Source organism: Rhamphochromis sp. 'chilingali' (assembly GCF_963969265.1).
Source record: "Rhamphochromis sp. 'chilingali' genome assembly, chromosome: 14".
In the NCBI taxonomy this organism is placed as follows: domain Eukaryota; kingdom Metazoa; phylum Chordata; class Actinopteri; order Cichliformes; family Cichlidae; genus Rhamphochromis; species Rhamphochromis sp. 'chilingali'.
This window is the reverse complement of record NC_137941.1, coordinates 3,439,751-3,569,858: the sequence shown is the minus strand read 5'-3', so window position 1 is coordinate 3,569,858 and position 130,108 is coordinate 3,439,751. Positions and strand designations below refer to the sequence as shown.

Here is a 130,108-nt window from a genome sequence, read left to right as displayed (position 1 = left end):
GTGGTACTTCAGTGGCTGACATATGGCCACATATCTGTCATATGCCATGAGTGCAAGAATCGACAGTTCACTACAGGCAGAAGAATAAATCACCTGAGTCTGAATAAGGCAACCGTAATATGAGATGAGATGAACATCAGAGAGGAGATCCCAGAGAAATTTGGGAAAGAAACCTGCTGTTCCATAAAGTGCATTGATGCAAAAGACACAGAGCAGAATATACATTGATTCATGGAGGTTGCTGTCCAAGATGATGATCACAATGAGAGAAACATTGACGAGGCAAATGATGCAGTAACACAACAAACTGAGGAAAAAGAGAACAAACCTGTGACTGATTGTTTCATTGAAACCTGAAAGAAAAAACATTGTTATTACAGAAACATTATTCATTGTAGGTCAGTCCCTCATTGTGTCTAATCTCTGTTCTCCTCACTTCTTTATCTAGTACAGATAACAGCAACATGTGAGCTGGGATTTCAAACCAGCCAATCAATGATCTGGAATGAAAGCTCACAGCTTTGGAAGATCATAGGACATTTAATATGTTTCCTTTACCAACCATAACATAAAACAACACAAATGTGCAGGTTCTCAAGAAATTTGAATAAAACAACTTTAAAAATATTTAAATAAATGCTTTCATGATGAAATATGTTCATTACTTGCATTTTGTAGATTCAGAAAAATAATAATTCATGTTAGCAGTAATGACAGCCACTTGTGTCAATCAGAGATCATTTTTGTAATCTCAGTCTCTCATTGAGCGCCCTCCTGTCACTAGCCAGCACGTCATGGAGTGGGTGGGAGGTATTATACTGGACAGCATCCACCTCTCAGACACCACCTTAAGAGAGTCCAGCTCTGTCCCCATAACATTACTGGCCTTGCGGATTGGTTTATTGAGTCTGTTGTCATCTGTGACCCTCAACCTGCTGCAACAGCACAGAGGATGGGACTGGCCACAACAGATAGCATTGTCCGACAGATGTTGAAGGACCTCAGCTGCCTCAGAAAATAGTCAGAAAAATGACTCTGGCCCTTCCTGTACAGTGCAGTGGTGTTTTTAACTCAGTCCAGTTTATTATCTGTGTGTAATCCAGTGCTCCACAATATTCACATTAACCCCCTGGATTGAAACATGGGTCACAGGTTTCCTGGTCCTTCTAAAGTGCACAATCAATTCTTTGGTCTTTGCCACATTGAGCTGCAGATGATTCTGCTCACTCCACGTGACAAAGGGAGTCAACCACAGCCTGGTACTCTGTCTCATCATCCTCACTGATGCATCCAACCACCGCAGAGTCATCAGAAAACTTCTGAAGATGGCAGGTATCTGTGCAGTGGCTGAAGTCTTTGGTTTAGAGGCTGAAGAGGAAAGAGGAGAGGACAGTTCCTCGTGGTCCCCCCTGTGCTAAACATGCTAATGACATAATTTCTTGAATATATTACATAGATGTTATAACAGTAGTTTTACCTATAATGTATAGATTGTATAATTTTAAAAGTGAATTCTTGTCTCACAGGTTAGCGTGTCCAGCAACTTCCAAATCCCGGCCCAAATATGCTCTCTAATCCTGTCGCTGTGATTTTAACACAACGAAACAGTATCCCAGGAATCACTGACAGAAAGTAATTACAGAACACAGCCATAAAAACAATTTTTCTTTGTATTTTCTTTAAGAACTATGCAGTTAAGAACTCCAGGTTCCCATCCAAAAATCCAATAAGTATTGGTATTCATTTAAAAGTAAGTCTTACTGTTGATGTTTTGAGGTCTAATAAGAGTGTGATACAGCAAGCAGCAAGGTATCCTGCTGATATCAAACCACATTCATTTCTGTAGTTTTTACTTGAAACTTCTAGTTATAGACAGTGATGGAGATTTTAAAAAATAAAAGTTTTCATAATAAATAAATAATAAGAATAAAAACAGCTTTATTTCAAACCTTTGGTTAATGTTCATGTGAATTGTGGAGGGAACAATGAGTCATTTGAAAGAATGAAAAACACCTATGAAACATTTCTGTTTCATAGGTGTTTCATTATATGTATGAAACACCTAAGAAGACATTTTAATATTATGTCAAGTAAATGTTGATCCAGTTTTCCAGCAGGGAGTGCTATTTATCTGTTATTAACCACAAGGAGGGCTGTTATACCCCTCATGTCAAACCAGTGTTTTATGGCCTCTTTATCAAATAATTTATGACTTAGGAAGTAATACAGGAACTGATAAAAGTTCATGTCAGTCATAATTTTTCTGACTATTATAAAATTATGATATTTCATAACTTGTTAGTAATCAATAATCATATGCACAAAAAATATGATCATGAAAAATATGGATACTTGTGATAGTTTGAGGTTAAGACAAAAAGTTCACCTTATTTGACCAAAAATGACACTTTTTAAGACAACTGTTATGGGGGCCCTGTGTGTGTGCACGTGTGAAAATGTGTTAAATGAAAATAACAGTCTTATTTAAACAGGTGCTTTTGTAACAGTGAGGATGGGGAGAGTTGGAGGCTGCGTGCCCCGATGGAAAGGTTTATTACATTTTATTTGCGCCTTATCAACACCTTGGTTAAATTTCTGATGTAATCCAGAATTTAAAAACAAACAAACAAACAAACAAAAAACATTAAATAAAAATAAATAAATTTAAATAAAATTAAATAAAATTAAAAAATTTGGGATACTCCCCCGCAAGCTCCTCATGTGTCAGGGCTTGGCTCTGTTCCTGGACTCCTGTCCTCTGGTAATAATAATAATAATAATAATAATAATAATAATAATAATAATAATAATAATAATAATAATACATTTTATTTGAGGGCGCCTTTGTAAAACCCAAGGTCACCGTACAAAGAGAAAATGACATAAATAAAACAGTAGATTAAAATAGATCCTAATAAATTAAAATATTAAAAAAAACCCAGCAAAATACAACCACAAACAACAACAACAACAAAAACAAACAACCCCCCCCCAAGATTTGACAGTAAGTAAAATCTGTATTAAAGCGAGTAAGCCAGTTTAAACAAGTAGGTTTTGCGTTGTGATTTAAATAAGGGAATCTATATTTCTTAAGCTGAAGGAAGTGAGTTCCAGAGCCGAGGAGCAGAGCGACTGAGAGCTCTGTGCCCCATAGCGGTAAGACGAGCAGAAGGAACAACAAGATGAAGATCTGAGAGAGCGGTAAACTGTGGTGATATGAGGCAGATCACAGAGATAAGAAATGCAAGGTTATGAATGCACTTAAATGTGAGAACTATGATCTTTCCATGCAGTGAACAGCGGACATTAATGTTTTTGTCACTTTTTATGGAATCAAACTCAAAGTAAGGTCAGTACTTCCACGCTTTAAACGCTGCACGCTCATACTCTCTCTGCACTCGATATATTATCCATTGTGTGTGTGTATATATATATATATATATATATATATATATATATATATATATATATATATATATATATATATATATATATATAAAATATATATAAAATTGTAGGTTGTGTATCCTTCAGGTGTTAATGGGGTTATTGAAAATGTGTATATGTGCGTATGTGTGTATATACGTAGGTATGGATAGATAGAAACATATATGTGTATATATAAAAAAAAAAAAAAAAAAAAAAAAATTACACATAACATATAATGTAATTACAAGGAGGTACAGTGGGGCAAAAAAGTATTTAGTCAGCCACTGATTGTGCAAGTTCCCCCACTTAAAATGATGACAGAGGTCAGTAATTTGCACCAGAGGTACACTTCAACTGTGAGAGACAGAATGTGAAAAAAAAAAATCCATGAATCCACATGGTAGGATTTGTAAAGAATTTATTCATAAATCAGGGTGGAAAATAAGTATTTGGTCAATAACAAAAATACAACTCAATACTTTGTAACATAACCTTTGTTGGCAATAACAGAGGTCAAACGTTTACTATAGGTCTTTACCAGGTTTGCACACACAGTAGCTGGTATTTTGGCCCATTCCTCCATGCAGATCTTCTCGAGAGCAGTGATGTTTTGGGGCTGTCGCCGAGCAACACGGACTTTCAACTCCCGCCACAGATTTTCTATGGGGTTGAGGTCTGGAGACTGGCTAGGCCACTCCAGGACTTTCAAATGCTTCTTACGGAGCCACTCCTTTGTTGCCCGGGCGGTGTGTTTTGGATCATTGTCATGTTGGAAGACCCAGCCTCGTTTCATCTTCAAAGTTCTCACTGATGGAAGGAGGTTTTGGCTCAAAATCTCACGATACATGGCCCCATTCATTCTGTCCTTAACACGGATCAGTCGTCCTGTCCCCTTGGCAGAAAAACAGCCCCATAGCATGATGTTTCCACCCCCATGCTTCACAGTAGGTATGGTGTTCTTGGGATGCAACTCAGTATTCTTCTTCCTCCAAACACGACGAGTTGAGTTTATACCAAAAAGTTCTACTTTGGTTTCATCTGACCACATGACATTCTCCCAATCCTCTGCTGTATCATCCATGTGCTCTCTGGCAAACTTCAGACGGGCCTGGACATGCACTGGCTTCAGCAGCGGAACACGTCTGGCACTGCGGGATTTGATTCCCTGCCGTTGTAGTGTGTTACTGATGGTGACCTTTGTTACTTTGGTCCCAGCTCTCTGCAGGTCATTCACCAGGTCCCCCCGTGTGGTTCTGGGATCTTTGCTCACCGTTCTCATGATCATTTTGACCCCACGGGATGAGATCTTGCGTGGAGCCCCAGATCGAAGGAGATTATCAGTGGTCTTGTATGTCTTCCATTTTCTGATGATTGCTCCCACAGTTGATTTTTTCACACCAAGCTGCTTGCCTATTGTAGATTCACTCTTCCCAGTCTGGTGCAGGTCTACAATACTTTTCCTGGTGTCCTTCGAAAGCTCTTTGGTCTTGGCCATGGTGGAGTTTGGAGTCTGACTGTTTGAGGCTGTGGACAGGTGTCTTTTATACAGATGATGAGTTCAAACAGGTGCCATTCATACAGGTAACGAGTGGGGGACAGAAAAGCTTCTTACAGAAGACGTTACAGGTCTGTGAGAGCCAGAGATTTTCCTTGTTTGAGGTGACCAAATACTTATTTTCCACCCTGATTTACGAATAAATTCTTTACAAATCCTACCATGTGAATTCATGGATTTTTTTTTTCACATTCTGTCTCTCACAGTTGAAGTGTACCTCTGGTGCAAATTACTGACCTCTGTCATCATTTTAAGTGGGGGAACTTGCACAATCGGTGGCTGACTAAATACTTTTTTGCCCCACTGTATTTCTGTAGTCTATTGATACTAGATAGTGGAAAAGGGGTGGGATTAAATAAGCTTATGCTTCTTCCTGCTCCTTTTTGAACATGGACGTTATTTGGAGTTGTGGTTGCTCGTTTTCCTTTTGTTTGCTTTGTTCATTTGTCTCTTTTAATTCTATTTTTTTTAATACTTTTTCAACATGTTCAAAATAAAGATTCAATCAATCAATCAATCAATCAATCAATTGTTGATCTGCAGACAGCTGTTGTCACGAACGTCACACTCGCTTACGTCACTGTCATGAGACACTCTTGCAAAACAATCTCGGTTTTTAGTAACGCAGTAACGCAGCGTTCCTACGGGAAAGTAACAGTAATCTAATTACCTTTTTTGCAATAGTAATCCCTTACTTTGCTCATTACTTGAAAAAAGTAATCGGATTACAGTAACGCATTACAAGTAATGCGTTACTGTAATCCGTAATACTGTAACCCATCTCTGCTAACTACACAAGACAACACATTAACTACACACTCCAAACACCTAAACGTCACAAATCTCTCACATCTCAAAACTCGCTCTCTCTCTTTCTCTGCTGTCTTTATCTCTCTCTCTCTCTCTCTCTCACCATCACTCCTAAGCATCTTGTATCTAGTATCTTGCCAAATATTTCCTTGGGCAAGCTACTAACCCCATGGTTGCCTACTGGTGGTGGTCAGAGGGCCCAGTGGCGCCAGTGTCCGGCAGCCTCGCCTCTGTCAGTGCACCCCAGGGCAGCTGTGGCTACAATGTAGCTGCCATCACCAGTGTGATGTGTGTGTGAATGACTGAATGTAGTGTAAAGTGCTTTGGGGTCCTTAGGGACTAAATAAAGCACTATACAAATGCAGACCATTTACCATTTTTTACCTTAGACAGTAAACGTGACGGAAGTATTCAGGAAAAACACTGCGTATATATTGTTTATCATGAGTCTGGTTTTACGTGGCCTATCAACACAATTTAAAAACTGGTATATATATCACCTTGTTGCTTTGTCTTTAAGTGGTCATGTGATTGGCTTACCACGACTACTTTATTCTTCCTCAGTCAAATAGCAGCACTCATGCGATTGTTTTGCCCCCCTAGCTCCAGGTGTTGTGCCAAAAAGTGATCGTCGGGCACAAAGTGATTGCCGTCCGAGGGAGCACGCGCAGCTGCTTAAAGCTGTAGCGCACAGATTACTTATATAGGCAGCTACTTCTGTGCAACTGATATAAGATGCGGTAAGCTGAACACAGCTTCAAGCGTCTGTTTGTTGAAAAATAGTAACGCGACCGCTCCGCATTTTCTTGTTAGTAATGGTAACGGCGTTGTAACGATAGAAATAGTAATTAGTTAGATTACTTGTTACTGAAAAAAGTAACGCCACTACTTGTAACACAGTTATTCCCATAACTAGAAACAACATCAGAAAGAAGAGATATATGATAGTCTGTTATTGTAAAATAAAATGACTATGATTTATGTGCAATAAAATTATATAAAACATACACCAAAGTACACGCAGAACTTTTTATTAGTAAGTTACAATGCGATCACATGCACTGCGGAAGACGTTTCAAAAATAATGCAATGACATTTCATCATGTTTCAGTTAGGCGGGTTAAGAATCAAGCAGTGAAGTGAAAAAACATTTGTTCTGTTTATAACTATTAGAAAATGTCTGATTGAACACAGAAGAAAAATGCACTTTACTGCACATCTTCATTTTGTTTTTCTAATTCCATTCAGAGATGGACTTGCTGTTGTGTTTTGGATCATTGTCCTGCTGCAAAACCCAAGTGCACTTCAGCTTGAGGTACGAACAGATGGCCAGAAATTCTCCTTCAGGATGTTTTGGTAGACTGCAGAATTCATGGTTGAATTTACCATAGCAAGTCTTCCAGGTCTTGAGGCAGTAAAACGGCTCAAGAACATCACACTAACGCCACCACATTTTACTGTTTGTATGAAATTCATTTTCTAAAATGCACTTTAATTTTCACACCAGACATAACGGCACACAAACCTGCCAAAAAGTTCTACTTTTGTCTCATCAGTCCTCAGAGTATTTTCCCAGAAGTCTTGGGGAGCATAATCATGAGCCTTTATGTCTCTTTTAATAAACGTGGTTTTCGTCTTGGAACCATTTTTGCCAAGTCATGAACACTGACATTAGCTGAGGCAAGAGAGGCCTGTAGTTCTTTGGATGTTGTTCTGGGGTCTTTTGTGTCGTCTTGGATGAGTCGTGCCTGTGCTCTCACAGTAATGGGATGGTTCACCACTGTTTCATGTTTTCACCATTTGTAGATAATAGCTCTCACTGCGGTTCCATAATTTTAGAAATGGCTTTATAGCCTTTTCCAGACTCAGAGATCTCAAATACTTTGTTTCTGATTTGTTCATGCATTTCCCTGGATTGTGGCATGATGTCTGCTTTTGACGATCTTTTCGTCTACTCCACTTTGTCAGGCAGCTCATATTTAAGGGATTTTTTTGATTGAGAAAATGTAGCACTTTTTCACACAGGACCATGTGTTTTTTTGTTGGTGGTGGTTTTTCACCTTGATATAGAAACTGCATTTTGTGATTTCGTGTGTTATCGTCATCTTAAATTTGTTCGATGTTCTGAAACATTTAAGTTTGACGAACATAAAAATAAAACAGGAAATCAGGAAGGGGGCGAACACTTTTTCACACCACTGTAATGACAAATGTTGTTACTGACAAATCTGTTATTGTCGTAAACAGGAATGACGTTGTAAACTCATATTTACTTTAGAATTAGAATTACAGCCTCTCTATATGAATGCTATATGGTAATTACAATATTGTAATAATGTAGGATCTTTATCTTACAATATTAGGCACCTTGAGGTGACTGTTGTTATGATTTGGTGCTACATAAATAAAACTGAATTCAATTAAATTAGGCAGGTGGTCATCATAAATACATTCAGTGCAAAGATATGTAGGAAATGGAAATGACCTGAGATATGAAGATAGAGATTAAAGCTGCAGAACTGCTTACATTAATATCTTTTTTCAATGCACATAAGAAAAGGATCTGATCTGTAACTGTCCATGATTACAAAAAATTTGTTATCTTACTAAATAACACAGAAGTCACTTAGTTTTAAAAATAACAACACTACAAATTGTTTTCCGAATTTTGGTCAGTTTGAAACCATAAATCAGAGGATTCATAATTGGAGGAATGACAAGAAACTCTATTGCTGCAAAGTTTTGAAGGGTCTGAGGCAACTCTTTCGAACCCAGTCGCATATTTATAATGTCCAAAAGCTTTGTCACAGCAAAAGTAAATAATGAGACGAGATGTGGGACACATGTTTGCATGAACTTTGCCCTGTTTTCTATAGACCTGACACATGTTTGAATGATATACAGATAGGACCAAACTATAAAAACACCGTAAAGAAAATAAATACTTATTGTAATATTTGCAGATATAGCATTGATTGCAGTTTGTGCTGGAAAACAAGCGAGTTGAACAATACTCCAGTTCACACAGAAGAGTCTGGAAATATACGGGCTGCATAACTTCAGTCTGGATGTTAGAAAGGTATTCACAGCCACAATGCAGAAATTTGTGAACCACAAAAACCATGCAAACCTAATGACTCTTTGCTTTGACATGATAGAGTGGTACTTCAGTGGCTGACATATGGCCACATATCTGTCATATGCCATGAGTGCAGGAATCGACAGTTCACCACAGGCAGAAGAATAAATCACCTGATTCTGAATAAGGCAACCGTAATATGAGATGAGATGAACATCAGAGAGGAGATCCCAGAGAAATTTAGGGTAGAAACCTGCTGTTCCATAAAGTGCATTGATGCAAAAGACACAGAGCAGAATATACATTGGTTCATGGAGGTTGCTGTGCAAGATGATGATCACAATGAGAGAAACATTTAGCAGGCAAATGATGCAGTAACACAACAAACTGAGGGAAAAGAGAACAAACCTGTGACTGACTGTTTCATTGAAACCTGAAAGAAAAAACATTGTTATTACAGAAACATTATTCATTGTGATTGAGAGAAGTGAAGCCTAGTCTCTCACATCTGGTCTCCTTTCTTCACTCTTCTCTGTCTAGTTTTGTCTACAGCAACATGTGAGCTGGGATTTCAAACCAGTCAACCAATGATCTGGAAAAAATCACAGGGGATTTAATATGCTGCATATACTAAACATCTCCTTCTGAATTTATAAGTTCGCTCACAAAGAAATGGATAGTGTGTTCTTATGATACTTTTATTTTATGGAGAGAAACAGAATATGAACCACACAAAAGAAAAACACATTACATAAAAGTTAAAAACTAATTTGCATGTAACTGAGTGAAATAAGTATTTGATCCCCAACAACCCAGACAGAACTCCAGCTCTCACAGATTGGCTGTGTGTGGCATTGCAGATTACAATCAGTCAATCAATTACAGATACTCCTGATCTCAACTCATTATGTACATAAAGCATACCAGTCCACAGAATCAATTTCTCCTATTTGGATTTCTCACCCAGTAGCGGTTTTAGATACGGGCGACACAGGCGTTTGCCCGGGGCGGCATCGTGGTGGGGGGCGGCATCACGGGCATCGGCAAAAAAAAAAAAAAATGCTCGTACTCATGCTGCCCCGACGTCATGCCAGCGCATATTGTGAATGGCATAGGCATCGATCGGTTTTCTATCGCCCATTTGCTGGGAGTAAGGGCGCCCTCCGTTTGCGAGGTGCGCCTGCTGCTTGCTGCACAGGGAGGAGAGGGCGGGGCGGCATCTAATAACCAACTCGCAAAATAAAACAAAATAAAAACAAACACAACAAACACAAAAACACCAGACATCATGATACAGACTTATAATTTGCACCGATGTTTTTTCGAAATTCTATACCCGAAAAGTGAGCGTGAGAGCCCTCGGTGCGCCTGCTCGCTGCTGAAGTCAAAGTAAACTTTATTGTCATCTCCGCTACATACAGTGCAGTATATAGAGAGACAAGACGACAAGGCTCCAGTTACAGCAGTGCAAGTAAACAAACAATAAATATAAGAAGAGTAAGAAAATAAATATACCAGTGTTCACCCAGGGCGCCAAACAGGCTAGGACCGCCACTGTTCTCACCACTATGTCAAAGACCAAAGAGCTGTGAAATTACATTAGAGACAAGACTGTAGACCTGCACATGGTTGGATTAGGCAACCACACCATCAAGAAGAAGCTTAATGTGAAGGTAACAACTGTTGGTGCTATTTTTCTTAAATGGAAGAAATATAAAATGACCATCAATTGCCCCATGCAAGATCTTACCTCATGGGGTGAGGATGATCATAACAAAGGTGGTGGATCAGCCTAAAACTCCACAGGAGGATGTTGATGACCCGAAATGAGTTGAAACCACAGCCACAACCACTGCCATAGCAGACTGAAATCTTGCATAAACCACATGTACAGGGCTGTTTTAAGTTTGCCAGTGAACACCTAAATGACTTTGAGAAGGCTTAGGAGAAAGTGCTGTGGACAGAGGAAACCAAAATGGAGCTCTTTGGAATCAACTTGTTTTTCCAGGAAGAGAAAGGTCTTCTTTTCCTTTTCCTTTTTGATAAGTTATAAAGTAAAACAGTAAATTCAATCATTTTATGCTCACTTTCTATTACATTTTTCTTAAGGCAAGTAAAGGTTTGATGGTAACTGTAATGAACAAGATTAATATGACTATCAAGTCTTTAGAAATTCATAAAAATGTCATTTGTTTCAAATGTAACACCACAACAAATATTATTTCAAATGTCAGTTTGAAGCTGTAAATGGGAGGTATGACAAACCAGCAAAGGTTAACATTTAATTAGGTAGAAAAAAAGAAAAGCGACATTACTGTAAATAATCAGATGGACAAGGTTGTTCCAAGTCTTGATGACTGGCAATATTTCAAAAGAAAAACAGAAATCAGTGAAGTAATCACTGAAGAAAACAGTTCACGGTGCATACGGCTTACTTCAAGGTAATACAGAAAAAATATGGAGTTCTTTGTTTAGAATAAGAAAAAAATGACTTATGGAAACCCACAAAAACTACACTGTAAAAAAACAATCCTAAAAAAAACAGTAATATTCCAGCAGCTGGGGCACCAAATTAATCCCATAAAATAACAGAAAATAACTTTCTCATAAAAATACGTTTTTTTTTTCAGTAATGACACTACAGTTTGTTGCCCTAATTTTACATGTGATTTTGCCTTTTTCAAGTGCTTTTAAACATTAAATTAGGAACATTTTAATGTGAGTAAACAATGAAATTACCTATAAACAACGTCAATGAATGCGGCAATATGAATAATAATACTTAAATGTACAGAAATATACAGTTAACAGTTGGTTTAAATAATAATAATGATGGATTGCATTTATATAGTGCTTTTCGAGACCCTCAAAGCGCTTTACAATTCCACTATTCATTCACTCTCACATTCACACACTGGTGGAGGCAGCTACAGTTGTAGCCACAGCTGCCCTGGGGCAGACTGACAGAAGCGAGGCTGCCATATCGCGCCATCGGCCCCTCTGGCCAACACCAGTAGGTGGTAGGTGAAGTCAGTAGCGGTTTTTGATACGGGCGACGTGGTGGGGGGCGGCATCACGGGCATCGGCAAAAAAAATAAAAATAAAAAATTGCTCGTACTCATGCTGCCCCGACATCAGCCAGCGCATATTGGGAATGGCATAGGCACTGATCGCTTTTCTGTCGCCTATTTGCTGGGAGTAAATATCAATAACAATTTAAATTTATAATTTACAGTTTGATGATTTAAAGTCTCACACACAGCCCGTCAAAAGGGGAGAGGACCAGCTGCTTCCAAATAGAGCACATTTCATTCATAATGATGTAAATCCAAGCCCATTATGTATTCATGATTTGAATCCTGGGTTGTGTGAAATCCCAGAAATAAACTGTGGACAAAGTGAATCTGTGAACTAAGGTGTAGGTCTATTAGGTTATGTTGTGGTGATCCTCGGGTTGAGGGGTTTGTGTTCATACTGGAGTGCAAAATGAAAACCAGTGGAAGATGGACAAGAAAAGTTCAAAGCCATCAGGTGCTCAGTTTAGAAAAAAGAGAAAAGAAGAGGAGGAGAAACGAGCAAAAGATACAGGTAAGCAGATGTGTGATTGGATAATGGCAGGTCATCCTGAAACAATCAGAGTCAGAATCAGAATAGTTTATTAATCCCTAAGGAAATAATGTGGATTACAGTTGCTCCAAAAAGAAATGGTAAAAATAGTAACAGTAACAGACTAAACTCCAAACAGTACATTATGTTACAGATTTTAATGTTAATTAGTCATTTTCAATTTGTCCTGTTCTCATTGTATGACAAATTATGATGGCTGTTTGGTAGCTGTTTGCATTCAATGCATGTTAATGTATAATCCTTAATATGTTTTATGTGTGTGGGGCGCCAGAGGGAGTGTTCACCCGGGGCGCCAAACAGGCTAGGACCGCCACTGGGTGAAGTGTCTTGTCCAAGGACACAAAGACCGAGAGTGTCCGAGCCAGGGCTCGAACCGGCAACCTTCTGAATACAAGGCGAATTGCCAACTCTTGAGCCACGATCGCCCTAAACAACAATAATAATAATTGTCATTTGATGTAAAAAAAAGTTTATAAGAATCATTTTATATATTTTCCATAGCATTACATTTGAATTTAACAGTTCAATCTTTCAAATAATGGACAGATATTTATGAAATTATGATACATTTGTGAATGTATTTTAACAATCTAAATATGCTCATGTAAGAAAATTATGTTTTATTACATTTACAGTGATTTTACGTTAATTTACATTTGAAATGTAAAATCACAGTCTATTTATGTGAATTTAATGATATTCTGGAAAAACAGTACAAAACTGTAAAATACACAGTAAAATATTTTATATTACAATTTTTTTTTTACAGTGTAACAAAGGCACAGCACAGAAAAGAGGTTGGAACTAATAAAGCAGAAATACTTTGCTACTCTAGAATTTACAGGTATCTACATCTTTTTACTTTTCTTCCCTACATTTTAACGCAAATATCTGTCTTTTTCACTCCTTACATTTTAAAACAGACTCATTGCTTTTGGTTTAACACATTTAATTAATGTTTTTTTCTTTTTTTGCACACTGGACACTGCAAATGAACCCGAACAGGTAAAATATAAAAAAAAAAACCCTTTCAACTAACCAGACTTGCCAAGTGTAATGAGAAGACAGGACAGTTGTGGGTTTACATTTATTTTGACCTTCAAAAATACATTTAGTGCAAAAATCTTGGAAATGGAAGTAATCTTAGATATACACGAAATATTCCAACTTTCTAACTAATTACACTAGAGGTGTCAACAAGGCCCAGGAGCCAAATTTGGCCCAGCAAAGTAAGAAAAAACAAGTTACAGAAAGCCTTAGAAAACTATACTAACTATAAGTGCGAAACTGAGCTGTGCAATGTGCATATGGCCTGAGGGATGTAACAGTGGGTTATATCACAGTGTTCAGAGTAACAGCCTGCTTGAAGAAACTGTCTTTGCGTGGCTTGTTTTACTAAACAGCGGCAGAGCCTCCTGAATGCAGCAGTTTGAACAGTTCGTGTCCGGGACGTGAGCGGTCTGCAGAGATTTCCTAACACTGGACCTCTACAGGTCCTGGATGGAGGCAAGATCAGCACTGATGATCAGCTCTGCAGATCTGATTGCCTGTTGCAGTCTGGCCCAGTGACTGATGTCCACAGAACAGACTACATGATAGCAATATGGAAGATGACCAGCAGCTCCTGTGGCAGGTTGTAGTTCCTGAGGCAACTTAGGGCCTTCTTCTGGAAAGAGTTTATATGCAAGGATCACTTCAGATCGTGTGGAAAGGTGGATCCTAGGAATCTGAAGGGAACCACAGTAGCTACTGTATTGTTAAGCATCAGAAAAATCTGACTTAAGGATCAGACCAATGATGGTGGTGTCATCAGCGAACTTAAGGAGTTTCACATATGGGACAAGAACAGCAGGGAGAGAACACACCTGTGGGGGAGGCTGGTGAGGGTAGTTTGTGTGTGGGATGTGGAGCTTCTTGGACTCACCTGCTGCTGGGAAATGAGCTACCAGAAATTTTTTTTTTTGCAAATTTTACACATTTATTTCTTACTATTTAACAGATTTCTAAATTTTGTCATGTAGAAAAACTGATTTGCACTGTAAATGTTCAGCTTCAACTTTCAATCCTTCAAACAATGGAAAAGCCATTTAATTGTACAAGTGTTAAGTAAAAACAGACTTTCATGTTTGATTAAGCAGAAATTCTAAAACTGGTCCAGTTGCTAAAACCTCTGACTGTTTCAATAAGTGTTAAAGAAAAAGAGGATAAAACTGAGAAAACTACTAAAACTGCTTCACATCCATGTGGTTGTGGATCAGATTTATAAGACAGCATAATATCAAAATAGATTGACACTCTGATAGTGCTGCCACATCTAAAACAGTTTGTCTTTTAATCCTTTTCACATGTGCAGTCTCCACGGTGCCTGTTATTTCCTTGAACGGTAATGAGAAGAAAGAGAGTGAAATTTACAGCCTTTCTACATATCAGTGTTTTTTTGGTAATTAGGCAGGTGACCATCAAAAATACATTTAGTGCAAAGACATATACAAAATGTAAATCATCTGGGAAATGCAGATAAATAATAAAACGTCATATCCGCTCACATCAATAGACATGTTTTCAGACAACTCCAAATAAAACACAAATTTCAGTAAAAATTAAACATTTTTTTGGACTTATTTTAAAAAATGGATGTCAAACAATGGGTGTGACACTTAGCTGTGTGTGAAACTATTTTCTGATCGAATAAAACAAAAATTAGTTCTTTTTAAAATAACAACACTATACAATTTTTTTTCGAATTTTGGTCAGTTTGAAACCGTAAATCAGAGGATTCATAATAGGAGGAATGACAAGAAACTCTAATGCTACAAAGTTTTGAAGGGTCCGAGGCAACTCTTTCGAACCCAGTCGCATACTTATAACATCAGTAAGTACTGCCACAACAAAAGTAAATAATGAGATGAGATGTGGGATACATGTTTGCATGAACTTTGCCCTGTTTTCTATAGACTTTACACATGTTTGAATGATATACATATAGGACCAAACTATAAAAACACCATGAAGCAAATAAATAATTATTGTAATATTTGCAAATATTCCATTAACTATAGTTTGTGCTGGAAAACAAGCGAGTTGAACAATAATCCAGTTCACACAGAAGAGTGTGGAAATATACGGGCTGCATAACTTCAGTCTGGATGTTAGAAAGGCATTCACAGCCACAATGCAGAAAGTTGTGAACCACAAAAAACATGCAAACCTTATGACTCTTTGCTTTGTCATGATATAGTGGTACTTCAGTGGCTGACATATGGCCACATATCTGTCATATGCCATGAGTGCAAGAATCGACAGTTCGCCGCAGACAAAAGAATAAATCACCTGAGTCTGAATAAGGCAACCGTAATATGAGATGAGATGAACATCAGAGAGGAGATCCCAGAGAAATTTGGGAAAGAAACCTGCTGTTCCATAAAGTGCATTGATGCAAAAGACACAGAGCAGAATATACATTGATTCATGGAGGTTGCTGTCCAAGATGATGATCACAATGAGAGAAACATTGACGAGGCAAATGATGCAGTAACACAACAAACTGAGGAAAAAGAGAACAAACCTGTGACTGACTGTTTCATTGAAACCTGAAAGAAAAAACATTGTTATTACAGAAACATTATTCATTGTGATTGAGAGATCTAAGTGAAGCCTAGTCGCTCACTGTATCTGTTTTTGTTCTGTTTGTTTTTGTTCTGTTTATAACTATTAGAAAATGTCTGATTGAACACAGAAGAAAAATGCACTTTACTGCACATCTTCATTTTGTTTTTCTAATTCCATTCAGAGATGGACTTGCTGTTGTGTTTTGGATCATTGTCCTGCTGCAAAACCCAAGTGCACTTCAGCTTGAGGTACGAACAGATGGCCAGAAATTCTCCTTCAGGATGTTTTGGTAGACTGCAGAATTCATGGTTGAATTTACCATAGCAAGTCTTCCAGGTCTTGAGGCAGTAAAACGGCTCAAGAACATCACACTAACGCCACCACATTTTACTGTTTGTATGAAATTCATTTTCTAAAATGCACTTTAATTTTCACACCAGACATAACGGCACACAAACCTGCCAAAAAGTTCTACTTTTGTCTCATCAGTCCTCAGAGTATTTTCCCAGAAGTCTTGGGGAGCATAATCATGAGCCTTTATGTCTCTTTTAATAAACGTGGTTTTCGTCTTGGAACCATTTTTGCCAAGTCATGAACACTGACATTAGCTGAGGCAAGAGAGGCCTGTAGTTCTTTGGATGTTGTTCTGGGGTCTTTTGTGTCGTCTTGGATGAGTCGTGCCTGTGCTCTCACAGTAATGGGATGGTTCACCACTGTTTCATGTTTTCACCATTTGTAGATAATGGCTCTCACTGCGGTTCCATAATTTTAGAAATGGCTTTATAGCCTTTTCCAGACTCAGAGATCTCAAATACTTTGTTTCTGATTTGTTCATGCATTTCCCTGGATTGTGGCATGATGTCTGGCTTTTGACGATCTTTTCGTCTACTCCACTTTGTCAGGCAGCTCATATTTAAGGGATTTTTTTGATTGAGAAAATGTAGCACTTTTTCACACAGGACCATGTGTTTTTTTGTTGGTGGTGGTTTTTCACCTTGATTTAGAAACTGCATTTTGTGATTTCGTGTGTTATCGTCATCTTAAATTTGTTCGATGTTCTGAAACATTTAAGTTTGACGAACATAAAAATAAAACAGGAAATCAGGAAGGGGGCGAACACTTTTTCACACCACTGTAATGACAAATGTTGTTACTGACAAATCTGTTATTGTCGTAAACAGGAATGACGTTGTAAACTCATATTTACTTTAGAATTAGAATTACAGCCTCTCTATATGAATGCTATATGGTAATTACAATATTGTAATAATGTAGGATCTTTATCTTACAATATTAGGCACCTTGAGGTGACTGTTGTTATGATTTGGTGCTACATAAATAAAACTGAATTCAATTAAATTAGGCAGGTGGTCATCATAAATACATTCAGTGCAAAGATATGTAGTGTTAAGGTTCACAATTGAGGAGGGAGAGTACAAACCACTCTTGGTCCAGAAGGTCTTGGTCAAACAATGATTTTAATGAACACACGTGTGGGAAGATACTCTGTATGCAGACAGCAAGTAGTCTTCGACTTAATCAAAGCATGAACAGATATTTTATAGCATCAGGGTTTGATTTACTGACGCCCCTTCATGCGTCACAGATACATTTTATACATAGATTTATACAAGATGATCTTCTGGCTTTTACCCCAGAAGATCATCTTCTATTTTCATGGCTGGCCCTTCCTGTCTACCTTTCAGTTCTTGTCTTGTTCCTCTTTTACCGAGACACTTTTGCAGTTACAGCCAGACATGAGTAACCTCTCTCTCCTCTAAATAAATCTAACTCATGTGTGTGTGTCACGACCTCACATGCTCTTTCTCAATTCACCTGTTGCACTTCTGACCTTTCACCAGGACAGAGGCTCACTGAGACTATGTGTCTGTCTTCTACTAAATAAATGTTTTAACCAAGAACCTCTACTTAAACCTTAATATAAAATGATCTGATATATAAGTGTTTTGTAAGCATGTATTGCAATTCCTTCTATGGCTCCAAGTCACTTGCACAATAGATTGTCCGAACATCGCGCCGAACAAAGCTTCCGACCCCCAATTAATTGACCGAGCTCCAACTCTTTAATAAGCACAGATATGCATTGTGTATAAAATAGTCATAACTGCTTAAGGCCTTCTTAAAGCTATCTGTTACATTGTTAAAGCCTCGTCTTAGCCTGCGGCTCAAAATAACTTCCACTTCTGCATACAACTTCCTGTCAGCCTGCAACTCAGTCTTTCTGAAAGAGACACTGTTTAACCCCTGAATGCAATATAAACTCCAGATTATATTATTAATGCAATGGTAATGATGACAATTATTTAACAATAGCAGTAAAATAATTTCCCTGCTCCACACTCCCTCTCTCGACCTCTGGAACACCAGAGGTCGCAATACATTGTGTCCTCGCTCAGACCCTCTCTGGTGGTTTAGCAGGCCTCGAGATCTCCAGGATCCTCGCCCCTCCTGTGGTCGCTGAGATCTTCTGCAAAGGAAACAAAACACCTTTTCTTGCATCTCCCTAACTTATCCTTTTTGGGACTCTTTAATCAAAAGCATGATCCTAATTATGCTCTTAACTTATTGACTTGTATTTATGTATATTCTTCAACGTTCCTCATCACTTTAAAACTCTTTAAGCCCTGCTTTCACGTCCAGTTGCTCGCTCTATTTTCCCTTATCTGATCATCAACATCCTGTGCACAAATTGTCGCTGCTGCAAGTTCCTCTACTCTAAAAGATCCAAAAGAAAACAACCACTTTAATCAATTAAGTTTAAGCATATAAGCAATTACTCCTGCATAAATTTCATCATAGCTAAATGCTGCCTAAAAACAACTCCTATGTGTTAACTTCATTTTAACCTCACATTTCCTATGTTATAACCCATTTTGGTATAGCCTTTTTATTTCATTTTGCTCCTTTTAATGTAACAATACCTTCTAATTCTAGTTTATCAGATTTAACCAAAATATATGCTTTCCTTCCTCTTTGGTCCTTCTTTAAGTTCAGTTAAAAGCTAAATGAATTTAGGGCCTTTTGCCTGGAATCAATACTGTCATGTGTGTTTCTTAACTCTGTGTGCGTGTGCAGTCCTTCAATAACTTCAATAACTCATGTCAAAAATGCAATATGTATAAAAATCATTTCTATTTATAAGCTCTCCCCTTTATCCTAAAAATACCTCCTATGTAATATCTGTATGTGTAAGCCTACATTATAACCACTACTTCTAGAAATCAAAAAGAAATCAAAGCTGTTCTACTCCTTCAACCCTCACTAATTTTCCCTCTAATATTTATTCACGGCTTTGAAAAACCGGCATTGTATCTTCTAAACAGGATTCAGTTCTGTCATGGTCCTGGGCCATGTTGGCCCAGTATTCTTGGTTCCTTGTATTTTCGCTCCTTATTTAGGCCAGGTTTTCTGAGGTGTCCTGTTGTGGTGTTCCCTAAGTGTTTTTTCCCTTTGTGACTCTTACCCCCTTGTGCCCCTCTGTGTTTTTATGAGCTCTCGTCTCTCTTTGTGTTTATTCCATATTTCCCCCAGCCTGTTATGTCTGTGTTCTCCCCGTGCTCTCTCTCCTCCTGTCTTTAACCTTAACTTAAAAATAACAGTTTCAGTTTTACCATATCCAAATGATCAAAAACCCAAAAGGTCCTGAAATGATCCTAAATTATTAAACAATTAAATTATTAAACCCTAAACCCCCCTTTATCTTGATACATTTCATGTGTCAAGATACTATACAAAACTTAAAAATGCTCAGTTTCCCCACTCATGATCCAATCTATGTCATAAAAATAAACTTAAAACAGAACAGTTATCAGTCATGTGTTTCTTCAATTAATGATAACTGAGTTACATCAAAAAATATTTCCCCTTTAGCATTTGGCATTCTCCCAACAATATACTATAATCCCATAATCTAACCCCACTTAATAAAACAAAACAGAAATTTTCTCTAGTAAAAACAAATTGTTTGTCCACATTTATTCATCCTCACATTCACTCACACATTCACTCCATATTCTTGCTAATAGTGGAGCTTCCCGCGTCAGATTCTCCACCCTCAGCAAAATGAGCTCAGTCATTTTTTATTTTCCATAGGAAAATATTTCTTTATGCTTTTGGACTGGATTGACTCGCATAAAATCCTTTTTACAGGGACTTACGTCCTGAATAGTCCCCAGGTAGCTTTCTCCTCAGCCAATTATAATCTGGAAAGCCCACCTTATATTTGCTCCTCCCGAGAATTTTCAGCGCCGTTATTCACTGTTTCAGGCCTGCTTAGAACAGAAATGAAAAAATAGAGCTGATTGTTAGCTCATAAAAACAAAACAAAATCACCTGACAGGTTTTCTTTAAGTGCACTGTTACAAAATAATGGGCCCAATTTTTTAGACATGTCCATGTTTCCTAAAACTCCCTCTATTAAAAACAAAAACAACAACCCAAACCTAACTGACAAAATCAACCCATCACCACAACAACCTCAACAACCTTAAACACACAAAAGTTTTGCCACCACATAATTTCACCTCCTCAATACACCGAAAGTCTCATTAAAACCACACAATTTGCAAACAAAAATCACCCCCTTATGCTCTTAAATTCAGCATAAGACCCCTTACGACATCATATAATCACTAAACTATAAATTCCCTACCCCAATCTGCACTTCTCGTCTGCCATGCTTCCTCTTCTGAAAGTCACTTCCTCAGTCACACACACACAGGAAGCTCCTACGTCACCACTCACTCCAACTAATTTGCATACTGAGTCATCTCTCAATGAGTTGCTGTAACAACAGAAACATATGTTTAAACATCACCAACTCATTAAATCATTTTATTTCTTTCAACAGTGATCACTAGTGTTGATCACTCAGTACGAGAGCACTCCTAAGTCACTCTTTTTTTTTAAAACTACTTTAATCACTTTTTGTTTTCATAACTCACTCCCTTTGTCATATGGCTTCTTCTATTCCTCAATTACAAACTCAAATGTATTTTATTAAACATTCACACCATTGTATCATTCATACAAAATAGCAAGCTGTTCTTCATTGCATATGTTTGTGTTCTTAGCCAGGTTTAATCAGTGTCTATGCATTAAACTCCATGAGCTTGTCTTGTCTTTATAAGGTTAATGCATTTTCTGTTTGTGTGTGTGAATTTGCATATGTTGCTTTTGCAGTGTGTCAGACTCCTGCACAACTCTCCACTCAAGCCGTCAGTTGTCTTTCCCAAATCTGCTAACCCAAATTCTGATTTCCTACCTTAAATAGCAGCATTCCTTGTCCTCAGCCAGAAGGTAGGGCTCCACTTGCCACTTACCCCCTCTGCCTCAGCCCAGCGGCTTTACCCGTCAGGTCCCGTCTTCTTACTGAAGCCGAGTAATCGTGACTGTGCCTGCCTTAGGTTGTCCCAGGGTTTCGAGGTGGGATCTTACCCGTCATGGGCTATCCAGCCTTCCATACTCGCCTGATACGGGGCCCAAGTGGGCAGGGGAGGGAACACACTGGCTCTGGAAATTAGAGGAGTGTAAGCTGCTTCCTTCATTGCATCTTATATTAAACTATCTCACTTCTGACTCCTTCCTAGAATAATTTCACATATGGCACTTTGTGTATGTGTGTTTTCTATTCATTAATGTAATTGTCAGTTATTTTCTCTCTTCATTTTACTATTTATCTGTTTGTTTGTAACGTTCTACTTTAGTTCTACTAAATCTTGACGTAAAAACAATACTCCCTTATTTCGCGCACACCCTCTGCATTTTGCCTACGCACACACTTCTCTCTCAGACTTCCTCTGTTCACACACCACCTTGCACTCACTCTACTATCAACTTTCATAGTGTTATTATTATTTAGTATTTTGTACACCTCACACAGAATCATTCAAATCGAGTACTCACAGCATTCACATCACAACCTTCAACTTTCACTTTCAATCCTGCAAGACGCAGAGATGGACATCTCCTTCACCTAACATAAAACTAAATTACCATATCAACATACAATTACTGAAATTCAAACTCAAATACACCGTCTGTTTTAATAAAGTCAAAGAGTAAACAGGTGTACCAAGTGTATGTACTTATGTGTTTTAAACTGAAAGAAAAAGAAACTCAAACTCTTATAACATCACTCATGCCTCTCTCAAATTAAAAACACTTTCAAACTTTAAAACCTCCTACTTTACATCACCAAAGAAATACCTCTCACACCTTTATTCATCATGTCAAAGCTTTCTCCATTTTGCACAACCTGCCACATGTTTAACAAAAAATCGCTGCCCGAGAAGGCTCCCACATATCAAGGTGGTCGTTCTCACAAATTTCCAGCAGACCCTCAAATAAACAAAAACAACGACCCAGGCAGGCTTCCAGTTCAGCCTCCTCAATTTCTATGCACACCGAAAACTCATGGGGAGATTCTTCTGTCTCCCCGTGTCCTACACAATTCACCTCCAAATGATCCCCTACAATTGAAATTTCAGTGTGGAATGACGCAGAGATTAACATTCCCTTATTTATTTACTATATGTAACCTGAATTTTTCTCTCTCTTATCAAATAACAAAGGTTATCTTTAAAATTTGTTATTGAACTACTAATTAAGTTGCTTTTTATGGTATCAATGGTAAACTACCCCTAAAAAGTCCACTTTATTGCGTGTTCATTGAGTTACTTCTATTAAGGCTATTTAACAAGTTCAATTTACACATACTCATTAATCTGTCACGCTTATTAGTGGCTCATGGTTGCTTAAAACCTATGTCTGACTTGACCACAGAGTTAGAGCATCATTCAATCCTCTCAGGATGACCACTCCACTTACTCTGCATCCAGTCAGCTCATGAATTAACAACACTTGCCGACTGTAACCCTTTTATTTTTTGTTTATGCCTTCAAATCCACCTTAAATCTTCTTACCTAAACGTTGGTTTTAAACACAAACAATTCTTATATTCTATTTTGAAACGCTGTCACCATTCATATATTTACAATGTTATTATCTACTAAGCCAGCATTTTAATCGCAGACATTTATCCACATTTGCAAACAATAGTTATAGGGCTGAATAATCACACAAAACCGAAAGCATAGTCCTCTCATGCGCTCTGCATCAGCTGCCTCATTTGCATGCACACACACTCTCCATCTAAAAATGGCAGCAGGCAGTCAGTGCATTACTGACTCGACACACAGAGATCTCTCACACCAAATTTTCTTATTCTATATTACAACGACGTCTTATATTTACAACCACTGTCAGATCTGTCAGCTTTAGCGCCTACCCAATTTCGACAAATTTAAAATAACCGCCCAGCGGATAAACTCCCTGAGTTTTTTGCGACCAATTAACCAGTATCAAGACTTTAACTGTTTCTGGCCTCATCTCTAAAATCCCTAACACAATTTAAAAGCGTCAACCAACCCAAACTTTGCCTGAAGCTCTATTTTTGGCGTTTCACAGCCAAGGCTTACCCCGAAGTGTTAGGTTAAAGTTACACGCCCGAAGTCCAACTTCTTCTGACCAAAAAAGCGCAGACTACCGTTCCAAACGGTAAGGAGACTCTATCTCCTAGTTATTCTGGAGTGCCCCAAGCTCCACAGTGACCAACTGACTATCCCTCTTCGAGGACAATGCCTAAGCGTCCTTGGCATTGGCAAGCGTTACCTCTGAGCACTGCGCTTCCTAGAACCCCCACGGTTCCGTTCTAAGATAATTTATAATACTTTGGAACAACAGTAAAACACCCAACAAAGTGTAAGACTGAAGCAGGTCCAACCTTATAACCAAAAAATAACCAAATTCCCTAAGATACTAAAATCATTGAGCAGTCCAACTGCTTACCACGGTCCTAACCGTATTAAATCCTTTTAGCGGTCCAACCGCATTCAATCATTACCAGCAGTCCAACTGCTTTTAAATCCTCAGTACTGTCATGAGATTCTCATCAAAATCAAAGCAGACATTTACCGGCAACTTTTACTGAATAGACATTTAATTTTATCATCCAATTCAGCACACTTCGGATAAAATCAACAGGCCTGTGCCTACCTCTTTTTAAAGGCGCCTGTCCCCTCAGTTTGGTTGCCGGGTCACGCCTGCCTGTCTGACCACAACGGACCATACATCACCGTCTACACCTCCAATCCTCCCTCCTCAACCACCGGACGAAGCCCCCAAATGTTAAGGTTCACAATTGAGGAGGGAGAGTACAAACCACTCTTGGTCCAGAAGGTCTTGGTCAAACAATGATTTTAATGAACACACGTGTGGGAAGATACTCTGTATGCAGACAGCAAGTAGTCTTCGACTTAATCAAAGCATGAACAGATATTTTATAGCATCAGGGTTTGATTTACTGACGCCCCTTCATGCGTCACAGATACATTTTATACATAGATTTATACAAGATGATCTTCTGGCTTTTACCCCAGAAGATCATCTTCTATTTTCATGGCTGGCCCTTCCTGTCTACCTTTCAGTTCTTGTCTTGTTCCTCTTTTACCGAGACACTTTTGCAGTTACAGCCAGACATGAGTAACCTCTCTCTCCTCTAAATAAATCTAACTCATGTGTGTGTGTCACGACCTCACATGCTCTTTCTCAATTCACCTGTTGCACTTCTGACCTTTCACCAGGACAGAGGCTCACTGAGACTATGTGTCTGTCTTCTACTAAATAAATGTTTTAACCAAGAACCTCTACTAAAACCTTAATATAAAATGATCTGATATATAAGTGTTTTGTAAGCATGTATTGCAATTCCTTCTATGGCTCCAAGTCACTTGCACAATAGATTGTCCGAACATCGCGCCGAACAAAGCTTCCGACCCCCAATTAATTGACCGAGCTCCAACTCTTTAATAAGCACAGATATGCATTGTGTATAAAATAGTCATAACTGCTTAAGGCCTTCTTAAAGCTATCTGTTACATTGTTAAAGCCTCGTCTTAGCCTGCGGCTCAAAATAACTTCCACTTCTGCATACAACTTCCTGTCAGCCTGCAACTCAGTCTTTCTGAAAGAGACACTGTTTAACCCCTGAATGCAATATAAACTCCAGATTATATTATTAATGCAATGGTAATGATGACAATTATTTAACAATAGCAGTAAAATAATTTCCCTGCTCCACAGTAGGAAATGGAAATGACCTGAGATATGAAGATAGAGATTAAAGCTGCAGAACTGCTTACATTAATATCTTTTTTCAATGCACATAAGAAAAGGATCTGATCTGTAACTGTCCATGATTACAAAAAATTTGTTATCTTACTAAATAACACAGAAGTCACTTAGTTTTAAAAATAACAACACTACAAATTGTTTTCCGAATTTTGGTCAGTTTGAAACCATAAATCAGAGGATTCATAATAGGAGGAATGACAAGAAACTCTATTGCTGCAAAGTTTTGAAGGGTCTGAGGCAACTCTTTCGAACCCAGTCGCATATTTATAATGTCCAAAAGCTTTGTCACAGCAAAAGTAAATAATGAGACGAGATGTGGGACACATGTTTGCATGAACTTTGCCCTGTTTTCTATAGACCTGACACATGTTTGAATGATATACAGATAGGACCAAACTATAAAAACACCGTAAAGAAAATAAATACTTATTGTAATATTTGCAGATATAGCATTGATTGCAGTTTGTGCTGGAAAACAAGCGAGTTGAACAATACTCCAGTTCACACAGAAGAGTCTGGAAAGATACGGGCTGCATAACTTCAGTCTGGATGTTAGAAAGGTATTCACAGCCACAATGCAGAAATTTGTGAACCACAAAAACCATGCAAACCTAATGACTCTTTGCTTTGACATGATAGAGTGGTACTTCAGTGGCTGACATATGGCCACATATCTGTCATATGCCATGAGTGCAAGAATCGACAGTTCACCACAGATAAAAGAGTAAACTACCTGATTCTGAATAAGGCAACCGTAATATGAGATGAGATGAACATCAGAGAGGAGATCCCAGAGAAATTTAGGGTAGAAACCTGCTGTTCCATAAAGTGCATTGATGCAAACGACACAGAGCAGAATATACATTGGTTCATGGAGGTTGCTGTGCAAGATGATGATCACAATGAGAGAAACATTTAGCAGGCAAATGATGCAGTAACACAACAAACTGAGGAAAAAGAGAACAAACCTGTGACTGACTGTTTCATTGAAACCTGAAAGAAAAAACATTGTTATTACAGAAACATTATTCATTGTGATTGAGAGAAGTGAAGCCTAGTCTCTCACATCTGGTCTCCTTTCTTCACTCTTCTCTGTCTAGTTTTGTCTACAGCAACATGTGAGCTGGGATTTCAAACCAGTCAACCAATGATCTGGAAAAAATCACAGGGGATTTAATATGCTGCATATACTAAACATCTCCTTCTGAATTTATAAGTTCGCTCACAAAGAAATGGATAGTGTGTTCTTATGATACTTTTATTTTATGGAGAGAAACAGAATATGAACCAAACAAAAGAAAAACACATTACATAAAAGTTATAAACTAATTTGCATGTAACTGAGTGAAATAAGTATTTGATCCCCAACAACCCAGACAGAACTCCAGCTCTCACAGATTGGCTGTGTGTGGCATTGCAGATTACAATCAGTCAATCAATTACAGATACTCCTGATCTCAACTCATTATGTACATAAAGCATACCAGTCCACAGAATCAATTTCTCCTATTTGGATTTCTCACCCAGTAGCGGTTTTAGATACGGGCGACACGGGCGTTTGCCCGGGGCGGCATCGTGGTGGGGGGCGGCATCACGGGCATCGGCAAAAAAAAAAAAAAATGCTCGTACTCATGCTGCCCCGACGTCATGCCAGCGCATATTGTGAATGGCATAGGCATCGATCGGTTTTCTATCGCCCATTTGCTGGGAGTAAGGGCGCCCTCCGTTTGCGAGGTGCGCCTGCTGCTTGCTGCACAGGGAGGAGAGGGCGGGGCGGCATCTAATAACCAACTCGCAAAATAAAACAAAATAAAAACAAACACAACAAACACAAAAACACCAGACATCATGATACAGACTTATAATTTGCACCGATGTTTTTTTGAAATTCTATACCCGAAAAGTGAGCATGAGAGCCCTCGGTGCGCCTGCTCGCTGCTGAAGTCAAAGTAAACTTTATTGTCATCTCCGCTACATACAGTGCAGTATATATATAGAGAGACAAGACGACAAGGCTCCAGTTACAGCAGTGCAAGTAAACAAACAATAAATATAAGAAGAGTAAGAAAATAAATATACCAGTGTTCACCCAGGGCGCCAAACAGGCTAGGACCGCCACTGTTCTCACCACTATGTCAAAGACCAAAGAGCTGTGAAATTACATTAGAGACAAGACTGTAGACCTGCACATGGTTGGATTAGGCAACCACACCATCAAGAAGAAGCTTAATGTGAAGGTAACAACTGTTGGTGCTATTTTTCTTAAATGGAAGAAATATAAAATGACCATCAATTGCCCCATGCAAGATCTTACCTCATGGGGTGAGGATGATCATAACAAAGGTGGTGGATCAGCCTAAAACTCCACAGGAGGATGTTGATGACCCGAAATGAGTTGAAACCACAGCCACAACCACTGCCATAGCAGACTGAAATCTTGCATAAACCACATGTACAGGGCTGTTTTAAGTTTGCCAGTGAACACCTAAATGACTTTGAGAAGGCTTAGGAGAAAGTGCTGTGGACAGAGGAAACCAAAATGGAGCTCTTTGGAATCAACTTGTTTTTCCAGGAAGAGAAAGGTCTTCTTTTCCTTTTCCTTTTTGATAAGTTATAAAGTAAAACAGTAAATTCAATCATTTTATGCTCACTTTCTATTACATTTTTCTTAAGGCAAGTAAAGGTTTGATGGTAACTGTAATGAACAAGATTAATATGACTATCAAGTCTTTAGAAATTCATAAAAATGTCATTTGCTTCAAATGTAACACCATAACAAATATTATTTCAAATGTCAGTTTGAAGCTGTAAATGGGAGGTATGACAAACCAGCAAAGGTTAACGTTTAATTAGGTAGAAAAAAAGAAAAGCGACATTACTGTAAATAATCAGATGGACAAGGTTGTTCCAAGTCTTTATGACTGGCAATATTTCAAAAGAAAAACAGAAATCAGTGAAGTAATCACTGAAGAAAACAGTTCACGGTGCATACGGCTTACTTCAAGGTAATACAGAAAAAATATGGAGTTCTTTGTTTAGAATAAGAAAAAAATGACTTATGGAAACCCACAAAAACTACACTGTAAAAAAACAATCCTAAAAAAAACAGTAATATTCCAGCAGCTGGGGCACCAAATTAATCCCATAAAATAACAGAAAATAACTTTCTCATAAAAATACGTTTTTTTTCAGTAATGACACTACAGTTTGTTGCCCTAATTTTACATGTGATTTTGCCTTTTTCAAGTGCTTTTAAACATTAAATTAGGAACATTTTAATGTGAGTAAACAATGAAATTACCTATAAACAACGTCAATGAATGCGGCAATATGAATAATAATACTTAAATGTACAGAAATATACAGTTAACAGTTGGTTTAAATAATAATAATAATGATGGATTGCATTTATATAGTGCTTTTCGAGACCCTCAAAGCGCTTTACAATTCCACTATTCATTCACTCTCACATTCACACACTGGTGGAGGCAGCTACAGTTGTAGCCACAGCTGCCCTGGGGCAGACTGACAGAAGCGAGGCTGCCATATCGCGCCATCGGCCCCTCTGGCCAACACCAGTAGGTGGTAGGTGAAGTCAGTAGCGGTTTTTGATACGGGCGACGTGGTGGGGGGCGGCATCACGGGCATCGGCAAAAAAAATAAAAATAAAAAATTGCTCGTACTCATGCTGCCCCGACATCAGCCAGCGCATATTGGGAATGGCATAGGCACTGATCGCTTTTCTGTCGCCTATTTGCTGGGAGTAAATATCAATAACAATTTAAATTTATAATTTACAGTTTGATGATTTAAAGTCTCACACGCAGCCCGTCAAAAGGGGAGAGGACCAGCTGCTTCCAAATAGAGCACATTTCATTCATAATGATGTAAATCCAAGCCCATTATGTATTCATGATTTGAATCCTGGGTTGTGTGAAATCCCAGAAATAAACTGTGGACAAAGTGAATCTGTGAACTAAGGTGTAGGTCTATTAGGTTATGTTGTGGTGATCCTCAGGTTGAGGGGTTTGTGTTCATACTGGAGTGCAAAATGAAAACCAGTGGAAGATGGACAAGAAAAGTTCAAAGCCATCAGGTGCTCAGTTTAGAAAAAAGAGAAAAGAAGAGGAGGAGAAACGAGCAAAAGATACAGGTAAGCAGATGTGTCGTTGGATAATGGCAGCTCATCCTGAAACAATCAGAATCAGAATCAGAATACTTTATTAATCCCTAAGGAAATAATGTGGATTACAGTTGCTCCAAAAAGAAATGGTAAAAATAGTAACAGTAACAGACTAAACTCCAAACAGTACATTATGTTACAGATTTTAATGTTAATTAGTCATTTTCAATTTGTCCTGTTCTCATTGTATGACAAATTATGATGGCTGTTTGGTACCTGTTTGCATTCAATGCATACTCTCTCTCTTTATATGTGTGTGTGTTTCTCTGGCGAAATTCAGTATGGTTCCGACAACAGTTTTATGTTAATGTATAATCCTTAATATGTTTTATGTGTGTGGGGCGCCAGAGGGAGTGTTCACCCGGGGCGCCAAACAGGCTAGGACCGCCACTGGGTGAAGTGTCTTGTCCAAGGACACAAAGACCGAGAGTGTCCGAGCCAGGGCTCGAACCGGCAACCTTCTGAGTACAAGGCGAATTGCCAACTCTTGAGCCACGATCGCCCTAAACAACAATAATAATAATTGTCATTTGATGTAAAAAAAAGTTTATAAGAATCATTTTATATATTTTCCATAGCATTACATTTGAATTTAACAGTTCAATCTTTCAAATAATGGACAGATATTTATGAAATTATGATACATTTGTGAATGTATTTTAACAATCTAAATATGCTCATGTAAGAAAATTATGTTTTATTACATTTACAGTGATTTTACGTTAATTTACATTTGAAATGTAAAATCACAGTCTATTTATGTGAATTTAATGATATTCTGGAAAAACAGTACAAAACTGTAAAATACACAGTAAAATATTTTATATTACAATTTTTTTTACAGTGTAACAAAGGCACAGCACAGAAAAGAGGTTGGAACTAATAAAGCAGAAATACTTTGCTACTCTAGAATTTACAGGTATCTACATCTTTTTACTTTTCTTCCCTACATTTTAACGCAAATATCTGTCTTTTTCACTCCTTACATTTTAAAACAGACTCATTGCTTTTGGTTTAACACATTTAATTAATGTTTTTTTCTTTTTTTGCACACTGGACACTGCAAATGAACCCGAACAGGTAAAATATATAAAAAAAACCCCTTTCAACTAACCAGACTTGCCAAGTGTAATGAGAAGACAGGACAGTTGTGGGTTTACATTTATTTTGACCTTCAAAAATACATTTAGTGCAAAAATCTTGGAAATGGAAGTAATCTTAGATATACACGAAATATTCCAACTTTCTAACTAATTACACTAGAGGTGTCAACAAGGCCCAGGAGCCGAATTTGGCCCAGCAAAGTAAGAAAAAACAAGTTACAGAAAGCCTTAGAAAACTATACTAACTATAAGTGCGAAACTGAGCTGTGCAATGTGCATATGGCCTGAGGGATGTAACAGTGGGTTATATCACAGTGTTCAGAGTAACAGCCTGCTTGAAGAAACTGTCTTTGCGTGGCTTGTTTTACTAAACAGCGGCAGAGCCTCCTGAATGCAGCAGTTTGAACAGTTCGTGTCCGGGACGTGAGCGGTCTGCAGAGATTTCCTAACACTGGACCTCTACAGGTCCTGGATGGAGGCAAGATCAGCACTGATGATCAGCTCTGCAGATCTGATTGCCTGTTGCAGTCTGGCCCAGTGACTGATGTCCACAGAACAGACTACATGATAGCAATATGGAAGATGACCAGTGAAGGAAAAAATGTCCATCCCGGTTTTCCCTCCAAGGCACGAGCGATAAGCAGAGTTCTGTCCTTTCCTTCTAAGATTCCTAATTATTTAAAGTAACACTCAGGTATGCCATTCAGCTGGGTTAGTTACGACGTCGGGAGCAGCTTGGGAGAACAAGGAAACACAGACTGCTTCAGGTTGTCTTCCCAAATCGACTCAAAGGTTTATTTAGTACATAACAGCTTATATAGAGAAAAAAAGGTTCGTGTGTCAGCAAGTTCTCAGTTCAAACCGGTACAGACCAAATAAGGAAACGTCTTCCTGCCTTGTGAGCAAAGAAGTATCCTGTGTGTAGTTTATCAGTTCAGCTACAATTTATGATCATCCCAGCAAAATACACTCCTAGACATAGAATACAGAGTTCTTTCATTAGTGAATTCTGAAACAAACCACCTGGCCTTTAACGAGCCTTTTTCTAAGAGATAAGGAAGGGAGGATGGGAGTAAGGAAGTGGTCTCGTCTCTGTGGTGTTTTCGACCTTGGGGTACCAGCCTGTGAGTCTTACACATTAATTCTTGGGTCACAGAGAAAGAGAAAAACAACTATTAGATGGGCCTTATTGAGTAACAGTTTTCCTGTATAAAACAATATCCTGTAAATGCTAACCGTGGTATCAAAATATCACAACAGTTCTCTCCTTTTATCATGAAATGATAACATAGTATAAAGACAGAATGTAATAACATAATATAAAGACAAATCATAACTGTAACTGGTCCTTCGAGCAAGCTTAATATCAAAAATTCTGAGAGCGTATACATGGTATCACACAACAGACAATAATCATCAAAAACATGCTGCAACGGTTACAAAGGCTACAATTAGTTCCTTCCATCTTCCAAACGTGTCCTGTAGCCACTTATGTAGCCACTGACCGTGGCCTGTATTGGCAATTAGTTCTATCTTCAATGCTTCAAGTCTATTCATAGCTTGTGTGAATGAACCGTTAGGAGCGGTATTATTGGGAATGAAAGCACAGCATACATCAACGGTTACTAGACCACAGGTACCGGTCCAATTAACAGGTAAAGCTAATCTAAGGGTATTATTGCACAACCAATAAGCATGTGGGATTGGTCTGGTCAGGCGCGTGACCATGTGTGATTTAACTAACTCCCCCCAGTCAGTGTCATTTAATACACCTTCTGGGGGAACAATGATCGATTCTCCGCTCGAACTTGAACTGTGTGTGTGTTCCTCCAGATATGATACAACTTCAGCCATAGAGACAGCTAGCCATGTCTCATTACAGCGTGCACCTGGGGAGTCAGAGAAAAATGTATAGTTATCCTTTGTATAATCTATGTGTGTGTCTGGGCCAGTTAACTTTAGTCTGCGCAGACATATCATACTAGTATTAAAATGGAGAGGGATCTGTCCTAAGGGCAGTGAGGGCTTTAACCTATTCTTGGGGCGTTTCATTGGGGCGCAGGTCCCTGCGGTGTCATTAGATAACTTCAATAATTCGCCTAATGGAGTCTCAGGGTTAGTTGGTGTGTGTGTGTGTCTAAGTAGGCAGTCGAGAGGGCTCAGAGTCAACTGTAAAGCGTCTTTAAGGAGAGCATTATCTCCGCCGATTTCCTCTAGTCCCTCAGTGAGGGGGAAACCGGATATGGGGTATCCTACTATTACCTGTTCTGGATTAGCCTTTGAACAGACATAACAGTTACTGTTTCCTAAGTCACGAGCGGCTGTTCTGGCATTTTCATACCAGGCGTTAGCTCCTGCTCTAGAGGGCGCATAAGATGGTTTATTAGTCGCGTCTATGTTGTCATTTACTGATTTTAGGGAACGTGAGGAGTGCATTAAGTAGGTGTCTTGCAAAATAGAGCATGAGGTATCGTCAGCAAAATATGACCTGCAGAAATGTGAACATGGTTGCAGTCTACAATACAAAATAGCAAAGAGAAATCCTAAGGTTAATGCGATAGATATGATAGATAACCTAAATATATAAGAAAGACAGTTCTTCAGTCGTCTTCTGGCCTGGTCCCAGGTTCGAGAGACACAGAATAAGCGTCGTGTGATGACAATGGGCATTTCATTTTCTCCATTATCAGGATGGAATGAGTCTAGCTTTATCAGGTTAGACATCATGTGGTACTTCCGGCTTTCTGTTCCTGCTGGATGTTTGAGTACCTTGTTGTTGTTCTTTCAGACGTTGTGTGTTAATCAGTGATTGCGTGTGTGTATGTACATTGGATCCGGGCGCTGGCTCGCCGGAGATGTCGTCTACCCGTGTGTTTATTTGCTCTGGTTCCGGGCGTTGGCCCGCCGGAGATGTCATCTGCTTGATCCGATGCCTGAGATGGTCCGATTGGGCTGGTCTTAACCCTGCTGGCATGAATCCACTGAGGTTGTCCGTCTGTGAGGATGCTGGTTCTTCGTCACTGCCAGTACAGTCTGGGGCTGGAACACGCGCGGCCTCCCAGAGTGTCCTTGGTTTTAGTGACTTCTCCAACACGCATCTCCTTGTCTCCACTGGTGGAACTGTGGAGGGGAAAGGCTGAGAGAGACAAACTTTCTGATAGTTATTATTCAGTGTTTCTACCAGGTTGTGAACATCAGTGGACAATGCAATATACATCACCTTCTACTAGCGGTGCCCCTCTGGAAGCTGACCATGGTGTTGGGAATAGTCTTATTTCAAATGGAAATAATTTGGTTACTGCAGATGGAGTCATAATGTATGAAATGGAAAATCTGGTTGTGGTAAATGCTGATGTTTTGCTTTTGATTTTCCTACATTAGTTCGTGCACATGTTAGACAGGTTGCTAATATGCTTTTACTGCATGTGATGTTTTCTCAATTACAAATCTTGATTTTATTGCCCCTATTACCCCTCTTTGTCCGACATGACTCACACAGTGAAAATGTCGGGCAAGGACTGGCATCAGGGAATATGAGAGGGCAATCAAACCCTTAAGATTTTGTATAAGCCATCTCTGTCATCTAAGGTACAGTCATTATTCTCCCAATAGGTGTAATCACATGCAGAGGCTCGCTCTTGTATGAATTTTAAATCAACATTTGTTTCTAAATAGTCTGGGAGTGTAACAAGTGGCAGCTGTAGGGGCACAGATAATACTTCCTGCGGCGGTGGGAGCTGTGATGCAGCTGCAGCCTTGGCTGTCAGGTCTACTAAGGCATTACCTGTTGCTTCGTCTGTGTCAGCTGTACTGTGTCCTTTCGTTTTTTACAACTGCAACGGCCGATGGCAGCTGTATAGCCTGCAAAAGTCTTTGCACAAAATCAGAATTTAGCAATTTATTTTCCATCAGCAGATCTAAATCCTCTTTGTCTCCACAATGTGCCAAAGTCATGCACAACGCCAAATGCATAGCGGCTGTCTGCGTAAATCGTCACATGCTTATCCAAATGTAGCTCACAGGCGCGTATTAAAGCCATGAGCTCTGCTTTTTGTGCTGAGTGAAATGGTAATGAGTGAGCCTCTAGTATGATGTCAGGCAATGTCACCACTGAATAGCCACAAAGAAATGAGTTGTCATTCGGCCTTGAACAGGACCCGTCCACATAAACCGTGGCTGAGTCTGGGATAGGTGTTTGCTCTAAATCTGGACGTGGTGCTGTGGATTCCTGTATACGTGTCATGCAGTCATGATCGTCAAGCCTGTCTGAGCCATCCTGTCGGTCATAAGAACACAGCATAGGATCAATAAATGTGCTGGCGAATTGGGTGTGCTGCTCGCTTTTATAGTGAGATTTGCATATGTTGTGTAGTTATGTTTGCTAGAATGGTCGTGACCTGGTGATTGGTGTGTAGAATAGTGTCATGTGAGAGTGTGAGCTTCTCGCAGTCCCTTATCATGATAGAGCAAGCTGCTACTGCCCTCAGGCAGGCCGGCATTCCTGAACAATTCAGGCAGCACCTTTGAGTGGCGGAGGTCAGCACTCCCTGTAATGCATTGAAAGAGGCAGTCATTTCTGTGGACCACAGTATTCGAGGAGGCTTCTCTTTTTTACAACAGTCACGCAGAATGTGGTCATGAAAAGAACAGTCTGGTATCCACTGTCTGCAATAGTTCACCATGCCTAAGAAGGACGACATTTCCTTCTGTGTAGTGGGACGAGGGACGGAGGTCACAGCTTTGACCCTGTCTGCAGTCATGGAACGTTTTCCGTGAGACAGTGTGAATCCCAAATATTGAACAGAAGTCTGACAGTACTGCATTTTCTTTGCTGATGCTTTGTGGCCAGTCTTTTGGAGGTGCTGGAGAAGCATGTGTGTAGCAGTTTGACATAGTTTTTCACTTTCAGCACAGAGGAGGAGGTCATCCACATGTGGATCAGGGTGCAGCCCTGGAGGAGTGAAGCACCATTGAGAAAGCAGCAGAGCTGTCTATCATGCCTTGGGGCAAACGAGTCCAAGTGTACTGCTTATTTCTATGTGTGAATGCAAATAACGGCTGTGTGTCTTCATGCACAGGTACTGAGAAAAAGGAGCGGAGCATAAATCCACCACGGTAAAATGTGTATGCAATGCATGTCAATATGCTGTGAACATCTGAAACGAGAGGTGGCAGAGGAATGTTGACTGCATTAATTTGCCTTAAGTCTTGTATGAAACGCCATACGCCAGGTTTGTTAGGCTTTGGCACAGGATTGACAGGAGTGTGGGCTTTATTACTCCTGTAGTCAATAAATCTCCTATCATGACATCTAGGGCTGCGGCTTTTTCGGCAGAAATGGGATGTTGCTTGACATATACTGGCTTGTTGTGTTTTTGTACGTGATAAAGTGTACAGTCAATAAATCCTATATCATTCTCACTTTTAGACCACAATGTCATATTCTGGTATTCAGCTGGCAACGTAAGTGCAGAAATAGTACAGTCGATAGGGTAGGTTAGATCTATGTGACGACATGGTGTAGTTATGTCATAAACTATGTCTGAGTTATGTGACAAAATCACTGTTTGACCTTAGAGAAACAAAAGTGTGGCTCCCAGTCATGGGATTACCTGGTAGTGGCGTCTGTACACGTTTTTTTGGCACAGTGTGTGACATAGAGTACCGGACAAAAAGGATGTTGAGTTCATTCTCTGCTGAGGGTCCAGCTGACACAGAGTATGTTCCTTCTCCATCATGTCGGTACATAGGGCAGAGAAAACATAAGCTGTTATCAGTGTCAGCAAACATTTCACCCTTTATGTTAAATGAAATACACAAATTCATCTTTGCTTTGGGTGTCTGCGGCTGCTGGAAAACTGAGCCACAATAAAAACACATATCTCTACTTTTATCCTTCCGTCCTCTGAAACTTCCTTGCTGTGCTGGAGCGGGTAATCCTGCATACATTAGTTTCTCACTTTCCTCTGAGCCTTCTACATCAAAATTCAACATTATCTTAACACTTTTAGCTTTCGTGGTAGTATCTGCACTGGCCTTCAGTTTTACTGACCTGTTTTCTGGCGATAATCGTTCGGGATAGGGCTCCGGAAATAAATTAGAATGCATTGAACTTACAGTCCGTAAGTTGTAAACAAAGTCAGTCACATAAGCACTTCCGCATGTTCTGGATACGTGATCATGGACGTCTTCACCGATTCGCGGACGTAGGTTACACGTAACCGGAAATGGGAGGCGCACTGAGCCGTTATTTGAGACTTTATTTTGTATTTTATTAATTTTTGGTTTTACAGGTACTTTAGATTTTTTATCGGACCTGTCTGTGGTCTTTGAATTATTCTGACCCATGTTCAGTGATTTCCAGAGGGGTTTACACGCTAGGAGGATTTAGGTTAGTATTTTCGCTGCGGCACAGCTGAGGTCACTTTAAATTTATTGCTAGCAATTTTTGTTTGGGTGAGCAACTCTCACTTAACGAGCAACTTCTCGCAAAACAACAGGCAACTCCCTGTGTCTTTCTGCTTTTAATTTACTGCTTTTAACCCTTGAGACCCGTGTTTTTTGTTTTTTTTTTTTCAAAAGAAAAATTAAACAATTAATTATTATTATTATTTTTTTTTTTTTTACGTATAAATGTGTTGTGTCTTTCCACTTGATTATAACTGATTTATTTATAACATTTTATATAAAAGAAAAACGAGAAGCACATTAATTCATAGTAATTTAACATAAAATTGTTTGATAGTGTTAATTTGGAAAGCCACAACTAGCGGGTCCACCAACACCACACAAGGGTTAATTTACTTTATTCGGGGACTGAGGAAGTCGTCAGTGAAACTTCGTCAGCATATCCCGTTTTTTTATGGATCGATCACTGAGAGAGGTATAATACGGTCTTTATATAAATATGAAAGACGCATATTTACCTTCTGTCAGTCCATCCCACTTCTGACGCCAAATTGAAGGAAAAAATGTCCATCCCGGTTTTCCCTCCAAGGCACGAGCGATAAGCAGAGTTCTGTCCTTTCCTTCTAAGATTCCTAATTATTTAAAGTAACACTCAGGTATGCCATTCAGCTGGGTTAGTTACGACGTCGGGAGCAGCTTGGGAGAACAAGGAAACACAGACTGCTTCAGGTTGTCTTCCCAAATCGACTCAAAGGTTTATTTAGTACATAACAGCTTATATAGAGAAAAAAAGGTTCGTGTGTCAGCAAGTTCTCAGTTCAAACCGGTACAGACCAAATAAGGAAACGTCTTCCTGCCTTGTGAGCAAAGAAGTATCCTGTGTGTAGTTTATCAGTTCAGCTACAATTTATGATCATCCCAGCAAAATACACTCCTAGACATAGAATACAGAGTTCTTTCATTAGTGAATTCTGAAACAAACCACCTGGCCTTTAACGAGCCTTTTTCTAAGAGATAAGGAAGGGAGGATGGGAGTAAGGAAGTGGTCTCGTCTCTGTGGTGTTTTCGACCTTGGGGTACCAGCCTGTGAGTCTTACACATTAATTCTTGGGTCACAGAGAAAGAGAAAAACAACTATTAGATGGGCCTTATTGAGTAACAGTTTTCCTGTATAAAACAATATCCTGTAAATGCTAACCGTGGTATCAAAATATCACAACAACCAGCAGCTCCTGTGGCAGGTTGTAGTTCCTGAGGCAACTTAGGGCCTTCTTCTGGAAAGAGTTTATATGCAAGGATCACTTCAGATCGTGTGGAAAGGTGGATACTAGGAATCTGAAGGGAACCACAGTAGCTACTGTATTGTTAAGCATCAGAAAAATCTGACTTAAGGATCAGACCAATGATGGTGGTGTCATCAGCGAACTTAAGGAGTTTCACATATGGGACAAGAACAGCAGGGAGAGAACACACCTGTGGGGGAGGCTGGTGAGGGTAGTTTGTGTGTGGGATGTGGTGCTTCTTGGACTCACCTACTGCTGGGAAATGAGCTACCAGAAATTTTTTTTTTTTGCAAATTTTACACATTTATTTCTTACTATTTAACAGATTTCTAAATTTTGTCATGTAGAAAAACTGATTTGCACTGTACATCTTTAGCTTCAACTTTCAATCCTTCAAACAATGGAAAAGCCATTTAATTGTACAAGTGTTAAGTAAAAACAGACTTTCATGTTTGATTAAGCAGAAATTCTAAAACTGGTCCAGTTGCTAAAACCTCTGACTGTTTCAATAAGTGTTAAAGAAAAAGAGGATAAAACTGAGAAAACTACTAAAACTGCTTCACATCCATGTGGTTGTGGATCAGATTTATAAGACAGCATAATATCAAAATAGATTGACACTCTGATAGTGCTGCCACATCTAAAACAGTTTGTCTTTTAATCCTTTTCACATGTGCAGTCTCCACGGTGCCTGTTATTTCCTTGAACGGTAATGAGAAGAAAGAGAGTGAAATTTACAGCCTTTCTACATATCAGTGTTTTTTTGGTAATTAGGCAGGTGACCATCAAAAATACATTTAGTGCAAAGACATCTACAAAATGTAAATCATCTGGGAAATGCAGATAAATAATAAAACGTCATATCCGCTTACATCAATAGACATGTTTTCAGACAACTCCAAATAAAACACAAATTTCAGTAAAAATTAAACATTTTTTGGACTTATTTTAAAAAATGGATGTCAAACAATGGGTGTGACACTTAGCTGTGTGTGAAACTATTTTCTGATCGAATAAAACAAAATTTAGTTCTTTTTAAAATAACAACACTATACAATTTTTTTTCAATTTTGGTCAGTTTGAAACCGTAAATCAGAGGATTCATAATAGGAGGAATGACAAGAAACTCTAATGCTACAAAGTTTTGAAGGGTCTGAGGCAACTCTTTCGAACCCAGTCGCATACTTATAACATCAGTAAGTATTGCCACAACAAAAGTAAATAATGAGACGAGATGTGGGACACATGTTTGCATGAACTTTGCTCTGTTTTCTATAGACTTTACACATGTTTGAATGATATACATATAGGACCAAACTATAAAAACACCATGAAGCAAATAAATAATTATTGTAATATTTGCAAATATTCCATTAACTATAGTTTGTGCTGGAAAACAAGCGAGTTGGACAATACTCCAGTTCATACAGAAGAGTCTGGAAAGATACGGGCTGCATAACTTCAGTCTGGATGTTAGAAAAGCATGCACAGTCATAATGCAGAAATTTGTGAACCACAAAAAACATGCAAACCTAATGACTCTTTGCTTTGACATGATAGAGTGGTACTTCAGTGGCTGACATATGGCCACATATCTGTCATATGCCATGAGTGCAAGAATCGACAGTTCACCACAGACAAAAGAATAAATCACCTGAGTCTGAATAAGGCAACCGTAATATGAGATGAGATGAACATCAGAGAGGAGATCCCAGAGAAATTTGGGAAAGAAACCTGCTGTTCCATAAAGTGCATTGATGCAAAAGACACAGAGCAGAATATACATTGATTCATGGAGGTTGCTGTCCAAGATGATGATCACAATGAGAGAAACATTGACGAGGCAAATGAAGCAGTAACACAACAAACTGAGGAAAAAGAGAACAAACCTGTGACTGACTGTTTCATTGAAACCTGAAAGAAAAAACATTGTTATTACAGAAACATTATTCATTGTGATTGAGAGATCTAAGTGAAGCCTAGTCGCTCACTGTATCTGTTCTCCTCTCTCCTCTATCAGGTACAGATAACAGCAACACGTGAGCTGGGATTTCAAACCAGCCAATCATTGATCTGGAATGAAAGCTCACAGCTTTGGAAAATCACAGGGGATTTAATATGTATCATGTACTAAACACATAATAAAACAAACCTGCAGGTTCTTGAAAAAGAAATATTAAAACGTTTTACAACTTTATTTAAAAAAAATGCTTTCTTCATAATACTGTTAGGATTTTTTTTACATTTATGCCAATTAAACATAATTGTCCAGGGCTTGTTGTGGTTTTCTAAGTTTTCTAAGTTTTCTAAGATCTAAGTGAAGCCTAGTCGCTCACTGTATCTGTTTTTGTTCTGTTTGTTTTTGTTCTGTTTATAACTATTAGAAAATGTCTGATTGAACACAGAAGAAAAATGCACTTTACTGCACATCTTCATTTTGTTTTTCTAATTCCATTCAGAGATGGACTTGCTGTTGTGTTTTGGATCATTGTCCTGCTGCAAAACCCAAGTGCACTTCAGCTTGAGGTACGAACAGATGGCCAGAAATTCTCCTTCAGGATGTTTTGGTAGACTGCAGAATTCATGGTTGAATTTACCATAGCAAGTCTTCCAGGTCTTGAGGCAGTAAAACGGCTCAAGAACATCACACTAACGCCACCACATTTTACTGTTTGTATGAAATTCATTTTCTAAAATGCACTTTAATTTTCACACCAGACATAACGGCACACAAACCTGCCAAAAAGTTCTACTTTTGTCTCATCAGTCCTCAGAGTATTTTCCCAGAAGTCTTGGGGAGCATAATCATGAGCCTTTATGTCTCTTTTAATAAACGTGGTTTTCGTCTTGGAACCATTTTTGCCAAGTCATGAACACTGACATTAGCTGAGGCAAGAGAGGCCTGTAGTTCTTTGGATGTTGTTCTGGGGTCTTTTGTGTCGTCTTGGATGAGTCGTGCCTGTGCTCTCACAGTAATGGGATGGTTCACCACTGTTTCATGTTTTCACCATTTGTAGATAATGGCTCTCACTGCGGTTCCATAATTTTAGAAATGGCTTTATAGCCTTTTCCAGACTCAGAGATCTCAAATACTTTGTTTCTGATTTGTTCATGCATTTCCCTGGATTGTGGCATGATGTCTGGCTTTTGACGATCTTTTCGTCTACTCCACTTTGTCAGGCAGCTCATATTTAAGGGATTTTTTTGATTGAGAAAATGTAGCACTTTTTCACACAGGACCATGTGTTTTTTTGTTGGTGGTGGTTTTTCACCTTGATTTAGAAACTGCATTTTGTGATTTCGTGTGTTATCGTCATCTTAAATTTGTTCGATGTTCTGAAACATTTAAGTTTGACGAACATAAAAATAAAACAGGAAATCAGGAAGGGGGCGAACACTTTTTCACACCACTGTAATGACAAATGTTGTTACTGACAAATCTGTTATTGTCGTAAACAGGAATGACGTTGTAAACTCATATTTACTTTAGAATTAGAATTACAGCCTCTCTATATGAATGCTATATGGTAATTACAATATTGTAATAATGTAGGATCTTTATCTTACAATATTAGGCACCTTGAGGTGACTGTTGTTATGATTTGGTGCTACATAAATAAAACTGAATTCAATTAAATTAGGCAGGTGGTCATCATAAATACATTCAGTGCAAAGATATGTAGTGTTAAGGTTCACAATTGAGGAGGGAGAGTACAAACCACTCTTGGTCCAGAAGGTCTTGGTCAAACAATGATTTTAATGAACACACGTGTGGGAAGATACTCTGTATGCAGACAGCAAGTAGTCTTCGACTTAATCAAAGCATGAACAGATATTTTATAGCATCAGGGTTTGATTTACTGACGCCCCTTCATGCGTCACAGATACATTTTATACATAGATTTATACAAGATGATCTTCTGGCTTTTACCCCAGAAGATCATCTTCTATTTTCATGGCTGGCCCTTCCTGTCTACCTTTCAGTTCTTGTCTTGTTCCTCTTTTACCGAGACACTTTTGCAGTTACAGCCAGACATGAGTAACCTCTCTCTCCTCTAAATAAATCTAACTCATGTGTGTGTGTCACGACCTCACATGCTCTTTCTCAATTCACCTGTTGCACTTCTGACCTTTCACCAGGACAGAGGCTCACTGAGACTATGTGTCTGTCTTCTACTAAATAAATGTTTTAATCAAGAACCTCTACTTAAACCTTAATATAAAATGACCTGATATAAGTGTTTTGTAAGCATGTATTGCAATTCCTTCTATGGCTCCAAGTCACTTGCACAATAGATTGTCCGAACATCGCGCCGAACAAAGCTTCCGACCCCCAATTAATTGACCGAGCTCCAACTCTTTAATAAGCACAGATATGCATTGTGTATAAAATAGTCATAACTGCTTAAGGCCTTCTTAAAGCTATCTGTTACATTGTTAAAGCCTCGTCTTAGCCTGCGGCTCAAAATAACTTCCACTTCTGCATACAACTTCCTGTCAGCCTGCAACTCAGTCTTTCTGAAAGAGACACTGTTTAACCCCTGAATGCAATATAAACTCCAGATTATATTATTAATGCAATGGTAATGATGACAATTATTTAACAATAGCAGTAAAATAATTTCCCTGCTCCACACTCCCTCTCTCGACCTCTGGAACACCAGAGGTCGCAATACATTGTGTCCTCGCTCAGACCCTCTCTGGTGGTTTAGCAGGCCTCGAGATCTCCAGGATCCTCACCCCTCCTGTGGTCGCTGAGATCTTCTGCAAAGGAAACAAAACACCTTTTCTTGCATCTCCCTAACTTATCCTTTTTGGGACTCTTTAATCAAAAGCATGATCCTAATTATGCTCTTAACTTATTGACTTGTATTTATGTATATTCTTCAACGTTCCTCATCACTTTAAAACTCTTTAAGCCCTGCTTTCACGTCCAGTTGCTCACTCTATTTTCCCTTATCTGATCATCAACATCCTGTGCACAAATTGTCGCTGCTGCAAGTTCCTCTACTCTAAAAGATCCAAAAGAAAACAACCACTTTAATCAATTAAGTAGTGCTGTCAAGAGATTAAAAAAAAATAGAGATTAATTAATTATGATTTTTAATTAATTGATCTAATTAATCTCTTTTTTAATCTCACCTAAAAATAGCTGAGGAAAGCCCTCAACTTATTGTGGCAGACCAAAAGACTGATATAACAAAGAAAGTGACTTTATAAAGTCATTTATTGTTTAACAAACGTTAAACAGATGCAACCATTTACATACTGTTGTATTCTTTTGTAAAATAAGTGGAAAAATAAATACAAATAAATTAAGTGCTGCAAGTTAGCACATCAGAGTTGCTCTTTTCTGAGCAATACAGCACTGAAATTCCTCTGCTTCAGATAATGAAAAATAAAACTGACATTGCAGTGCTGCAAGTTAGCACATCAAAGTATTCTTCCATCACAAAAAAAGTGCTGAACATCAAGCAATCTATTCTAGTAGGCTACAAATGACACAGCAGCTATGCTGACCACATGTGTCTCATTTCTTCTTCCTCAGCCAGTCGCTAAGACACACCAGCCTGGTAACATTTTCTGGAAGCAAGGCTGCCCTTTTCTTTTGCACTATGTGGCCTGCAAGGCTAAAGAGTCTCTCACAGGGTACAGAGGTAGCTGGGGAGGCCAGGTACTTTTGTGCTAGGACTGACAGCTTTTCAAAGACTCCTGAGTGAGCATACCACCACTGCAGGGGACAGTCATCAATACTGATGCTGGGTTCTGCTCTGTAGCGCTGCAGCTCTCCAGACTCAATTCCATCTTCTGAGTCAGAGTCAGACCCCAGAAGGAGTTCGCTCCTCCTCTTCTTCTGAGCTGGTCCATCATCCTCTGTGGAGGGCTGGAGACTATCTGCTCTTCTGGGCTCTGCTGCCTGGAGCATATTCTCCAGAATGGTCCACACCTGAATGAATGAATGAATGAATGAATGAATGATTGTGATTAAAACTAAGTGCTTTTTTTTAAAATTTTATTTAATCTTGTAAAGAACTTTGTGTTCCATATAATAAATAAAAGTTTGATTTGATAATGAATTGGACTCATTAGTCCAGCTTAACCTTATTGTCCTACCTGTTCCCTCTTTTCTCTTGGAAGACATTTCAAATCCTTAAACCGTGGATCCAATGCTGTGGCCACCTCGAACCATATCTCGTTGCCATTAGCTCGTCGTGCTGCCAGATCCTTCTGGAAGGCATTCTTGAACTTCACCACGTAGGCAGGATCATCATCAGTAATGTCCATGACACGGTACAGATGGCGAAAAGCAGGCAGCACTACAGAGCAAGAGACGTAGGCCTCACCACCCAGCAGCTCTGTCACATACCTGCAGAGGTGGAGAGGTTTGCTAAATAAACCTAGCTGGATTCATTTAAATCAAAGTGTAACTGATTTCCAATTTAATTGTCCTTAAAAGTTCCTTGTTATGTTCATTAATTTTGATTTTACACATGTAACAGTAGTTTATATAATTAAAATGGGAAGGTGTTTATTTGAACTTACTTGCATGGTTCAAGCAGGAGCTCCAGCCTCTGCAGTTTCGCCCACTCAGCTTCGGTTGGCAAGACCAACCTGTGGTTCTGTTGGTCCAACGTAGCCTGGACAGCCTCTCGGTTACATAGGAGGCGTGAGACCATTGCGAGAGTCGAGTTCCACCTGGTGGGTACATCCTGTATAAGTTGATCGCTCTTCTTTCCGAGTGCTACTTGTTGTTGGTTAAGTTCTGTGGTACTCGCAGGGCTTTGTTTAAAATGACCAACAATCTTGCGGCACTTTGCCAGTACACCGACAAAACCACTGCTATCGAGACATACCGTGATGGTCCTCTGGAGAATGTGAGCATTGCAGGCGATGTGCTCATATGGAAGTGCTCTCATAGCAGCCAGCATGTTTGCTGCGCTGTCTGTGCCAATGGTGGATATCTTGTTTTCAATACCCCAGTCATTTGCTACCTTGAGGAACTGTTCGGCGCATTTATCAGCAAAGTGCCTGGTTTCTGTTCTCATGACGGTCAGTGCAAATGAGTTGAGGTTCCACTCACTATCAATAAAGTGTCCAGTCACCCCAAAATAGCTGTGGTTGCCAGCTGAGGTCCAGTGATCTCCGGTTATAGCAACACAGTTGGGAGAATCCTCCGCCAAAATCTCAAGTTTGTTTTTCTTTTCGCCGTCGTACATTTTGCTGATTTTGGTCGTTACTGTAGTCCTGCACGGCGGCTTGTATGACGGGTCATTGGACGCAATTTGCAACACCTCCGTCAATCCTTCGTCCTCTACTATATTTATCGGCCTACAGTTCATTGCTATCCACTTGGCAATAACATTAGTCAGCCTGTCGGTCGCAGACTTGCTCATACGAGGGGTATTCTCTAGTTTTGTTTGGCGAAAAGCTTTGCTCTGGCTTGCTATATTGCTAACGTCTTCACTGCTAGCTGTTGCTGCACTCGCGGCTGGGTGCTTTGCGTTGAGGTGATAGGCCAAACTTGAGCTGCTTCGGTGGTAAGCAAACTCCTTCTTACACTCTAGGCAGACCACTTTACCTTTGTCAATGGTGCCGTCGGGGCGTTTATGAAATACAAATTTCCCGTTCATTGGGCCAACAACTCTCAGATGCGCCTCCATATCCACACTGTAAGCTAATCACCACTTCTCACCTTGACCTCACGACGTGACTCCACCCCCAACAAGTCAAGCACAAGGAGCCCAGCACATAAAAACGGATTTTATAACATAGCAACTCTCATACAAAATCAATGACGTCAAGAGATTAAAAATTAGATTAACGAGATTAAAAAACATAACGCGCTAAATAGCATTGTAATTAATTAATCGCAATTAACGCGATAATTTGACACCCCTACAATTAAGTTTAAGCATATAAGCAATTACTCCTGCATAAATTTCATCATAGCTAAATGCTGCCTAAAAACAACTCCTATGTGTTAACTTCATTTTAACCTCACATTTCCTATGTTATAACCCATTTTGGTATAGCCTTTTTATTTCATTTTGCTCCTTTTAATGTAACAATACCTTCTAATTCTAGTTTATCAGATTTAACCAAAATATATGCTTTCCTTCCTCTTTGGTCCTTCTTTAAGTTCAGTTAAAAGCTAAATGAATTTAGGGCCTTTTGCCTGGAATCAATACTGTCATGTGTGTTTCTTAACTCTGTGTCTGTCAGCGTGTGCAATCCTTCAATAACTTCAATAACTCATCTCAAAAATGCAATATGTATAAAAATCATTTCTATTTATAAGCTCTCCCCTTTATCCTAAAAATACCTCCTATGTAATATCTGTATGTGTAAGCCTACATTATAACCACTACTTCTAGAAATCAAAAAGAAATCAAAGCTGTTCTACTCCTTCAACCCTCACTAATTTTCCCTCTAATATTTATTCACGGCTTTGAAAAACCGGCATTGTATCTTCTAAACAGGATTCAGTTCTGTCATGGTCCTGGGCCATGTTGGCCCAGTATTCTTGGTTCCTTGTATTTTCGCTCCTTATTTAGGCCAGGTTTTCTGAGGTGTCCTGTTGTGGTGTTCCCTAAGTGTTTTTTCCCTTTGTGACTCTTACCCCCTTGTGCCCCTCTGTGTATTTATGAGCTCTCGTCTCTCTTTGTGTTTATTCCATGTTTCCCCCAGCCTGTTATGTCTGTGTTCTCCCCGTACTTTCTCTCCTCCTGTCTTTAACCTTAACTTAAAAATAACAGTTTCAGTTTTACCATATCCAAATGATCAAAAACCCAAAAGGTCCTGAAATGATCCTAAATTATTAAACAATTAAATTATTAAACCCTAAACCCCCCTTTATCTTGATACATTTCATGTGTCAAGATACTATACAAAACTTAAAAATGCTCAGTTTCCCCACTCATGATCCAATCTATGTCATAAAAATAAACTTAAAACAGAACAGTTATCAGTCATGTGTTTCTTCAATTAATGATAACTGAGTTACATCAAAAAATATTTCCCCTTTAGCATTTGGCATTCTCCCAACAATATACTATAATCCCATAATCTAACCCCACTTAATAAAACAAAACAGAAATTTTCTCTAGTAAAAACAAATTGTTTGTCCACATTTATTCATCCTCACATTCACTCACACATTCACTCCATATTCTTGCTAATAGTGGAGCTTCCCGCGTCAGATTCTCCACCCTCAGCAAAATGAGCTCAGTCATTTTTTATTTTCCATAGGAAAATATTTCTTTATGCTTTTGGACTGGATTGACTCGCATAAAATCCTTTTTACAGGGACTTACGACCTTGATCAGTCCCCAGGTAGCTTTCTCCTCAGCCAATTATAATCTGGAAAGCCCACCTTATATTTGCTCCTCCCGAGAATTTTCAGCGCCGTTATTCACTGTTTCAGGCCTGCTTAGAACAGAAATGAAAAAATAGAGCTGATTGTTAGCTCATAAAAACAAAACAAAATCACCTGACAGGTTTTCTTTAAGTGCACTGTTACAAAATAATGGGCCCAATTTTTTAGACATGTCCATGTTTCCTAAAACTCCCTCTATTAAAAACAAAAACAACAACCCAAACCTAACTGACAAAATCAACCCATCACCTCAACAACCTCAACAACCTTAAACACACAAAAGTTTTGCCACCACATAATTTCACCTCCTCAATACACCGAAAGTCTCATTAAAACCACACAATTTGCAAACAAAAATCACCCCCTTATGCTCTTAAATTCAGCATAAGACCCCTTACGACATCATATAATCACTAAACTATAAATTCCCTACCCCAATCTGCACTTCTCGTCTGCCATGCTTCCTCTTCTGAAAGTCACTTCCTCAGTCACACACACACAGGAAGCTCCTACGTCACCACTCACTCCAACTAATTTGCATACTGAGTCATCTCTCAATGAGTTGCTGTAACAACAGAAACATATGTTTAAACATCACCAACTCATTAAATCATTTTATTTCTTTCAACAGTGATCACTAGTGTTGATCACTCAGTACGAGAGCACTCCTAAGTCACTCTTTTTTTTTAAAACTACTTTAATCACTTTTTGTTTTCATAACTCACTCCCTTTGTCATATGGCTTCTTCTATTCCTCAATTACAAACTCAAATGTATTTTATTAAACATTCACACCATTGTATCATTCATACAAAATAGCAAGCTGTTCTTCATTGCATATGTTTGTGTTCTTAGCCAGGTTTAATCAGTGTCTATGCATTAAACTCCATGAGCTTGTCTTGTCTTTATAAGGTTAATGCATTTTCTGTTTGTGTATGTGAATTTGCATATGTTGCTTTTGCAGTGTGTCAGACTCCTGCACAATTCTCCACTCAAGCCGTCAGTTGTCTTTCCCAAATCTGCTAACCCAAATTCTGATTTCCTACCTTAAATAGCAGCATTCCTTGTCCTCAGCCAGAAGGTAGGGCTCCACTTGCCACTTACCCCCTCTGCCTCAGCCCAGCGGCTTTACCCGTCAGGTCCCGTCTTCTTACTGAAGCCGAGTAATCGTGACTGTGCCTGCCTTAGGTTGTCCCAGGGTTTCGAGGTGGGATCTTACCCGTCATGGGCTATCCAGCCTTCCATACTCGCCTGATACGGGGCCCAAGTGGGCAGGGGAGGGAACACACTGGCTCTGGAAATTAGAGGAGTGTAAGCTGCTTCCTTCATTGCATCTTATATTAAACTATCTCACTTCTGACTCCTTCCTAGAATAATTTCACATATGGCACTTTGTGTATGTGTGTTTTCTATTCATTAATGTAATTGTCAGTTATTTTCTCTCTTCATTTTACTATTTATCTGTTTGTTTGTAACGTTCTACTTTAGTTCTACTAAATCTTGACGTAAAAACAATACTCCCTTATTTCGCGCACACCCTCTGCATTTTGCCTACGCACACACTTCTCTCTCAGACTTCCTCTGTTCACACACCACCTTGCACTCACTCTACTATCAACTTTCATAGTGTTATTATTATTTAGTATTTTGTACACCTCACACAGAATCATTCAAATCGAGTACTCACAGCATTCACATCACAACCTTCAACTTTCACTTTCAATCCTGCAAGACGCAGAGATGGACATCTCCTTCACCTAACATAAAACTAAATTACCATATCAACATACAATTACTGAAATTCAAACTCAAATACACCGTCTGTTTTAATAAAGTCAAAGAGTAAACAGGTGTACCAAGTGTATGTACTTATGTGTTTTAAACTGAAAGAAAAAGAAACTCAAACTCTTATAACATCACTCATGCCTCTCTCAAATTAAAAACACTTTCAAACTTTAAAACCTCCTACTTTACATCACCAAAGAAATACCTCTCACACCTTTATTCATCATGTCAAAGCTTTCTCCATTTTGCACAACCTGCCACATGTTTAACAAAAAATCGCTGCCTGAGAAGGCTCCCACATATCAAGGTGGTCGTTCTCACAAATTTCCAGCAGACCCTCAAATAAACAAAAACAACGACCCAGGCAGGCTTCCAGTTCAGCCTCCTCAATTTCTATGCACACCGAAAACTCATGGGGAGATTCTTCTGTCTCCCCGTGTCCTACACAATTCACCTCCAAATGATCCCCTACAATTGAAATTTCAGTGTGGAATGACGCAGAGATTAACATTCCCTTATTTATTTACTATATGTAACCTGAATTTTTCTCTCTCTTATCAAATAACAAAGGTTATCTTTAAAATTTGTTATTGAACTACTAATTAAGTTGCTTTTTATGGTATCAATGGTAAACTACCCCTAAAAAGTCCACTTTATTGCGTGTTCATTGAGTTACTTCTATTAAGGCTATTTAACAAGTTCAATTTACACATACTCATTAATCTGTCACGCTTATTAGTGGCTCATGGTTGCTTAAAACCTATGTCTGACTTGACCACAGAGTTAGAGCATCATTCAATCCTCTCAGGATGACCACTCCACTTACTCTGCATCCAGTCAGCTCATGAATTAACAACACTTGCAGACTGTAACCCTTTTATTTTTTGTTTATGCCTTCAAATCCACCTTAAATCTTCTTACCTAAACGTTGGTTTTAAACACAAACAATTCTTATATTCTATTTTGAAACGCTGTCACCATTCATATATTTACAATGTTATTATCTACTAAGCCAGCATTTTAATCGCAGACATTTATCCACATTTGCAAACAATAGTTATAGGGCTGAATAATCACACAAAACCGAAAGCATAGTCCTCTCATGCGCTCTGCATCAGCTGCCTCATTTGCATGCACACACACTCTCCATCTAAAAATGGCAGCAGGCAGTCAGTGCATTACTGACTCGACACACAGAGATCTCTCACACCAAATTTTCTTATTCTATATTACAACGACGTCTTATATTTACAACCACTGTCAGATCTGTCAGCTTTAGCGCCTACCCAATTTCGACAAATTTAAAATAACCGCCCAGCGGATAAACTCCCTGAGTTTTTTGCGACCAATTAACCAGTATCAAGACTTTAACTGTTTCTGGCCTCATCTCTAAAATCCCTAACACAATTTAAAAGCGTCAACCAACCCAAACTTTGCCTGAAGCTCTATTTTTGGCGTTTCACAGCCAAGGCTTACCCCGAAGTGTTAGGTTAAAGTTACACGCCCGAAGTCCAACTTCTTCTGACCAAAAAAGCGCAGACTACCGTTCCAAACGGTAAGGAGACTCTATCTCCTAGTTATTCTGGAGTGCCCCAAGCTCCACAGTGACCAACTGACTATCCCTCTTCGAGGACAATGCCTAAGCGTCCTTGGCATTGGCAAGCGTTACCTCTGAGCACTGCGCTTCCTAGAACCCCCACGGTTCCGTTCTAAGATAATTTATAATACTTTGGAACAACAGTAAAACACCCAACAAAGTGTAAGACTGAAGCAGGTCCAACCTTATAACCAAAAAATAACCAAATTCCCTAAGATACTAAAATCATTGAGCAGTCCAACTGCTTACCACGGTCCTAACCGTATTAAATCCTTTTAGCGGTCCAACCGCATTCAATCATTACCAGCAGTCCAACTGCTTTTAAATCCTCAGTACTGTCATGAGATTCTCATCAAAATCAAAGCAGACATTTACCGGCAACTTTTACTGAATAGACATTTAATTTTATCATCCAATTCAGCACACTTCGGATAAAATCAACAGGCCTGTGCCTACCTCTTTTTAAAGGCGCCTGTCCCCTCAGTTTGGTTGCCGGGTCACGCCTGCCTGTCTGACCACAACGGACCATGAATCACCGTCTACACCTCCAATCCTCCCTCCTCAACCACCGGACGAAGCCCCCAAATGTTAAGGTTCACAATTGAGGAGGGAGAGTACAAACCACTCTTGGTCCAGAAGGTCTTGGTCAAACAATGATTTTAATGAACACACGTGTGGGAAGATACTCTGTATGCAGACAGCAAGTAGTCTTCGACTTAATCAAAGCATGAACAGATATTTTATAGCATCAGGGTTTGATTTACTGACGCCCCTTCATGCGTCACAGATACATTTTATACATAGATTTATACAAGATGATCTTCTGGCTTTTACCCCAGAAGATCATCTTCTATTTTCATGGCTGGCCCTTCCTGTCTACCTTTCAGTTCTTGTCTTGTTCCTCTTTTACCGAGACACTTTTGCAGTTACAGCCAGACATGAGTAACCTCTCTCTCCTCTAAATAAATCTAACTCATGTGTGTGTGTCACGACCTCACATGCTCTTTCTCAATTCACCTGTTGCACTTCTGACCTTTCACCAGGACAGAGGCTCACTGAGACTATGTGTCTGTCTTCTACTAAATAAATGTTTTAATCAAGAACCTCTACTTAAACCTTAATATAAAATGACCTGATATAAGTGTTTTGTAAGCATGTATTGCAATTCCTTCTATGGCTCCAAGTCACTTGCACAATAGATTGTCCGAACATCGCGCCGAACAAAGCTTCCGACCCCCAATTAATTGACCGAGCTCCAACTCTTTAATAAGCACAGATATGCATTGTGTATAAAATAGTCATAACTGCTTAAGGCCTTCTTAAAGCTATCTGTTACATTGTTAAAGCCTCGTCTTAGCCTGCGGCTCAAAATAACTTCCACTTCTGCATACAACTTCCTGTCAGCCTGCAACTCAGTCTTTCTGAAAGAGACACTGTTTAACCCCTGAATGCAATATAAACTCCAGATTATATTATTAATGCAATGGTAATGATGACAATTATTTAACAATAGCAGTAAAATAATTTCCCTGCTCCACAGTAGGAAATGGAAATGACCTGAGATATGAAGATAGAGATTAAAGCTGCAGAACTGCTTACATTAATATCTTTTTTCAATGCACATAAGAAAAGGATCTGATCTGTAACTGTCCATGATTACAAAAAATTTGTTATCTTACTAAATAACACAGAAGTCACTTAGTTTTAAAAATAACAACACTACAAATTGTTTTCCGAATTTTGGTCAGTTTGAAACCATAAATCAGAGGATTCATAATTGGAGGAATGACAAGAAACTCTATTGCTGCAAAGTTTTGAAGGGTCTGAGGCAACTCTTTCGAACCCAGTCGCATATTTATAATGTCCAAAAGCTTTGTCACAGCAAAAGTAAATAATGAGACGAGATGTGGGACACATGTTTGCATGAACTTTGCCCTGTTTTCTATAGACCTGACACATGTTTGAATGATATACAGATAGGACCAAACTATAAAAACACCGTAAAGAAAATAAATACTTATTGTAATATTTGCAGATATAGCATTGATTGCAGTTTGTGCTGGAAAACAAGCGAGTTGAACAATACTCCAGTTCACACAGAAGAGTCTGGAAAGATACGGGCTGCATAACTTCAGTCTGGATGTTAGAAAGGTATTCACAGCCACAATGCAGAAATTTGTGAACCACAAAAACCATGCAAACCTAATGACTCTTTGCTTTGACATGATAGAGTGGTACTTCAGTGGCTGACATATGGCCACATATCTGTCATATGCCATGAGTGCAAGAATCGACAGTTCACCACAGATAAAAGAGTAAACTACCTGATTCTGAATAAGGCAACCGTAATATGAGATGAGATGAACATCAGAGAGGAGATCCCAGAGAAATTTAGGGTAGAAACCTGCTGTTCCATAAAGTGCATTGATGCAAACGACACAGAGCAGAATATACATTGGTTCATGGAGGTTGCTGTGCAAGATGATGATCACAATGAGAGAAACATTTAGCAGGCAAATGATGCAGTAACACAACAAACTGAGGGAAAAGAGAACAAACCTGTGACTGACTGTTTCATTGAAACCTGAAAGAAAAAACATTGTTATTACAGAAACATTATTCATTGTGATTGAGAGAAGTGAAGCCTAGTCTCTCACATCTGGTCTCCTTTCTTCACTCTTCTCTGTCTAGTTTTGTCTACAGCAACATGTGAGCTGGGATTTCAAACCAGTCAACCAATGATCTGGAAAAAATCACAGGGGATTTAATATGCTGCATATACTAAACATCTCCTTCTGAATTTATAAGTTCGCTCACAAAGAAATGGATAGTGTGTTCTTATGATACTTTTATTTTATGGAGAGAAACAGAATATGAACCAAACAAAAGAAAAACACATTACATAAAAGTTATAAACTAATTTGCATGTAACTGAGTGAAATAAGTATTTGATCCCCAACAACCCAGACAGAACTCCAGCTCTCACAGATTGGCTGTGTGTGGCATTGCAGATTACAATCAGTCAATCAATTACAGATACTCCTGATCTCAACTCATTATGTACATAAAGCATACCAGTCCACAGAATCAATTTCTCCTATTTGGATTTCTCACCCAGTAGCGGTTTTAGATACGGGCGACACGGGCGTTTGCCCGGGGCGGCATCGTGGTGGGGGGCGGCATCACGGGCATCGGCAAAAAAAAAAAAAAATGCTCGTACTCATGCTGCCCCGACGTCATGCCAGCGCATATTGTGAATGGCATAGGCATCGATCGGTTTTCTATCGCCCATTTGCTGGGAGTAAGGGCGCCCTCCGTTTGCGAGGTGCGCCTGCTGCTTGCTGCACAGGGAGGAGAGGGCGGGGCGGCATCTAATAACCAACTCGCAAAATAAAACAAAATAAAAACAAACACAACAAACACAAAAACACCAGACATCATGATACAGACTTATAATTTGCACCGATGTTTTTTCGAAATTCTATACCCGAAAAGTGAGCGTGAGAGCCCTCGGTGCGCCTGCTCGCTGCTGAAGTCAAAGTAAACTTTATTGTCATCTCCGCTACATACAGTGCAGTATATATATAGAGAGACAAGACGACAAGGCTCCAGTTACAGCAGTGCAAGTAAACAAACAATAAATATAAGAAGAGTAAGAAAATAAATATACCAGTGTTCACCCAGGGCGCCAAACAGGCTAGGACCGCCACTGTTCTCACCACTATGTCAAAGACCAAAGAGCTGTGAAATTACATTAGAGACAAGACTGTAGACCTGCACATGGTTGGATTAGGCAACCACACCATCAAGAAGAAGCTTAATGTGAAGGTAACAACTGTTGGTGCTATTTTTCTTAAATGGAAGAAATATAAAATGACCATCAATTGCCCCATGCAAGATCTTACCTCATGGGGTGAGGATGATCATAACAAAGGTGGTGGATCAGCCTAAAACTCCACAGGAGGATGTTGATGACCCGAAATGAGTTGAAACCACAGCCACAACCACTGCCATAGCAGACTGAAATCTTGCATAAACCACATGTACAGGGCTGTTTTAAGTTTGCCAGTGAACACCTAAATGACTTTGAGAAGGCTTAGGAGAAAGTGCTGTGGACAGAGGAAACCAAAATGGAGCTCTTTGGAATCAACTTGTTTTTCCAGGAAGAGAAAGGTCTTCTTTTCCTTTTCCTTTTTGATAAGTTATAAAGTAAAACAGTAAATTCAATCATTTTATGCTCACTTTCTATTACATTTTTCTTAAGGCAAGTAAAGGTTTGATGGTAACTGTAATGAACAAGATTAATATGACTATCAAGTCTTTAGAAATTCATAAAAATGTCATTTGCTTCAAATGTAACACCACAACAAATATTATTTCAAATGTCAGTTTGAAGCTGTAAATGGGAGGTATGACAAACCAGCAAAGGTTAACGTTTAATTAGGTAGAAAAAAAGAAAAGCGACATTACTGTAAATAATCAGATGGACAAGGTTGTTCCAAGTCTTGATGACTGGCAATATTTCAAAAGAAAAACAGAAATCAGTGAAGTAATCACTGAAGAAAACAGTTCACGGTGCATACGGCTTACTTCAAGGTAATACAGAAAAAATATGGAGTTCTTTGTTTAGAATAAGAAAAAAATGACTTATGGAAACCCACAAAAACTACACTGTAAAAAAACAATCCTAAAAAAAACAGTAATATTCCAGCAGCTGGGGCACCAAATTAATCCCATAAAATAACAGAAAATAACTTTCTCATAAAAATACGTTTATTTTCAGTAATGACACTACAGTTTGTTGCCCTAATTTTACATGTGATTTTGCCTTTTTCAAGTGCTTTTAAACATTAAATTAGGAACATTTTAATGTGAGTAAACAATGAAATTACCTATAAACAACGTCAATGAATGCGGCAATATGAATAATAATACTTAAATGTACAGAAATATACAGTTAACAGTTGGTTTAAATAATAATAATAATGATGGATTGCATTTATATAGTGCTTTTCGAGACCCTCAAAGCGCTTTACAATTCCACTATTCATTCACTCTCACATTCACACACTGGTGGAGGCAGCTACAGTTGTAGCCACAGCTGTCCTGGGGCAGACTGACAGAAGCGAGGCTGCCATATCGCGCCATCGGCCCCTCTGGCCAACACCAGTAGGTGGTAGGTGAAGTCAGTAGCGGTTTTTGATACGGGCGACGTGGTGGGGGGCGGCATCACGGGCATCGGCAAAAAAAATAAAAATAAAAAATTGCTCGTACTCATGCTGCCCCGACATCAGCCAGCGCATATTGGGAATGGCATAGGCACTGATCACTTTTCTGTCGCCTATTTGCTGGGAGTAAATATCAATAACAATTGAAAATTTATAATTTACAGTTTGATGATTTAAAGTCTCACACACAGCCCGTCAAAAGGGGAGAGGACCAGCTGCTTCCAAATAGAGCACATTTCATTCATAATGATGTAAATCCAAGCCCATTATGTATTCATGATTTGAATCCTGGGTTGTGTGAAATCCCAGAAATAAACTGTGGACAAAGTGAATCTGTGAACTAAGGTGTAGGTCTATTAGGTTATGTTGTGGTGATCCTCGGGTTGAGGGGTTTGTGTTCATACTGGAGTGCAAAATGAAAACCAGTGGAAGATGGACAAGAAAAGTTCAAAGCCATCAGGTGCTCAGTTTAGAAAAAAGAGAAAAGAAGAGGAGGAGAAACGAGCAAAAGATACAGGTAAGCAGATGTGTCGTTGGATAATGGCAGCTCATCCTGAAACAATCAGAGTCAGAATCAGAATAGTTTATTAATCCCTAAGGAAATAATGTGGATTACAGTTGCTCCAAAAAGAAATGGTAAAAATAGTAACAGTAACAGACTAAACTCCAAACAGTACATTATGTTACAGATTTTAATGTTAATTAGTCATTTTCAATTTGTCCTGTTCTCATTGTATGACAAATTATGATGGCTGTTTGGTAGCTGTTTGCATTCAATGCATACTCTCTCTCTTTATATGTGTGTGTGTTTCTCTGGCGAAATTCAGTATGGTTCCGACAACAGTTTTATGTTAATGTATAATCCTTAATATGTTTTATGTGTGTGGGGCGCCAGAGGGAGTGTTCACCCGGGGCGCCAAACAGGCTAGGACCGCCACTGGGTGAAGTGTCTTGTCCAAGGACACAAAGACCGAGAGTGTCCGAGCCAGGGCTCGAACCGGCAACCTTCTGAGTACAAGGCGAATTGCCAACTCTTGAGCCACGATCGCCCTAAACAACAATAATAATAATTGTCATTTGATGTAAAAAAAAGTTTATAAGAATCATTTTATATATTTTCCATAGCATTACATTTGAATTTAACAGTTCAATCTTTCAAATAATGGACAGATATTTATGAAATTATGATACATTTGTGAATGTATTTTAACAATCTAAATATGCTCATGTAAGAAAATTATGTTTTATTACATTTACAGTGATTTTACGTTAATTTACATTTGAAATGTAAAATCACAGTCTATTTATGTGAATTTAATGATATTCTGGAAAAACAGTACAAAACTGTAAAATACACAGTAAAATATTTTATATTACAATTTTTTTTACAGTGTAACAAAGGCACAGCACAGAAAAGAGGTTGGAACTAATAAAGCAGAAATACTTTGCTACTCTAGAATTTACAGGTATCTACATCTTTTTACTTTTCTTCCCTGCATTTTAACGCAAATATCTGTCTTTTTCACTCCTTACATTTTAAAACAGACTCATTGCTTTTGGTTTAACACATTTAATTAATGTTTTTTTCTTTTTTTGCACACTGGACACTGCAAATGAACCCGAACAGGTAAAATATAAAAAAAAAAACCCTTTCAACTAACCAGACTTGCCAAGTGTAATGAGAAGACAGGACAGTTGTGGGTTTACATTTATTTTGACCTTCAAAAATACATTTAGTGCAAAAATCTTGGAAATGGAAGTAATCTTAGATATACACGAAATATTCCAACTTTCTAACTAATTACACTAGAGGTGTCAACAAGGCCCAGGAGCCGAATTTGGCCCAGCAAAGTAAGAAAAAACAAGTTACAGAAAGCCTTAGAAAACTATACTAACTATAAGTGCGAAACTGAGCTGTGCAATGTGCATATGGCCTGAGGGATGTAACAGTGGGTTATATCACAGTGTTCAGAGTAACAGCCTGCTTGAAGAAACTGTCTTTGCGTGGCTTGTTTTACTAAACAGCGGCAGAGCCTCCTGAATGCAGCAGTTTGAACAGTTCGTGTCCGGGACGTGAGCGGTCTGCAGAGATTTCCTAACACTGGACCTCTACAGGTCCTGGATGGAGGCAAGATCAGCACTGATGATCAGCTCTGCAGATCTGATTGCCTGTTGCAGTCTGGCCCAGTGACTGATGTCCACAGAACAGACTACATGATAGCAATATGGAAGATGACCAGCAGCTCCTGTGGCAGGTTGTAGTTCCTGAGGCAACTTAGGGCCTTCTTCTGGAAAGAGTTTATATGCAAGGATCACTTCAGATCGTGTGGAAAGGTGGATCCTAGGAATCTGAAGGGAACCACAGTAGCTACTGTATTGTTAAGCATCAGAAAAATCAGACTTAAGGATCAGACCAATGATGGTGGTGTCATCAGCGAACTTAAGGAGTTTCACATATGGGACAAGAACAGCAGGGAGAGAACACACCTGTGGGGGAGGCTGGTGAGGGTAGTTTGTGTGTGGGATGTGGAGCTTCTTGGACTCACCTGCTGCTGGGAAATGAGCTACCAGAAATTTTTTTTTTTTGCAAATTTTACACATTTATTTCTTACTATTTAACAGATTTCTAAATTTTGTCATGTAGAAAAACTGATTTGCACTGTAAATGTTCAGCTTCAACTTTCAATCCTTCAAACAATGGAAAAGCCATTTAATTGTACAAGTGTTAAGTAAAAACAGACTTTCATGTTTGATTAAGCAGAAATTCTAAAACTGGTCCAGTTGCTAAAACCTCTGACTGTTTCAATAAGTGTTAAAGAAAAAGAGGATAAAACTGAGAAAACTACTAAAACTGCTTCACATCCATGTGGTTGTGGATCAGATTTATAAGACAGCATAATATCAAAATAGATTGACACTCTGATAGTGCTGCCACATCTAAAACAGTTTGTCTTTTAATCCTTTTCACATGTGCAGTCTCCATGGTGCCTGTTATTTCCTTGAACAGTAATGAGAAGAAAGATAGTGAAATTTACAGCCTTTCTACATATCAGTGTTTTTTTGGTAATTAGGCAGGTGACCATCAAAAATACATTTAGTGCAAAGACATCTACAAAATGTAAATCATCTGCAGATAAATAATAAAACGTCATATCCGCTCACATCAATAGACATGTTTTCAGACAACTCCAAATAAAACACAAATTTCAGTAAAAATTAAACATTTTTTTGGACTTATTTTAAAATGGATGTCAAACAATGGGTGTGACACTTAGCTGTGTGTGAAACTATTTTCTGATTGAATAAAACAAAATTTAGTTACTTTTAAAATAACAACACTATAAAATCGTTTTCGAATTTTGGTCAGTTTGAAACCGTAAATTAGAGGATTCATAATAGGAGGAATGACAAGAAACTCTAATGCTACAAAGTTTTGAAGGGACTGAGGCAACTCTTTCGAACCCAGTCGCATACTTATAATATCAGTAAGTATTGCCACAACAAAAGTAAATAATGAGACGAGATGTGGGACACATGTTTGCATGAACTTTGCCCTGTTTTCTATAGACTTTACACATGTTTGAATGATATACATATAGGACCAAACTATAAAAACACCATGAAGCAAATAAATAATTATTGTAATATTTGCAGATATAGCATTGATTGCAGTTTGTGCTGGAAAACAAGCGAGTTGAACAATAATCCAGTTCACACAGAAGAGTGTGGAAATATACGGGCTGCATAACTTCAGTCTGGATGTTAGAAAGGCATTCACAGCCACAATGCAGAAAGTTGTGAACCACAAAAAACAAGCAAACCTAATGACTCTTTGCTTTGTCATGATAGAGTGGTACTTCAGTGGCTGACATATGGCCACATATCTGTCATATGCCATGAGTGCAAGAATCGACAATTCGCCGCAGACAAAAGAATAAATCACCTTAGTCTGAATAAGGCAACCGTAATATGAGATGAGATGAACATCAGAGAGGAGATCCCAGAGAAATCTGGGGTAGAAACCTGCTGTTCCATAAAGTGCATTGATGCAAAAGACACAGAGCAGAATATACATTGATTCATGGAGGTTGCTGTCCAAGATGATGATCACAATGAGAGAAACATTGACGAGGCAAATGATGCAGTAACACAACAAACTGAGGAAAAAGAGAACAAACCTGTGACTGACTGTTTCATTGAAACCTGAAAGAAAAAACGTTGTTATTACAGAAACATTATTCATTGTGATTGAGAGATCTAAGTGAAGCCTAGTCGCTCACTGTATCTGGTCTCTGTTCTCCTCTCTCCTCTATCAGGTACAGATAACAGCAACACGTGAGCTGGGATTTCAAACCAGCCAATCATTGATCTGGAATGAAAGCTCACAGCTTTGGAAGATCACAGGGGATTTAATATGTATCATGTACTAAACACATAATAAAACAAACCTGCAGGTTCTTGAAAAAGAAATATTAAAAAGTTTTACAACTTTATTTAAAAAATGCTTTCTTCATAATACTGTTAGGATTTTTTTTTACATTTATGCCAATTAAACATAATTGTCCAGGGCTTGTTGTGGTTTTCTTCTGTTTTTCGTTTGTAGTCTTTCGTAGTCCAGTCAGATCATTGTTGCTTCAGTGATAATGATCAGGCTCTCTGACGTTTGCTGAAGTCACTAGTAAGACAGTAAGAAGTTCTTGTGAATGTTGCTTTGTCTTTGCCTCTTAGTAACTTTGTGGAAAAAAAGACTTGTTTGCACCTGTTACCTTCTACTTACCTGTTACTCTGCCGCCTGCTCACTCTCAACTTTTCCTATTCCACAATGGAAAGAATCCATCCCAGGTACCTCTCCAATTTTCTGCAGAGTGGTGTAACCTTATCGTTGCACCACGACCACCCCCTTTTCCTCCAGCACAGAAAAGAGTAAATCAAAGGTGTTTTTGTGTAAAACCATGGTCTCAGAGATCAGGTTGTAAATTCTGAGTTGCTGCAGGAACCACAACCTCTGCTGGGCCTTCTTCTGGATAGAGTCTATATGTGGGGACCACTTCAGATCGTGTGGAAAGGTGGATCCTAGGAATCTGAAGTCATCCACGGTAAGTACTCTATTTTAAAGGATAGTTAGGGTGAGTCTGAAGGTTCACTGTCACCTCCACAGTTTGGTCCGGATGGTTCTGACTGCAACAGTGGAACAGCTGGTCCACCTCCTGTCTGTACGTGGACTTGTCTTCATTGTGGATCAGACCAAGTATTACCAGTTTGCAAATCATGCGAACAGATCCATAGAAGATGCCATCAACATAGCTCTCCACTCTGTGCTGAGCCACCTGGAGCAGCGGCAAAGCTACGTCAGAAAGCTCTTTGTGGGGTTTGTCAGAATCTCTTCTCTAGTTTGTGGTTCTGTTGGCTTCATCAGGTAATGGCCTTCTGCTCGCTTTGGAATGGTTCACAGCTGAGTGTGAAGCAGTGGCAATGAGAATCAGCACCTCCAAATCTGAGGCCATGGTCCTCAGCCGGAAAAGGGTGGAGGGCCCACTTCAGGTCAGGGACGAGTTCCTGCCCCAAGTTTAAGTATCTCGGGGTCTTGTTCATGAGTGACGAGAGACGGGAGATCGACAGACGGATTGGTGCTGTGGCTGCAGTAATATGGACGATATACCATTGTGTTGTGGTGAAGAGAGAGCTGAGTGTAAAAGCGAAGCTCTCAAGTTACTGGTCGATCTACGTCCCTCCCCTCCACTATAGTCATGAGCTGTGGGTAGTGACCGAAAGAACGAGATTGCGGATACAAGCGGCAGAAATGGGCTTCCTCTGAAGGGTGGCTGGCCTCTCCCTTAGAGATAGGGTGAGAAGTTCAGTCTTCCGGGAGGGGCTCAGAGTAGAGCAGCTGCTCCTCCATATTAAATAGAGCCAGTTGAGGTTGTTCGGGCATCCTGGGCGTCTCCTGAATGAGGTGTTTCGGGCATGTCCCACCAGGAGGAGGCCCCGGGGCAGACCTGGGACACACTAGAGAGATTTTATCTCTCAGCTGGCCTGGGAACGCCTTGGTGTTCCCCCAGACAAGTTTGAGGAGGTGGCTGAGGAGAGGGTGGTCTGGGCTTCTCTGCTAGGGCTGCGGCCCCTGTGACCCGGCCCCGGATAAGCAGATGGATGGATGGATGCTCTTTGTGGATTACAGCTCAGCTTTCTATACAATCATCCTGGATATCCTCTTCACCAAACTGGTCACTCTTGGCTTTTGACTTTCTCACCAACCGGCCCCAGACTGTAAGACTTGGCCCCTATCTCTCCTCCACTCGCATGCTGAGCACTGGCTCCCCACAAGGCTGTGTGCTGAGCCCCCTCCTGTATTGTCTCTAGACCTAAGACTGCAGTTCGACCCACAACAACAACATCATCATCAAGTTTGCTGAAGACACCACATTAGTCAGATTTATCTCAAAGGGAGAAGAGGCAGACTACAGAGAGGAAGTCCTGAAGTTGACATCATAGTGTTCAGAGAAAAAAAAAACTAGCACTGACCACTATGGAAACCAAAGAGATCATTGTCGACTTCAGGTGGCACAGCACTGACTTAGGCCCCCGATACATCAACAGTGATGGTTGGAGAGGGTCCAACTGTTCGTCCATTGACAGCCTGCTGACATACTGCATCAAAGTAAGGTACGGCAGCTGACCAGATGGGAACAGAGTGAAGCTTCACAGTGTAATCACGGCAGCACAGAAGATTATTGGCTGCCCTCTCCCCTCCTTGTCAGACATTTATTTCACCCGCTGCCTCAACAGAGCAACAAACATCATCAAGGGCAGCTCCCACCCAGGTTTTGACCTGTTCGACCTGCTTCCCTCAGGGAAGCGCTACAGGTGCATCAGCACAAACACTGACAGACTTAGAAACAGTTCCTGGGCCCCGGTCTGGATGGGCCTGGGCCCCCTTTCCCTGGCGGGTCGTGGAGTATGGGAGTGCCTACTGGGGTCAGCGGGGGAGCTGGCCCCAGGGAGGGGTCATCTGCCCCTTACTTCCTTCCCTCCCCATCTCCAGTTGCCTCCCTCTTTCCGCTCCACCACAACCACCCACACATGCAGGGCCTTGGAGTAGGGGTATGTCACCAGGGTGCAGAGGAGGCTACCCCCCCCCCCCCCCCCCCCCCCCTCTGTCCCCTTCTGGCTGCCTCTGCCTCAATTTTATCCCACAACTTAGACATTCACATTACTCACACTCTCATTACACATACATATAGGATCTTGGGGGTGGGCACGATACACGGAGTCCAAATTACCATCAGGGTGTATACCTCACCCCTGGCGTCGTTGCCCACCTCTCAATTTTGAATACACGTAGACATTGAGGGCTAGCAGGAGGGACTATGCGCTTACCTGCTGCTCTCTGGCAGGTAGCTCCATGCCCTCCTGGGTTTTAATTGCACCTTAGAACACACATGCATCAACACTACAATGAGCGGGTGGAGGGAGGTTTGGAGTCTTCTCTCACCCAGTTCTCTGCGGCCTGCTGGAGCGGGGGGGCTAGGAGGAGTTGGCCGTCCAACTGCGGTCTGGAGTGTGGGGCCTCCCTGCTGCTGCGGAGTCGGGGCGGTCTGCCTCTCCCCACCGCAGGGAAAAGGGTAACACCACCTGGGTCTGGGTGCAGTTCCCCCCTCCAGGGGCAAGGGTACCTAGACCCGGTTCGTAGAGTACACTTGGGGAGTGTGATCGTGTGTACAGCGTCTCTTTATGTCTGTCTCCACGTGGTTGAGTGTGGAGTAAGTGCATATGAGAGCATGAGGGTGGGAATGGATGTTTGTGTCTGTGTGTGCCTGTATGTCTGTGTCTATATGTCAGGTTGGGTATCAGACGCCACCTCTCTGGGGACATCTCAGGCCCTCCAAGGTTTGGAGGCCTATCTCCACCCACCACCACTTCCCCTGCCGGTGGCGGACTCCCTCAGGTGTCGGTGCGTTGGTGGTTCTTTGTGTCTGGGGGTGGGCGTCCGGGTACACACCGGCTCACTCCTTGGCGGCCGCTTATCGGGGCCTGGAGCCTGGGGCTCGCTCGGGCCACTTCGGAGGTGGGGTACCCCCGGCCTCTCGGCCTGGGGCTCGGTCACTCAGGCACAGCTGGCTGCCGGCGGAGCTCATGGGCGCGTCACTGCAACTCCCCCTGGCTTCTGCTCCGCGGCTGCTGAGTGAACCCTCATCTGGGACTCTCCTCAGCTCTTACTGGGACAGTGGCGCGGCTGCCCCTCTGTTGGTCTTCCTTGGTCTCTTGTGTTCTGGGGGCCTCTGGATGTCTGGAGTTTTGATCTCCTCCATACCTGCCTCATACCCTGGAGGACGGGGCTGTGGCTCCCCACACTCCCTAGCAGATCGTTACATGGAGAAACCTTTGGAATGCAAGCATGCTGATCCACACAGGTATGCACACAGGTGTACACACGGGTATTCACAGACGCGGACTACAGCTTTCTTGGCTGCTGCCTCAAAGCACATTGTGCGCTGTCTATCTTGCGTGCTGCACAATATCGTTTATTATTTAGAATCTACTGATATCTACTGCTAGCTAGTTTATTGTGATGGTGCCGTTTTTTTTTATTATGTTGCTCTTTGTTGTTTGCTTTCTCTTCTGTTTTTTTTCTCCATACAGGTGACCCAGGTGTTTTGTTTTTTTGTTTTTTTTTGTTTTTTCTTTCTTCCCCCCCTTCTCACCGTCTCTTCTCCCCTTTGGTTTTCTTTCTCTCCCTCTCTTTCTTTCATTCTCTCTCCCTGTCCTATCCCACAATCATGTCTGTCCCGTTTGTAGCAACTGAAAATAAAATAAATTCATAATTATAATAAAGGTCAATCAAATGGACCAATATGGCAAGGCCATGATGATCCACTTGGTAAAATAAATCCGCTTGGCATCTTTCTTGGCCTTAAGAGAACAATTCTGATGGCTAAAGATCCAAACAGGACACAAAAAAAAAAAAAAAAAAAGAAAGAAAGAAAGAAACAGTTCCTTTGCAAAAGCCATGAGTACCCTGAACTCACACACGAACCGACGACACAGTTTCACCCCCCAATTCAAGCCTCTCCTCTATACACAGAATATACAAAAACTACCACTACTGTGCAATATTTAATTTATGTCAAATACCCCACTGTAAAAATAGACTTATTTTTTTTTTTTCAGTATTTGTATATTTGACATTTTTTGATATTGACCTGCTCATATGTATACAGTGCCACGGAACTGTGCACCTCACCCCCCTTTCTTCTTTTCCCACATGTCTGCACTGGGTATGAGATGCTCTGAATCTCTTTGTACATGTGTATAGTGACAATAAATGGCATTCTAGTCAATCAGTTTAGAGGGTCAAGAACAGCAGGGAGAGAACACGCCTATTGGGGAGGCCTTTGCTGGTAGTTTGTGTGTGGTATGTGGTGCTTCTTGGCCTCACCTGCTGCTGGGAAATGAGCTACCAGAATTTTTTTTTTTTTTTACAATTGTACACATTTATTTCTTACTGTTTAACAGATTTCTCATTTCTTTTACTTAATACAGTAAAAACAAACACATTGTAATGTAGAAAAACTGATTTGCACTGTAAATATTCAGCTTTAACTTTCAATCCTTCAAACAATGGAAAAGCCATTTAATTGTACAAGTGTTAAGTAAGAACAGACTTTCATGTTTGATTAAGCAGAAATTCTAAAACTGGTCCAGTTGCTAAAACCTCTGACTGTTTCAATAAGTGTTAAGGATAAAGAGGATAAAACTGAGAAAACTACTAAAACTGCTTCACATCCATGTGGTTGTGGATCAGATTTATAAGACAGCATAATATCAAAATAGATTGACACTCTGATAGTGCTGCCACATCTAAAACAGTTTGTCTTTTAATCCTTTTCACATGTGCAGTCTCCACGGTGCCTGTTATTTCCTTGAACAGTAATGAGAAGAAAGACTGAAATTTACAGCCTTTCTACATATCAGTGTTTTTTTGTTAATTAGGCAGGTGACCATCAAAAATACATTTAGTGCAAAGACATCTACAAAATGTAAATCATCTGGGAAATGCAGATAAATAATAAAACATCATATCCGCTCACATCAATAGACATGTTCCAAATAAAACACAAATTTCAGTAAAAATTAAACATTTTTTTGGACTTATTTTAAAATGGATGTCAAACAATGGGTGTGACACTTAGCTGTGTGTGAAACTATTTTCTGATCGAATAAAACAAAAAATAGTTCCTTTTAAAATAACAACACTATAAATTTTTTTTCGGATTTTGGTCAGTTTGAAACCGTACATCAGAGGATTCATAATAGGAGGAATGACAAGAAATTCTATTACTACAAAGTTTTGAAGGGACTGAGGCAACTCTTTCGAACCCAGTCGCATACTTATAACATCAGTAAGTACTGCCACAACAAAAGTAAATAATGAGATGAGATGTGGGACACATGTTTGCATGAACTTTGCCCTGTTTTCTATAGACTTTACACATGTTTGAATGATATACATATAGGACTAAACTATAAAAACACCATGAAGCAAATAAATAATTATTGTAATATTTGCAAATATGCCATTAACTATAGTTTGTGCTGGAAAACAAGCGAGTTGAACAATAATCCAGTTCACACAGAAGAGTGTGGAAAGATACGGGCTGCATAACTTCAGTCTGGATGTTAGAAAGGCATTCACAGCCATAATGCAGAAATTTGTGAACCACAAAAAACATGCAAACCTTATGACTCTTTGCTTTGACATGATAGAGTGGTACTTCAGTGGCTGACATATGGCCACATATCTGTCATATGCCATGAGTGCAAGAATTGAGAGTTCGCCGCAGAGAAAAGAATAAATCACCTTAGTCTGAATACGGCAACCATAATATGAAATGAGATGAACATCAGAGAGGAGATCCCAGAGAAATTTGGGAAAGAAACCTGCTGTTCCATAAAGTGCATTGATGCAAAAGACACAGAGCAGAATATACATTGATTCATGGAGGTTGCTGTCCAAGATGATGATCACAATGAGAGAAACATTTAGCAGGCAAATGATGCAGTAGCAAAACAAACTGAGGAAAAAGAGAACAAACCTGTGACTGACTGTTTCATTGAAACCTGAAAGAAAAAACATTGTTATTACAGAAACATTATTCATTGTGATTGAGAGACCTAAGTGAAGCCTAGTCGCTCACTGTATCTGGTCTCGGTTCTCCTCTCTCCTCTATCAGGTACAGATAACAGCAACACGTGAGCTGGGATTTCAAACCAGCCAATCATTGATCTGGAATGAAAGCTCACAGCTTTGGAAAATCACAGGGGATTTAATATGTATCATGTACTAAACACATAATAAAACAAACCTGCAGGTTCTTGAAAAAGAAATTTTAAAACGTTTTACAACTTTATTTAAAAGATGCTTTCTTCATAATACTGTTAGGAATTTCTTACATTTATGCCAATTAAACATATTTGTCCAGGACTTGTTGTGGTTCTCTTCTGTTTTTCGTTTGTAGTCTTTCGTAGTCCAGTCAGATCATTGTTGCTTCAGTGATAATGATCAGGCTCTCTGACGTTTGCTGAAGTCACTAGAAAGACAGTAAGAAGTTCTTGTGAATGTTGCTTTGTCTTTGCCTCTTAGTAACTCTGTGGAAAAAAGAATTGTTTGCAGCTGTTACCTGCTACTTACCTGTTACTCTGCCGCCTGCTCACTCTCTACCTTTCCTATTCCACAATGGAAAGATTCTATCCCAGGTACCTCTCCAATTTTCTGCAGAGTGATGTAACCTTATCGTTGCACCATGATCACCCCCTGTTCCTCCAGCCCAGAAAAGAGTAAATCAAAAGTTCTTTTGCATAAAACCATGGTCTCAGAGATCAGGTTGTAAATTCTGAGTTGCTGCAGGAACCATAACCTCTGCTGGGCCTTCTTCTGGATAGAGTCTATATGTGGGGACCACTTCAGATCGCGTGGAAAGGTGGGTCCTAGGAATCTGACGTGATCCATGGTAAGTATTCTATTTTTAAGTATAGTTAGGGCGAGTCTGAAGGTTCACTGTCACGTCCACAGTCGGGTCCTGGTGGTTCTGACTGCAACAGTGGAACAGCTGGTCCACATCCTGTCTGTACGTGGACTCGTCTTCATTGTGGATCAGACCAGTGATTACCAGTTTGAAAATCATGCGAACAGATCCATAGAAGATGCCATCAATGTAGCTCTCCACTCTGTGCTGAGCCACCTGGAGCAGTGGCAAAGCTACGTCCGAATGCTCTTTGTGGGTGTTCTCAGAATCTCATCTCTAGTTTGTGGTTCTGTTGGCTTCATCGGGTGATGGCCTTCTGCTTGCTTTGGAACGGTTCACAGCTGAGTTTGAAGCAGTGGGAATGAGAATCAGCACCTCCAAATCTGAGGCCATGGTCCTCAGCCAGAAAAGGGTGGAGGGCCCACTTCAGGTCAGGGACGAGTTCCTGCCCCAAGTGTCATGGCCTGGGGGATCGGCGAGATGCTGATCGGCCTTTTCTGTCTTTTTCTCTCTCTCGTGCTCTCTCTCTCTCCTCCTCTCCATCACCGGGGAAGAACTCATTGTGGGTTCACGCCCTCGGCCCACGCCCACACCCACAGAAAAGAACACATCTGATGCCCATCAAGGTGAACGGCATTTAAGCCAGGAGGTGACTGCTGGTCTTCGCTGGATCTTTGTCTGCCACGCGTCAGTGAAAGTCAAGCTACAGCTCAAGATAAGTCATGTGTCTTTTGTGAATATCGTTCTCATTCCTGTCTCCTTATCTACAGTGCCCCTGGATTACCTTTCCCGTGTGAATCTGTGTGTCAAGTGTGAAAAGAAGGACTGTTGTCGTGTATGTGGAGAGTTGGAGAGCGAGTGATTTCCCCCTTGGATTTCCCTTGTGTTCAGCTGATTCAGGAGTCCCGCGTTTGAGTCCCCTGCATTGAACCTTAACATAACGATCCAGCCAGAATATGGACTCAGCGGACTCTGCTGCCCAGCAGCACGTCCTCACGGCCAAGGAGGTTTTGGAACGCCAACAACAAATGCTGCAGCTCATCAATCAGCAGTTGGCCGCTCTAACGCAGGCCCTTGCTCAGCGCGTACCCCTGGTAAGCCCAGCAGCCTCTCCTCCCTCTGTCTCCTCACAGTTACCGGCTTCTGAGCCTCCAGCACCCGGGCCTTTGGCTTCGCCTCATCCCACTCGCTTGGAGCCCCTGGCGCGAGCTTTGCCAACACCAGAAACCTTTGCGGGTGAGTTTCACCAGTGTGCCAGTTTTCTGACCCAAATAACAATGCAGTTTAGACAGTTGTGGAGGACATATGAAACTGACGAGGCTAAGATTGCCTTTTTTGTCCAGCTCTTACGCAGACCGGCTTTAAACTGGGCTCAAGCTGTTTTGAAAACTGACGTCAGCATCTCGTACAAGGATTTTCTTGCTAAATTTAAATGTGTGATTGAGAGAGGTACTGGCGCTGATGCAGCATCTCACCATTTACTAAATCTTAAGCAGGGAAGACGAAGTATGGCGGAATACTCCATTTTGTTCTGGACGTTGGCCGAAGAGACCGGGTGGGGGCAGCCAGCATTGATAAGTACTTTGTTGAACAACGTGTGTGATGAGTTAAAGGGCAAACTAGTGATAAGAGAGTTATCTAAAACTTTGTCTGATGTGATAACGTTGTGTGTAAAGGTGGACGGGCATTTACGTGCGCGACGCAGAACTGAGGACTATGTTTCCCAGATATCTCTGGGACGCGGCGAAGCAGCATCGGGCGGAAGCGCCACGAGTGGCGGAAGAGATTCAGAGTCGCAGGACATGGAGGAGGGTGAGCAACCTATGCAGCTGGGTCGCTCTCGCCTTTCCCCTGAGGAAAGGCACCATCGGTGGAGGGCCGGTGAGTGTTTCTATTGCGGCCGTAAGGGTCATGTTGCCAATGTTTGCCCGTCTCTGCCAAAAGGCCACAGTAGAGAGGAGAATTCAAGTGGACGAGGTCTCTAGTTCACAGTCTCCTCCACGGCTCATGCTAGCAGCTAAATTAACGGTGCAGCTTCAGGTCCACCCTCTTAAGGCTCTAATCGATTCAGGAGCGGAACAGAACTTTATTGACGCTTCGCTGGCCCGACGATTAAATCTGAATTCTGAGCCTCTGCCACAGTCACTCCAAGTCACCGCCCTCAGTGGCCAGCGGCTTCCTAACATCACTCATATCACTGAGCCCGTTTTACTGACTCTCTCTGGCAATCGTTCCCAGACAATACAGCTGTATGTGTTTCAAGCTCCACTCACGCCACTAGTTCTGGGTTACCCGTGGTTGCATCAAGATAACCCTGTCTTCGATTGGAAAAAGGAGAGCATTGTGGGGTGGGGAGGAGGATTGTCACATGTCCTGTCTTAAAGCTGCCACCCCCTCTTCTGAACCGCTAACCAATTCTTCTCTCTCCAAGCTGCCGGACCTCTCCTCCGTGCCACCCGTCTACCATGATCTCAAACAAGTGTTTTGCAAGGATAGAGCACGCTCGCTTCCTCCGCATCGGCCGTATGACTGCGGCATTGATCTTCTTCCAGGCGCACCTCTCCCTACCAGCCGCCTATACAGTCTGTCTCAGCCCGAACGTGAAAGTATAGAAAAATACATCAACGAATCACTCACCGCAGGTCTCATTCGCCCCTCGTCATCTCCTGTGGCCGCCGGATTCTTCTTTGTTGCCAAGAAAGACAAGAGCTTACGACCTTGTATTGATTATCGGGGCCTTAACAACATCTCAGTGATGAATAAATATCCGCTCACTCTTTTAAATTCTGCCTTCGAGCTCCTTCAGGGGGCCACCATCTTCACTAAGCTGGACCTGTGCAACGCGTACCATTTGGTAAGAATAAGGGAGGGGGATGAATGGAAAGCAGCCTTCAACAATCACCTTGGTCATTTTGAATATCTTGTCATGCCGTTTGGTCTCACCAATGCCCCAGCTGTTTTTCAGGCCCTGGTAAACGACGTACTGCGGGACTTCATTAACCACTTCGTCTTCGTTTATCTGGATGACATCCTCATTTTCTCCCATTCTGTCTCTGAACACGAATGCCATGTCAGGCAGGTCCTCCAACACCTCCTGGAAAACCGTCTCTTCGTGAAGTGGGAAAAATGTGAGTTTTATGCTTCCACAGTCTCTTTCCTGGGCTATGTCATTGAACAAGGTAACCTGAGAGCGGACCCCGCCAAAGTTCAAGCTGTGTTAAACTGGCCCACTCCATCCCATCGCAAGCAGCTTCAGAGTTTCTTGGGTTTCGCTAACTTTTATCGCGGTTTCATCCGCAACTATAGCCAGCTCGCTCTACCCCTGATTCGTCTCACCTCACCCAAGGTCCCCTTCTGCTGCGATGAACCGGCTCGCCAGGCTTTCTCTTGCCTGAAGGAGCGCTTTGCCTCTGCACCCATCCTCATCCAACCCGATCTCAGTCAACCCTTCGTCGTGGAGGTGGACGCAGGAGTGGGGGCAGTGCTCTCCCAGCAACAAGGTGGTAAGCTTCATCCTTGTGCTTACTTCTGATACTTATGATGTGGGGAACTGAGAGCTATTGGCCATCAAGCTGGCCCTAGAAGAGTGGCGTCACTGGTTAGAGGGAGCTGCCCAACCGTTCGTGGTTTGGACGGACCACAAAAACTTGGAATACATCCGGTCCGCGAAACGACTCAACACCAGGCAAGCTAGGTGGGCTCTGTTTCTCACCAGATTCCAATTCACAATCACCTACAGACCCGGCTCTCGTAATGTCAAACCCGATTCCCTCTCATGCCAATTTGCCACCTCCGAAGACGCTGCCCAGGATCCCCATTCTTCCTTCCACGTGTGTTGTCGGGGCAAAAACCTGGGAGATTGAGTCAGCTATTCGAGAGGCCCAACGAACAGAACCGGACCCTGTACGGGTATGGGTCCCCCGGGCCTACTCTTTGTTCTATCTACTGTCAGATCATGAGTTTTGCATTGGGCTCACACGGCCAAGTGCACCTGCCACCCTGGGGTCCACCGCACCATTACCTTCCTCCAACGCTTCGCCTGGTGGCCGTCTTTAGCTAAGGACGTCTGCGAATACATTGCTGCCCCTCCTACATGCGCTCAAAACAAGAGCGTCAATCAGCCATCTTCCGGCCTTCTCCAACCCCTACCGACCCCTGGCCGCCCGTGGTCACACATTGCAATGGACTTCATCACGGGCCTCCCTTCCTCATCAGGTAACTCAGTCATCCTTACTATCATTGATCGTTTTTCGAAAGCTGCTCACTTTGTCCCCCTCCCCAAGCTCCCCAGTGCTTTAGAAATAGCTCGACTCCTGACTAACCATGTCTTTCGCCTTCACGGAATCCCCACGGACATCGTCTCTGATAGGGGGCTGCAGTTCACATCACAGGTCTGGAAAGAATTCTGCAACGCCCTCGGAGCGCAGGTCAGTCTCTCCTCTGGTTTCCACCCTCAGACTAATGGCCAGAAAGAACGGGCCAATCAGGAACTCGAGGCGGCCCTCCGGTGCTTGGCATCCACCAATCAGACAACTTGGAGTGAGCAACTCCCATGGGTTGAGTATGCCCACAATAGTGTAACAAGTATTACAATTAAATAATATGAGATACGCATTAAAATATTGTCTCGACAACTTTGGACTAGTATCAGAAAGTTCTAGGTAAGACTATGGAGCCTTGAAAGGATCAGCAGAGAAGGAACCACACAATGATAGATAAGATGTGATTTGAATAGAAACTGTATTGAAAGTTGTAAAGTTTACAAATCCTGCCTGTCTAAAGCTGGCTTTCTACAGTGCACAAACGCACATTAAAGGGCTCAAAAATAAAATCAAAACCAAACATCCTCTTTAAGGAAATTCTCCAAAGAGTTTCAATTAAAGAGCTTCCTCTAAATTAGAATTCCCTCTGTGTGTGTGTGTGTGTGTGTGTGTGTGTGTGTGTGTGTGTGTGTGTGTGTGTGCGTGTTTCTGTCCAACTGGTTCTAACACTACCCGGGTAGATTTTTAAAGTGTTAGTCTTATCTGTGTCAAGGAATGTAGTTATAGTCCTGAGGTTCGCTGAAGATGGATCCCACGGCTGGCCACACCGTACTCTGGTCCGTCTACAGTCACTCTCTTGGGATTGGCTCGCCACTGAACCCACAGGGTTCAGATCTCGAATGATCCAGTCCTGGTCAAAAACCAATCTATGCACACAGTTCAGAGTGCATACATTACTATTTTATCTATGCTTCTTCCATCACTCATCTTTCAGTCAAGTATTGTTCAAGTATAACAAATCATTAAGTTCATCAGTAACTTATTACTATTCCTCGGATTTATTATTGTCAGGGAAACCGAAGGCAGGAGAAGCAGGCGGCTGCCGGTCGGAGCATGAGGTGAACTGATTTTCAGGTAAGAAGTTATGAACTGCACTCTATTTGGGTCAGATATAAACCGAGTTTAGGTGTAGTTTATTTTCGTTGTACTGACTTTTTACGATTACTTACAATAACTTGTACTGCGTGCTAGCTAACACGACGGAGTTTCTATACAGCTGTGTGCGCGCTAAGTTACTGATGTTGAACTTTAAGACAGCCTCCCCTGTCATTCTCTCGCCTGTTGAAACTTCAGTCATGAAACTGATCAATGATCGACTTTTCTCTCTTGTTTGTTTATCGCGCTAAACAACAGCAGCACGTTTAAGCTTGATCGGCTGTTGTTAGAATTCATTTGATTTTAATTTCTAGTATCAGCTGATGTTTGCTGGAGACACAGCTTTAAAAACGGCTGGTCCAAACCCGGAGATGTCCTTACTGAATCATCAGAGCTGAACTGGTTATGGAGAAACAGGTTTACCTTTTAGGTGACATGAATGAGTTGAAGGGAAGTTATGAACTGTTTCTGAGAGATGAATAACACCAATATCCTTTTCTGTGTAGCTGACAGCTGGTAACTGTGCAGGGGCGGATCTAGCAAAGCTTTTGCCAGGGGGCCAGGTAGGGCATTAACAGGGAAAGGGGGGCACAAAGAAATACTTTTCTTTCTTACGCTCATATAAAATATTTAGCTTTTATGAAATAGTTATCTGAATCTTACAACCAAAGTTTGTATAATAATACACAAGATTGGCTGTAGACCATTGTTAATCATTCAGAACACTGTAAAAATAACAAAAAACAAAAAGTGAATGCAACAGTGCACAAATATTTATTTTACGTGTTTGATGTGTGTGGCGGGGCGTGGTCTGCAGTGCCGCTGCAGGGGAGGTGGACCCACATCAGCGGCATCTGCAATCAGGCGTAAAGTCTGTGCTCTCTCAGCTGTTCTTTTTTTGTATGTGTCGGGCTGTGAGATGAAAAGCTACAGCCGACTGTGTGGGTACAGCAACTATGTGTGAAAAGTAGTCCATAACGTAATGCTTCAAAGCATGTTCATGCAAACATTGTCGGGTCTGCTCATGAACCTCTGTGCACAGCGTCTGCAAATCGGGGCTGTATGAAGTCACCTCATCTTTACACAAAACTGTAAGCTGTCATCTGTGAGGCGCGAGCGGTGTTTGGTTTTACCATAGTTCATGGTGGAAAATTATGGAGTAAGGAAAATGGCTGCTCTGCTGAGTTTTGCTCTCTGTAGCCGTTTGAATGGCAAACTACACTGATTAGCGGTGGCATAGGCACACTAGTTTTAGTTATACAATGTCTCAACCATCATGAAATGTATACAGCCTATTTAAAATCTAAAACTTAAAATTGTCCGTAGCCTACTGTTGTTACCACTGTCCTGTTTGAAATGGATACTAACTAGCTAACTGACTGAATGCCCATTAACCTTATAACTCCTGTTGTGTGTTTGTGTACAGAGAGACAGCCAGGTTCATAATGGATATAAGGAAGTTTTTTCAAAAAAAGGAGCCACATTCAGGTAAAAATGTAAAATCAAATGATCCGTCAATCAAGAATAATGTTGGATCAGTGTTTCAATGTTTATATCTTTTATTAGATGTTCATGTGGTTTGGTTATTTGCCTTTTGGTTGAAAGTACACATACAATCTGGAAGTTCTGTTCTCCCTATAATAAAGCTGCTATACAGAATCTGCTAAACAAACTGGGTTGAAACATTTTTTTTTCTTTTTTATTTTTTTTTGCCTGTCCCGTTTGGCTCTTTTGCCATCAGAATTGTTGTCTAAAGGCAAAGAAAGATGCCCAACGGATTTACTTTACCAAATTGACCATCCCAGCCTTGCCGTAATGGTCCATTTGATTCACCTTTTATTGTTCATTTTATTTTCACTTACTGAATACGGGACAGACTTGACTGGGGGAAAGAAGGGGAGAAAGAAAGAGGGAAAGAGAAACAGCTGAGAAGAGGGACGGGGGAGAAGGGCAAAAGACAAAAACCAACAGAATGAGCAGAAAAAAAAAGAAGAAAAAAAAAATGCATATATCGATCACCTGGGTCACCTGCTGAGAAAGAAAAAAGAAAACAAGCAGAAGAGAACAAGAGTAATAGAATAAACAACATCACAATGATATATGGGAATATGACAGTAAATACTAAATATTAAACATTATTGTGCAGCACATAAGATCAACAGAACACAGTGTGCTTTGAGGTAGGAGCCAAAAAGGGTGTAGTTTGTGGGTGTGATCATCCGTGTGTACACCTGTGAGCATGGACGCGCTTGTTTTTTTTTTGTTTTTTTAAAAGGTTCCTTCATGTAATGATCTGCTAGAGGGTGTGGGGGGGCCACAGCCCCGTCCTCCAGGGCATGAAGCAGGTATGGAGGAGATCAAAACTCCAGACATCCAGAGGCCCCCAGAACACAAGAGACCAAGGAAGACCAACAGAGGGGCAGCCGCGCCACTGTCCCAGAAAGAGCTGAGGAGAGTCCCAGATGAGGGCTCACTCAGCAGCCGCGGAGCAGAAGCCAGGGGGAGTTGCAGTGACGCGCCCGTGAGCTCCGCCGGCAGCCAGCCGTGCCTGAGTGACCGAGCCCCAGGCCGAGGGGCCGGGGGCACCCCACCTCCGAAGTGGCCCGAGCGAGCCCCAGGCTCCAGGCCCCGATAAGCGGCCGCCAAGGAGTGAGCCGGTGTGTACCTGGACGCCCATCCCCGGACACAAAGAACCACCAACGCACCGATGTCTGAGGGAGTCCGCCACTGGCAGGGAAGTGGTGGTAGGGGGAGATAGGCCTCCAAACCTTGGAGGGCCTAAGATGTCCCCAGAGAGGTGGCGCCTGACACCCAACCTGACATATAGACACAGAAATACAGGCACACACATATACAAACATCCATTCCCACCCTCATGCTCTCATATGCACTTACTCCACACTCAACCAACGTGGAGACAGACATAAAGAGACGCTGTACACACGATCACACTCCCCAAGCGTACTCTACACACCGGGTCTAGGTACCCTTGCCCCTGGAGGGGGAAACTGCACCCAGACCCAGGTGGTGTTACCCTTTTCCCTGCGGTGGGGGGAGGCAGACCGCCCCGACTCCGCAGCAGCAGGAAGGCCCCACACTCCAGACCGCAGTCGGACGGCCAACTCCTCCTCCTAGCCCCCCCGCTCCAGCAGGTCGCAGAGAACGGGGGTGAGAGAAGACTCCAAACCTCCCTCCACCCGCTCATTGTAGTGTTGATGCACGTGTGTTCTAAGGTGCATTTAAAACCCAGGAGGGCATGGAGCTACCTGCCAGAGAGCAGCAGGTAAGCGCATGGTCCCTCCTGCTAGCCCTCAATGTCTACATGTATTTAACATTGAGAGGTGGGCAACGACGCCAGGGGTGGGGTGTACACCCTGATGGTACTTTGGATTCCGTGTATCGTGCCCACCCCCAAGATCCTATATGTATGTGTAATGAGAGTGTGAGTAATGTGAATGTCTAAGTTGTGGGATAAAATTGAGGCAGAGGCAGCCAGAAGGGGACGGGGGGGGGGGGTGGCCTCCTCTGCACCCTGGTGACATACCCCTACTCCAAGGTCCTGCATGTGTGGGTGGTTGTGGTGGAGCGGGAAGAGGGAGGCAGCTGGAGATGGGGAGGGAAGGAAGGGAGGGGCAAGTGACCCCTCCCTGGGGCCAGCTCCCCCGCTGACCCGCCAGGGAAAGGGGGCCCAGGCCCATCCAGACCGGGGCCCAGCGCAGCAGCGCCTCCCAGCCCCACAGAGCCCGGGACAGTCCACCCAACCCCACCACAGAGAAAACTGCACCCACCCCACCATCCACTCTTCTTCCAGACTACATAAGACAATAAACACCCAGGCTGAGATCTTCTTCCACCTCTCCTGTATCTCCCCCTCCTGCAGAGAGAGCCCCTGAGGAGAGGAAAGCTCCTGCAAGATGTGACAATCTCCCCCACCAGTTGAAGAGCCCCCCAGGTGGCTCGATGCACCGGCGGCAACACACCAACCAGGACCCAAGCCCCCGAGGCCCGGCCCGGGCCCCAGCCCAGAGACGGAGCACCCCCAGAACCTCACGCCCATCCCGGACCCACCCAGGGGCAGCCAGGCTACCAGGTCAGTAACCCACGTCCGTCAGCACAGACCCTCCCCTAGCCCCGCTGCACGCAGCCGCGAGGAAACAGTCACCTGAGAGCCAACAGAGCCCCTAACCGGACGTGACCGCTACCCCCCCCGGGTTGAGCCCCCCAAGGAAGATGCCTCCGGGGAACCCCCCGACGCCCTAAGCCTGTCCCTACCCCCACACCAAGCACAACAGTGAAGGCGGGACCAAACTATGACCCCCCACCCCCACTAGGTGATGGAGCTGATCAAAGGAGCCCAGAGCAATTGATCTGATGTGGTGGCAGAAGCTGTATCAAGACTAATGTAATCTAATAGATAATTTCTATATTGGTTAGAATTAAGATTATTTTTATTTTTCCAGTTCATGAGGACTGTTTTCTTGGCTATTGGGTTGAAACATTTTTGACCCTCTTTAACAACATTCCAACATACTAATGTACACTTTTTATTGATCCCCGTGGGGAAATTCTTCTCTGCATTTAACCCATTCACTCAGTGAAGCAGTGGGCAGCCACCAGTGCAGCGCCCGGGGAGCAGCGTGTGGGGATGGTGCCTTGCTTGGGGGTACCTCAGGGTAGCCGTTCAGGGGATTCGACCCCCTGACCTTCCGATCATGGGGCAACTGCTTTACCTACTGAGCCATCCCTGCCCCTTTGTAACATTGTAATTGATTGGGGAGATTAAAATTAATGATATATTTTTATGTGGTTCAGCCACAACTCTACTGAAACCTCAGCCAGTAATAGGTAGGCCAACTTTTGGACCATCCAGTTGTCTGTATGACTGCCAGAGTATGTACATCACATTTGCACACTATCAGAAACTGCCAAACAGAGCCCTGGGGGAGTGAGGAGCTGTAAAGAGAAGCAGATGCTCTGTTTCTATACTAAAAATGTTTTAAGCTAGCTTGTTTCAAAGATTCTGTACAGCAGCTTTAAATGTTTTCCAAAAGCACACATACACTTAACTTATCAGTGTTTCTCAAACTTTTTACAGTGTGTACCACCTGATAAAAATGTCAAGCTCTTCTAAGTACCACTATGAAAGCATGAAACTCATAAATCTTACAACACAAAATTAGTATTATTAAATTAGTAAAATTAGTATCTGCAATAAAGATTTTTTCATACATTGTATAAATTCTACCACAGGCAAAGTTGCCTCCATTTTTCAGAATCAGAATCAGAATACTTTATTGATCCCTGGGGGAAATAATTTTTTGTTACAGTGCTCCATTTTAAACCAACATTAAGACAAGAAGGACAATACACTAACTAAGAATAGTACAATATATACATATATATATACATACATACATACATAAGTCACTCATAAATAAATAGTTGGAAAAGAAACATGTGTAGCTGTAGCAGCAAACAGTGTGTTAAGTGGATGCGTTGTACAGGGAGATGGCCACAGGCAGGAATGATTTCCTGTGTCGTTCAGTGGTGCTTTTCGGTAATCTCAGTCTCTCACTGAACGTGCTCCTGTGACTGACCAGCATGTCATTGAGTGGGTGGGAGGTGTTATCCAACATTGTCTTTATCTTGGACAGCATCCGCCTCTCCGACACCACCTTGAGGGAGTCCAGCTCCATCCCCACAACATTGCTGGCCTTACGGATTAGTTTATTAAGTCTGTTGGCATCTGCAACCCTCAGCCTGCTCCCCCAGCATGCAACAGCATAGAGGATCGCACTGGCCACAACAGACTCATAGAAAATCCTCCGCATTTTCTGGCAGATGTTGAAGGACCTCAGTCGCCTCAAAAAATAGAGACGACTCTGGCCCTTCCTGTAAAGTGCTGTGGTGTTTTTAGCCCAGTCCAGTTTATTGTCAATGTGTACTCCAAGGTATTTATAGTCCTCCACAATGTCAACACTGACCCCCTGAATTGAAACAGGGGTCAAGTGTTTCCCGGTCTTCCTGAAGTCCACGATCAGTTCCTTGGTCTTTGCCACGTTGAGCTGCAGATGATTCTGCTCACACCACGTGACAAAGGAGTCGACCACAGCCCGGTACTCTGTCTCATCATCCCTGCTGATGCATCCAACCACCGCAGAGTCATCAGAAAACTTCTGAAGATGGCATGTCTCTGTGCAGTGGCTGAAGTCTGTGGTGTAGAGGGTGAAGAGGAAGCGGGAGAGGACAGTCCCCTGTGGTGCCCCTGTGTTGCTGATCACCTTGTCAGACACACACTGTGGGAGACGTACATATTGTGGTCTTCCTGTCAGGTAATCAACAATCCAGGACACCAGAGAAGCATCCACCTGCATCGCTGCTAACTTATCACCCAGGAGGGTCGGCCTGATGGTGTTGAAAGCACTGGAAAAGTCAAAAAACATGACCCTCACAGTGCTCGCCGGCTGGTCCAGATGGGTGTAGACACGATTGAGCAGGTAGATGATGGCGTCCTCAGTTCCGAGACGAGGCTGATAAGCGAACTGAAGGGGATCCAGGTGTGGTCTTACTATGGGTCGCAGCTGGTCCAGGATGAGCCTTTCCAGGGTCTTCATGATATGGGAGGTCAATGCCACGGGCCTGTAATCCTGGAGGCCACTGGGACGTGGCGTCTTTGGTACAGGGACGAGGCATGATGTCTTCCACATCACCGGGACCCTCTGCAGACTCAGACTCAGCATAAACAGTTTATGAAAGACTCCACACAGCTGGGGGGCACAGGTCTTGAGGACAAGGGGACTCACTCCGTCTGGTCCAGCAGACTTGCCTGAGTGAAGTCTCCTCATTTGCATCTCAACCTGGTATTGAGTGAAGGTGATGGGTGGGGGAGGGGTGTCAGGAATCTCACAGGAGGCAACAGCGCAATGTGAAGAGAGAGGCTGGCACAGTGGTGTGGCTCTGGATTCCAGGCTGACTACAGGTGAGGTTGTGGGGGTAGGAGCAGACACTGTGGTGTCGAATCTATTGAACAACAGATTCAACTCATTGGCTCTATTCTCACCTCCCTCAGTTCCCCTGCTGTTGGTTGGCCTGAATCCAGTGATGGTCTTCATGCCCCTCCACACCTCTCTCATGCTGTTCTGCTGGAGTTTCCACTCCAGCTTCCTCCTGTAATTGTCCTTAGCCTCTCTGATCTTGTCCTTTAGTAACACCTGGATCTTCCTCACCTCCTCTTTGTTGCCCCCTCTGAAAGCCCTCTTATTGTTGTTGAGGAGGGCTTTGATGTCCTTAGTCACCCACGGCTTGTTATTTGGGTAACAATGAACAGTCTGAGCTGGAACAATGGAGTCGGTGCAGAAAGTTATGTAGTCTGTGATACACTCAGTAAGCCCATTGATGTCCTCGGCGTGAGGCTCACAGAGTGTTTCCCAGTCGGTCACCTCGAAACAGCCCTGTAGTTCCGCTATTGCCTCCTCTGACCACCTCCTGACAGTCCTGGTGGTCACAGGTTCCCTCCTCACAATTGGCACATAGCGGGGGGTGAGGTGAATCAGGTTATGATCTGACCTACCAAGTGGGGGGAGGGAGGAGGAGCTGTATGCATCCTTGACGTTAGCATACAGTAAGTCTAAAGTTTTCTCTCCCCTGGTGGGACAGTCCACATATTGTTTGAATGTTGGTAGTGTATTGTCCAGTGATACATGGTTGAAGTCACCCGAGATCACAATAAAGGCACTCGGGTGCTGAGTCTGTAGCCGAGCTATGGCAGAGTGGATAGTGTCACATGCAGCTGTGGGGTTAGCAGAGGGGGGTACATAAACAGCCACCAAGATGACGTGAGAGAATTCCCTGGGTAAATAATACGGCCTGATTCCAACAGCACACAGTTCAGTGTCCGGGCAACAAATCCTTTCTTTGATTGTTATGTTGGCAGGGTTACACCACCGGTTGTTAACTAAAACAGCAAGCCCACCTCCTTTCCGCTTACCGCTAGCGATGCTGTCCCTGTCCGCCCGAACAGTGTGGAAGCCTTCCACGGAAGCATTCTCATCGGGAATGTCCTGGTGCAGCCATGATTCGGTGAAACACATCAGGCTACACTCTCGGTATTCCCTCTGACTCCGTACCAGTGCTGAGAGCTCGTCGATTTTAATTGCCAACGATCGCACATTACCCATCACGATAGACGGCAGACACGGTTTAAACCTCCTCCTCGCTTCGAGCCTCCGCTGTCTCACCGTCACCTTTTTTCTTCTCTTCTGTCCTTGACCTCTGCATCCCCGATGTGTTTTCCTCCAAATTTCAGCTGGTACTTCTGCGGGCCTGGCCAGCGAACCGGCCGGCATCAGGGCGATCAGCTGATCTCTGGAGTAAACAGTCCGTGCGTGTAGGAGATGTGCCGCGGTCCCGTTCCTTGATAAAAGTAACAGTTCCACGGCCACCAGAAGAACAAAAACTCTCTCAATCCACATGATTGAGTAAGAGATAGAAAACGGAGGAAAATACAAGTCAGGAAAAAAAAGAATACGTAAGAAAAAAGAGCTAAACTAAGAGAAAAGCAGGAGCGACTGTAACAGGCTGCACGCTGGTTGGCGCATGCGCACTAAATGGTTATAGTTTTTATTAATATTTTGTGATCATTTATTTGTAATATTTCTGTTTTGGGAGTGTTTTTTATGTATCTGTATTATATTATACATACACATTAAAATGGTAAATGGCCTGTATTTATATAGCGCTTTACTAGTCCCTAAGGACCCCAAAGCGCTTTACATATCCAGTCATCCACCCATTCACACACCGGTGATGGCAGCTACATTGTAGCCACAGCCACCCTGGGGCGCACTGACAGAGGCGAGGCTGCCGGACACTGGCGCAACCGGGCCCTCTGACCACCACCAGTAGGCAACGGGTGAAGTGTCTTGCCCAAGGACACAACGACCGAGACTGTCCGAGCCGGGGCTTGAACCGGCAACCTTCCGATAACAAGACGAACTCCCAACTCTTGAGCCACGATCGCCCCAAAGTGGATCTCTGTCCAAAAAATGCCCTCAGTTTACTTTTTACTCACTATGAGCATCATTCATTATTCTCCCCCAGTAGTTAAGGTTAGGATATGTATTTTTTCTATTCCAATCCATTCTTCTTTTGCAGCATTTAAATAAGCTTGATCAGATTTGATGGTTTTGTTACAGACTTTTCAAAAAAGTGTTTTGCTTTTCTTTCACAAATGTGGGGATTAAATTGTGTTAAAATGTACAAAACAGTCATGTCCTGTTTTGTGACGAGGACCCAGACACAGAGAGACTTGATGAATTTAAGAATCTTATATTAACCCTTTGAAGCCGGTCGGAGCGGGCACGCTCTTTTTTGCGTAACTATTTTTAAATCCCGGTAGCACTGCAACCGCATAAGCTAGCGCAATAATTTGTTTTGCATATGAAACTGGAGGAGTTGTACTTACATCTTATGCCATCAGCTTGTCCTAAGTCATGGTTTCCTTCCACATAAAGCTTTGCAAAAATCGCATAAAAAGCGCTTGCAGGAACAAAAACATAATATTCCAGAAACACGCTTTGCCGATCTGATCAGCTGTTCGTAACACTTCCCACATTGAAACAGACGTCAGCGCGAACGATCGCATGTCCACCATTTCCTGCCCGAAACCGGAAGTGACGTCATTTTTGCGGAAAATGTAGTTTTTTACTTGTAGGCCTTAAGAGCCTATACTGGTGTTTTTATAAGTCATGTTTGACTTTATGCTTTTCTGAATAGTTGCTGGGATGCTTAGAACTCGAATTGCACTGCTGGAAATAGTTTATTTAGATGCACATGCTGTTTTCTTTGCAAATTTGCATCATAGGATTGTTTTTCGTTTTTCCTGCAGTATATAAAAATTGGTGTATCTCAAAAATAAAACTATGAAGACACTCAAAATAAATTTCCTATTGTTGTAAACTATTTTTTGCAACTTTTTTGTATTCAAAGTTTTGAGGGATAAGCCTCTTAAATTTCTCCAAGTAGAAATATATGTAAAAAAACCAGAAACGATTTTCAATTTTTTTGTAGTTTATTGCACTTTTTTGCAATTAATGTAGTTACTATGGACTTAATGCATACATATTATTAAAATATGGGCTATAACAGTTGTACTGATGTATAGCAACTTGAAATGCTCCCAAAAATGGCACTACAGCATGTAAAAATATAAAGTAATCTCTGGCGGCCTTGGTTCTATGGTAGGTCTTAAAGGGTTAATAAAGACATTTGCAGACTTGCACAGAGATGGTAAAATTATGATGACTGATAACGGAGACGAAGACAACAGACGATGAGGAAAGGCAGGAACAGGGGTTTAAATGCACCAAAGTGACAGTCAGAGAGAACTCGGGACAACATTTACGGATGCAGGGACTGACAGAGACAGGTTTATCTTGCCTGGCTGGGCAGCTCTCTGGGTGCTCAGCAAACCCAAATCTCTGATCCTAGAATCGCCCCTGAGTTACATCACACAAGGTTGTAGCGCAACAGAAAATATACCTTATATTTACCCTTTTAAGAATAAATAAACTTGTAAGATTCACTCTCCCATATTTATCCCTTTAACAGCTCGCTTTTAACTGTTCTTCTTTTTAAGATATTTCAACTTGAATTATATCTCAGAAAAATATATCAACTTCTTAAAACATTAATACTTCAACAGAGTAATGAGATCCCTCACATTTTATAATCACATTTTATGAACTTTTTGCATATTTATCAAATGAATTAACTTCTAAGTCAACAAAACTGAAAGGGTGCATTTAAGCACTGCATGACGATATTACTGCTTCTCCAACGTTTTGGAAAGCTAACAAACTCAGATGAATCACAGTAATGTTAGACCACAGAAATACACAGAAATGGCTAAGCAGTAGCTTAATCCTAGCGGTTAGCTGGGCACATTTTAATATATTCTTTAGCACTTAAAATTAAACATCTGCATATCAGTGATGTTACAGTACTTTAAACATAAATATCACAACTCCGACTGGTTTTGTTTTTTAAAGCAGAAAATATATTAACAGCAGTCAACTACATGTCTTTATGATGCTAACATTCATGTAGCATCCCTTACCGGAGCTCGTGGTGAGATAGCTCGCCTGGCTGACGCAGCTCCCCCCGGCCGAATTTCACAGATATCAGATCCTAATAAATAGCCATCTATTAACTACTAGTATGTGAAGATAAATTGTGAATTTAACTTTTATTTTAGCTTTTCTTACTGGGATCTTTCAGCTAATTTGGAGGTTGCCTGTGAGTAACGGCTTGCACAACAGGAAATGTTGACTGACAGAAAGTCATCTCAACGCATACTCGCCTCCTAGTGGTGGGGAGGGAAAATTACACCTCCAACCTTATTCAGCAGCACAACCCACAAATCTGATGTGGGTTACAATAGTCTTACCTCCTCAGCCACCGGGGTGTCCCCCTTCGAAGCATCTCTGGGTTACCAACCACCTCTCTTTCCGGCCGTCGAAGGTGAGCACTTTGTCCCCTCTTTCCAGCAGCATCTACGGAGGTGTCGACGTGCCTGGAGAGCCACCCGGGCCGCCCTTCTTCGCGCAGCTGATCGCAATAAGCGCCTTGCGGACCGTCGCCAGACCCCTGCACCTGCCTACACCCCGGGACAAAAGGTTTGGCTGTGGACCCGATTTGTTCCGCTCCGAGCTGAGTTAAAGAAACTGTCTCCCACCTTCATTGGTCTGTTTGTTATAGACTCTCTGGTTAACCCGGTTTCTGTCCGTCCCCGAAATATACAGATCCATAACGTGTTTCATGTATCTCAAGTGAAACCCTGCCTGTCCAGTCCTTTGTTACACCAAGTTTAAGTATCTCGGGATCTTGTTCATGAGTGACGGGAGTGGGAGATCGACAGACGGATTGGTGCTGCGGCTGCAGTGATATGGATGCAATACCAGTCTTTTGTGGTGAAGAGAGAGCTGAGTGTAAAAGCGAAGCTCTTAATTTACTGGTCGATCTACGTCCCTCCCCTCCCCTATGGTCACGAGCTGTGGGTAGTGACCGAGATTACGGATACAAGCGGCAGAAATGGGCTTCCTCTGAAGCCCATTTCTGCTTCAGAGGAAGCAGAAATGTTGATGACTTGTTGATGATTTAGGTCCCCGATACATCAACAGTGATGGTTGGAGAGGGTCCACACCTTCCAGTTTCCCAGGAAGCACAAACTGGACTCCAACCTGCTGCTGATCTTCTACTGCTCGTCCATTGACAGCCTGCTGACATACTGCATCAAAGTAAGGTACGGCAGCTGACCAGATGGGAACAGAGTGAAGCTTCACAGTGTAATCAAGGCAGCACAGAAGATTATTGGCTGCCCTCTCCCCTCCTTGTCAGACATTTATTTCACCCGCTGGCCTGGGAATGCCTTGGTGTTCCCCCAGACAAGTTGGAGGAGGTGGCTGAGGAGAGGGAGGTCTGGGCTTCTCTGCTAGGGCTGCGGCCCCTGTGACCCAGCCCCGGATAAGCAGATGGATGGATGGATGCTCTTTGTGGATTACAGCTCAGCTTTCTATACAATCATCCCGGATATCCTCTTCACCAAACTGGTCACTCTTGGCCTTTGACTTTCTCACCAACCGGCCCCAGACTGTAAGACTTGACCCCTATCTCTCCTCCACTCACATGCTGAGCACTGGCTCCCTACAAGGCTGTGTGCTGAGCCCCCTCCTGTATTGTCTCTAAACCTAAGACTGCAGTTCGACCCACAACAACAACATCATGATCAAGTTTGCTGAAGACACCACATTAGTCAGACTTATCTCAAAGGGAGACGAGGCAGCCTACAGAGAGGAAGTCCTGAAGTTGACATCATAGTGTTCAGAGAAAAAACTAGCACTGACCACTATGGAAACCAAAGAGATCATTGTCGACTTCAGGTGGCACAGCACTGACTTAGGTCCCCTATACATCAACAGTGATGGTTGGAGAGGGTCGACACCTTCCAGTTTCCCAGGAAGCACAAACTGGACTCCAACCTGCTGCTGATCTTCTACTGCTCGTCCATTGACAGCCTGCTGACATACTGCATCAAAGTAAGGTACGGCAGCTGACCAGATGGGAACAGAGTGAAGCTTCACAGTGTAATCAAGGCAGCACAGAAGATTATTGGCTGCCCTCTCCCCTCCTTGTCAGACATTTATTTCACCCGCTGCCTCAACAGAGCAACAAACATCATCAAGGGCAGCTCCCACCCAGGCTTTGACCTGTTCGACCTGCTTCCCTCAGGGAAGCGCTACAGGTGCATCAGCACAAACACTGACAGACTTAGGAACAGTTCCTTTGCAAAAACCATGAGCACCCTGAACTCACACATGAACCGACGACACAGTTTCACCCCCCAATTCAAGCCTCTCCTCTATACACAGAATATACAAACACTACCACCACTGTGCAATATTTAATTTATGTCAAAATACCTCACTGTAAATATAGACTATTTATTTTTTCCAATATTTGTATATTTGATATTGAACTGCTCATATGTATACAGTGCCACAGAACTGTGCACCTCACCCCCCTTTCTTCTTTCCCCACATGTCTGCACTGGGTAGGAGATGCTCTCAATCTCTTTGTACATGTGTATAGTGACAATAAAAGCCATTCTAGTCAATCTGTCATGAACCTGGGTCCTTTTGACCCAGCGTTTTGTGTTTTCTATTTTTGTCATTTTGGTTCTGTTCTTCCTCGGTTAGTGTTCTTTTCTTTCTGCCCGTGTATCTGTGTCCAGTCTGCGTTTCTGAGTCTGTGTCATTACGTGTATGTGTTTCCTGTTTTACTTTGAAGGTCTCTGTCTTATGTCAGTGTGTTCTGTTTATGTTTCCCTTACCTCGTCAGCTGTTATGTCCCCCAGGTATGTTTCCCTCCTGTTTCCCATCCCCTGATTACTGGTATGTGTATTTATAGTGTGTGTTCACCCGTCCTCATTGCTGGTTCGTCTGTGTTGTTTCCCTCGGTCTCTCTGTGTTTCTCTGTGTCTCTCCCTGTGTATTTCCCCTGACCTCCCTGCATCTTCATTTCTGGTTTGTTTTGTTAGTTTTGCCCACTTTAAGTTTTCCAGTTTCATGTCCACCCGCACCGTTTGCTGTTTGTATTTTCTCTTGTCATTAAACTCAGGTGCACCCGAGCTGCCGCTTCCTGGTCCTAAATAATTCCCACACGGCTTGCTCCGGCAGACCGTGACAGTGTCAGTTTAGAAGGTCAAGCACAGCAGGGAGAGACCACGCCTATTGGGGAGGCCTTTGCTGGTAGTTTGTGTGTGGGATGTGGTGCTTCTTGGCCTCACCTGCTGCTGGGAAATGAGCTACCAGATCTTTTCTTTTTGCAATTGTAAACATTTATTTCTTACTGTTTAACAGATTTCTCACATTATCGTGTAGAAAAACTGATTTGCACTGTAAATGTTCAGCTTCAACTTTCAATCCTTCAAACAATGGAAAAGCCTTTTAATTGTACAAGTGTTAAGTAAAAACAGACTTTCATGTTTGATTAAGCAGAAATTCTAAAACTGGTCCAGTTGCTAAAACCTCTGACTGTTTCAATAAGTGTTAAAGAAAAAGAGGATAAAACTGAGAAAACTACTAAAACTGCTTCACATCCATGTGGTTGTGGATCAGATTTATAAGACAGCATAATATCAAAATAGATTGACACTCTGATAGTGCTGCCACATCTAAAACAGTTTGTCTTTTAATCCTTTTCACATGTGCAGTCTCCACGGTGCCTGTTATTTCCTTGAACAGTAATGAGAAGAAAGAGAGTGAAATTTACAGCCTTCCTACATATCAGTGGGGTTTTTTTTTGGTAATTAGGCAGGTGACCATCAAAAATACATTTAGTGCAAAGACATCTACAAAATGTAAATCATCTGGGAAATGCAGATAAATAATAAAACGTCATATCCGCTCACATCAATAGACATGTTTTCAGACAACTCCAAATAAAACACAAATTTCAGTAAAAATTAAACATTTTTTGGACTTATTTTAAAAAATGGATGTCAAACAATGGGTGTGACACTTAGCTGTGTGTGAAACTATTTTCTGATCGAATAAAACAAAAATTAGTTCTTTTTAAAATAACAACACTATACAATTTTTTTCGAATTTTGGTCAGTTTGAAACCGTAAATCAGAGGATTCATAATAGGAGGAATGACAAGAAACTCTAATGCTATAAAGTTTTGAAGGGTCCGAGGCAACTCTTTCGAACCCAGTCGCATACTTATAACATCAGTAAGTATTGCCACAACAAAAGTAAATAATGAGACGAGATGTGGGACACATGTTTGCATGAACTTTGCTCTGTTTTCTATAGACTTTACACATGTTTGAATGATATACATATAGGACCAAACTATAAAAACACCATGAAGCAAATAAATAATTATTGTAATATTTGCAAATATGCCATTAACTATAGTTTGTGCTGGAAAACAAGCGAGTTGAACAATACTCCAGTTCACACAGAAGAGTCTGGAAAGATACGGGCTGCATAACTTCAGTCTGGATGTTAGAAAGGTATTCACAGCCACAATGCAGAAAGTTGTGAACCACAAAAAACATGCAAACCTTATGACTCTTTGCTTTGACATGATAGAATGGTACTTCAGTGGCTGACATATGGCTACATATCTGTCATATGCCATGAGTGCAAGAATCGACAGTTCACCACAGACAAAAGAATAAATCACCTGAGTCTGAATAAGGCAACCGTAATATGAGATGAGATGAACATCAGAGAGGAGATCCCAGAGAAATTTGGGAAAGAAACCTGCTGTTCCATAAAGTGCATTGATGCAAAAGACACAGAGCAGAATATACATTGATTCATGGAGGTTGCTGTCCAAGATGATGATCACAATGAGAGAAACATTGACGAGGCAAATGATGCAGTAACACAACAAACTGAGGAAAAAAAGAACAAACCTGTGACTGATTGTTTCATTGAAACCTGAAAGAAAAAACATTGTTATTACAGAAACATTATTCATTGTGATTGAGAGACCTAAGTGAAGCCTAGTCTCTCACTGTATCTGTTCTCCTCTCTCCTCTATCAGGTACAGATAACAGCAACACGTGAGCTGGGATTTCAAACCAGCCAATCATTGATCTGGAATGAAAGCTCACAGCTTTGGAAAATCACAGGGGATTTAATATGTATCATGTACTAAACACATAATAAAACAAACCTGCAGGTTCTTGAAAAAGAAATTTTAAAACGTTTTACAACTTTATTTAAAAAATGCTTTCTTCATAATACTGTTAGGAATTTTTTACATTTATGCCAATTAAACATAATTGTCCAGGGCTTGTTGTGGTTTTCTTCTGTTTTTCGTTTGTAGTCTTTTGTAGTCCAGTCAGATCATTGTTGCTTCAGTGATAATGATCAGGCTCTCTGACGTTTGCTGAAGTCACTAGAAAGACAGTAAGATGTTCTTGTGAATGTTGCTTTGTCTTTGCCTCTTAGTAACTTTGTGGAAAAAAGACTTGTTTGCACCTGTTACCTTCTACTTACCTGTTACTCTGCCGCCTGCTCACTCTCTACCTTTCCTATTCCACAATGGAAAGATTCCATCCCAGGTACCTCTCCAATTTTCTGCAGAGTGTTGTAACCTTATCGTTGCACCACGACCACCCCCTTTTCCTCCAGCCCAGAAAAGAGTAAATCAAAAGTTTTTTTGCATAAAACCATGGTCTCAGAGATCAGGTTGTAAATTCTGAGTTGCTGCAGGAACCACAACCTCTGCTGGGCCTTCCTCTGGATAGAGTCTATATGTGGGGACCACTTCAGATCGCGTGGAAAGGTGGGTCCTAGGAATCTGAAGTGATCCACGGTAAGTACTCTATTTTTAAGTATAGTTAGGGCGAGTCTGAAGGTTCACTGTCACCTTCACAGTCGGGTCCTGGTGGTTCCGACTCCAACAGTGGAACAGCTGGCCTGTACGTGGACTCGTCTTCATTGTGGATCAGACCAGTGATTACCTGTTTGAAAATCATGCGAACAGATCCATAGAAGATGCCATCAATGTAGCTCTCCACTCTGTGCTGAGCCACCTGGAGCAGCGGCAAAGCTACGTCCGAATGCTCTTTGTGGGTGTTCTCAGAATCTCATCTCTAGTTTGTGGTTCTGTTGGCTTCATCGGGTGATGGCCTTCTGCTTGCTTTGGAACGGTTCACAGCTGAGTTTGAAGCAGTGGGAATGAGAATCAGCACCTCCAAATCTGAGGCCATGGTCCTCAGCCGGAAAAGGGTGGAGGGCCCACTTCAGGTCAGTGAAAGTCAAGCTACAGCTCAAGATAAGTCATGTGTCTTTTGTGAATATCGTTCTCATTCCTGTCTCCTTATCTACAGTGCCCCTGGATTACCTTTCCCGTGTGAATCTGTGTGTCAAGTGTGAAAAGAAGGACTGTTGTCGTGTATGTGGAGAGTTGGAGAGCGAGTGACTTCCCCCTTGGATTTCCCTTCTATTCAGCTGATTCAGGAGTCCTGCGTTTGAGTCCCCTGCATTGAACCTTAACATAACGATCCAGCCAGAATATGGAGTCAGCGGACTCTGCCGCCCAGCAGCGCGTCCTTACAGCCGAGGAGGTTTTGGAACGTCACGAACAAAGGCTGCAGCTCATCAATCAGCAGTTGACCGCTCTAACGCAGGTCCTTGCTCAGCGCGTACCCCTGGTAAGCCCAGCAGCCTCTCCTCCCTCTGTCTCCTCACAGTTACCGGCTTCTGAGCTTCCGGCACCCGGGCCTTTGGCTTCGCCTCATCCCACTCCCTGGAGCCTCCGGAGCGAGATTTGCCAACACCGGAACCCTTCGCGGGTGAGTTTCACAAATGTGCCGGCTTTCTGACCCAAAGTTTAGACAGTTGCGGAGGACATATGAAACTGACGAGGCTAAGATTGCCTTTTTTGTCCAGCTCTTACGCGGACCGGCTTTAACCTGGGCTCAAGCTGTTTTGAGAACTGACGTCAGCATACCAGGATTTTCTTGCTAAATTTAAATGTGTGATTGAGAGAGCTACTGGCGCTGATGCAGCATCTCACCATTTACTAAATCTTAAGCAGGGAAGACGAAGTATGGCGGAATACTTCATTTTGTTCTGGACGTTGGCCGAAGAGACCGGGTGGGGGCAGCCAGCATTGATAAGTACTTTGTTGAACAACGTGTGTGATGAGTTAAAGGGCGAACTAGTGATAAGAGAGTTACCTAAAACTTTGTCTGATGTGATAACGTTGTGTGTAAAGGTGGACGGGCATTTACGTGCGCGACGCAGAACTGAGGACTATGTTTCCCAGAGGTCTCTGGGACACGGCGAAGCAGCATCGGGCGGAAGCGCCACGAGTGGCGGAAGAGATTCGGAGTCGCACAACATGGAGGAGGGTGAGCAACCTATGCAGCTGGGTCGCTCTCGCCTTTCCCCTGAGGAAAGGCACCGTCGGTGGAGGGCCGGTGAGTGTTTCTATTGCAGCCGTAAGGGTCATGTTGCCAATGTTTGCACGTCTCTGCCAAAAGGCTGCAGTAGAGATGAGAATACGGGTGGGCGTGGGCTCTAGTTCACAGTCTCCTCCACGGCTCATGCCAGCAGCTAAATTAACGGTGCAGCTTCAGGTCAGCCCTCTTAAGGCTCTAATCGATTCAGGAGCGGAACAGAACTTTATTGACACTTCGCTGGCCAGACGATTAAATCTGAATTCTGAGCCTCTGCCACAGTCACTCCAAGTCACCGCCCTCAGTGGCCAGCGGCTTCCTAACATCACTCATATCACTGAGCCCGTTTTACTGACTCTCTCTGGCAATCATTCCCAGACTATACAGCTGTATGTGTTTCAAGCTCCGCTCATGCCACTAGTTCTGGGTTACCCGTGGTTGCATCAACATAACCCTGTTATCGATTGGAAAAAGGTGGGGTGGGGGGGAGGATTGTTACATGTCCCGTCTGAAAGCTGCCACCCCCTCTTCCGAACCACTAACCAATTCTTCTCTCTCCAAGCCGCCGGACCTCTCCTCCGTGCCACCCGTCTACCATGATCTCAAACAAGTGTTTTGCAAGGATAGAGCACGCTCGCTTCCTCCGCATCGGCCGTATGACTGCGGCATTGATCTTCTTCCAGGCGCACCTCTCCCTACCAGCCGCCTATACAGTCTGTCTCAGCCCGAACGTGAAAGTATAGAAAAATACATCAACGAATCACTCACCGCAGGTCTCATTCGCCCCTCGTCATCTCCTGTGGCCGCCGGCTTCTTCTTCGTTGCCAAGAAAGACAAGAGCTTACGACCTTGTATTGATTATCAGGGCCTTAACAACATCTCAGTGAAGAATAAATATCCACTCACTCTTTTACATTCTGCCTTCGAGCTCCTTCAGGGGGCCACCATCTTCACTAAGCTGGACCTGCGCAACGCGTACCATCTGGTAAGAATAAGGGAGGGGGATGAATGGAAAACAGCCATCAACAATCACCTTGGTCATTTTGAATATCTTGTCATGCCGTTTGGTCTCACCAATGCCCCAGCTGTTTTTCAGGCCCTGGTAAACGACGTACTGCAGGACTTCATTAACCACTTCGTCTTCGTTTATCTGGATGACATCCTCATTTTCTCTCATTCTGTCTCTGAACACAAACACCATGTCAGGCAGGTCCTCCACCGCCTCCCGGAAAACCGTCTCTTCGTGAAGTGGGAAAAATGTGAGTTTTATGCTTCCACAGTCTCTTTCCTGGGCTATGTCATTGAACAAGGTAACCTGAAAGCGGACCCCGCCAAAGTTCAGGCTGTGTTAAACTGGACCACTCCACCCCATCGCAAGCAGCTTCAGAGTTTCTTGGGTTTCGCTAACTTTTATCGCCGTTTCCGCAACTATAGCCAGCTCGCTCTACCCCTGACTCGTCTCACCTCACCTCACCCAAGGTCCCCTTCCACTGGGATGAACCGGCTCGCCAGGCTTTCTCTTGCCTGAAGGAGCGCTTTGCCTCTGCACCCATCCTCATCCAACCCGATCTCAGTCAACCCTTCGTCGTGGAGGTGGACGCAGGAGTGGGGGCAGTGCTCTCCCAGCAACAAGGTGGTAAGCTTCATCCTTGTGCTTACTTCTGATACTTATGATGTGGGGAACTGAGAGCTATTGGCGATCAAGCTGGCCCTAGAAGAGTGGCGTCACTGGTTAGAGGGAGCTGCCCAACCGTTCGTGGTTTGGACGGACCACAAAAACTTGGAATACATCCGGTCCGCGAAACGACTCAACGCCAGGCAAGCTAGGTGGCCTCTGTTTCTCACCAGATTCCAATTCACAATCACCTACAGACCCGGCTCTCGTAATGTCAAACCCGATTCCCTCTCATGCCAATTTGCCACCTCCGACGGAGCTGCCGAGGACGCCCCCTTTCTTCCTTCCACGTGTGTTGTCGGGGCAAAAACCTGGGAGATTGAGTCAGCTATTCGAGAGGCCCAACGAACGGAACCGGACCTTGGTACGCGTCCTCCGGGCCTACTCTTTGTTCCCTCTACTGTCAGATCACGAGTTTTGCATTGGGCTCACACGGCCAAGTTCACCTGCCACCCTGGCGTCCACCGCACCATTACCTTCCTCCAACGCTTCGCCTGGTCGCCGTCCTTAGCTAAGGACGTCCGCGAATACATTGCTGCCTGTCCTACATGCGCTCAAAACAAGAGCGTCAATCAGCCATCTTCCGGCCTTCTCCAACCCCTACCGACCCCTGGCCGCCCGTGGTCACACATTGCAATGGACTTCATCACGGGCCTCCCTTCCTCATCAGGTAACTCAGTCATCCTTACTATCATTGATCGTTTTTCGAAAGCTGCTCACTTTGTCCCCCTCCCCAAGCTCCCCAGTGCTTTAGAAATAGCTCGACTCCTGACTAACCATGTCTTTCGCCTTCACGGAATCCCCACGGACATCGATAGGGGGCTGCAGTTCACATCACGGGTCTGGAAAGAATTCTGCAATGCCCTCGAAGCGCAGGTCAGTCTCTCCTCTGGTTTCCACCCTCAGACTAACGGCCAGACGGAATGGGCCAATCAGGAACGGGCCAATCAGGAACTTGAGGCGGCCCTCCGGTGCTTGGCATCCACCAATCAGACAACTTGGAGTGAGCAACTCCCATGGGTTGAGTATGCCCACAATAGTGTAACAGGTATTACAATTAAATAATATGAGATACGCATTAAATTATTGTCTTGACAACTTTGGACTAGTATCAGGAAGTTCTAGGTAAGACTATGGAGCCTTGAAAGGATCAGCAGAGAAGGAACCACACAATGATAGATAAGATGTGATTTGAATAGAAACTGTATTGAAAGTTGTAAAGTTTACAAACCCTGCCTGTCTAAAGCCGGCTTCCTACAGTGCACAAACGCACATTAAAGGGCTCAAAAATAAAATCATAACCAAACATCCTCTTTAAGGAAATTCTCCAAAGAGTTTCAATTAAAGAGCTTCCGCTCCTGTTGCTCAGTCCACTTCTCTTTGGAAAGAGAAATTAGAGTTCCTTGTGTGTGTGTGTGTGTGTGTGTGTGTGTGTGTGTGTGTGTGTGTGTGTGTGTGTGTGTGTGTGTGTGTGTGTGTGTGTGTGTGTGTGTGTGTTTCTGTCCACTGGTTCTAACACTACCCGGGTAGATTTTTAAAGTGTTAGTCTTATCTGTGTCAAGGAATGTAGTTATAGTCCTGAGGTTCGCTGAAGATGGATCCCACGGCTGGCCACACCGTACTCTGGTCCGTCTACAGTCACTCTCTTGGGATTGGCTTGCCACTGAACCCACAGGGTTCAGATCTCGAATGATCCAGTCCTGGTCAAAAACCAATCTATGCACAAAGTTCAGAGTGCATACATTACTATTTTATCTATGCTTCTTCCATCACTCATCTTTCAGTCAAGTATTGCTCAAGTATAACAAATTATTTTAGTTATACAATGTCTCAACCATCATGAAATAACTTGAGTTACATCAGGGGCAATTTTAGCCCAACTTTGGGGGTGCTTCAGCAAATGAATCAAAGCAGGTAGGAGTCAGACCATGTTTCTTTTTAGCTGAAAAGCATTACACCCAGGTAACCTGCAGTGTTAAAAACTTTTTTTCCGACAATGTTTGCTACCCTACAATCCGTCCTGCTCTGTAGTCAATTAAGCGACATTTGACCATCCTGTTGCCCCCATTGAAATGTATACAGCCTATTTAAAATCTAAAACTTAAAATTGTCCGTAGCCTACTGTTGTTACCACTGTCCTGTTTGAAATGGATACTAACTAGCTAACTGACTGAATGCCCATTAACCTTATAACTCCTGTTGTGTGTGTGTGTGTGTGTGTGTGTGTGTGTGTGTGTGTGTGTGTGTGTGTGTGTACAGAGAGACAGCCAGGTTCATAATGGATATAAGGAAGTTTTTTCAAAAAAAGGAGCCACATTCAGGTAAAAGTGTAAGATCAAATGATCCGTCAATCAAGAACAATGTTGGATCAGTGTTTCAATGTTTACATCTTTTATTAGATGTTCATGTGGTTTGGTTATTTGCCTTTTGGTTGAAAGTATACTGAGGGAGGACTTTTTGTTTGTGATCTTAATAGAATTTTTTTCATATTAATGTAACTTTGGCACCGTGGCAGCACGGTGGCACGGTGGTTAGCACTGTTGCCGCACAGCAAGAAGATCCTGAGTTCAATTCCACCATCAGGCCGGGGTCTTTCTGTGTGGAGTTTGCATGTTCTCCCCGTGTTTGCGTGGGTTCCCTCCGGGTACTCCGGCTTCCTCCCACCGTCCAAAAACATGCAGTTAGTGGGGATAGGTTAATTGGAAAATCCAAATTGCCATTAGGTGTGAATGTGCGAGTGAATGTGAGTGCGAATGGTTGTCTGTCCCTGTGTGTTGGCCCTGCGACAGACTGGCGACCTGTCCAGGGTGTACCCCGCCTCTCGCCCTATGACAGCTGGGATAGGCTCCAGCGCCCCCCGTGACCCTGAAAAGGATAAGCGGAAGCGAATGGATGGATGGATGTAACTTTTCATCTAATTGAATACAATCTATTTGTGTATGATTGTCAGTCTAAAGAGGGAGAGAGGAAAGAGGGGAACGTGAGGAGAAAGTACAAGGTCAGGAAGAACCACGTAAGAAAACAGACAGGGAACAGTGACAGGCAAAATAGAAACTGTTAAACTGACAAAGAGAAAAAACCTGATTTTACTCATACAATCTGGAAGTTGTGTTCTCCCTATAATAAAGCTGCTATACAGAATCTGCAAAACAAACTGGGTTGAAACATTTTTGACCCTCTTTAACAACATTCCAACATAACATTGTAATTGATTGGGGAGATTAAAATTAATGATATATTTTTATGTGGTTCAGCCACAACTCTACTGAAACCTCAGCCAGTAATAGGTAGGCCAACTTTTGGACCGTCCAGTTGTCTGTATGACTGCCGCAGTATGTACTAGAGATGGACCGATCCGATATTACGTATCGGTATCGGTCCGATACTGACCTAAATTACTGGATCGGATATCGGAGAAAAATAAAAAATGTAATCCGATCCATTAAATATCACGAAAGCACCTCACAAAACTTGCAACATGCCATAACTCACCTCAGAACGTTAGCACGTCGGAGCAGTATGCATCACGTGATAGAGCGGCTGTGGCATGCGGGACCTGTGGTGGTCTGGATAGCATTTGGAGCTTCGCTAGCAACCTGGCATTTCATCTCCGACAAAGTTATCCCGAGAGAAGTAAAGCAAGTGTGTAAGTCCATCTCTGAATGTTTGTAAAGCATTCCTGCGTTAAGCTTAACAAACGACTGCCTCTTCTTGCTGCTACTTCAATCATGAAACTGCTTAATGATCAGCTGATCGGCTTTTCTGTCGCGAGTCCGTCTCTCTTGTTTGTTTTTGGCCCACTTTGCACCAGAAAGAGGAAACCAGCGGCTGAACAACAGCAGCACGTTTAAGCTTGATAAGCTGTTGTTAGAATTTATTTAATATTACTTTCTACACCAGGATCCTTTTCTACGTAGCTGACGCTGGTAACTGTGCAGGGGCGGATCTAGCAAAGTTTAGCCAGGGGGGCTGATAGGGCATTAACAGGGAAAAGGGGTACAAAGACATACTTTTCTTTCTTATTCTCATTTAAAATGTCTAGCTTTTAATAAATAATTATCTGACACCCAAAGTTTTAATTTGATGCAAAATGAATAGAAGTCCATTACTGTATATAGTAACTATTAAGTCTATATATATATATATATATATATATATATATATATATATATATATATATATATATATATATATATACCCTAGTAAGCTATAGTACTTTTTCCTTTGGGAAGGTACCATCTGTGCAGTCTGCAATTTTGTTGAAGAAAGATGTTGAATCTATTTAATATTTCTTGAAAAATAATTGATTTCTGTGCATTTTTTTTCACACTGCATCAAATTAAGGTTGATTACGTTGATTAAGCATCATGAGGTGGAGCGTGAGGGGTGGTTCCCTATTTTTTATTTATTTATTTTTGTTGTTGCTGGGAGTTGGGACCCTATTAGTTAGGTTGCTTAATATTTCTGCTAAGTACTCTTTAAAATACCAGAATAGGGAGGATGGTGTAGGTTTAAGTTTATTAGATTGATCAGTATTGCTGAACTATGAAATATTTTTTTTGCATACAGGTATAACAGAATAGCTTTAGTGTAGTTGTTGTTTTAAACTTGAGTATGAACTTATACAAAATGCAGCAAGATATAAAAAAAAAAACAGTTTTGTTGATTAAAAAACATTATATCGGATTCATATCGGTATCGGCAGATATCCAAAATTATGATATCGGTATCGGTATCGGACATAAAAAAGTGGTATCGTGCCATCTCTAGTATGTACATCACATTTGCACACTATCAGAAACTGCCAAAGAGCCCTGGTGGAGTGAGGAGCTGTAAAGAGAAGCAGAGTGCTCTGTTTATATTCTAAAAATGTTTTAAGCTAGCTTGTTTCAAAGATTCTGTACAGCAGCTTTAAATGTTTTCCAAAAGCACACATACACTTAACTTATCAGTGTTTCTCAAACTTTTTACAGTGTGTACCACCTGATAAAAATGTCAAGCTCTCCTAAGTACCACTATGAAAGCATGAAACTCATAAATCTTACAACACAAAATTAGTATTATTAAATTAGTAAAATTAGCGTCTGCAATAAAGATTTTTTTCATACATTGTATAAATTCTACCACAGGCAAAGTTGCCTCCATTTTTATAGTTTTTATTAATATTTTGTAATAATTTATTTGTAATAATTCTGTTTTGGGAGTGTTTTTTATGTGTCTGCATTATATTATACATACACATTAAAAGTGAATCTCTGTCCGAAAAATGCACTCAGTTTACTTTTTACTCACTATGAGCATCATTCATAATTCTCCCCCAGTAATTAAGGTTAGGATATGTATTTTTTCTATTCCAATCCATTCTTCTTTTGCAGCATTTAAATAAGCTTGATCAGATTTCATGGTTTTGTTACAGACTTTTCAAAAAAGTGTTTTGCTTTTCTTTCACAAATGTGGGATTAAATTGTGTTAAAATGTACAAAACAGTCATGTCATGTTTTGTGACGAGGACCCAGGTACAGAGAGACTTGATGAATTTAAGAATCTTATGACTTAATAAAGAAATTTGCAGACTTGCACAGAGATGGTAAAATTATGATGACTGATAACGGAGATGAAGACAACAGACGATGAGGACAGGGAGGAACAGGGGTTTAAATGCACCAAAGTGACAGTCAGAGAGAACTTTAAACATAAATATCACAACTCCGACTGGTTTTGTTTTTTAAAGCAGAAAATATATTAACAGCAGTCAACTACATGTCTTTATGGTGCTAACATTCATGTAGCATCCCTTACCGGAGCTCGTGGTGAGATGGCTCGCCCGGCTGATGCAGCTCCCCACGGCCGAATTTCACAGATTTCAGATCCTAATAAATAGCCATCTATTAACTACTAGTATGTGAAGATAAATTGTGAATTTAACTTTTATTTTAGCTTTTCTTACTGGGATCTTTCAGCTAATTTGGCGGTTGCCTGTGAGTAATGGCTTTCACAACAGGAAATGCTGACTGACAGAAAGTCATCTCAAGGCATACTCGCCTCCTAGTGGCGGGGAGGGAAAATTAGACCTCCAACCTTATTCAGCAGCACAACCTAAAAATCTGATGCGGGTTACAATAGTCTTACCTCCTCAGCCACCGGGGTGTCCCCCTTCGAAGCATCTCTGGGTTACCAACCACCTCTCTTTCCGGCCGTCGAAGGTGAGCACTTTGTCCCCTCTTTCCAGCAGCATCTACGGAGGTGTCGACGTGCCTGGAGAGCCACCCGGGCTGCCCTTCTTTGCACAGCTCAACAGAAAATATACCTTATATTTACCCTTATAAGTATAAATAAACTTGTAAGATTCACTCTCCCATATTTATCCCTTTAACAGCTTGCTTTTAACTGTTCTTCTTTTTAAGATATTTCAACTTGAATTATATCCCTAAAAAATATATCAACTTCTTAAACATTAATACTGTCATGGTCCCCACACCTCGCCAGCTGACAGCAGTCAGGCTCTTTGTTTTGTTTTTTCTCCTCTCTCGCCTCTGCTCTCCCTTTCTCTCTCGTCCTCTTCCACTCTCTCTTTCTCCTGCCGGCGCGGAGCTCAGTATGGGCTCCTGCTCCTGGCCCACGCACCTGGAGATGATCAGCACACCTGCTGCTGATTATGAGAATTGGAGTCCTACTTAAGATGGCGAGTCTGCTCTACTCGTCGCTGGATCGTTGAGCCATCAGCGTCAGTCGTCCTGCACTCTGCAAAGTTTGTTCGTCAGTACGTCTGAACCAGGAGATTAACTGTGTATAGATTTCCCCTGGACCTGTTTTCCTTGTGCACGGTGACTGAGAGTGAGCAAGAGTGATAGAGGAAAGGAGAGGAGCTGTGTGTGGTTGCGAGGGCTGTGTGGAAATCTCCCCTCCCTGGACTCCTGCCCCTTTCACTCCCGGACCCTGGAACCCCGGCCCCTTTTCCCCAGACACCGTTGTGTGTGTATATATATTTCACCGTGGAGAACACTGTAAATAAATTCACTTTTGATTTGAAGAAACTTGTGGTCTGCACCTGAGTCCGCTCCACTAATCGTGACAAATACTTCAACAGAGTAATGAGATCCCTCACATTTTATAATCACATTTTATGAACTTTTTGCATCTTTATCAAATGAATTAACTTCTAAGTCAACAAAACTGAAAGGGTGCATTTAGCACTACATGACGATATTACTGCTTCTCCAACGTTTTGGAAAGCTAACAAACTCAGATGAATCACAGTAATGTTAGACCACAGAAATACACAGAAATCGCTAAGCCGCCCTTCTTCACACAGCGGATCACAATAAGCACCTGGCGGACCGTCACCAGACCCCTGCACCTGCCTACACCCCGGGACAAAAGGTTTGGCTGTGGACCCGATTTGTTCCGCTCCGGGCTGAGTCAAAGAAACTGTCTCCCACCTTCATTGGTCCGTTTGTTATAGACTCTCTGGATAACCCGGTTTCTGTCCGTCCCTGAAATATGCAGATCCATAACGTGTTTCATGTGTCTCAAGTGAAACCCTGCCTGTCCAGTCCTTTGTTACACCAAGTTTAAGTATCTCTGGGTCTTGCTCATGAGTGACGGGAGTGGGAGATCGACAGACGGATTGGTGCTGCGGCTGCAGTGATATGGATGCAATACCAGTCTGTTGAGGTGAAGAGAGAGCCAAGTGTAAAAGCGAAGCTCTTAATTTACTGGTCGATCTACGTCCTTCCCCTCCCCTATGGTCACGAGCTGAGGGTAGTGACCGAGATTACGGATACAAGCGGCAGAAATGGGCTTCCTCTGAAGGGTGGCTGGCCTTTCCCTTAGAGATAGGGTGAGAAGTTCAGTCTTCCGGGAGGGGCTCAGAGTAGAGCAGCTGCTCCTCCACATTAAGTGGAGCCAGTTGAGGTTGTTCAGGCATCCTGGGCACCTCCTGAATGAGGTGTTTCGGGCATGTCCCACCAGGAGGAGGCCCCGAGGCAGACCTGGGACATACTAGAGAGATTTTATCTCTCAGCTGCCCTGGGAATGCCTTGGTGTTCCCCCAGACAAGTTGGAGGAGGTGGCTGAGGAGGGAGGGAGGTCTGAGCTTCTCTGCTAGGGCTGCGGCCCCTGTGACCCAGCCCCGGATAAGCAGATGGATGGATGGATGATCTTTGTGGATTACAGCTCAGCTTTCTATACAATCATCCTGGATATCCTCTTCACCAAACTGGTCACTCTTGGCCTTTGACTTTCTCACCAACCGGCCCCAGACTGTAAGACTTGGCCCCTATCTGTCCTCCACTCGCATGCTGAGCATTGGCTCCCCACAAGGCTGTGTGCTGAGCCCCCTCCTGTATTGTCTCTAAACCTAAGACTGCAGTTCGACCCACAACAACATCATCATCAAGTTTGCTGACACCACATTAGTCAGACTTATCTCAAAGGGAGACGAGGCAGCCTACAGAGAGGAAGTCCTGAAGTTGACATCATAGTGTTCAGAGAAAAAACTAGCACTTACCATTATGAAAACCAAAGAGATCATTGTCGACTTCAGGTGGCACAGCACTGACTTAGGTCCCCAATACATCAACAGTGATGGTTGGAGAGGGTCCACACCTTCCGGTTTCCCAGGAAGCATAAACTGGACTCCAACCTGCTGCTGATCTTCTACTACCTGTCCATTGACAGCCTGCTGACATACTGCCTATAAGTAAGGTACGGCAGCTGACCAGATGGGAAGAGAGTGAAGCTTCACAGTGTAATCAAGGCAGCACAGAAGATTATTGGCTGCCCTCTCCCCTCCTTGTCAGACATTTATTTCACCCACTGCCTCAACAGAGCAACAAACATCATCAAGGGCAGCTCCCACCCAGGTTTTGACCTGTTCGACCTGCTTCCCTCAGGGAAGCGCTACAGGTGCATCAGCACAAACACTGACAGACTTAGGAACAGTTCCTTTGCAAAAACCATGAGCACCCTGAACTCACACATGAACCGACGACACAGTTTCACCCCCCAATTCAAGCCTCTCCTCTATACACTGAATATATAACCACTACCACCACTGTGCAATATTTAATTTATGTCAAAATACCTCACTGTAAATATAGACCAACTATTTTTTCCAATATTTGTATATTTGATATTGAACTGCTCATATGTATACAGTGCCACAGAACTGTGCACCTCACCCCCCTTTCTTCTTTCCCCACATGTCTGCACTGGGTAGGAGATTCTCTCAATCTCTTTGTACATGTGTATAGTGACAATAAAAGGCATTCTAGTCAATTTGTCATGATCCTGGGTCCTTTTGGCCCAGCGTTTTGTGTTTTCTATTTTTGTCATTTTGGTTCTGTTCTTCCTCGGTTAGTGTTCTTTTCTTTCTGCCCGTGTATCCCTGTGTTCAGTCTGCGTTTCTGAGTCTGTGTCATTACGTGTATGTGTTTCCTGTTTTACTTTGAAGGTCTCTATCTTATGTCAGTGTGTTCTGTTTATGTTCTCCTTACCTCGTCAGCTGTTATGTCCCCCAGGTATGTTTCCCTCCTATTTCCCATCCCCTGATTACTGGTATGTGTATTTATAGTGTGTGTTCACCCGTCTTCATTGCTGATTCATCTGTGTTGTTTCCCTCGGTCTCTCTGTGTCTCTCTGTGTTTCTCTGTGTCTCTCCCCGTGTATTTCCCCGTGTATTTCCCCTGACCTCCCTGCATCTTCATTTCTGGTTTGTTTTATTAGTTTTGCCCAGTTTAGGTTTTCCAGTTTCATGTCCACCCGCACCGTTTGCTGTTTGTATTTTCTCTTGTCATTAAACTCAGGTGCACCCGAGCTGCCGCTTCCTGGTCCTAAATAATTCCCACACGGCTTGCCCCGGCCGTGACAGTGTCAGTTTAGAAGGTCAAGCACAGCAGGGAGAGAACACGCCTACTGGGGAGGCCTTTGCTGGTAGTTTGTGTGTGGGATGTGGTGCTTGTTGGCCTCACCTACTGCTTGGAAATGAGCTACCAGATCTTTTCTTTTTGCAATTGTACACATTTATTTGTTACTGTTTAACAGGTTTCTCATTTCTTTTTACTTAATACAGTAAAAAGAAACATTCTGTCATATAGAAAAACTGATTTGCACTGTAAATGTTCAGCTTCAACTTTCAATCCTTCAAACAATGGAAAAGCCATTTAATTGTACAAGTGTTAAGTAAAAACAGACTTTCATGTTTGATTAAGCAGAAATTCTAAAACTGGTCCAGTTGCTAAAACCTCAATAAGTGGTGGTTCAATAAGTGTTAAAGATAAAGAGGATAAAACTGAGAAAACTACTAAAACTGCTTCACATCCATGTGGTTGTGGATCAGATTTATAAGACAGCATAATATCAAAATAGATTGACACTCTGATAGTGCTGCCACATCTAAAACAGTTTGTCTTTTAATCCTTTTCACATGTGCAGTCTCCACGGTGCCTGTTATTTCCTTGAACAGTAATGAGAAGAAAGATAGTGAAATTTACAGCCTTTCTACATATCAGTGGTTTTTTTTGTGGTAATTAGCCAGGTGACCATCAAAAATACATTTAGTGCAAAGACATCTACAAAATGTAAATCATCTGGGAAATGCAGATAAATAATAAAACATCATATCTGGTCACATCAATAGACATGTTTTCAGACAACTCCAAATAAAACACAAATTTCAGTAAAAATTAAACATTTTTTGGACTTATTTTAAAATGGATGTCAAACAATGGGTGTGACACTTAGCTGTGTGTGAAACTATTTTCTGATCGAATAAAACAAAAATTAGTTCTTTTTAAAATAACAACACTATGAATTTTTTTCGAATTTTGGTCAGTTTGAAACCGTAAATCAGAGGATTCATAATAGGAGGAATGACAAGAAACTCTAATGCTACAAAGTTTTGAAGGGACCGAGGCAACTCTTTCGAACCCAGTCGCATACTTATAACATCAGTAAGTACTGCCACAACAAAAGTAAATAATGAGACGAGATGTGGGATACATGTTTGCATGAACTTTGCTCTGTTTTCTATAGACTTTACACATGTTTGAATGATATACATATAGGACCGAACTATAAAAACACCATGAAGCAAATAAATAATTGTTACAATATTTGCAGATATAGCATTGATTGCAGTTTGTTCTGGAAAACAAGCGAGTTGAACAATACTCCAGTTCATACAGAAGAGTCTGGAAATATACGGGCTGCATAACTTCAGTCTGGATGTTAGAAAGGTATTCACAGCCATAATGCAGAAGGTTGTTAACCACAAAAAACATGCAAACCTAATGACTCTTTGCTTTGACATGATAGAGTGGTACTTCAGTGGCTGACATATGGCCACATATCTGTCATATGCCATGAGTGCAAGAATCGACTGTTCGCCGCAGACAAAAGAAAAAATCACCTGAGTCTGAATAAGGCAACCGTAATATGAGATGAGATGAACATCAGAGAGGAGATCCCAGAGAAATCTGGGGTAGAAACCTGCTGTTCCATAAAGTGCATTGATGCAAAAGACACAGAGCAGAATATACATTGATTCATGGAGGTTGCTGTCCAAGATGATGATCACAATGAGAGAAACATTTAGCAGGCAAATGATGCAGTATCATGTACTAAACACATAATAAAACAAACCTGCAGGTTCTTGAAAAAGAAATATTAAAACGTTTTACAACTTTATTTAAAAAAGAGGGACCCAGGGTATACATGCATATGACCCCTGGCTAAACTCTCCGACTAGGATAGACTCCATAGGAGTGCCCAGGGGAGTTACAAACGAGTATAAGCTGGCAGACCCAGTAGCTTCGGGGTTTGAAAGTATATTCCTTTGGATAACGCCTAATAAGAATGATGACCGCATTAACTACGTTCATTACAACTTGCTGAGACTCTCTAGCCTTACCAGGGACGCCATGGAAGGGTTTGCAGAATAATCCGACTTCGCTGATGGGAGTGCAGAATCGAATGGCCCTTGACATGTTGTTGGCAGAGGAAAGGGGGCGTCTGTGCTATGTTCGGAGACATGTTCTGCACCTCTATCCCCAACAATACTGCCCCAGATGGCTCAGTAACCCGAGCTCTGGAGGGCCGGAAAATTTGTCTAAAACGATGCATGAGCACTCAGGTATCGGAAACCCAGCGGAGTCCTGGGTGGCATCCGTGTTTGGACAATGGAAAGGTGTGGCTATATCAGTGATGTGCTCATTGGCTGTATTTTTGGGAATATTAGTCATCGCTGTTTGTTGTATCATTCCTTGTGTCAGAGGATTGTTGGTAAAGATAGTGGCGAGGGTTGCAAACCCTGGCTGGGTTGAGGGCATCTACCAGATGAACCTGGAACCCATAGAGTGGGGCAGGGAGTGATACAACATGAAGTATGGTGACATTCCTGTTGGAATGTCAAAAGAGGGAATGTTGGGATTCAGAGATTCTTTTATTGCCACCATATAATCTGCCTTATGAAGAATGTATTAATAACATGTTTCACAGTATCATTTATCAGTAATATTTCCTGCAGGGTTTATAAAATTGCATTGAAGATGTCTGTCATCACATTGACCTTTCTATTTTTACAGGTTGAGTTCATTTTATACACAATGCATGAATGTGCTTGGTTAGACTTGATGTTCCATTCTAGAAGGTTTTAAGCTTCACTGGTGAGAGTGTCCAGATGATACATGCTGAGGGGAGATGAGAACATAGCAGGTTAATTGCATGCACGCTTACGATACACATATTAATCTAGTAGCAGGTCTGAGCGAAGGCCTAAGCGTCTTCTGCTTCAGTTTGAGACTGGCTGCAAAGTACTCTACTTAGTGATTAATGACGAGGGTCCATTATTAGCTCTCAGAGATGCTGAGACCTGAAGTTATTACCCTAAAAGTCAAGTAATGTAGAAAAGAGAAGTGATATGTCGGTGTATGGTTATTAGAAGTGTACGTGATGTACCCTTGTCTGCACGGGTTGAACTTTTGCCCGTCTGTCACCATGTATTTTTGAACTGTATTGACGTAGGTGTGATATTTTATCCTATAAAACCAGAACCCAATGTATTCTTGTCAGAGCATAACAATCCGTATGCTGACGGTTGGTTGTTCTCCTGTGATAATAAAACTCATCGTTTGATTGCACTTTTCCGGAGCCTCCGTCGTTTGTTGTCTGGTCTGAAGTTGATCGATCTCGCAGCAATAGATATGTAAGTATATTACAGAAATGGGTCTATTATGGTATGTTATAATGTACACGGTATGAAGTATGTTGTGAATATTCTATAACTATAAGTACAGTGGGGCAAAAAAGTATTTAGTCAGCCACCGATTGTGCAAGTTCCCCCACTTAAAATGATGACAGAGGTCAGTAATTTGCACCAGAGGTACACTTCAACTGTGAGAGACAGAATGTGAAAAAAAAAATCCATGAATTCACATGGTAGGATTTGTAAAGAATTTATTCGTAAATTAGGGTGGAAAATAAGTATTTGGTCACCTCAAACATGGAAAGTCTCTGGCTCTCACAGACCTGTAACGTCCTCTGTAAGAAGCTTTTCTGTCCCCCACTCGTTACCTGTATGAATGGCACCTGTTTGAACTCATCATCTGTATAAAAGACACCTGTCCACAGCCTCAAACCGTCAGACTTCAAACTCCGCCATGGCCAAGACCAAAGAGCTTTCGAAGGACACCAGGAAAAGTATTGTAGACCTGCACCAGACTGGGAAGAGTGAATCTACAATAGGCAAGCAGCTTGGTGTGAAAAAATCAACTGTGGGAGCAATCATCAGAAAATGGAAGACATACAAGACCACTGATAATCTCCCTCGATCTGGGGCTCCACGCAAGATCTCATCCCGTGGGGTCAAAATGATCATGAGAACGGTGAGCAAAGATCCCAGAACCACACGGGGGGACCTGGTGAATGACCTGCAGAGAGCTGGGACCAAAGTAACAAAGGTCACCATCAGTAACACACTACAACGGCAGGGAATCAAATCCCACAGTGCCAGACGTGTTCCTTGCTGAAGCCAGTGCATGTCCAGGCCCGTCTGAAGTTTGCCAGAGAGCACATGGATGATACAGCAGAGGATTGGGAGAATGTCATGTGGTCAGATGAAACCAAAGTAGAACTTTTTGGTATAAACTCAACTCGTCGTGTTTGGAGGAAGAAGAATACTGAGTTGCATCCCAAGAACACCATACCTACTGTGAAGCATGGGGGTGGAAACATCATGCTATGGGGCCGTTTTTCTGCCAAGGGGACAGGACGACTGATCCGTGTTAAGGACAGAATGAATGGGGCCATGTATCGTGAGATTTTGAGCCAAAACCTCCTTCCATCAGTGAGAACTTTGAAGATGAAACGAGGCTGGGTCTTCCAACATGACAATGATCCAAAACACACCGCCCGGGCAACAAAGGAGTGGCTCCGTAAGAAGCATTTGAAAGTCCTGGAGTGGCCTAGCCAGTCTCCAGACCTCAACCCCATAGAAAATCTGTGGCGGGAGTTGAAAGTCCGTGTTGCTCGGCGACAGCCCCAAAACATCACTGCTCTCGAGAAGATCTGCATGGAGGAATGGGCCAAAATACCAGCTACTGTGTGTGCAAACCTGGTAAAGACCTATAGTAAACGTTTGACCTCTGTTATTGCCAACAAAGGTTATGTTACAAAGTATTGAGTTGTATTTTTGTTATTGACCAAATACTTATTTTCCACCCTGATTTACGAATAAATTCTTTACAAATCCTACCATGTGGATTCATGGATTTTTTTTTCACATTCTGTCTCTCACAGTTGAAGTGTACCTCTGGTGCAAATTACTGACCTCTGTCATCATTTTAGGTGGGGGAACTTGCACAATCGGTGGCTTACTAAATACTTTTTTGCCCCACTGTATGTACAGGCTGTAGTGAGTACAAGCTATGTACAGGATATGGACAGGATATAAATATGGAAAACTATACAGAATATGAAATAAATAACTTTACAGAAATCTGAGATATACAGCTATACAGAAATGGGAACTATGCAAGTTGTAAACAGTTGTAGGGTTAAAAATTATTATCGTATGTACAGAATGATTATTTACACAGAGCTATACAGTAGTGCAGTTAAGATAAGTGAGGGTGTAGATAATTCCTAGAGGCTATATAAAGTGCTAGTGGTTGTGAGTGGTGGTTCAGTCCATGTTATTATTGTGTGTTTGAGGGTACAGTTGTCCATTGTGTGTGTGTGTATGTTCAGTCCATGAGTTTAACGTGGGTCAGATGTCAGGAGGCAGAGTTCAGGAGTCTGACAGCTGTGGGGAAGAAACTGTTCCGGTACCTTGTGGTCTTAGTCCGGAGGCTCCTGTAGCACCTCCCAGAGGGCAGGAGGGTGAAGAGTCCATGTGATGGGTGACTGGGGTCTTTGATGATTTTCCCAGCCCTTTTCAGACACCGCTTCCTGTAGATGTCTTTTATAGCAGGAAGTGGTGCTCCGGTGATGCGCTGGGCAGTTTTCACGACCCTCTGCAACGCCTTCCGGTCCGAGGCAGAGCAGTTCCCGTACCAGACTGTTATACAGTTGGTCAGGATGCTCTCGATGGTGCAGCGATAGAAGTTCACCAGGATGTCTGAGGACAGGTGGTTCTTCCTCAGAGTCCTCAAGAAGAAGAGGCGCTGGTGAGCCTTCTTGACCAGCTTGGAGCAGTTGGTCGTCCAGGTGAGATCCTCGGAGATGTGGACTCCCAGGAACTTGAAGCTGCTCACACGCTTCACAGCCGTCCCCTTAATGTGGATGGGTGGATGTGGGTCAGCATTCCTCCTGTAGTTCACGATGAGCTCCTTGGTCTTCTCGGTGTTAAGCAGCAGGTTGTTTATGTCGCACCACTCAGCCAGACGATCCACCTCCTCCCTGTAGGCGGCCTCATCGTTGTCACTGATGAGGCCAATCACCGTGGTGTCATCTGCAAACTTAATGATGATGTTGGAACCATCAGCCGGTCTGCAGTCGTGGGTGAAGAGGGAGTAGAGGAAAGGGCTCATCACACAGCCTTGTGGTACACCGGTGTTCATTGTGATTGTAGATGTGCAGCGGTTATCCAGCCGGACATGTTGAGGGCGGTTGGACAGGAAGTCCAGTAACCATTTGCAGATGAGGGAACTGATGCCCAGGTCTGTCAGTTTCCTGATGAGTTGTGAGGGGTGGATTGTATTGAATGCTGAACTGAAGTCTATAAACAGCATTCTGGCGTATGTGTTGTTGTTGTCCAGGTGTGAGAGGACAGAGTGCAGTGCGATGGAGACTGCATCCTCTGTGCTCCTGTTCTGGCGCTATGCGAATTGGTGGGGGTCCAGGGTGGGGGGGAGACAGGATTTGAAGTGTGCTAGGACCAGCTGCTCTAAGCACTTAGTGATGATGGGGGTGAGTGCTACTGGGCGGTAGTCATTGAGGCAAGATGGGTTGGAGTTTTTGGGTATCGGGACGATGGAGGTGGATTTGAAGCAGGCCGGTACCACAGCGTGGGCCAAGGACAGATTGAATATGTCTGTGAGCACTCCTGCAAGCTCCCCAGAACACACTCTGAGAACACGCCCGGGGATGCCATCGGGACCTGCAGCCTTGTGGACATTGATCCTGCTCAGCACCGCTCCTACATCGGTGGGGGAGAGAGTCAGAGGTTGGTGGTCTGGCGTCACGTCTGCTTTGGTTGTGGTTGTGGGGTTCCCTCGCTCAAAACAAGCATAAAAGTTGTTGAGCTCGTTGAGGAAGGAGACATCAGAGGATGCGGGGGAGGGTTTGGTGGTCCTGTAGTCTGTAATGGTCTGGAGTCCTTGCCACATACGTCAGGGGTTGGAGTTGGAGAAGTGTTCTTCTACCTTCTTTTTGTAATGGTGTTTGGCTTTTTTGATGTCCTTCTGTAGATTAGCCCTGGCTGTACTGTAGGCGTGTGCATCTCCTGACCTAAAGGCAGTGTTCCGGGCCTTCAGGAGGAGATGAACATCCCGGTTCATTCAAGGCTTCTGGTTGGGGTACATGGTGATCCGTTTCTGGGTGGTGACACTGTCTGTGGTTTCGGAGATGTAATCCAGTACAGATGAGGCGTACTGGTCCAGGTCTGTGTGGGTGAACATATTCCAGTCTGTGTTTTTAAATCTGTCCTGGAGCACTGCGTCTGTCCCCTCTGGCCACACTTTAATTGTCCTCACAGCAGGTTTCACACGTTGGATGAGTGGTGAATACCGAGGTGTGAGGAACAGGGAGAGATGGTCCGATTGTCCAATGTGGGGGAGGGGTGTGGCTTTGTAGGCTCCAGCCAGGTTGGAATACACATGGTCTAAAGTCTTGTCTCCTCTGGTGTGGCAGGAGACATGTTGGTGGAATCTGGGGAGGACTGTCTTTAAGTTGGTATGGTTGAAGTCGCCAGCAACAATAAAAGCAGCCTCGGGGTGTTTATTCTGGTGTTTGTTAATGGCTGCAGAAAGTTCTTTCATGGCCAACCTAGCATTAGCGTCGGGGGGGATATACACAGCAGTGAGTATGATCGAAGTGAGTTCTCTGGGGAGATAATAAGGTCTGCATTTGACCATTAAAAACTCCGCATTAGGTGAGCAGTGACTCTCAGTAGTAGTGAAGTTCATGCACCAAGCATTGTTAATATAAATGCACAAACCTCCACCTCTGGTCTTGCTGGAGTCATCTGCTAGCCTGTCGGCTCGGTGTGTGTGGCGTCCTGCTAACTCGATAACATTGTCCGGCAGCTGTTGTTCAACCATGTTTCGGTGAAAAACATGACATTTGAGTCCATAATCCGTCTGTTGTTAGTGATGGAGAGCCGTATTTCATCCATTTTGTTTGCCAGAGAACGGACATTGGCGAGGAAAATACTGGGTAAAGGCAGCCGGTGTGGTGTTAGCTTTAGCTTAGCCCGTGGCCCTCCGCGCCTACCTCGCCTTTGTTTACGATCTCGGCGCCGTCTGCGTGCACTTCCGCCCGGCCGGGGAGAGTGGGCAGCCTCCGGTGTCCTGGAGATCTCTGGGATGAGTCGGAGATCGGCGATAAAACTGTTGGAGTTGAGTCCAGATGTCCAGAAGCTCTTGTCTGCTGTAGGTCAGCAACGCACAGCAATTCTGGACAAATAATCTGGTTAAAAGTAGATAAAAAACCGCTAAATAGCAGATTCTGGAGAGACACTGAGCCTCGCGTTGTTCACACGCCGCCATCTTGGTTTGTGGGTGTTCTCAGAATCTCATCTCTAGTTTGTGGTTCTGTTGGCTTCATCGGGTGATGGCCTTCTGCTTGCTTTGGAACGGTTCACAGCTGAGTTTGAAGCAGTGGGAATGAGAATCAGCACCTCCAAATCTGAGGCCATGGTTCTCAGCCGGAAAAGGGTGGGAGGCCCACTTCAGGTCAGGGACGAGTTCCTGCCCCAAGTTTAAGTATCTCGGGGTCTTGTTCACGAGTGACGGGAGTGGGAGATCGACAGATGGATTGGTGCTGAGGCTGCAGTGATATGGACACTATTCCAGTCTGTTGAGGTGAAGAGAGAGCTGAGTGTAAAAGCGAAGCTCTCAATTTACTGGTCGATCTACATCCCTCCCCTCCCCTATGGTCACGAGCTGTGGGTAATGACCGAAAGAACGAGATTACGGATACAAGTGGCAGAAATGGGCTTCCTTTGAAGGGTGGCTGGCCTCTCCCTTAGAGATAGGGTGAGAAGTTCAGTCTTCCGGGAGGGGCTCAGAGTAGAGCAGCTGCTCCTCCACATTAAGTGGAGCCAGTTGAGGTTGTTCAGGCATCCTGGGTGCCTCCTGAGTGAGGTGTTTCGGGCATGTCCCACCAGGAGGAGGCCCGGGGCAGACCTGGGACATACTAGAGAGATTTTATCTCTCAGCTGGCCTGGGAACGCCTTGGTGTGGGGAGGGGGTCTGGGCTTCTCTGCTAGGGCTGCGGCCCCCTGTGACCCAGCCCCGGATAAGCAGATGGATGGATGGATGATCTTTGTGGATTACAGCTCAGCTTTCTATACAATCATCCTGGATATCCTCTTCACCAAACTGGTCACTCTTGGCCTTTGACTTTCTCACCAACCGGCCCCAGACTGTAAGACTTGGCCCCTATCTCTCCTCCACTCGCATGCTGAGCATTGGCTCCCCACAAGGCTGTGTGCTGAGCCCACTCCTGTATTGTCTCTAAATCTAAGACTGCAGTTCGACCCACAACAACATCATCATCAAGTTTGCTGAAGACACCACATTAGTCAGACTTATCTCAAAGGGAGACGAGGCAGTCTACAGAGAGGAAGTCCTGAAGTTGACATCATAGTGTTCAGAGAAAAAACTAGCACTGACCATTATGAAAACCAAAGAGATCATTGTCGACTTCAGGTGGCACAGCACTGACTTAGGTCCCCAATACATCAACAGTGATGGTTGGAGAGGGTCCACACCTTCCGGTTTTCCAAGAAGCACAAACTGGACTCCAACCTGCTGCTGATCTTCTACTGCTCGTCCATTGACAGCCTGCTGACATACTGCCTATAAGTAAGGTACGGCAGCTGACCAGATGGGAAGAGAGTGAAGCTTCACAGTGTAATTAAGGCAGCACAGAAGATTATTGGCTGCCCTCTCCCCTCCTTGTCAGACATTTATTTCACCCGCTGCCTCAACAGAGCAACAAACATCATCAAGGGCAGCTCCCACCCAGGTTTTGACCTGCTTGACCTGCTTCCCTCAGGGAAGCGCTACAGGTGCATCAGCACAAACACTGACAGACTTAGGAACAGTTCCTTTGCAAAAGCCATGAGCACCCTGAACTCACACATGAACCGACGACACAGTTTCACCCCCCAATTCAAGCCTCTCCTCTATACACAGAATATACAACCACTACCACCACTGTGCAATATTTAATTTATGTCAAAATACCTCACTGTAAATATAGACTATTTATTTTTTTTCAGTATTTGTATATTTGATATTTTTTGATATTGACCTGCTCATATGTATACAGTGCCACAGAACTGTGCACCTCACCCCCCTTTCTTCTTTCCCCACATGTCTGCACTGGGTAGGAGATGCTCTCAATCTCTTTGTACATGTGTATAGTGACAATAAAAGGCATTCTAGTCAATCAGTTTAGAGGGTCAAGAACAGCAGGGAGAGAACACGCCTATTGGGGAGGCCTTTGCTGGTAGTTTGTGTGTGGGATGTGGTGCTTCTTGGCCTCACCTGCTGCTGAGAAATGAGCTACCAGATCTTTTTTTTTTTTTTTTTTGCAATTGTACACATTTATTTCTTACTGTTTAACAGATCATTTCTTTTTACTTAATACAGTAAAAAGAAACATTTTGTCATGTAGAAAAACTGATTTGCACTGTACATCTTCAGCTTCAACTTTCAATCCTTCAAACAATGGAAAAGCCATTTAATTGTACAAGTGTTAAGTAAAAACGGATTTCATGTTTGATTAAGCAGAAATTCTAAAACTGGTTCAGTTGCTAAAACCTCTGACTGTTTCATTAAGTGTTAAAGAAAAAGAGGATAAACTGAGAAAACTACTAAAACTGCTTCACATCCATGTGGTTGTGGATCAGATTTATAAGACAGCATAATATCAAAATAGATTGACACTCTGATAGTGCTGCCACATCTAAAACAGTTTGTCTTTTAATCCTTTTCACATGTGCAGTCTCCACGGTGCCTGTTATTTCCTTGAACAGTAATGAGAAGAAAGACTGAAATTTACAGCCTTTCTACATATCAGTGTTTTTTTGTTAATTAGGCAGGTGACCATCAAAAATACATTTAGTGCAAAGACATCTACAAAATGTAAATCATCTGGGAAATGCAGATAAATAATAAAACATCATATCCGCTCACATCAATAGACATGTTTTCAGACAACTCCAAATAAAACACAAATTTCAGTAAAAATTAAACATTTTTTTGGACTTATTTTAAAATGGATGTCAAACAATGGGTGTGACACTTAGCTGTGTGTGAAACTATTTTCTGATCGAATAAAACAAAAATTAGTTCCTTTTAAAATAACAACACTATAAATTTTTTTTCGGATTTTGGTCAGTTTGAAACCGTAAATCAGAGGATTCATAATAGGAGGAATGACAAGAACTTCTATTGCTACAAAGTTTTGAAGGGTCCGAGGCAACTCTTTCGAACCCAGTCGCATACTTATAACATCAGTAAGTACTGCCACAACAAAAGTAAATAATGAGATGAGATGTGGGACACATGTTTGCATGAACTTTGCCCTGTTTTCTATAGACTTTACACATGTTTGAATGATATACATATAGGACCAAACTATAAAAACACCATGAAGCAAATAAATAATTATTGTAATATTTGCAAATATGCCATTAACTATAGTGTGTGCTGGAAAACAAGCGAGTTGAACAATAATCCAGTTCACACAGAAGAGTGTGGAAAGATACGGGCTGCATAACTTCAGTCTGGATGTTAGAAAGGCATTCACAGCCATAATGCAGAAATTTGTGAACCACAAAAAACATGCAAACCTTATGACTCTTTGCTTTGACATGATAGAGTGGTACTTCAGTGGCTGACATATGGCCACATATCTGTCATATGCCATGAGTGCAAGAATTGAGAGTTCGCCGCAGAGAAAAGAATAAATCACCTTAGTCTGAATAAGGCAACCATAATATGAAATGAGATGAACATCAGAGAGGAGATCCCAGAGAAATTTGGGAAAGAAACCTGCTGTTCCATAAAGTGCATTGATGCAAAAGACACAGAGCAGAATATACATTGATTCATGGAGGTTGCTGTCCAAGATGATGATCACAATGAGAGAAACATTTAGCAGGCAAATGATGCAGTAGCAAAACAAACTGAGGAAAAAGAGAACAAACCTGTGACTGACTGTTTCATTGAAACCTGAAAGAAAAAACATTGTTATTACAGAAACATTATTCATTGTGATTGAGAGACCTAAGTGAAGCCTAGTCGCTCACTGTATCTGGTCTCTGTTCTCCTCTCTCCTCTATCAGGTACAGATAACAGCAACACGTGAGCTGGGATTTCAAACCAGCCAATCATTGATCTGGAATGAAAGCTCACAGCTTTGGAAAATCACAGGGGATTTAATATGTATCATGTACTAAACACATAATAAAACAAACCTGCAGGTTCTTGAAAAAGAAATTTTAAAACGTTTTACAACTTTATTTAAAAGATGCTTTCTTCATAATACTGTTAGGAATTTCTTACATTTATGCCAATTAAACATATTTGTCCAGGACTTGTTGTGGTTCTCTTCTGTTTTTCGTTTGTAGTCTTTCGTAGTCCAGTCAGATCATTGTTGCTTCAGTGATAATGATCAGGCTCTCTGACGTTTGCTGAAGTCACTAGAAAGACAGTAAGAAGTTCTTGTGAATGTTGCTTTGTCTTTGCCTCTTAGTAACTCTGTGGAAAAAAGAATTGTTTGCAGCTGTTACCTGCTACTTACCTGTTACTCTGCCGCCTGCTCACTCTCTACCTTTCCTATTCCACAATGGAAAGATTCTATCCCAGGTACCTCTCCAATTTTCTGCAGAGTGATGTAACCTTATCGTTGCACCACGATCACCCCCTGTTCCTCCAGCCCAGAAAAGAGTAAATCAAAAGTTTTTTTGCATAAAACCATGGTCTCAGAGATCAGGTTGTAAATTCTGAGTTGCTGCAGGAACCATAACCTCTGCTGGGCCTTCTTCTGGATAGAGTCTATATGTGGGGACCACTTCAGATCGCGTGGAAAGGTGGGTCCTAGGAATCTGACGTGATCCATGGTAAGTATTCTATTTTTAAGTATAGTTAGGGCGAGTCTGAAGGTTCACTGTCACGTCCACAGTCGGGTCCTGGTGGTTCTGACTGCAACAGTGGAACAGCTGGTCCACATCCTGTCTGTACGTGGACTCGTCTTCATTGTGGATCAGACCAGTGATTACCAGTTTGAAAATCATGCGAACAGATCCATAGAAGATGCCATCAATGTAGCTCTCCACTCTGTGCTGAGCCACCTGGAGCAGTGGCAAAGCTACGTCCGAATGCTCTTTGTGGGTGTTCTCAGAATCTCATCTCTAGTTTGTGGTTCTGTTGGCTTCATCGGGTGATGGCCTTCTGCTTGCTTTGGAACGGTTCACAGCTGAGTTTGAAGCAGTGGGAATGAGAATCAGCACCTCCAAATCTGAGGCCATGGTCCTCAGCCGGAAAAGGGTGGAGGGCCCACTTCAGGTCAGGGACGAGTTCCTGCCCCAAGTGTCATGGCCTGGGGGATCGGCGAGATGCTGATCGGCCTTTTCTGTCTTTTTCTCTCTCTCGTGCTCTCTCTCTCTCCTCCTCTCCATCACCGGGGAAGAACTCATTGTGGGTTCACGCTCTCGGCCCACGCCCACACCCACAGAAAAGAACACATCTGATGCCCATCAAGGTGAACGGCATTTAAGCCAGGAGGTGACTGCTGGTCTTCGCTGGATCTTTGTCTGCCACGCGTCAGTGAAAGTCAAGCTACAGCTCAAGATAAGTCAAGTGTCTTTTGTGAATATCGTTCTCATTCCTGTCTCCTTATCTACAGAGCCCCTGGATTACCTTTCCCGTGTGAATCTGTGTGTCAAGTGTGAAAAGAAGGACTGCTGTCGTGTATGTGGAGAGTTGGAGAGCGAGTGATTTCCCCCTTGGATTTCCCTTGTGTTCAGCTGATTCAGGAGTCCCGCGTTTGAGTCCCCTGCATTGAACCTTAACATAACGATCCAGCCAGAATATGGACTCAGCGGACTCTGCTGCCCAGCAGCACGTCCTCACGGCCAAGGAGGTTTTGGAACGCCACGAACAAATGCTGCAGCTCATCAATCAGCAGTTGGCCGCTCTAACGCAGGCCCTTGCTCAGCGCGTACCCCTGGTAAGCCCAGCAGCCTCTCCTCCCTCTGTCTCCTCACAGTTACCGGCTTCTGAGCCTCCAGCACCCGGGCCTTTGGCTTCGCCTCATCCCACTCGCTTGGAGCCCCTGGCGCGAGCTTTGCCAACACCAGAAACCTTTGCGGGTGAGTTTCACCAGTGTGCCAGTTTTCTGACCCAAATAACAATGCAGTTTAGACAGTTGTGGAGGACATATGAAACTGACGAGGCTAAGATTGCCTTTTTTGTCCAGCTCTTACGCAGACCGGCTTTAAACTGGGCTCAAGCTGTTTTGAAAACTGACGTCAGCATCTCGTACAAGGATTTTCTTGCTAAATTTAAATGTGTGATTGAGAGAGGTACTGGCGCTGATGCAGCATCTCACCATTTACTAAATCTTAAGCAGGGAAGACGAAGTATGGCGGAATACTTCATTTTGTTCTGGACGTTGGCCGAAGAGACCGGGTGGGGGCAGCCAGCATTGATAAGTACTTTGTTGAACAACGTGTGTGATGAGTTAAAGGGCAAACTAGTGATAAGAGAGTTATCTAAAACTTTGTCTGATGTGATAACGTTGTGTGTAAAGGTGGATGGGCATTTACGTGCGCGCCGCAGAACTGAGGACTACGTTTCCCAGATATCTCTGGGACGCGGCGAAGCAGCATCGGGCGGAAGCGCCACGAGTGGCGGAAGAGATTCAGAGTCGCAGGACATGGAGGAGGGTGAGCAACCTATGCAGCTGGGTCGCTCTCGCCTTTCCCCTGAGGAAAGGCACCATCGGTGGAGGGCCGGTGAGTGTTTCTATTGCGGCCGAGAGGGTCATGTTGCCAATGTTTGCCCGTCTCTGCCAAAAGGCCGCAGTAGAGAGGAGAATTCAAGTGGACGAGGTCTCTAGTTCACAGTCTCCTCCACGGCTCATGCTAGCAGCTAAATTAACGGTGCAGCTTCAGGTCCACCCTCTTAAGGCTCTAATCGATTCAGGAGCGGAACAGAACTTTATTGACGCTTCGCTGGCCCGACGATTAAATCTGAATTCTGAGCCTCTGCCACAGTCACTCCAAGTCACCGCCCTCAGTGGCCAGCGGCTTCCTAACATCACTCATATCACTGAGCCCGTTTTACTGACTCTCTCTGGCAATCGTTCCCAGACTATACAGCTGTATGTGTTTCAAGCTCCACTCACGCCACTAGTTCTGGGTTACCCGTGGTTGCATCAAGATAACCCTGTCTTCGATTGGAAAAAGGAGAGCATTGTGGGGTGGGGAGGAGGATTGTCACATGTCCTGTCTTAAAGCTGCCACCCCCTCTTCCGAACCGCTAACCAATTCTTCTCTCTCCAAGCTGCCGGACCTCTCCTCCGTGCCACCCGTCTACCATGATCTCAAACAAGTGTTTTGCAAGGATAGAGCACGCTCGCTTCCTCCGCATCGGCCGTATGACTGCGGCATTGATCTTCTTCCAGGTGCACCTCTCCCTACCAGCCGCCTATACAGTCTGTCTCAGCCCGAACGTGAAAGTATAGAAAAATACATCAACGAATCACTCACCGCAGGTCTCATTCGCCCCTCGTCATCTCCTGTGGCCGCCGGATTCTTCTTTGTTGCCAAGAAAGACAAGAGCTTACGACCTTGTATTGATTATCGGGGCCTTAACAACATCTCAGTGATGAATAAATATCCGCTCACTCTTTTACATTCTGCCTTCGAGCTCCTTCAGGGGGCCACCATCTTCACTAAGCTGGACCTGCGCAACGCGTACCATTTGGTAAGAATAAGGGAGGGGGATGAATGGAAAGCAGCCTTCAACAATCACCTTGGTCATTTTGAATATCTTGTCATGCCGTTTGGTCTCACCAATGCCCCAGCTGTTTTTCAGGCCCTGGTAAACGACGTACTGCGGGACTTCATTAACCACTTCGTCTTCGTTTATCTGGATGACATCCTCATTTTCTCCCATTCTGTCTCTGAACACGAATGCTCAGAGGGCTAGCTCTGTGGTCGGCATGAAGCTGGACACTCTGGTGACAGTGGCAGAGAAAAGGACATTAAAGAAACTGATGGACATTATGGACAATGCCAGGCATCCTCTGCACACGGCCATTAACAACCAGAAGAGTCTGTTCAGTGACAGGTTGCTTCTCCCAAAGACAAGAACTAACAGACTTAAAAACTCCTTTGTCCCACACGCCATCAGACTGTTTAACTCCTCTCTGGAGGGGAGAGGGAGGGGAGACAGGAGGACAAAGGAGGGAACAACTAAGCTGTAGTGCCTCTTCACCTCACTGTGCAATACCTTTTGTGCAATACTTTTGTAAATAGTCAACGGTGCAATAGACTCAATACTTGAAATGTGCAATTCACTTGTATTTTTATTTTTATTCCTATTTATTCTATTTATCCCCTTCGTATATTTTATTTATATTGTCTCTGTATTTATATATATGTGTGTGTGTATAACTCTGTAACTTCTGTCGGTGCTGTGCTTTTTTGGAAATCGAATTTCCCAGAGGAACCCACCCGAGGGATTAATAAAGTTCTATCTTATCTTATCTTATCTTATCTTATCTTATGCCATGTCAGGCAGGTCCTCCAACACCTCCTGGAAAACCGTCTCTTCGTGAAGTGGGAAAAATGTGAGTTTTATGCTTCCACAGTCTCTTTCCTGGGCTATGTCATTGAACAAGGTAACCTGAGAGCGGACCCCGCCAAAGTTCAAGCTGTGTTAAACTGGCCCACTCCATCCCATCGCAAGCAGCTTCAGAGTTTCTTGGGTGTCGCTAACTTTTATCGCCGTTTCATCCGCAACTATAGCCAGCTCGCTCTACCCCTGACTCGTCTCACCTCACCCAAGGTCCCCTTCTGCTGCGATGAACCGGCTCGCCAGGCTTTCTCTTGCCTGAAGGAGCGCTTTGCCTCTGCACCCATCCTCATCCAACCCGATCTCAGTCAACCCTTCGTCGTGGAGGTGGATGCCTCGGACGCAGGAGTGGGGGCAGTGCTCTCCCAGCGACAAGGCGGTAAGCTTCATCCTTGTGGTTACTTCTGATACTTATGATGTGGGGAACTGAGAGCTATTGGCCATCAAGCTGGCCTTAGTCGGAGGGAGCTGCCCAACTGTTCATGGTTTGGACGGACCACAAAAACTTGGAATACATCCGGTCCGCGAAACGACTCAACACCAGGCAAGCTAGGTGGCCTCTGTTTCTCACCAGATTCCAATTCACAATCACCTACAGACCCGGCTCTCGTAATGTCAAACCCAATTCCCTCTCACGCCAATTTGCCACCTCCGAAGACGCTGCCCAGGATCCCCATTCTTCCTTCCACGTGTGTTGTCGGGGCAAAAACCTGGGAGATTGAGTCAGCTATTCGAGAGGCCCAACGAACAGAACCGGACCCTGTACGGGTATGGGTCCCCCGGGCCTACTCTTTGTTCTATCTACTGTCAGATCATGAGTTTTGCATTGGGCTCACACGGCCAAGTGCACCTGCCACCCTGGGGTCCACCGCACCATTACCTTCCTCCAACGCTTCGCCTGGTGGCCGTCTTTAGCTAAGGACGTCTGCGAATACATTGCTGCCCCTCCTACATGCGCTCAAAACAAGAGCGTCAATCAGCCATCTTCCGGCCTTCTCCAACCCCTACCGACCCCTGGCCGCCCGTGGTCACACATTGCAATGGACTTCATCACGGGCCTCCCTTCCTCATCAGGTAACTCAGTCATCCTTACTATCATTGATCGTTTTTCGAAAGCTGCTCACTTTGTCCCCCTCCCCAAGCTCCCCAGTGCTTTAGAAATAGCTCGACTCCTGACTAACCATGTCTTTCGCCTTCACGGAATCCCCACGGACATCGTCTCTGATAGGGGGCTGCAGTTCACATCACAGGTCTGGAAAGAATTCTGCAACGCCCTCGGAGCGCAGGTCAGTCTCTCCTCTGGTTTCCACCCTCAGACTAATGGCCAGAAAGAACGGGCCAATCAGGAACTCGAGGCGGCCCTCCGGTGCTTGGCATCCACCAATCAGACAACTTGGAGTGAGCAACTCCCATGGGTTGAGTATGCCCACAATAGTGTAACAAGTATTACAATTAAATAATATGAGATACGCATTAAAATATTGTCTCGACAACTTTGGACTAGTATCAGAAAGTTCTAGGTAAGACTATGGAGCCTTGAAAGGATCAGCAGAGAAGGAACCACACAATGATAGATAAGATGTGATTTGAATAGAAACTGTATTGAAAGTTGTAAAGTTTACAAATCCTGCCTGTCTAAAGCTGGCTTTCTACAGTGCACAAACGCACATTAAAGGGCTCAAAAATAAAATCAAAACCAAACATCCTCTTTAAGGAAATTCTCCAAAGAGTTTCAATTAAAGAGCTTCCTCTAAATTAGAATTCCCTCTGTGTGTGTGTGTGTGTGTGTGTGTGTGTGTGTGTGTGTGTGTGTGTGTGTGTGTGTTTCTGTCCAACTGGTTCTAACACTACCCGGGTAGATTTTTAAAGTGTTAGTCTTATCTGTGTCAAGGAATGTAGTTATAGTCTTGAGGTTCGCTGAAGATGGATCCCACGGCTGGCCACACCGTACTCTGGTCCGTCTACAGTCACTCTCTTGGGATTGGCTCGCCACTGAACCCACAGGGTTCAGATCTCGAATGATCCAGTCCTGGTCAAAAACCAATCTATGCACACAGTTCAGAGTGCATACATTACTATTTTATCTATGCTTCTTCCATCACTCATCTTTCAGTCAAGTATTGTTCAAGTATAACAAATCATTAAGTTCATCAGTAACTTATTACTATTCCTCGGATTTATTATTGTCAGGGAAACCGAAGGCAGGAGAAGCAGGCGGCTGCCGGTCGGAGCATGAGGTGAACTGATTTTCAGGTAAGAAGTTATGAACTGCACTCTATTTGGGTCAGATATAAACCGAGTTTAGGTGTAGTTTATTTTCGTTGTACTGACTTTTTACGATTACTTACAATAACTTGTACTGCGTGCTAGCTAACACGACGGAGTTTCTATACAGCTGTGTGCGCGCTAAGTTACTGATGTTGAACTTTAAGACAGCCTCCCCTGTCATTCTCTCGCCTGTTGAAACTTCAGTCATGAAACTGATCAATGATCGACTTTTCTCTCTTGTTTGTTTATCGCGCTAAACAACAGCAGCACGTTTAAGCTTGATCGGCTGTTGTTAGAATTCATTTGATTTTAATTTCTAGTATCAGCTGATGTTTGCTGGAGACACAGCTTTAAAAACGGCTGGTCCAATCATCTGAATCATCAGAGCTGAACTGGTTATGGAGAAACAGGTTTACCTTTTAGGTGACATGAATGAGTTGAAGGGAAGTTATGAACTGTTTCTGAGAGATGAATAACACCAATATCCTTTTCTGTGTAGCTGACAGCTGGTAACTGTGCAGGGGCGGATCTAGCAAAGCTTTTGCCAGGGGGCCAGGTAGGGCATTAACAGGGAAAGGGGGGCACAAAGAAATACTTTTCTTTCTTACGCTCATATAAAATATTTAGCTTTTATGAAATAGTTATCTGAATCTTACAACCAAAGTTTGTATAATAATACACAAGATTGGCTGTAGACCATTGTTAATCATTCAGAACACTGTAAAAATAACAAAAAACAAAAAGTGAATGCAACAGTGCACAAATATTTATTTTACGTGTTTGATGTGTGTGGCGGGGCGTGGTCTGCAGTGCCGCTGCAGGGGAGGTGGACCCACATCAGCGGCATCTGCAATCAGGCGTAAAGTCTGTGCTCTCTCAGCTGTTCTTTTTTTGTATGTGTCGGGCTGTGAGATGAAAAGCTACAGCCGACTGTGTGGGTACAGCAACTATGTGTGAAAAGTAGTCCATAACGTAATGCTTCAAAGCATGTTCATGCAAACATTGTCGGGTCTGCTCATGAACCTCTGCGCACAGCGTCTGCAAATCGGGGCTGTATGAAGTCACCTCATCTTTACACAAAACTGTAAGCTGTCATCTGTGAGGCGCGAGCGGTGTTTGGTTTTACCATAGTTCATGGTGGAAAATTATGGAGTAAGGAAAATGGCTGCTCTGCTGAGTTTTGCTCTCTGTAGCCGTTTGAATGGCAAACTACACTGATTAGCGGTGGCATAGGCACACTAGTTTTAGTTATACAATGTCTCAACCATCATGAAATGTATACAGCCTATTTAAAATCTAAAACTTAAAATTGTCCGTAGCCTACTGTTGTTACCACTGTCCTGTTTGAAATGGATACTAACTAGCTAACTGACTGAATGCCCATTAACCTTATAACTCCTGTTGTGTGTTTGTGTACAGAGAGACAGCCAGGTTCATAATGGATATAAGGAAGTTTTTTCAAAAAAAGGAGCCACATTCAGGTAAAAATGTAAAATCAAATGATCCGTCAATCAAGAATAATGTTGGATCAGTGTTTCAATGTTTATATCTTTTATTAGATGTTCATGTGGTTTGGTTATTTGCCTTTTGGTTGAAAGTACACATACAATCTGGAAGTTCTGTTCTCCCTATAATAAAGCTGCTATACAGAATCTGCTAAACAAACTGGGTTGAAACATTTTTTTTTCTTTTTTATTTTTTTTTGCCTGTCCCGTTTGGCTCTTTTGCCATCAGAATTGTTGTCTAAAGGCAAAGAAAGATGCCCAACGGATTTACTTTACCAAATTGACCATCCCAGCCTTGCCGTAATGGTCCGTTTGATTCACCTTTTATTGTTCATTTTATTTTCACTTACTGAATACGGGACAGACTTGACTGGGGGAAAGAAGGGGAGAAAGAAAGAGGGAAAGAGAAACAGCTGAGAAGAGGGACGGGGGAGAAGGGCAAAAGACAAAAACCAACAGAATGAGCAGAAAAAAAAAGAAGAAAAAAAAATGCATATATCGATCACCTGGGTCACCTGCTGAGAAAGAAAAAAGAAAACAAGCAGAAGAGAACAAGAGTAATAGAATAAACAACATCACAATGATATATGGGAATATGACAGTAAATACTAAATAATAAACATTATTGTGCAGCACATAAGATCAACAGAACACAGTGTGCTTTGAGGTAGGAGCCAAAAAGGGTGTAGTTTGTGGGTGTGATCACCTGTGTGTACACCTGTGAGCATGGACGCGCTTGTTTTTTTTTTGTTTTTTTAAAAGGTTCCTTCATGTAATGATCTGCTAGAGGGTGTGGGGGGGCCACAGCCCCGTCCTCCAGGGCATGAAGCAGGTATGGAGGAGATCAAAACTCCAGACATCCAGAGGCCCCCAGAACACAAGAGACCAAGGAAGACCAACAGAGGGGCAGCCGCGCCACTGTCCCAGAAAGAGCTGAGGAGAGTCCCAGATGAGGGCTCACTCAGCAGCCGCGGAGCAGAAGCCAGGGGGAGTTGCAGTGACGCGCCCGTGAGCTCCGCCGGCAGCCAGCCGTGCCTGAGTGACCGAGCCCCAGGCCGAGAGGCCGGGGGCACCCCACCTCTGAAGTGGCCCGAGCGAGCCCCAGGCTCCAGGCCCCGATAAGCGGCCGCCAAGGAGTGAGCCGGTGTGTACCTGGACGCCCATCCCCGGACACAAAGAACCACCAACGCACCGATGTCTGAGGGAGTCCGCCACTGGCAGGGAAGTGGTGGTAGGGGGAGATAGGCCTCCAAACCTTGGAGGGCCTAAGATGTCCCCAGAGAGGTGGCGCCTGACACCCAACCTGACATATAGACACAGAAATACAGGCACACACATATACAAACATCCATTCCCACCCTCATGCTCTCATATGCACTTACTCCACACTCAACCAACGTGGAGACAGACATAAAGAGACGCTGTACACACGATCACACTCCCCAAGCGTACTCTACACACCGGGTCTAGGTACCCTTGCCCCTGGAGGGGGAAACTGCACCCAGACCCAGGTGGTGTTACCCTTTTCCCTGCGGTGGGGGGAGGCAGACCGCCCCGACTCCGCAGCAGCAGGAAGGCCCCACACTCCAGACCGCAGTCGGACGGCCAACTCCTCCTCCTAGCCCCCCCGCTCCAGCAGGTCGCAGAGAACGGGGGTGAGAGAAGACTCCAAACCTCCCTCCACCCGCTCATTGTAGTGTTGATGCACGTGTGTTCTAAGGTGCATTTAAAACCCAGGAGGGCATGGAGCTACCTGCCAGAGAGCAGCAGGTAAGCGCATGGTCCCTCCTGCTAGCCCTCAATGTCTACGTGTATTTAACATTGAGAGGTGGGCAACGACGCCAGGGGTGGGGTGTACACCCTGATGGTACTTTGGATTCCGTGTATCGTGCCCACCCCCAAGATCCTATATGTATGTGTAATGAGAGTGTGAGTAATGTGAATGTCTAAGTTGTGGGATAAAATTGAGGCAGAGGCAGCCAGAAGGGGACGGGGTGGCCTCCTCTGCACCCTGGTGACATACCCCTACTCCAAGGTCCTGCATGTGTGGGTGGTTGTGGTGGAGCGGGAAGAGGGAGGCAGCTGGAGATGGGGAGGGAAGGAAGGGAGGGGCAAATGACCCCTCCCTGGGGCCAGCTCCCCCGCTGACCCCAGTAGGCACCCCCATACTCCGCGACCCGCCAGGGAAAGGGGGCCCAGGCCCATCCAGACCGGGGCCCAGCGCAGCAGCGCCTCCCAGCCCCACAGAGCCCGGGACAGTCCACCCAACCCCACCACAGAGAAAACTGCACCCACCCCACCATCCACTCTTCTTCCAGACTACATAAGACAATAAACACCCAGGCTGAGATCTTCTTCCACCTCTCCTGTATCTCCCCCTCCTGCAGAGAGAGCCCCTGAGGAGAGGAAAGCTCCTGCAAGATGTGACAATCTTCCCCACCAGTTGAAGAGCCCCCCCAGGTGGCTCGATGCACCGGCGGCAACACACCAACCAGGACCCAAGCCCCCGAGGCCCGGCCCGGGCCCCAGCCCAGAGACGGAGCGCCCCCAGAACCTCACGCCCATCCCGGACCCACCCAGGGGCAGCCAGGCTACCAGGTCAGTAACCCACGTCCGTCAGCACAGACCCTCCCCTAGCCCCGCTGCACGCAGCCGCGAGGAAACAGTCACCTGAGAGCCAACAGAGCCCCTAACCGGACGTGACCGCTACCCCGGGTTGAGCCCCCCAAGGAAGATGCCTCCGGGGAACCCCCCGACGCCCTAAGCCTGTCCCTACCCCCACACCAATCACAACAGTGAAGGCGGGACCAAACTATGACCCCCCACCCCCACTAGGTGATGGAGCTGATCAAAGGAGCCCAGAGCAATTGATCTGATGTGGTGGCAGAAGCTGTATCAAGACTAATGTAATCTAATAGATAATTTCTATATTGGTTAGAATTAAGATTATTTTTATTTTTCCAGTTCATGAGGACTGTTTTCTTGGCTATTGGGTTGAAACATTTTTGACCCTCTTTAACAACATTCCAACATACTAATGTACACTTTTTATTGATCCCCGTGGGGAAATTCTTCTCTGCATTTAACCCATTCACTCAGTGAAGCAGTGGGCAGCCACCAGTGCAGCGCCCGGGGAGCAGCGTGTGGGGATGGTGCCTTGCTTGGGGGTACCTCAGGGTAGCCGTTCAGGGGATTCGACCCCCTGACCTTCCGATCATGGGGCAACTGCTTTACCTACTGAGCCATCCCTGCCCCTTTGTAACATTGTAATTGATTGGGGAGATTAAAATTAATGATATATTTTTATGTGGTTCAGCCACAACTCTACTGAAACCTCAGCCAGTAATAGGTAGGCCAACTTTTGGACCGTCCAGTTGTCTGTATGACTGCCAGAGTATGTACATCACATTTGCACACTATCAGAAACTGCCAAACAGAGCCCTGGGGGAGTGAGGAGCTGTAAAGAGATGCAGATGCTCTGTTTATATACTAAAAATGTTTTAAGCTAGCTTGTTTCAAAGATTCTGTACAGCAGCTTTAAATGTTTTCCAAAAGCACACATACACTTAACTTATCAGTGTTTCTCAAACTTTTTACAGTGTGTACCACCTGATAAAAATGTCAAGCTCTTCTAAGTACCACTATGAAAGCATGAAACTCATAAATCTTACAACACAAAATTAGTATTATTAAATTAGTAAAACTAGTATCTGCAATAAAGATTTTTTCATACATTGTATAAATTCTACCACAGGCAAAGTTGCCTCCATTTTTCAGAATCAGAATCAGAATACTTTATTGATCCCTGGGGGAAATTATTTTTTGTTACAGTGCTCCATTTTAAACCAACATTAAGACAAGACAGACAATACACTAACTAAGAATAGTACAATATATACATATATATATACATACATACATACATAAGTCACTCATAAATAAATAGTTGGAAAAGAAACATGTGTAGTTGTAGCAGTAACCAGTGTGTTAAGTGGATGCGTTGTACAGGGAGATGGCCACAGGCAGGAATGATTTCCTGTGTCGTTCAGTGGTGCTTTTCGGTAATCTCAGTCTCTCACTGAACGTGCTCCTGTGACTGACCAGCATGTCATTGAGTGGGTGGGAGGTGTTATCCAACATTGTCTTTATCTTGGACAGCATCCGCCTCTCCGACACCACCTTGAGGGAGTCCAGCTCCATCCCCACAACATTGCTGGCCTTACGGATTAGTTTATTAAGTCTGTTGGCATCTGCAACCCTCAGCCTGCTCCCCCAGCATGCAACAGCATAGAGGATCGCACTGGCCACAACAGACTCATAGAAAATCCTCAGCATTTTCTGGCAGATGTTGAAGGACCTCAGTCGCCTCAAAAAATAGAGACGACTCTGGCCCTTCCTGTAAAGTGCTGTGGTGTTTTTAGCCCAGTCCAGTTTATTGTCAATGTGTACTCCAAGGTATTTATAGTCCTCCACAATGTCAACACTGACCCCCTGAATTGAAACAGGGGTCAAGTGTTTCCTGGTCTTCCTGAAGTCCACGATCAGTTCCTTGGTCTTTGCCACGTTGAGCTGCAGATGATTCTGCTCACACCACGTGACAAAGGAGTCGACCACAGCCCGGTACTCTGTCTCATCATCCCTGCTGATGCATCCAACCACCGCAGAGTCATCAGAAAACTTCTGAAGATGGCATGTCTCTGTGCAGTGGCTGAAGTCTGTGGTGTAGAGGGTGAAGAGGAAGGGGGAGAGGACAGTCCCCTGTGGTGCCCCTGTGTTGCTGATCACCTTGTCAGACACACACTGTGGGAGACGTACATATTGTGGTCTTCCTGTCAGGTAATCAACAATCCAGGACACCAGAGAAGCATCCACCTGCATCGCTGCTAACTTATCACCCAGGAGGGTCGGCCTGATGGTGTTGAAAGCACTGGAAAAGTCAAAAAACATGACCCTCACAGTGCTCGCCGGCTGGTCCAGATGGGTGTAGACACGATTGAGCAGGTAGATGATGGCGTCCTCTGTTCCGAGACGAGGCTGATAAGCGAACTGAAGGGATCCAGGTGTGGTCTTACTATGGGTCGCAGCTGGTCCAGGATGAGCCTTTCCAGGGTCTTCATGATGTGGGAGGTCAATGCCACGGGCCTGTAATCCTGGGGGCCACTGGGACGTGGCGTCTTTGGTACAGGGACGAGGCATGATGTCTTCCACATCACCGGGACCCTCTGCAGACTCAGACTCAGCATAAACAGTTTATGAAAGACTCCACACAGCTGGGGGGCACAGGTCTTGAGGACAAGGGGACTCACTCCGTCTGGTCCAGCAGACTTGCCTGAGTGAAGTCTCCTCATTTGCATCTCAACCTGGTATTGAGTGAAGGTGATGGGTGGGGGAGGGGTGTCAGGAATCTCACAGGAGGCAACAGCGCCATGTGAAGAGAGAGGCTGGCACAGTGGTGTGGCTCTGGATTCCAGGCTGACTACAGGTGAGGTTGTGGGGGTAGGAGCAGACACTGTGGTGTCGAATCTATTGAAAAACAGATTCAACTCATTGGCTCTATTCTCACCTCCCTCAGTTCCCCTGCTGTTGGTTGGCCTGAATCCAGTGATGGTCTTCATGCCCCTCCACACCTCTCTCATGCTGTTCTGCTGGAGTTTCCACTCCAGCTTCCTCCTGTAATTGTCCTTAGCCCCTCTGATCTTGTCCTTTAGTAACACCTGGATCTTCCTCACCTCCTCTTTGTTGCCCCCTCTGAAAGCCCTCTTATTGTTGTTGAGGAGGGCTTTGATGTCCTTAGATTAGATTAGATTAGATTAGATTAGATTAGATTAGATTAGATAGAACTTTATCAATCCCTCGGGTGGGTTCCTCTGGGAAATTCGATTTCCAAAAAAGCACAGCACCGACAGAAGTTACAG

The 130,108-nt window shown here is 42.7% G+C and overlaps 11 protein-coding genes and 1 pseudogene across 12 annotated transcripts in view; all 12 read right to left on the bottom strand.

The window, feature by feature from the left end:
• The window catches only part of LOC308409901 (olfactory receptor 2K2-like), a gene marked incomplete at both ends in the record, with an annotated part of 927 nt that extends 534 nt beyond the window's left edge, over positions 1 to 393 (bottom strand). The window contains one exon of the mRNA XM_080902900.1: positions 1 to 393. This exon is cut by the window's left edge and continues 534 nt beyond it. Coding sequence (XP_080759026.1) covers positions 1 to 393 — 393 coding nt within the window.
• An 8,023-nt stretch (positions 394 to 8,416) lies between these two features.
• Positions 8,417 to 9,346, bottom strand: LOC308409900 (olfactory receptor 5F1-like; the record flags this gene model as incomplete). Its single annotated transcript, XM_080902899.1, has 1 exon — positions 8,417 to 9,346. The coding sequence occupies one exon, from the start codon at positions 9,344 to 9,346 to the stop codon at positions 8,417 to 8,419; it is 930 nt and encodes a 309-aa protein (XP_080759025.1).
• Positions 9,347 to 15,224: 5,878 nt separating this feature from the next.
• LOC308409899 (olfactory receptor 2K2-like) lies at positions 15,225 to 16,130 on the bottom strand (the record flags this gene model as incomplete). The annotated part of the gene is made up of 1 exon (XM_080902898.1): positions 15,225 to 16,130. The coding sequence occupies one exon, from the start codon at positions 16,128 to 16,130 to the stop codon at positions 15,225 to 15,227; it is 906 nt and encodes a 301-aa protein (XP_080759024.1).
• Positions 16,131 to 25,425: 9,295 nt separating this feature from the next.
• On the bottom strand, positions 25,426 to 26,355 carry LOC308409898 (olfactory receptor 5F1-like; the record flags this gene model as incomplete). Its single annotated transcript, XM_080902897.1, has 1 exon — positions 25,426 to 26,355. The coding sequence occupies one exon, from the start codon at positions 26,353 to 26,355 to the stop codon at positions 25,426 to 25,428; it is 930 nt and encodes a 309-aa protein (XP_080759023.1).
• A 73-nt stretch (positions 26,356 to 26,428) lies between these two features.
• LOC308409897 (olfactory receptor 2K2-like) lies at positions 26,429 to 40,253 on the bottom strand (the record flags this gene model as incomplete). The annotated part of the gene is made up of 2 exons (XM_080902896.1): positions 26,429 to 26,474; positions 39,355 to 40,253. The coding sequence occupies 2 exons, from the start codon at positions 40,251 to 40,253 to the stop codon at positions 26,429 to 26,431; spliced, it is 945 nt and encodes a 314-aa protein (XP_080759022.1).
• A 3,576-nt stretch (positions 40,254 to 43,829) lies between these two features.
• Positions 43,830 to 45,960, bottom strand: LOC308409895 (E3 SUMO-protein ligase ZBED1-like; the record flags this gene model as incomplete). Its single annotated transcript, XM_080902894.1, has 3 exons — positions 43,830 to 44,246; positions 44,414 to 44,666; positions 44,843 to 45,960. 3 exons carry the CDS (start codon positions 45,958 to 45,960, stop codon positions 43,830 to 43,832), a joined length of 1,788 nt encoding a protein of 595 aa, XP_080759020.1.
• Positions 45,961 to 52,750: 6,790 nt separating this feature from the next.
• On the bottom strand, positions 52,751 to 53,680 carry LOC308409894 (olfactory receptor 5F1-like; the record flags this gene model as incomplete). The annotated part of the gene is made up of 1 exon (XM_080902893.1): positions 52,751 to 53,680. The coding sequence occupies one exon, from the start codon at positions 53,678 to 53,680 to the stop codon at positions 52,751 to 52,753; it is 930 nt and encodes a 309-aa protein (XP_080759019.1).
• Positions 53,681 to 58,494: 4,814 nt separating this feature from the next.
• On the bottom strand, positions 58,495 to 60,527 carry LOC308409893 (olfactory receptor 52D1-like; the record flags this gene model as incomplete). The annotated part of the gene is made up of 2 exons (XM_080902892.1): positions 58,495 to 58,572; positions 59,607 to 60,527. The coding sequence occupies 2 exons, from the start codon at positions 60,525 to 60,527 to the stop codon at positions 58,495 to 58,497; spliced, it is 999 nt and encodes a 332-aa protein (XP_080759018.1).
• A 2,331-nt stretch (positions 60,528 to 62,858) lies between these two features.
• On the bottom strand, positions 62,859 to 67,442 carry LOC308409892 (olfactory receptor 2K2-like; annotated as a pseudogene). Its single transcript has 2 exons — positions 66,539 to 67,442; positions 62,859 to 62,956 (listed from the first exon to the last, which is right to left on the bottom strand). The product of its transcript is annotated as an olfactory receptor 2K2-like (transcript).
• A 19,518-nt stretch (positions 67,443 to 86,960) lies between these two features.
• LOC308409891 (olfactory receptor 2K2-like) lies at positions 86,961 to 89,922 on the bottom strand (the record flags this gene model as incomplete). The annotated part of the gene is made up of 2 exons (XM_080902891.1): positions 88,876 to 89,922; positions 86,961 to 87,018 (listed from the first exon to the last, which is right to left on the bottom strand). The coding sequence occupies exons 1-2, from the start codon at positions 89,772 to 89,774 to the stop codon at positions 86,961 to 86,963; spliced, it is 957 nt and encodes a 318-aa protein (XP_080759017.1). The 5' UTR covers positions 89,775 to 89,922.
• Positions 89,923 to 104,675: 14,753 nt separating this feature from the next.
• LOC308409890 (olfactory receptor 52D1-like) lies at positions 104,676 to 105,464 on the bottom strand (the record flags this gene model as incomplete). Its single annotated transcript, XM_080902890.1, has 1 exon — positions 104,676 to 105,464. A coding segment is annotated over one exon (789 nt), but the record flags the coding sequence as incomplete, so codon positions are not given.
• A 748-nt stretch (positions 105,465 to 106,212) lies between these two features.
• Positions 106,213 to 115,828, bottom strand: LOC308409889 (olfactory receptor 10T2-like; the record flags this gene model as incomplete). Its single annotated transcript, XM_080902889.1, has 3 exons — positions 106,213 to 106,280; positions 111,815 to 111,970; positions 114,925 to 115,828. 3 exons carry the CDS (start codon positions 115,826 to 115,828, stop codon positions 106,213 to 106,215), a joined length of 1,128 nt encoding a protein of 375 aa, XP_080759015.1.
• Between the last annotated feature and the right edge of the window lie 14,280 nt (positions 115,829 to 130,108).